The 116,242-nt window shown below is 43.0% G+C and overlaps 9 protein-coding genes across 13 annotated transcripts; all 9 read right to left on the reverse strand.

Annotated features, from left to right (window-relative positions):
- Positions 1-1,993: 1,993 nt before the first annotated feature.
- On the reverse strand, positions 1,994-12,747 carry tox4b (TOX high mobility group box family member 4 b). Of its 2 annotated transcripts, XM_069158942.1 has the most exons (10): positions 12,625-12,747; positions 9,772-9,976; positions 9,027-9,095; positions 6,670-6,957; positions 6,317-6,577; positions 5,630-5,950; positions 5,307-5,387; positions 3,412-4,053; positions 3,152-3,306; positions 1,994-2,144 (listed from the first exon to the last, which is right to left on the reverse strand). In XM_069158942.1, exons 2-10 carry the CDS (start codon positions 9,877-9,879, stop codon positions 2,087-2,089), a joined length of 1,983 nt encoding a protein of 660 aa, XP_069015043.1. In that variant the 5' UTR covers positions 9,880-9,976; positions 12,625-12,747; the 3' UTR covers positions 1,994-2,086. The 2 variants fall into 2 exon arrangements, with proteins under 2 accessions (XP_069015043.1, XP_069015044.1); XM_069158943.1 differs by lacking the exon at positions 9,772-9,976.
- Positions 12,748-13,600: 853 nt separating this feature from the next.
- Positions 13,601-38,724, reverse strand: LOC138203919 (solute carrier family 12 member 6-like). Of its 2 annotated transcripts, XM_069158935.1 has the most exons (27): positions 38,508-38,724; positions 34,980-35,888; positions 30,528-30,622; positions 29,767-29,895; positions 27,613-27,750; positions 27,428-27,482; positions 25,198-25,328; positions 24,801-25,027; positions 24,604-24,713; positions 24,318-24,494; positions 23,243-23,407; positions 22,689-22,787; positions 22,341-22,398; positions 22,041-22,215; positions 21,561-21,679; positions 21,371-21,469; positions 21,164-21,283; positions 20,871-20,975; positions 20,166-20,334; positions 19,884-20,079; positions 19,619-19,788; positions 19,383-19,514; positions 18,967-19,074; positions 18,640-18,696; positions 16,996-17,246; positions 16,727-16,860; positions 13,601-15,796 (listed from the first exon to the last, which is right to left on the reverse strand). In XM_069158935.1, the coding sequence occupies exons 2-27, from the start codon at positions 35,203-35,205 to the stop codon at positions 15,705-15,707; spliced, it is 3,537 nt and encodes a 1,178-aa protein (XP_069015036.1). In that variant the 5' UTR covers positions 35,206-35,888; positions 38,508-38,724; the 3' UTR covers positions 13,601-15,704. The 2 variants fall into 2 exon arrangements, with proteins under 2 accessions (XP_069015036.1, XP_069015037.1); XM_069158936.1 differs by lacking the exon at positions 18,640-18,696.
- Positions 38,725-39,530: 806 nt separating this feature from the next.
- nop10 (NOP10 ribonucleoprotein homolog (yeast)) lies at positions 39,531-41,084 on the reverse strand. The gene is made up of 2 exons (XM_069158955.1): positions 40,884-41,084; positions 39,531-39,901 (listed from the first exon to the last, which is right to left on the reverse strand). The coding sequence occupies exons 1-2, from the start codon at positions 40,935-40,937 to the stop codon at positions 39,761-39,763; spliced, it is 195 nt and encodes a 64-aa protein (XP_069015056.1). The 5' UTR covers positions 40,938-41,084; the 3' UTR covers positions 39,531-39,760.
- Positions 41,085-47,634: 6,550 nt separating this feature from the next.
- On the reverse strand, positions 47,635-60,091 carry lpcat4 (lysophosphatidylcholine acyltransferase 4). Its single transcript, XM_069158948.1, has 13 exons — positions 59,458-60,091; positions 57,865-58,228; positions 57,020-57,132; positions 56,428-56,488; positions 55,697-55,755; positions 53,865-53,899; positions 52,859-52,913; positions 52,415-52,497; positions 51,380-51,505; positions 50,632-50,788; positions 49,728-49,820; positions 49,132-49,267; positions 47,635-48,379 (listed from the first exon to the last, which is right to left on the reverse strand). The coding sequence occupies exons 1-13, from the start codon at positions 59,545-59,547 to the stop codon at positions 48,195-48,197; spliced, it is 1,557 nt and encodes a 518-aa protein (XP_069015049.1). The 5' UTR covers positions 59,548-60,091; the 3' UTR covers positions 47,635-48,194.
- A 777-nt stretch (positions 60,092-60,868) lies between these two features.
- emc4 (ER membrane protein complex subunit 4) lies at positions 60,869-65,502 on the reverse strand. The gene is made up of 6 exons (XM_069158954.1): positions 65,360-65,502; positions 64,612-64,775; positions 64,126-64,240; positions 63,509-63,662; positions 63,237-63,397; positions 60,869-61,931 (listed from the first exon to the last, which is right to left on the reverse strand). Exons 2-6 carry the CDS (start codon positions 64,731-64,733, stop codon positions 61,896-61,898), a joined length of 588 nt encoding a protein of 195 aa, XP_069015055.1. The 5' UTR covers positions 64,734-64,775; positions 65,360-65,502; the 3' UTR covers positions 60,869-61,895.
- Positions 65,503-66,515: 1,013 nt separating this feature from the next.
- On the reverse strand, positions 66,516-69,797 carry LOC138203801 (axoneme-associated protein mst101(2)-like). The gene has a single exon (XM_069158795.1). The coding sequence runs from the start codon at positions 69,795-69,797 to the stop codon at positions 66,516-66,518; it is 3,282 nt and encodes a 1,093-aa protein (XP_069014896.1).
- A 1,171-nt stretch (positions 69,798-70,968) lies between these two features.
- On the reverse strand, positions 70,969-80,216 carry cyld3 (cylindromatosis (turban tumor syndrome) 3). Its single transcript, XM_069158941.1, has 17 exons — positions 80,184-80,216; positions 79,700-79,895; positions 79,111-79,228; positions 78,463-78,620; positions 77,347-77,841; positions 76,996-77,101; positions 76,450-76,895; positions 75,973-76,138; positions 75,377-75,518; positions 74,888-75,016; positions 74,127-74,218; positions 73,942-74,005; positions 73,165-73,357; positions 72,970-73,078; positions 72,758-72,876; positions 72,024-72,231; positions 70,969-71,926 (listed from the first exon to the last, which is right to left on the reverse strand). The coding sequence occupies exons 1-17, from the start codon at positions 80,186-80,188 to the stop codon at positions 71,742-71,744; spliced, it is 2,931 nt and encodes a 976-aa protein (XP_069015042.1). The 5' UTR covers positions 80,189-80,216; the 3' UTR covers positions 70,969-71,741.
- Positions 80,217-80,449: 233 nt separating this feature from the next.
- Positions 80,450-98,837, reverse strand: LOC138203918 (adenylate cyclase type 2-like). Its single transcript, XM_069158934.1, has 26 exons — positions 98,663-98,837; positions 95,187-96,522; positions 93,755-93,952; positions 93,050-93,211; positions 92,404-92,553; positions 91,355-91,509; positions 90,583-90,694; positions 90,271-90,398; positions 89,447-89,605; positions 89,093-89,252; positions 88,619-88,795; positions 88,326-88,360; positions 88,154-88,207; positions 87,840-87,903; positions 87,559-87,656; positions 87,288-87,372; positions 86,826-86,963; positions 86,566-86,640; positions 86,011-86,186; positions 84,708-84,792; positions 84,232-84,390; positions 83,813-83,959; positions 83,588-83,695; positions 83,261-83,375; positions 82,791-82,915; positions 80,450-81,852 (listed from the first exon to the last, which is right to left on the reverse strand). The coding sequence occupies exons 2-26, from the start codon at positions 96,135-96,137 to the stop codon at positions 81,718-81,720; spliced, it is 3,951 nt and encodes a 1,316-aa protein (XP_069015035.1). The 5' UTR covers positions 96,138-96,522; positions 98,663-98,837; the 3' UTR covers positions 80,450-81,717.
- A 4,491-nt stretch (positions 98,838-103,328) lies between these two features.
- On the reverse strand, positions 103,329-115,660 carry khnyn (KH and NYN domain containing). Of its 3 annotated transcripts, none has more exons than XM_069158940.1 (9): positions 115,448-115,660; positions 112,842-113,094; positions 111,706-111,840; positions 107,786-109,566; positions 106,904-107,034; positions 105,957-106,053; positions 105,085-105,192; positions 104,750-104,851; positions 103,329-104,643 (listed from the first exon to the last, which is right to left on the reverse strand). In XM_069158940.1, exons 2-9 carry the CDS (start codon positions 113,055-113,057, stop codon positions 104,262-104,264), a joined length of 2,952 nt encoding a protein of 983 aa, XP_069015041.1. In that variant the 5' UTR covers positions 113,058-113,094; positions 115,448-115,660; the 3' UTR covers positions 103,329-104,261. The 3 variants fall into 3 exon arrangements, with proteins under 3 accessions (XP_069015041.1, XP_069015040.1, XP_069015039.1); XM_069158939.1 differs by having other exon boundaries at positions 115,441-115,660; XM_069158938.1 differs by lacking the exon at positions 115,448-115,660 and adding an exon at positions 114,900-115,419.
- Positions 115,661-116,242: the final 582 nt, after the last annotated feature.

The raw sequence follows: 116,242 nt of genomic DNA on the forward strand, positions 1-116,242 counted from the left end.
TGTGGCGCATTTCAGTGTTACGTGTCGTGCTGCACTGCACAACAGCGCCCCCTGTCTTTGTGTTGACCACGCTGCTTTTTTCCCGCCATGGTGGTTTTTCCCGCCACCGTCATCAAATGCTTCCACTGATGTGGTTCTCGCGATACCTCCTGCTGTAGCGGCTTGAAGTGAGACTCCCCGTTTTCAGCCTTTTTTTTTGGTGATTTAATCAACAGCGACAGAAATAAACCTTTTTTTTTAATACGTTTTCAAAAATTTGGAATCGTTGAAATTGGCAAATATGAATATAAAAAAAATAAATAAAAAATGCTAATCGACAGGTAAAAAGACAAATGTTTTGGGTCTAACAGCACATAAGCATTTTTCTAGAAATCCAAAATGTAAAAGTATAATTTAATTCCTTATTATTGTTAAAAAGTGTTAGTCCCCAGGGCCTTTTCTTCTTTCTTCTATGTACTTTATGTGTCTCTATATATTTACTGGCTTCAATGTAAAAAAAAAAATGTGCCACAACCATTGTCTTCTTGTATAACACAAATTAAAAAATAAAATATAGTGCATTTCTTCTGAAATGAAGAAAAATTATTTATTGGGTCGAGTCATTATTATTCCCGTTATTCCCTGTGAGATTATAAAATTAATGTCACACCAGCAGTAATTGCGAGGCGAAAATGTATATCACCAAATGTATATTAAAACATAAAATATTTTATTTCATAATTAAAAACATTTCCAGAATATCTACAATAAACCAGGCCGATCATTTCATCTGACTGGGAACAGTTTTTTTTGGAAGCAACTCCCTTGATTAATCAACACACCAGCAATTCCATAATCAAAACAATGTCATGTTAAAAAATAAAGCTTTTATACTGTATTCCCTTTACAGTGAGTAGTGTTGTCAGAGCTGGTGTGTGTTTTATTTTTATTTCGTTCCATTATTTCTTTTTTTTCTCCCTCAAACAGAAATTTTCACCCCAAATCTTCCCGATAAAGCAAAAAAAAAAAACCCCAACAACAACACATGTTTAAAAAGCTCTCGTGTCGCAGGGTGTTTTAGCAGGAAAGGAGAACAGAGAACAATAGAGCTAGTTTTTCCTGAATCTTAGCACCTGTTTTGAATGTATGAAAGAACAACCTTTCAATCATGGTGGGGTTCATATATTTTTTTTTTTTCCCCCCACAGTGGCTCTTAAAGGTGACAAACAGCATTTAGCTGGCGGCAGATTCATTCCCACCTCGTCTCCCAAAAATGGCTTCTTTACAAACGCGTTCGCCGTCTCGGACGACTCCGAAGTAGCTTTAAGACTGTTTGTGCTTTGCCAGGTTGTTGGTCTTGTAAATCTCTGAAGTTTGAACACGCACACATTCCCGCAGAACGAAACAAACAAAACTCTCAAGACTTCATTCACATTGATCGGTCCTCACTGTAACAGTAAAGGGAAGCGCGCACACATAAGAAATCATGAAATGAAAAAAAATAAAACAAAACTGAAAACACCCGCAAGAGACTTCCTGCGCTTTTCTTTTTTTCCTTTTCGAAATAATTAAAAACACCGTAAGTTCATATAAAATGTACTTTTTATATATATATATATATATTTATATATACATATATATATATACACACATACATATATATGTATATATATTGAGTTCATATTTATAAATTCACAATAGATGATCGATGGGAAATGTCTGAAGCAGCAGAGTGGAGCCTCTCGTCTCTTCTTCTGTGGTTTCTTCAGCATCGTTATCCGTCTCTCCGCGCGAGAGTCGTCATCGTGAGTGAAGTATTTGCAAATAATTCTGGTTTTTGTTTTATTCTGCCGGAGAAAACATAATACAGTGACTTCTTCTTTTTCTTCTTCTTCTTCTTCTTCTTCTTTAAATACTTTGCCTGCGACCGTCTCCTCTTTTGTTCTCGTCCGCAGCGGGAGCACGTTAAAACGAAAGCGTTTACGTGCCGATACCTGAGCCGGTCGTTCCTTTCGTTTCCTCCCGTTTGTTTTTGCGTTCGGCGTGTCGTCGTTTGCCCTTTTTCCGTCCGGTGTGCAGCGCTCCTTCCGTCCGGTGTGTCCCGTCCCTATGTGACCGTGGTGGAGCTCTGACCTCGGATGGCGCACCAGGCCATGAACACATCCCTGTGGAAGATGAAGAAAGAAAAGAAAAGATCATCATCATCATCGTCGTCATCGTTCTCACTGAGTTTCCAGCGTCTGAAACGGACGCACTCGTAATGTAAATGCAGGGATTTGGAGAACTGTGGATCGTCGTGTTCCCTCATTTAAAAACGTTTAAACGAGACACTGACGTGCAATTTCAGACGCAAATGTAGCCGTGACGCCGAGTTCAGGAGGAAGATGCTCTTGTGATGTTGCTTCTTTAAAAGGAGCGGTTGGACGTGTTGGGAAACATCTTTATTCCCCTTTTTCTTGCCAAAAGCTGGAGATCATCAACAAACACTCACTTCTGTTTGTTAACCGCGAAGCTGAAGTCGGGACTTGATTGGTTTAGACAGTAAACAGCTCGTCCGTCTCTGTGTGACGTTTTTTTGTTTTTTTTAAAGCATGCTTACTCTCACTGTGTTCGGACCGGACGCGAAGCCACTTTTCTCCTCGTTAAACATTTTCTTTCTTTGCGTTGACTTTGTATGGAATAATTCGCCTCCCGTCCGGTCTGAACAAACTATACATTTTTCTTTTCTTTTTTTTTTTTTCCCCTCTTTAATCAGTTCACGAAGCGGAAATCTCGACGAGCACACGTCAGACTGCTTCTCAACTTCGTAACTGTACTCGTTTCAGAAACACTTCCAGCCTGTAACTTCCTGTGAACTCTAAACTGGTCGTGTTTACGTTGTTTTGGTTTCTTTCTGCAGTATAAATAAGAGAAACGGCAAAAATGAATGATCTTTTAACAACGTACGACACTGAAAAGGGAAAGTCAGCCGCGCAGTCTTCAAAAGCGGGGTCACGGGTTGGATTCCCGGTGAGCTGCGCCTTTCCTGCATTTTCCCGTCTCGTCTTCGCCGTTATTCAATAACTGCTGAACAAATAACGCGTAAACGTCCACGGAGAACAACGACCGGCTCTGAACCGCGACGCAACGGACCTAAACGAGCCCGGAGGACTGACTCGTCGGCGGCACCGACCTGCAGTGTGTGGCGACGCACTCGTTGCTGCAGTACTCTTTGTCCCAGTCTTTGCTCTCCACGGCCGGGTTGGTGCAGCCGGCGCGCACGCAGATGTTGTGGCTGGCGGCGGGGGTCAGACTGGGACCGGGGGCCACGTTCACCTCCACCTCCATCTGAAGACAAGTGCCAAACATATCCATCGTCACATCAAATACCAAAATGAACGTGCAGCGGTGGACACCCTCAGGTGTCCGTTAAGTGACGTCGCCGCGCTTTACCCCTTCCTCTGCTTCCGCCACTTCCCCCTCTGCCGTCACCACGCCGGCCGTCTGTCCCACCGCCACCGTCAGGCCGGAGGACGAGGAGGACGAGGAGACCGACGCGGGCGCTTCGCCGGACGACGACACCAGGATCGGCGCGCCGGGGTCCGACTGGCGCGACGACGGGACCACCTTGATCTGCAGCGGCGGCGGCGGAGCGGCGGCGCCGGCGCCCCGCGGCTTGGCCTGCAGGGGAGGCGGAGCCTGGGCGTGCACCATCTGCTGCAGCCGGGGCGGCGGGGGGGTGCTCTGCATCTGCTGCAGCGGCGGCGGCTGGCGCGGCGAGGAGGCGGCCGTCGCCGTGACCGACACGCCGCCGGACGGCAGCGGCGTCTGCTTGATGATGATCTTGGCGACCATGGGCATGGTGGGGGCGGGCGGGGGCGGCGGCGGCTTGATGGCGCCGGTGCGGGAGCGCGTGCTGACCTGGGGCAGGTCCAGGATGATGTTGGAGGTGCAGATGTTGGTGATGGTGTTCTCCTCGGGGTTGTAGTGCTGGGACCGGGTGGAGCGAGCGGACAGGGCGGGGACGGGGGTGGCCGCGGGAGCCGGCGACGGAGGCGGAGGCGACGGGGACGTGTCCATGACTTCGATGGGGGCCTGAAGGGAGAAAAGTCGGACGTGGTGAAGTTCACGAAACCAGAGAGCACGCTCGAACACCTCCACTACAATATATTCAACACATCCAGTGGTGTCTTGGTCCAGTGGGGACGTTTGTCTCTTTACTGGTTTCAATAGTGTCTTAGCCACCTCAGAAAAATGTAACTCTGACTTTACAATGTGCAACGACGGGCTTAAGAATATTTAAAAGCCAGAATAACCTCAATAAGACAACTAAAAAGTTGTATCTGCTCATCACGCCCCGATCATGAACGGCCTTCTTCTTAAAACGGACACGGCGGGACCGGTTGAGTTCGAAAATCCTCCCGACACGAGACCGATTTGTTGTTCAAAGTCAGGTCAAATCAGAGAGACGGGCGCTCCCTCCGAGGACACGTTGCATTTAAAGAGCACGTAAAGAATTCGACCGTCGGGCACATAAAAAAACAAAACAAACGGAGCTCTGGATAAACAAAATAAATTCCTGTTAGGCAATAAAGTGAATGAGACGGTCGTAAATGGCGTTCCTCTACGGCGTTCCTCTACTTAAACAAAACACAGCGGCCACGGCGCGCGCGCGCACACACACACACACACACACACACACACACACACACACACACACACACACACACACACACACAGAGTAACGCTAAATGTGCATTTTCATTGTAATCCCACCTGCTGTGATGTTGCTTTTTTTTTTTAATATATAATGGAAACATGCAAAATGGCAATTAGTATTTTTTTTTTTACATAATTCAAATGAACTGATCCCCCCCCCCCAAAAAAAAACACACATTTGAGTGCTAAATGGGCTCATTTTTCCTTTATGATGAGAAAATTGCAGTTCCAATTCATTCACTCTCAGCCTTGTTTTATGTTTTGTGATTATTATTTCTTACGTTGCAAAGTGTATTTTTATAAAATAAATATTGTAATAGTTTAGAATTATGTGAAAATTTATCTTTTTTTGAACAACCGCTGCCAGCCAGTATTTTTGAGATACAATCTGTTGGCAGCTCATACTACTTTTTGGTCGTTCTTCCAAGTTTGGAAATCAACTATTGAGCCATTTCAAAGCTGAGGGGAGTCTTTCAGCTTCGTAGAAATGATAACTCGACTGGTGATGTATATTGATACGAACTTCTGTGAAGGATTGATCACCCAGCTCTCACTATTCTTACTCTTAGTGTTTGTGAGCGGACATCATTCTTATGCGGCTACATATGGCGTCATGAAGTTGTGCTCACCTGAGACATCTGTCCGGCTCGGTACTCTGCCAGCGCTTTCAAGTAATCCTTCTTTGCCGCTTCGTTTTTCCTCTTGTAAACCTGAAAGAGGGGAACTTATGACCGACCGGCGGGACACTGCGTGTTGGTATTTTTTTTTCAGTATATATTTGATGAAAAACAAGCTGCTCGATGGATGGATGACCTATAAGCACATTTTTCAAATTTGAAACTACATGTGAATATTTTTCCACAACTTTTTTTTTTTTTTTTTTTTTATCTCAAATACAAATTCCATCTTTTCCCCCCCCACGACCGCAGGAACCCTGGAAGAGCCTCCTCACCTGCTTCTGTTCCTCCCCCAGACTGTCCCACATGGAGGCCACGATCTTGGACACCTCTCCGAACGTGGCGTTGGGGTTTTGCCCCTTGATCGCCGCCTGCGTGTCCCTGAAGAACAGAGCGTAGGCCGACACGGGTTTCTGGGGCTCGTTGGGGTCCTTCTTCTTCTTCACCTTCTTCCCCCCTCCCGCCCCGCCTTTGCGTCCGACGCCCGGGGAGACGCTGGCGGTCGGGGCCGAGAGCGGCGACTCGGACAGAGAGGGGTCGAGGGAGATGACGCTGGGGGAGACGGCCAGAGAGACCGGAGATTCGACCAGGACGCTCTGATTGGAGGAGGAGGGGAGGGAAGATGAGTATTTCCAAATATGAACGTTTAGGGTAGATTTGACAAATTGGACCTGGTTGAGGCCATTGTTTTGTCACACAAATCATCTCTAATTCAGCTCATTTTTAAATTTCAGCTCAAATAAATTGTCCCCAAACTTCTTGAGCTCATTAAGTCTCTTAAAAAAAAAATCCCATTAAAGTATCTAAAATGCCAAAAAAACTAAACACACAGAATTTTTTTTTACGCATGCAAAACAGGCAGCACAGCAGCAAAGGGCTACACAGATAATAGTGTCCATGTCGGACCTCGCGACATAAAGTTATTGATGATTCAGATGTTTCCGGGCCCTTTTAAGACTCACCCGTCTGAAGTCGTCCATGTCGTCGTCCTGCAGCGAGCTGGTGGGCGACGCCGTGGCCGACAGAGGGTTTTCGGGTGACTGCGACCGTTGCAGGATGTTCCCGCCTCCCAGGCCGAGGCCCAGCTGAGCGCTGAGCTCCGACTGGTCGATAGTGGTCAGCTGGTTGGACCCCAGCAGGCCCTGGCCCATGTCCCCCAGCGGGACGTCGATGGTCACCGGGGACGAGCTGCTGAACTGGGAGCCGATGGGATGACCGAGGTCCTGGGGAAGCAGCAGGGGAGGAAAATAAAAATAAAATAAAGTTAAACTGGGGATTACCGGCGGGATGATTTCAAACGTCTCGCCCTCCTCACCATCCCCAGCGACGACCCCAACAGGGCGCTTCCTCCCGACTGGTTCATGACCCCCAGACTCAGGTGCTCCAGCCCCTGAGAGGGAGCGCTGACGAAGGTGGAGGCGAAGGAGGGGTCGTCGCCTTCGACCACGGCGTTCCCGGGGACCACCACGCTGTCCGAGGGGCCGCTGTCCGACAGCTCCCCGAAATGGGACACCACGTCGGACACGGTGAGGGCCGAGTCCGGGTCCAAAGAGATGGGAGGGATCTCGAACTCCTCATCGCCGAGGCTGGGAGTGTGGAAGGTCTGAAAGAGAGAGAGAGAGAGAGAGGGAGAGGGAGGGAGAGAGAGCAGGAGGAAACGAAGAGGACGGAGGCAAAAAGGAGGAAGAAGTTAGGAAAAAAAACAACAACATGGAAGAAAGGAAACAAGCGTTGGAAGAGGAGGGTCCGACACAGACCCCTCCGTTTTAATCAATACTGAAATAATTCAAATGCGTGTCGACATCCTGGTCGCAGAGGCAAAGAATTCATCCAACGATAATATACAGACATACACACTGAGGATAACTTACAGCTACACACATGGAAATTATTACATTTTGATAAAGGGCGACTAAAATTTCAACGCGCAAAAAAAAAAAAAAAAAAAATCCCTTATAGTTTATGACTCGAGCCCCAAAAAAATGATCAAATTTGCTGACTTTCGCCGTCTGGAAAGGAATTCTTAAAATTCCCAAACCATCGTAGAACCCTGTTTATAACTTGTTTAAAAAAAACAAAACAACACTATGATTAGGCTTTTACTATAATGTTGGCAACGCATGAAAAAAAAAAGAAGAGACAATTAAATCATTAATCACAGTTATTATTTATCACAACCTCGTGATGATGTCATCCCTGTAAAACACTCTCAAACATTAAGTATGCAGCCGTTTGTAAAGCTCTACAACTTATGTTTCTCGCTTTCTGTTTGTTCTGACGGCAAAACAACAACGACGGGGACGTGACGGCGGCCTCTGATTGGCCGACGGGTTCGGGCCTCGGACTCGCGCGTCTGATGCTGCGTCGCAACGAAAAGCTCTCCGTCCTCCCTCCATCTGACAACGACACCTTGGATGAGTCGGCTTTGCAGCTTTCAAAAAAAAAAAAAAAAAAAAAAAAAAAAAGAAAGAAAAAAAAGAATGTTTTATGTGTAATGCTGACGTGGCGTTTTTGATGACTCACTCGCTGCGAGAAGCTTGTTTCCTACATTACATCTGTTGAAACGCCGTCTGAAGGTTGCGTGTAAAAAAAACAAAAATAAAAAACAACAAAAAGGATAGGAGTCATTAACGCTTCGGACTCCATCGGCAGATCCAGCGAGGACGGGAGGAGAGAGGAGATGGGGGAGGGAGGGGTCGAAGGTTTAGTGGGAACCATGCGAGCGAGTTCAAGTAGATTACAAATGTCACGGGTCGTATTAGTGACGGCAAAACTGCTCGGACATGTCGTTCCGACGTTAAGGAGTTCAAACGCAGGGCAGAAAAGTCTCAATTTGCATGACGCGGACATCATTTCCAGTTTTGTCAACTGGAAATAATCTATTATTCACGCGGCAGAAGTGCCAGGAAACGAACCGCCGCGATTGCCAGATATCAAATTGGCGACCGCGTTTCTGAAAGATATCGATCTTTGCAAAACTCAAAGGGGCCATTGAACAACACTTCTGAGTGTGTTTTTCTTAAATTATCAAAGACACCCTCCCCCCCCCCCCTCAAAACGTATTTATAGAAGAACATTCGGTTTACCATTTGCTAAAAGATTCCCACAAGTTGTGACTTCACGTTCGAATCCAGGAAGCCAGAAATGAAACCTCTCGGCCTGCTGCTCTGATTTGATTTCTTTTTGGAGGTCTAATTTTTTTTATTTTTTTTGTGTGTGAAATCACTGGACATGTTTTTAATCTTTAGGCCTCTAATAAAACAATAGAAACGGTAGAACTCAATCTTAAACTGCTCGTCAGCCACTGACGCAGACTTTAACAAGGGGTCCTTGGTAGGTAGAGCTGTTTGTTAAAGGGGCCTCAAGTCTACAAGGTTGGAAACCAGGGGCTGAAAGAAAAAAAAAAAGAGCCCCGTTACCCACCGGTGAGGCCGGGATCGGACTACACGCTATATTTGTCTTTAACGACGGTAACATATGTCAGATTAGGGCGAACAAAGGGCCACAAAGTCTTCGTCCGGTGCAAGCCCGGGGCCGATCCTGTCGACTTTCATCTCTTGACGGGATGTGAAAGTCGACATTGGCTGATAAACCCAGAAGTACGTCCGCAGGAGAGGTCGCCATGGTAACGAACAGCAAGCAGTGGCGTGACGCGAAGGCGCGAAGGCGTACCTCTGAGGAGGAGAGGAAAGGATGGCCGGACCCAGATATCGTCAGGTAGTTGTCGCTGCCTCCGGGGAACTGAAACAACAACAGCAAGTTAGGAGGAAGTAGGTGTTTCAGCGGTTTTGATAATAGTTCCTCCTCCTTATTTTCAAATGAAAACACATTTCAACAGGACGGCAACGACGAGAGGGCGACCATCACAGGAAACCGAGCAAAAATCCATTCAGCGCCGAGGAAACTCAAAGAAGCGTTATCTCCACGCCGGGACGAGTTCGGAGGTCTTTAATGAGATTAAATAATCTGGAGACACACGGTGTTAATCTGAGGGTGATGGAAATTGCAGCAATGTAAAAAAAAAAAAAAAAAAATGAATATTTCAATGTGTGTTTCATTTTGAAAAATGTTCTTTTTTTTTTTTTTTTATAAAACAAAGCTGATGAAGTGCTTTAAACATTTAACAACTTTGATGCTTGAAATGAAACCCTCCGAGAGGTTTGGAGAGGCAGTCGCTCTTTGGTGGGATTAAAAACTGAAGAGATGTCTGAAGGGTGACCAGGTGAACCCCACCTGGAGACCGAGTCACTTTAATCTCAAACAGTCTCTTAAAATAAATAAATAAATAAAAATCTGTTTTTCTGTCAAATATTATCCTGTAACATTATTTTCTTAAGTAAAGATTTAATTCTGAAATGTGGCTTTTGAATGGGAATACTCAACCCCGGTAGTTACTGCCCACCCAGCGGATAGTCACCTTGTTGTCAGAGTCAAATCCATTGAAAGACTGCGGATCCAGGAACTCTGGGTCACCGTCGTGCTGCCCGGTACCGTCCGTTAAATCCGAGTAAAAATTCAGGTCCATCTTTTCAGCTGGGCCTCATATGTTAGCTATGAGGCCCCTCTTCACTTCAACAAGACGTTACGCGATTAAACGAAATGTCCACAAGCTTTTGCGTTTGCTGGGAGAAAAAAATAAAAATAAAAAATAAAAAAAAAATAAAAATGTTGTGGTCGATTCGAGACTGGTAGTAAAAAAAAAATAAAAATGTGTGACGGTAACCGACCTTAAAACACCCGAGTGGAGATTTTTAGTTAACGCTGACAAGCCTTGGCACAGATGTTGGGGGGCTAACTCACGCGACTAAAACGGAGCATGTGTGCGCCGGCCGCCGGTGCCAAAAATAAAACCTCCCCGCCGCCTGACGGACGAGTTTCCGAGGTAACGTGGCCGTTAACCGTCTTTCTCGCTGACTTGTCCTAACCGCGGTTTAGCGTTAGCTGGCTTTGACGCAAGGCTGCGGTACTCGGCGCCCGTTAGTCTGCCCCGGTCCTCGAACGTCTCATTCAATCGGTAGCCGCCGCGAGCGGGCGAGACGCGGCCGCGCGCGTTTACCGGACGGACGGCTGATGCCACTCGAGAGGGTCGGCGGAACGACCGGGATCGTTTCAAGGTGTCAGACAGGCGAGGGAAGGCGGACCGGATCCCCGTTTTCGGCTCCGTGTTGACCCGGGCCAGGCTGCTCAATGGATCCCGAGTCACGGATCGCGGACAAACGGAAGCGGTCAAGTTACGCGGTGACCACGCCGGATGTGGGGAGATACAGATTTCAAAGTAAAACCGAATGGTTGACTTGTACTTTTAGCTGTCAATTCTTTTTTTTCCCGCAATTCAATTAGCTTTGTTTGCATGAATGTTCTGTTAATAATATTGTCAAAGCATCAGAGACATTATATACTACAAAACAACAAAGGATAATATCGTATGTTATCATTACAATAATAATGACACATATCACCACTGTTGCAATGCCATGAATGTACCATCATCACGAAGTACACATATTCCTATTTAACCAATAAATGCACTGAATAATAAGACTGCGTCATTATTATTATCATTATAACACAGTCCTTTATCCCTCTAAAGAGATACAAACATCTAATTCAGTAATGAAATGAGAAAAAAATATATACAATTCATTAAGTACAATAAGATAAATAGATATTGTCACTGGGTAAGTTAAAGATGAGCTACGCCTCGCACGGAAAGTAGACGAAAGCAGGTGGCAGCAGCACATAAAGATCGTCAGTCTTTACAGAAAGAAACACGCATATCCTGTTAGGTCTGATCCTGATTCAATAAAAAAAAATTTAACAGACCCAGAAATCAGTTTGTGCTCAGTCTCCAGTTGTTTTAATTATGACAAGGGAGACGATTAAAATGCTTCACAGCTTGATGCTTGATCTCTGTTCATGGTTCAACCTTAATTTTACATGAAATCCATCCAATTAAACAAAAATGAAACGTTTCCAGATAAAGTCATATTGAACCTGAAGATGAGATTTTGTCACAGCGCCATTATATAAATAATAATTCTATTACTGCAGGATTTTAGCTTGCAGGTTCTTGTACTTTAATGATTTTTAATCAAGTTACTAAACTACAATTGACAGAACAGTTGCCTGCCTCGTTCGTTATTATATATTTATGTGTTATAGAGAGGATATGCCAACTAACTAACTACTAAGACATTGCAGTAGGCCCGAGAGTAATATTCAAGGTCATAAAGACAAAATGTCAATAATAATAGTCAAATAGAAATGACTGTATTATATATACATTTTGATTCATATAGTTCAGAATTCAAACTTATAGCTTTTTCTGTATGTTTTCTAACGTCAAAATGCAGCATTGTTACTTTAGTAGTCTGATCAACACTTTAATCAAACGGAATTGTTGTTTATTTTGTATTATTGTTAATAGTAACTGCTAACACAATTTTCAGTAAAGATTCCTGTATGAAATCTTTACATTTGAGGTTGTTTTATTTATTTTTTTTGCAAAATTTCTTATAAATAGTAAACAAGAACTTACTCCAACTGTTTAATATACAAGTTTAAGAAGTATTTGATTATGGGCTTATATTTAGAGAAAAAAAATAATACTGTCCGGAATGTTATTAGAAGGTTTTACGATTCCGGGTTTTATTTTGAAAGCTGTGACAGGAAGTCGTCTGTTACTCCAACTCGGATTAATCCGGTCGAAAAAGGAGTTCACTTTGCGAAAGTATGACTGTGTTTTAACAACAACAACAACAAAAATCGAATCTGACAGTTTACAAAACATAATGTTATGTGGTGAAACAGACTAGTTGATCATGTTTTTAAAATCAGTCAGTCGGGTATTTTAGCTTTGAACCGTGCCACACTGAAACTCTTCCCTCCTGCGGTAAGTGGTTCAGTCCGACGCAACCTTCCAGATAAACAGTAAATTAGTGACATTTCCAAAGATTAAATTCACACGTAAAACAATTCAACTTCGCCCTTGATGGCAGATATTTAACGAATAAGCTTGTTTTCGCGCCGGCAGACAAAACCGGTGTCAAAATCAGCGTCCGACTGACACCGGGATCAATTTGTCAGATTCAGGTTTTGTAGAGTTATAAGTGGGTTAACTGAAATGAACCGATTTAATAAACGGATAACAGTCAGCCGTGACAGGCCGGGCGACCCGCGCGTCACAAGGCCACCATTGTTGTGTTTGTGACAACCAAAGATCGTGTGTTGTTTTATTGTGTCGAGAGTTTCTAGTACCAACTACTCTTACCTCCATGCTCACCCCCGAAATCTGATTAGTGTTTTGCTTTTATTCCACTTTTGCTAGTGAACTTCGCCCAGAACTGATTTCCTCAAATAGCTCAACATGGCACCGGCTTCCGCATTGTACGTACAGGTGGAAGTGACCTCAGCACGCTTCTTTTTTTTTTGTTTTTTTTGTTTTAATGACGAACGTTAACGGCTTTCGGGCTCATTACCGCCACCCACCGATCTGGAGTGTGAACTACAGATGTGACCTTACCAAGGAATAAAACAAAATCAAAATAAATAACCACAATTGATATAATAAAATAAAAAAATAAAAGGAATACAGAATAAACAAATAATACTAATATTTGTATTAGTTTTTTTTTTTACTTTGTATTTACATTGATATTAAACTAAATAAAAGTTAGTATTCTAGATGAAATTTGAAATTCAGCTATATTTTATAATTTTTCTCTGTGTATTTATAATAAATAGCCTACAATACAGAGACATCACTTTAAAGCATTAAAAATAATTGTATTATATTGTCATCTACAGCTTTGAACATCTGCTTTTATTTTCTTAATGTACCTTATTCCTTGTTTTATCCTGCATAAATGTCGGTATGTGATGTTTTTGATTTTTTTTTTTAAAGATGTTTCCTCGAGCATTGGAAATTTGGGGTTGCACATTTACCCGTTTTCTAACAGTTCCTAGACTGAACAACAAATCAAAAAGCAATCAAATGATTTATCAGTAGCGAGGTTAGTTATTGGTTGCAGCCCTTCGAGATGATATGCACAGACACGCATGCAAAATGTTTGTAATAAAATGAAATAAACAAGAATTCTTTTGCCACACAGCCTCATAAATTAGGAATTTGTATTCTAAAACTGACGTGTTGACGAATGAATCCTGCTCATAAATTATATTTAATTGTAGCACCAAACAACAATAAACATTCTTTGGTCATAAACACAAAAGGGTCACAATCTTGGTACGTTTCTTTCAAAAGCTTTATTTATTCTCATATTTTTTCAAGCAAAGTTTTTATGATTCCTTTTTATATTAATGTAATTAAAAAAAGATAAAACTTGGGATCTTTTTTTTTTGTCCTTATGTACAAGCAAGAAAAACAAATGTTTAGGAAATAACAATGGACATAAAATAATCCCTGTACAGTAACACTGTAAAAAAAAAAAGAAAAAAAGAACAAGAACAAAGCTTCAGAGTGGACTTGAGCACCCCGCAGGTCGGAGCTCCTGACTCTCATTCACGCGCACACACACACACACACACACACACACACACACACACACGCGCGCACGTGCACAGGAAGCAGGATGTCGGCGAGTTTGTTTCGGGTGAAGGTGGAGAAGTTTCATCGCACAAGCTCACACTTCGACAGCGCGGCCGATATTCTCTGGAGAGGAGATAGAAAACGGCCCATCTGGTGCCAAATGAACGAACACGCGCACGCGCACACACACACACACACACACACACACACACACACACACGCACGCGCAGAGGAGCGGATCCTCTCCACGGTGGTCCAGTGTGTCAACAAATACCGTCAACGATTCTTAAGAGATCTCAACGGCAACAAACCAAGACTTCTGCCTTCGTGTTGTTTTGTTTACGGGAGTCGCAGCCGACATCAACAAATCCATAAATGCGGTTCATAAAGCCCCCGCCGCCCCTTTTTTTTTTCTTTTTCTTTTTTCCTTTTCTCCTAAAGACCCGGAGGAGCTCACGCCTAAAATATCAGAGAGGATATTTTCACTGTTTTCTAGATAACGATATGTGACACCTGGTTTAAATGATATGTAAAATGTCGGTCATCTGTTTTTCATCACTTTGTGGAGGAGCAGGAGTAGAGAAGCCCATTTCTGCGGCAGGCAATAAAGCAAAAAAAAAAAAAAAAATGGATTCAATGTTAAACTTCAAAATTCATAAATTGTGAAATAAATAGTAGAAAATCCAAATAGATGACATCAAATAATTTTTATTTCATAGTTTGGACTTGTTTGGCAAGAAATTTAAATTTACAAATTTTGACAGCAAAAAAAATTCTCGTCCAGTTGTCCAACGTCTTGGTATTTAGATTTAAAAAATCTTTGACACGAGTCAGCGTTTTAAGTCAAAATTCTTCTATTCCGAGTTGTAACTTCTCGTTGAAGAAATGGGCTTCAATACAGGAGACCAGATTCGGAGAAATAGCGGCAAGAGTTTGAAAAAAATTCACTCCACCTCGAACTTCGCTACGAGTAAAACAAATTGGGAGGTTTTGCCAAATATTCCTGGATATGAAAGGAAATGAGGCCTGAACTGATATAATCGCTAACCGTTTCTTCCTCGTAGCTCCTTCGAACGTTACGTTTTCAAGTAAGGTGGGCGCCACCGGAGAGCCAAACAAAACTCCTCACTTCCCGTGATGCCGTGTTATTTTTGCAGTCTTCGTGTAGAACTGGACTAATGTGTTGGGTCTTCAACGATAGAAAGAAAACAACAACAACAACAACAACAAAAAAAGAACTTTGTCCCGTTCAGACATTCAGGCTGTAACTCCCAAAACTCGCTTCTAAAATACATTCTGCACAAAAAACAACAGAAAAAAAACAACAACAACAAAAAAGCAACCCTGAGTCTCATCAGTGGAACGAGCGCTCGGTTCAGAGATCCACCGGCCAAACGCGCTCGCTCCCGACACAACGCTGGTCCCTTCGACACATCAGAGTTCCTTCGGGTGGATGACTCGCGCACAAACACACACACACACACACACACACACACACACACACACACACACACACACACACACACACACACACGTTTTTTTTTTTTTACTCATTCGTGGAATCGTGTTGGCATTTCTGTAGCGCGACGTTTGTGGAATGGAAACCGTTGTCGTGACATAAGGAGTGTAAAGGTGACGTGTGTGTGTGTGTGTGTGTGGAGGGGGGGGGGGACACACAGAGTGGGGTTTGTTGGCCAATGACAGTCTCTCTTTGCGAGACCACGCCTCCCCCCCCCCCCCCCCCCCACACACCCCACCCATCATCTCCCCTTCGCTCACTTCAGCGTCGACCGGCTGCTCGATCAGGAGTAGATGGTGATGACTTCGCTCCCGCCGCCTCTCACCAGCAGGACGCGCTCCAGTCCTTCCGTCAGGACCTCCAGGAACTCCATATCTGGGCGACGAGTCAACGAACGTTTCACGACTCGGCATGGGGGGGGGGGGGGGGGGGGGGGTGTAGGGGTGGGGGGGGGGTAATATTCACTCACTCGACGCCACCGTCCTCAGGGATCTGTTTTTTTTGTTTGGTTTTTTGGGGATCGGTTTAGTCAGCGAGCGTCTCTGCTCTTGCGTAAGCTGCGTCAACATCACGACGGTCGTCGAACCGCTTTCTTTCATCCTGCCGCGGAGCCAACCTGGACGTTGCTGCGTTTTTACTCAAAACTCAAACCGAGGATTCTCATTCAAAATGAGAGAATTTGAGGTCGTAAATCTGCCGCTGTCACGACGGTAAACCTGCATGTGATGCGAGCGCGGCAGCAGTAAATGAAGGAGGGTTTTAGTGATCGGTCGCATACTTAATAAAGAGCTTTTAACAGCAGGTCAGAAAGCCGATTTCTCCCCGATGTAAATAACGGACTTCATGACGTTTGCGGAAATGTCGAGAGGTCGTGGAAGTTTATTCTTCATTGGATGTTAAACTCATTTATTGTAATTTAATCCTGTGACGTTTGGCACTCAGTCTATGTCTGAGGAAAATGTTGATCTTCCCAACGGCCTCCTCTTTTCCTGCATTACGTTACCTCCCTTTTAGCTCGCTAAATTGTTAGCCTCTGCGGCCTCTAGACGCTGTCCGCTCTGCTGTTGCCTAGCAACATTTTTTTGTTGTTTTTTTTCCCCAACGGCAAGCATACACGACTCCCCGTGTTGTAACCACGAACTCACGACTTCTATTTGAACGCAGAAACTGTCACAAATGTGCTTTTCTGTCTCTAAGTGTTTTCTTGTTTAGTTTTTTTTTTTTTTTTTTTTTTTTTTTTAAGAGATAGTTTGTAAAACGTGCCCACAACAAGCCTGTAAAATACGTCATCCGTGTGAAGGATACAGTTCTCGTCTCCGTCGGCGTTCCTCGGAGGTCCCGGCATGTTGAGCAGGACGAGCCGGGCGTCGTGGGATTTGTTGACGATGACCTCGTTGAGTTTGACGGCGGTGTGCATCCGCCTGACGTTGGAGTGGTCGCTGAAAGGGAAAGACGGGACATGTATAACCAGCCGGCCGACCGACTGCAGTGTGTGTGTGTGTGTGTGTGTGTGTGTGTGTGTGTGTGTGTGTGTGTGTGTGTGAGAGAGATTATCAGTGGTGACATCCACTCACGGCCTGATGCTCAGCATGTCTCTGAACCCCTCCGGCGTGGAGCAGCCCGAGTGCGCCGCTCGGTACTGCGAGGTCTTCTCTTTGGTCCAGGTCATCTGAACGCGTCGGTGGTGCTCGGCGCTGCCGCCGCCTCCGCCGCCGCTGACGCTGCTCACCGGCCGGTCTCGCTCCCCGCCGTCGGTGTCGTCGTCGTCGTCGGAGCCGATGCTCGTGAGGCGCAGCATGGAGTTACGGTCTTTCACCAGCTGAGCCTGTTTCGTACAACAACAAAAAAAAAACCACAAACACGCTCTTTCTCATCTCATCCCCACTTGGAGCTTTTTTTTTTTCCAACTCATGCGATGCTTCTCTTTCTCTCTCTCTCTCTCTCTCTCTTCCCCACCTCCTGACTCTCATCTGTCTCTCTGTACCTGTCTGTCTCTGTCTCCCGTGGAGGGGTTTGACGTGTGGACTCCGGTACTCCTGTACCTGGGTCTCCCCCAGGATACACCTACAAACACAAGGTCACCTAACTGGCTAACAACAGGAGCACGGGCTGCAGCTACGCCAGCAGAGACACGGGAGGGGGGAACTACCGGGACGCGACGAGCGTTGGTGTCGAGTCGGCGAAAAGGACCAGCGAGACCTGAGTCAAAAGGCGTCTTGAGACCCAGAGATGAGGAGTCAAAGAGGAGGAAAATAAAGATGTATGAAGAATGAAGCGCTGTTTAAAGTCAGCTTATGAAGCACATTTGACTCAGGTCAGCAGATATTATGGTTTAATTGGACAAATATCTTATTGAATCCTTCAGATAAAGAATGGAAATTTTCACATGAACACTTATTTGCAATCTGGTTAATCAAAAGACTACATCGAAGTGTAGCAAACACCAGATTTGACCTCATTGGCGTCAGCAAATTTGGCTCTTTTTACCCGACCCCTTCACTGGAGAGGTCAAAGGTCGGGGTCGACGAGGGACATTTCACCCCATTCACTACCGATTAAGAAAAATCGAATCATCCGGAAACGTCCAGCCTCTTTTTCTGAAGGGTTCTTGCTGCTCTCGTGGAAGTTCAGAGGTGTTCAGAGAACCTCTTCGCTTTAACAGAGCGCCGTCCCGCTACGTCCGCTAGACTGCTCTACTTCAGACGGCTGCCGCTTCGCCACGGCGAGTCAACTTACATCGTCAAAACTCCAGCGTACCCTCTGAGGAGGCCGGGGACAGAAGGAAGACGATATGAACTTTAATGATGAAGCTGAACGGGACTTGGTGTCCCAGTTGGTATGAAATAAAAGCATCGTCAGTACCTCCTTTCTTTCGGGGTCCAGTTCTACGTGGGCGGAAAGCACCCGGGCTGGATCTATCATGGAGCTCGAAAATATCTTGCGCTACGGTTCCGACTTCTATTTTAAAATAAAGTCCTTCCTCTCTAGCATCTGATTTTATGAGGAAAACATGGAGGACAATAATAATTTTCATTTTTTTCTAAATTTAATTTCAGACCACAATTATTCTTAAGATTTCCACGAGGGAGAAGATCATCTCTTCTAAATCATTTTAAAAGGAGAAGAACTTTCTTTCTTTTAACGGTCTCAACAACATCCTCCACAACCAACAGTTTTTCAGTTTAAAACTCACAGCTGGCCGTAACCACTGATCTCACCTGAGACCTTGTAGCTCCACCTGCCTCTGGCCTACTGCTGCTGCTACCAGGGTTTCCCTGACAAAAATGATGCACGACATTCACAAACAAATAACATACGTGTGTTATGGCTAATTTGGCATACAGTTTACGGTCATGCGACTAACGACACCACTGAGAGGGCATTTAATCAAATTTGTGATCCTCTGCTAGGACCGACAAAGATCGAGCAGAAAATTGGAGGTTGTTGAAAAGTTCTGGTGGTTTTATCTTGACTGTCCAGATAAATTTACACCCTGTTGATTTCCTCCCCCCCCCCATAAAATGATCAATACGACCCGAACCTACCTCTTTTTCCCGATCTGATTTAGACAGTCGCATCTGTCTGAGCATCTGAGAGCGCTGCTCCATCATCAGCGTCCTCTCGTAGGTGTACGCACTGATATCACTGTCATGCTGAGGACAAGAGAAGACAGGCGTATTCAGACAAACTGTTACGGAGAGATTAGTTTGATTATTTACCACTTAACCCGTATTGACCCTGATATATTATAAACATTGTTTAAACAGACTTCTAATTCGATTCTCGTCGAGATCTCAAAGACGTACGCATCTAAAATTGTGCATCTACACTTTTTTCATTTCCGCGAGACAGTCTTGGGTTCAGATAATCCTCTCGACCTTAAAGCTAAACAAAGGAGGAAAACTGGATGTTACAGGGTTCGTGTAAAGGTCCCAGATCAACCACCAAATTGTGAGCGTACCATCTCAACAACTTCCACCTCAGCTTGAATGCGTAGATGATAGAGGAAGGTCGCCAGATCCTTCTTCATCTGTATTGAATTGTCCTCCATCTGGGCCACTGTGAAGATTCTCATCCCGCACTTACGCCACACCTGAGGAGAGAAGACAGCGACCAGATGCAGCAGTGAGGCGGACCGGAAGCTGAAAGACCGATTACAGATGTGAATAAAAATAAAAATCGACGTCATTTTCCCACCTTGTGTTGACGAAGGAGGAAAGGCAGCAGCATCAGCATCCCCCCGTCATGGACGATCCACCAGACGTCGATGTAGCCCTCGGCGCAGGGCTCGCTGTTGCTGGGGAACAGGGAGATGTTTTTGGGCACCAGCAGGGCCAAGTGGGCCGCAGTGGTCACCCGCACTGTGTCTGGAAGGAAGAGAGGGGGCGCCGTTGGTCCGCCGACTCGGAAAAACAATGACATCACGAAAGAGAAAATTATTTTCCGTCCTCTTCTGACTCACTGATGAATGTCTTCCAGGACTGTGGGTCCTCGCTCTGTCTCCAGGCGTGCGGCCAGCCCATCACCACCGTGTTGGGCTTCATCCCTCCCAGGCCGCTGGACTGGATCATGTGGCTGATGCCGTCGCGAGGCTTCTGCGCCACGATGCACTGACAGAAGCCCTTCACGCGCTCCTTATCCATCAGGTGCTTCAGAGTCTGAGGAGGAGGAAGCACAAGGTTAAGCCGACGGAGGAGCTTTTCCTTCACGACTGCAGTTGCTCTCCGAGGTTAAACGCTCCCACCTGCTCAGCGGCGAAAGCCTCGCCGAAGCTCTGCAGGAAGTTGCCGGAGACGACGGTGCCAACTATGGTCAGGCCCTTTCCCGCCTTGAGCTGGCTGGCGAACGTCAGCAGGCGGGGAGACTTGACGTGGGCGTCTTCGTCCAGTTTTAGTAACACCAACAGCTGCGGCCTGGAGGAAGAACAGAGAGGAAGACAAGTAAGAGTGTGTGTGTGTGTGTGTGTGTGTGTTGGTGGACGTGGATTCTCCACAAATATCAGTAACAGCAGACCTTTCGTTCTAGATTCTCAGAGGAAATTACTGCATACATACTTTTATCAGCTCTATCAGAACATTAAAAGCGAGCCAATCGGCGCATTTGTCATTTGATCTTGTCCATCTGTGACCGTACCGATGCCGTTCCACTGGGAATGCCCCCTTTTTAAAAGCAACATGGAGAAGTCGCCCTTAAAGTGCTCGGTTACGGATTTTGAGATGTGATGGAAGTCTCTGAAAAAGCTGTCAATTTATACTTAATTGTTCTGTAAACCAAAAATAATCTGTAGTCATTATAGCCTTCACTTACACAGTGACGTCAAATCTTACACGCATTAAAAACCGAATTTTCGTTCCCCCATCAAAACACACTTTAAAGATACTTTTAAGTGACCGGATTCATGGATCGTTCGTGGGTGCAAAAGGGGTGTTTTTGCGCTGCAGTTCAGTACCTCCAGTTTTTGGTGTGGGGTGGTCCCTCTTCTAGCCTCAGGAGGGCATAACGGGCAGCACTGAGTGACAGGCCGCGGATCCCATCCCCCCACTCCTTCTCTGCTCTGAAACACACACATGGATGCACAGAATATGTGACGATCTTTTGTGAAACGTACTGTTTTAACTCCCCTGACAGATGATGATTCATACTGGAAATAAAACACACACACACACACACAGCACTCTTGACCATGCCGTACATGTACAATCATGTGAGGGGAGGGGGAAATACATCTCCATGGCAACATACCCGTGATACTCAATGTATTTGTAGATCATGCCGGCAATCACCATGGCAACGATTGCGTAGTACCAAGAGGATATGAACATGAGTGCCAGGCAGATAGTCATCCCCAAAAATGACAAGGTCCTGGAAAGACGAGCAGCGGAGGGACACATCAGTGTGTGCGTGTGTTTATATCTGCGTGTGAACGTTTGCGTGTGTGTTTGATAGTACCAGTGGTAGTAGGAAAAGCGAGGCCTCCAGTTGGGCGTCCTCAGTAGGGTCTGGAGGGCGCAGGCCAGGTTCACAAACAGGTAACACATCAGGAAGAACCTGGACGGAGACAGAGGAGGAAAAACTGAGGTGCCTGAAGGAGGACACACACACACACACACACACACACACGCACACGCACACGTCTTACATTGTCAGGATGGGAGCCACCAGGTCCAGGGAGGCGATGAGAATCCCCAGCTCGGCTATGAAGGCGGTCAGCAGCAGGGCCCAGGTGGGTTCCCCGTTAGCTTTCCCATGACCAAACACCTGACAGTAACACAGATGGGGGCGGGGCAGGGTGCGGGGGGAGGGGGGGTTTCGACAAAACAGTTCAAATGCATGAAGTAAATCATACCGCCATATCAAGATGGGTTTAAGAACAATACTCGGTGAGATTAGGAAGAATTTAGCTGCAGCATCCTGAATAAATGGATCATAATCTGATTAAAAGGAAAACATACACATTATGTTAAATGGGTTGATTTTGCCTTCCCCTGCAATTCTTTTTTCTTACACCTGACCTACTTATTGGTAAGCATGACACGTCCACAGTGTGTATGACATCACAGTGTGATTGGCTGCCCAAACCGTTTGTATATAAGGCTTTAGTGCCATTAGCAGCTCTAACCCGGAGGAAGGGGATGATGTTGTCCTTGGCGATGGCCTGCAGGAGTCGGGGCGCGCCGGTCAGCGACTGCAGGCCGGCGCCACACGTTGAGAAGAAGGAGCCGATCACGATGACCCAGGGAGACGGCCAGGCCAGAGTCCCCACCACCAGGTTGCCTCTAACCGAATCTCCGAACCTTCAGAGGCAACGATATACGGAGTATTGAATACTTTTAGAGTATGACATTTTGTATTCATTCCAATGAAACCACAAAATAATCAGAATTTCCCCTCGCACAAAACAACACACGTATATACTGACTTGTCTCTGAGGACCACCCCGTCGATGCAGGCGCCAAACAACACAACAGCGCTCAGGTCTGGATGGACAGCACTCAGGAAAATAACACTTAAATCAACTATAAAATAAGCAAAAAGGCTTTCCTAATAATCAAGAGTAAATGTAGCTGAAAATCTCCTAATTATCTTAAAATATTAAGATCTAAAGATTATTTCATTCAATTTTTGGGCTAAAAACGTATTGAGGAGGCTAATAATTGTTCAACAGGTACGACTGAACTCAAATTCTCTGTGTTGTACCGTCTTAAATCGTTTTGTTTTTTTTATTCAGAGTGATTGGAAATGATATCACAATATCATAAAAGGATACAGACGAAGGAGGTGGTGAGGATGGCGAGGATGGTTCCAATGGGGATGGAGCGCTGAGCGTCTTTTAAATCCCCCGACCGATTGGAACCAGCCATGATTCCTGAGGAAGAGAGGACAAGGTTATTAACATCAAAATTACTGGCGTAACTTATTCTTATTCTATTATGCTTTGTGTTTAAAATACCAACTTCAAAGAGATCAAGAAACCCTTGATGTTGGAGTGAATAACATACAAGCTTTATGAAGTGTGTTAAGCAAAGAAAGTATTAAAAATATTGTGCGAAACGTGAAGGAGAATTAATGAGTTTTGAACCGTTTCAAGTTCAAATCGGAAAATGAAACCAAAGTGCACAAAATGAGTTTCATTTTATTGTTCTGAGAGTAAAAAGAAATCTGAGAAGGGACATCCACATGAGCAAGAGTCAATACGGTTCTTTTCTGATCTGTAATGCATTTGTTTTTTACAACTCAACTGCGACGACACTGTTTCTCAGTTTAGCCTTTAACACGGCTGCTTTTAAGCATTGGAGGAAGAGCCAGAAGAGAAGTGTGTACCTGTGACGGAGGGGAAGAAGATGCCCACCAGCAGAGTGAAGGACGTGGTGATGTCAGCAAACACGTACGGCTGGTGCGTGGACACCGGGTGGGCGACGTGAGCGGAGCTGAGGGAGCGTTTCTCCAACACGTCCCCTTTGCTGAGGTAGAAGCTCCACAGGTTGTCTGGGAGGAGGGGAGTCAGCAAAGTGCTCGTTAGTGAGATTACGTGTTTATCCATTAGCGGTATCCACTGGGGGCAAAGGGGGGGGCGGGAGGGCGGCTGGGGTGGCACATCCCAGCTGACACTGGGTGAGAAGTCGCCAGCGAGTCGCATTGGCAGACACATTCACACCCGTGTTCGCACGGAGAGGCGATTTAGAGCTGCCGAATAACCTTTAAACCTGCAGGAGGCAGCGGCGAGAGGAAACGTGCAGCCGGATGAGCAGGTTTGAACAAGGAACCAAAAGCATATTTATATCTTCTACTTAAAATCATTTTATCCACACCTTTTTTTGCAAAACAGCAGAGTAAGAAATCCTGGACTTATAAAGAAAAAACACTAAAACCAAATTGCCTCTTTAATCTGAGCAGTAATTAAATGATGAACATTTTTGCATAAAACTGAAAACTTAATCTCATCATAAATTTGCACACAAAAAAAAATGACCACAGATGTCACACTGAGCTCTTAAACTGAATTAGATCTCTACCGAATGAAAACGAGTCTGAATTTAAGCCCCCTGTATCATACACATAAAGTGAAACCGTGTTGAAATCTAAGTATGAGGAAATCTCTTGTACGAGAGGTGGACTTCCTGCATTAGTAAGCTCTCCAGTAAAAGCATCAGCATCGTTGTTTCCAGCTCTCTCTGCTTGTCACAAGTGTTTTAACTTAAATGCAAAGAAAATGTGAAAATCAACAAACAATTATTGGATCTTCGACTCAGTTCCGGATACAAATAAGGAACAGTTTGCAAAATTGTGGCACTCTTATATCTGCACGCTAAATATGACGTTACAGCGATCAGCCAACCGATTTATAAAACACACATACACACACAAACAGACACTCACGCACACGCACACACACTACCTGATATGATCCCACTGGCCAGACCAGGGAGCCCTTTAATCTCTGAGAAGTTGTTTGAGTTGAAGTAGTCGTCACAGGAGGCGTTGGGCTCTTGGCCCTGGCAGAAATGCTTCCAGAGATACGTGGTCTTCTCCACCGCGGCTGGAGCGGCCGACGGGTTAGAGGATGTGCCGTTTCCTGCCGGGAGGACAACGGAATGTCACGAAAACTGAACTCGGACGACTGGCGTGACGGGGAAACGCCTCCGAATCCTCACGAGTAGGAAATGTAAACCCACTGTAATTACCTGTGCCGTTGAATCCCGCCGACGGATCCGTGACCTGCAGGAAGGTTTTCCTACACTGGTTGTCGGCGACATCGTGACCGTTGATAGTCCTGTTTCCCAGCATGCACACGCTGCGGACGAAAACCCATCAGTCAGTCAAATCCACGAGAGTTCCCGGGACTTTAGTCGGCGCCGCATTTTTGGACGTCGACACTTACGGAAAGTGCGGCTCCTTGAAGGCGGAGACGAACGCTCCGATGTAGATGGAAATGATGGAGACGATGACGCAGGCCAGGAAGATGGAGGCCAGTTTGTTCACGTACTTAACGCCCACAAACACCAGCAGGGACATCAGGAAAAGGCAGATGGAGCCGTAGATCCGCATGTTGTTCAACATGGCCGCACCTTCGCCTTCAAATATGGCTGCCTTGGGCGCAATGTACATCTGGTGGAGGGATGGAGGGAGAAGGAAGGAGAAGACAACATTAAAGCAATAAATTCAATCATCTAACTGAATGAAACTTCCATTTATAGCATCATGATTACATCTTCACCGTCTCTGGTTTCATTAGAGCTTAAAAAAAAAGAAAGAAAAAGAAAACACAGATTACTCACTAGAAGGATCTCGATGGCTCCCAGGATGTACATGGCTCCAGCGAAGGTGGTGCCCAAGTAGAAACACAGGCCCACTGCCCCCCCGAACTCCGGACCAAGGGAGCGGCTGATCATGAAGTAGGAGCCTCCCGCTGGAGGGGAGGAGGAGGAAAAAGGAGGGAGAGGAGAGAGAGAGAGAGAGAGAGAGAGAGAGAAGGAGAGAGAGTGGCAGGTTGTACATAAAGGTTGGAAGAAATGCAGAAAGGACAGAGCGGGACAGAGAAAGAGGTGGATGGTAGAAGAAATAAAAGATTTAAAAAGAAGAGGGCAGATGGAGAAAGACAAGAGAGAAAGGGGGGGCGGGGGGTGGATGGTTAGTAACATTATGACGTTGGGAGGTAAAGGGAGAGAAAAAAAGAGGACAGCTGATGAGAAAAGTCATCCTATGCTTGTAGAAGTAAAGCATAATGTTCTACGTGACACATTGGAGAAAGAAGACAGAGCAGATTCTTGGTCAAATATTATCTGCAAATAACACGCCGACTGTTTTTTTTTTTTTTTGTCACTTGAATTGCTGGATTATCGTGAGTTTACTGCACACAAAGTAAACTCCTGCTTGTTGAAGCTCAGTATCAACAGGGCTTCAACACTTTGCTAAAACGTAAAACTGCTATGCAGGCACAGTGGTAACATTTTTGACCTTCTTTTGCTAATAAAAAAAAAAAAAAAAAAAAAGGGTTTGGTGGAATATTTGTCATTATTATTATTATTTTTTTTTTTCATGAAATCACTTTTATTTATGTAGCCCCATATCACAGATTTGCCTCGAAGGGCTATCGAACCCAAACATCATGCGTCACCCTCTTTCCTTGGATCCTCAATTTGGATAAATGAACTTGCGGCATATCGTACAGCTGCGCTGATTTCATCAACGTACGTCGGCACTCTATTCGCTATTCCTTTAAGGTTATAGTGAGCGGGGTCGGCGAGTAGAACGATAACATGTTAACTCCCAATCCGGCCAGCTAAGCTTGCATTTGGTTGATTGCGTTTCTCCGGTCGGGGGAAACATCTATCCGTGTGTCAGGATGGTTCAGAAGTCTGGAATCAGACTGTCAAAACTTTTTTTTTTTTTTAAATGCTAAGAAACTCAGGTACTGTTTTGATGCACGTACTAAAAAATTCATATAAAACCCAGCCTGCATCGTGCTGAATTTCTGGTGCCAACAGCGTTCCCCGCAAAACAACTGGTGCTCCGAGTGAGCTGAAATAACAGTCGGCCCGATTTCGCTGATACAATTTGAACCAGTTATAAAACAGAGTACATGGTGGGGGCGGGGGTTGGGGGGGGGGGGGGCGTGGGGGTTGGGGAATCGTACAGTAAGAGCAGCTGCAAATTCTCTTCTAGCTACAAGCTCAGAAATCAGTGTTTGGTTTCCAAAATGCAACCATTTACATCACAAAACTGACAACAAAAATATGAATGGGATACTGTATTTGCACATATTTAATAGGCAAAGTGAATGAATGCTCCCAAAAAAAAAAAACGTTTTTTTCGGCCTTTCAGTAACCCTCAGGGCGGCCGCTGCCGAGTGATCTTCAGTCCCGAGCTGCATTTGTGAAACCAAACACTGCGTCGCACCTTTTACGTTAACCACTGTACACGACGTACGTACAGCATTAACTACCACCTGAGACGAGATGGTGAGAAAGCGTGAGAGCTCGAAAGCTGTTCAGGCGAGAAAAAGATAGCATGGAGTGAAATGCCGGACGCCAAACGGGACATGTTAGACATGAATTCTCTATGTTACCGAGGGTTTTCATTCTATGTTCGATTATCAGAATGTCACATGCTAGTAGAGGGGAGAGGAAAAAAAAAAAAAAAAAAAAAAATCACACTACTTTGACATTTGGGATTTTGGTCTAGAGGCATTTTGGTGAAAGATAAGGTCGATGGCAGATAAATATTCTGGGTTTTTAATGCATGTGTAGACAAGAGAGGGAGAGGCAGACAGAGGGAGAGACGGGACAAACAGAAATAACACCAATTAGAAAAACGTGCATGTTTGTTCATCGGTGGCGCCGCAGCCGGAAGCCGAGAAGGAAACCTGAGGGAAGACAACCTGGGAAAATTCAACCGGACGTCTACGGAGGTCAAACCTGGCTGGGTGAACTCAAAACCAGTCAAAAGTGCTGAAGTCAGTGGAACCAAAAGACAAAACACGAAGAGGGAAGACGGAGAGGTGAATACCTGGTACGACTCCGTTGGTAGCGATCGCACTCATGGATATGGCAGTTAACATCGTCTGCGGAGGAAGAGGAAGAGGAGGAGGAGGAGGAAGGTCACACAAAACGCAACGTTACAGAGAGTTGATGTTGTCCCCCCCCCCCCTCTCGTCTCCTCCGCGTCCGTCTGCCGACACGGAAAACACTCACGCAGCAGCAGCAGATGAAGACGATGCAGAGGGCGTGCAGCACCCCGCCGCTTCCCACCACCCACGTCAACCGCAGGAACAGGATGACCCCGAAGATGTTCTGCAGGCAAGGCAGGTAGACGCCCATGAACGTCCCCATCTGAGGCGAGCCGACGGCACGTGGAGGGAACAGAGACAAAAAAACAAACAAACAAAAAAACACGAATAGTTTATTATCAGTAAAACAAACAAACAAACAAACAAACAAACAAAAAAGCCCAAACGTGGCACAATTCTTTCTCCATTTGGAAATTCGCTTTTTTTTTTAAAAAAAAATAATTATTTCTGTTTTTAACTTCAAGAGACAAAGCACGTGTGCGTTCCTTCGTGTCTAACGTCACCACACACGACTCTTCAGTGACATCACGCGCAAAATGGGGACGTTATTATTTCCTATTTACGTATATAAACGTGAATGTTATTTTTCCCATACGACTGGAAATTTTTTTTTTTTTTTAACTATTTATTTAATTACTTTTGGCAAAGTATTCAAATAATTTCTCATTTCATTTAGCGGACTATTTTAACTGTTCATAAAGGCTCCGAAGCTGACAATTTTACGCGTTTTGCCATCGTAGCATTATTTATACATGCCTTTAAGCTTACTATTTACATTATTTTAGCTCGATTTCACAGATTCATAACATGCAGTACATCTTGTTTAAGTCTTCAAAATGACTCAAGTCAACAAGAAAAGTTTGAAAAGCTGCTAGAAATCTTGGATTGATTGTGCGTCCTCATTTAGAACAGATTTGACATAATCCAAAACGAGCTACTCCTCGATTCAATGTTCATTTGTCCAAATGTATTTATTTTACATGTATTATTGACACAGTTTGTTTCATTTTTGTTCCAAATAAAAATCAAATAAAAAAAACTAAAAAAAAAACTGATTCAGGTCAGTGGGACATGTATTGTGCCGTCAGTCTGTTGTAGCTGCTAGTTACCAGTATATTTACTCGAGATCAGAACGCCACCCATTTGTCTGCTTTCTAATATTTCCAGGTGGCCCCATGAAAATCCTTCCCCCCCGCGCCTCCCTGATGCACCCGACTTGTGTTCCTGCTCATGCTGAACACACTGTGGAGCCTGAAAGTGAAGATTAAATTTTTTGGGGGTTTAACTCTCCCGGCCATCTGCTGGCCAAAGCGTCGGGCAAACGTGCGATCGGAGCAGAAGTGGCGAGTTACTCTTGAAGCGCCGCGGCGGACGGTCTTATCTGCACCAGCCGACGGCCTTATCAGCGATGGCTGGCGGCGCAGCATCGGGGCCACATCCCGGTGTACTTTCAGTTCGAGTCGCGAGAGCGGAAGAAGATATCGTTCGTTTTACGTCAGGGAGTCAACAGCTGATGATAAACGGAGGGATGATGAGCAAAAAAAGTGGACATTTTTCTCTTGTCTCCTTCTTTTTCATTCCTTTACACTACGTCATTTACCACAACAGAGCCACTTCGGGACTTTTTCTTATTGTGATCATTTCAACTTCGCACTCGTTACGCCACCATAATCATCATCTTGGTTGTGACTGCTGCAGTAAAAGAACAACGTTCAGCAAGACAAAGTACATTTGGGATCATCGACTATGTTTACCTGAATATTTTTTTTCATCCCGAGATCTCAAAAAAGACTTTGTTTTTATGTGATCGCTACAAGTGTACTCCGAGCTGCATGTCTCTGCTCTGCGCTTGTCATCTCCACCAACAGTTCTTCTCTTCTGTCTCTATGCTGTCCTTTTCTCTCTATGCTCTCCTCTCACTCCAACCGGTCGAGGCAGATGTTCCGCCCACCTCTGAGCCTGGTTCTATCGAAGGTTTCTTCCTGTTCAGAGGGAGTTTTTCTTCCCTCTGTTGGAGGTTTTTCTCCCTTAAAGAGGAGGTTTTTTTTCCCTCCTAGCTTATGTGGGAATTGTTGAATTGTTGGGTTTCTCTGTATAATATTGTAACGTCTTGCTGTAAGGACTTAGATGTGTTAAGTGCCATGAAATAACCTGTGTTGTGATTTGGCGCTATATAAATAAAGTTGAAATGAATTGAATTGTTTGTTGTGCGTTTTCACTGCTTTTTAAAATGTTATTACAAGTAAAAAAGGTAACTTCAGCACACAGTCTTGTTCACCTTGCCGGCTTTCTTCTTCTCGCCGATGCTCTCGGCCTCCTCGTGCTCTTTGGCCCCCTGCGTCAGGTTGGTGTAGTTGGCCAGGCGGTTGAGGAGAGACGACACCTTCGGCCGAGTGTCCATCTCCTCCTGTCGGTTTGAAGGAGAAGGGAGGGCAAAAAAAAATAAAAAATAAAACAGAGGGAGGAGACGGGGATAAGGGAGGGAGACATGGCAGAAAATAGATGTAAAATGAAGGCGGGAAGGAAAAGGTGGGGAATGAGACAGTCGGAGGATAAACAGAGGAGGAGAGAGGAGGAAGGATGGAAAGAGAAGGACAGAGAAATCACAAGGAGGCAGCGAAGGAATAAAAAAAAAAAATAAAAAAAAGAGTAAGTGCGAAAGATGGACGAAAGAAGATATGAGAAACAGAGAAAGGCAAAAGACGAGCTGTAAAAGAACAGGAAATTGAGGAGACATAGAGGCTTTATAAAGAACTCAAAATAGAAAATGGGAGTGAGAAGACAGAGCTGTTTCCAGGGAGCCATGCAATCTATAAAAACTGAAATTGTCTGCAGCCACCAGCCAAATGCTGGTTATTTCTGGCTCCGGTTGAGGAGACAATTTGGCAAATAAACAGACATTTTCATTTTAAACCCCGTACCGTCTGATAGAAGTATAAAAGATAATCAGTAAAGCAGCAACTATTGCCTCAAGAAAAAGAGTTTTGCGCCTTTAATACAACGTAAAGTGTGCAGATTATTAACGGTTAAACCTCAAACCTCGAATAAGGCCAAGTTTCTGTCGTAGAAGTCATCGTCATCCGCGCCGTGCGTGTTGTTGATGTACACGCTGGAGATTTTGGAGTTTCCTTCACCTGGACAGAAAAAAAAAAAGAAAAGAAAAGAAAAGATCATCAACGAGAAAGAAAAAGCGCCGCAGAATAAAACCATCTTTAATGAGCTTCTTTTTTTTTTTTTTTTTTTTTTCTTAAATCACGGCCTGATGGGCTCGAGTGTCTCTCGCAGACACACACGCAGAGTTTGATGCAACAGCCACCGCGTCGCCGGTTCAGTTCCGCCTCAGTCAGCACGGACCGCTGCGTCGGCAGCAACCTGAGTCAGCAACACCGCTTCCCTCCGTGCTGCGCACGGCCGCACGCTAACGGCAGCAGACGGCCGCACGCAGCGTTACACTTCACAGAAGGACACTCGAGGCCGAGGTCAGACGAGAAAAAAAAAAGAGGAAGAATGACGAGTCTCGGTCGAACGACACACCAGCACTTTGTGTGAAGAGCGAAGATATTACCGTTTCTTGCCGTCCTCCCTTTCTTTCCAGTCTCTTTCCAGTTTGATCTGACTGTCAAATGTAATGATGCAGCAGAAGTTATTTTCATTATTATTTCATGTTTTTTTTGTTTTTTTTATGTAGCAGGTCACCACATGATTAAAGACATGAGAGACACATCATTAAATATACATGGTCTCGGTGTTGCTTCAGTGTTCCCCGACCGTTGTCTTGGGAGGGAAAGAAACTAAATACGACTGATGTTATGTCCAGTAATTAGTATTTATTTACTTAGTTCCCGTGCGCACGTTTCATTTCAGCTCGGCGTGACAGTCGCTCGTGCTTTTTTTTCTGTCACTGACAGTCGCGTTAATTAGCGCGTTTCTCTGCTCCGCTGCGTTTCGTGACGAGCCATCCCGCCCTCCCGAGGCCGTCCGCCGACAGGAAGCACTTTGCTTTCGCCGCTTTGACTTCTATTAAACGAGCAGAATCGCGCCAAATCGGAGGGTTCGAATTCACTTTGATTTAATTCAATCAGGTAAAACAAAAAAGAAAAAGACTCGGGAACTTCCGCTTTGAACTACGGCCACGAACAAACGCTTTAAAGTCCAGACAGAAAGCTGTATGACACAGAAGCTGGCGAATCCCAAAGTGCATCAGCAACTTTTACTATCTTACCAGCAAACTCCGTTTTTAGAACAGAACGTCAGCTGCTTCCATGCTGAGAAAAAAATAAGTGGCAGCATTTGGCGGGTGGGTGGTCGCTTCCCATCCTGTTCACAGTCCGACATTTGGACAAAGATAGTGAGCGTGAAACTGACTCGACACCAGAAAAAAAATATATATATATACTTGCCGCTTAATATTCAGTGGCTGCGGTATGCAGGCATGCTGGGAAACAATTAACTAACAACGTAATCAGGTCGTTTGTTATTTATAAAAATAAAAGTTGGATTGGCTGATCATTCAGTGCATCGCTACTGTAAAACACTTACAGTATATATAGATGCTGTTTTAATGCTTTAAACTTGTTGTTGCAGTATTCTTGGCCTACAAAACACACACGCACACACACACACACACACACACACACACACACACACACACACACACACACACACACACACACGAGGTTCACATAACTAGTATCTGCTCAGCCTGGCTGACTCGACTGCTCCATCTGACTCTGAGGTCACAGCAGAGCGTATTTGCTATTTACTGAAGTGCCGTTCAATGGAAATTTGATATTTGTTGAATTAGTTTCCTCCAAGAAACATTTGAAGACATACCTCACATACCCTTACAAATGTTTGATTATTTTGTTTTCATCGTTTTTGACATTTTAAAGATAATTGAGAAAATAGCTGGCAGAATAATTGATGGTGAAAATATTGTAGTTAACACCTCCTGTCTTGAGTCGGTCTTACGGTTCTTTTCCGAGCATTAATGAAACCCCTAAAAACTCCCCTCTGTTCATCAAAATTACATATTCAGACGTTTTTTTCCGAGAAAAAAAATAGATCCTTAATGCCTCTAAGTTTCTCGGATGTAACTCCACATCTTTTGTACCTTGTTAAGTAAAGGTTCGCTAAATAGGAAAAAGCTATCTCTTCCTCTGTGATAGACTGTGGATGCCTTGCAATACACTGGACAGAGGATGAAGCAGATCAGGTCAGTTGGTTCACCTCTCAAAATGGGTCGGATGGGTGCAGGTTTAAAAAAAAAAAAACAACAACAACAACAACAACAAAAACACTAACACACTCATCACTCTTGGGTTTTGGAAGTTTACATCCCATTAGCTGCTGCGTTGCTCCGTGTTCAATCTTGCAGCTAAACGAATAGTGCAGTGATTCAACTGAAAAAAATTTGATTTCTCAACTGAATACTCAAATTGACTTTTAAGGGGCGGAACTACCTGATGCAGGCCTCCTGAATCTGTTAGTTTGGCTGCAGTTCCAAGTTCTGTAAAACACCATTCAATATCCCGATATCTGATGAATTAAGCTCACAAATCTCGATATTGGTATCATCCCGAAAAACTCTACTCTCAGAATCACCCGCTTGCCGTCTCCTCGTTGCCTCAGCTGTTGAACCACAGCATTCGCACCCAGATCGGCACGAGAGAACGCAGCTGTGTGTTCCTGTGTGTGTTTGTTCTGCAAGAGTAGACCTCCAGCCGAGATTGCCACACCTGAGCGGTACGAGGCCTCTTTGTGCAACCAGTGGAGCAGAACGTTCCCGGCGCCAGATGCATCGGTCTGAGGATTGTACGCACGTCCACTTCACAGGAACTAACTTTTATTGGTGTCAAAAACAATGGATCACAGAGCATTTGACCTTTTCTGAAATTAACTCCCCGCTCCTCCCGCCTCCTTTCCTCTTCATCGCCTTTCAGGACTTTGACTCATTCACTTCAACACCATTTTTCTTGTCAGCATGCTGGGTTTTCTATTTCAGCTGAGACGACCGCTCTGCTATTTCGGCCTCTTTTTCTTTTTTTCTCTCAGAGTGGGCGAGACGCAGGAAGATGGACGGGCTGTGCTGAAAAGGCAGCATAAACAACCACTGCATCTCAACAGCCTGATCGAAACTCAATCGGATTAACTGGCTCCATTTCTATTTATGGCAGCTTATTAAAGAACGCGGGGCATCCTTACTACTATGCAACTGCTTAAGTGGATCAGCGGAGCTAATACAGTTACATCTCTCCACAGTTATTCCCCCACCACCACCACCCCCCCCCCCCCCCACCCGCCCCCACCTTGTTGAGCCTGAGTCAGCAAAGCTATTCTGAAACAATTTTGGAAAGTGAATTATTGCCCTCGATGTGACAAGTCACATTAGTCAGAAGGAAACTGTTTACTTTCCCACCGTGTTATCGTCTGGATTCCCACAGTCAGGTCGGACGCCGCTTGTAGCTTGTACATGTGGACCTGTTGAGTCGGCGTGAAAAGGTTTGTGTTGTCAGCTTCCGTTAAGTAAGGAAGTGAATCACCATATCTATTCTGTAGGTGGGCCGATAAGAGCAGTGGGGGGGGGGGGGGGGGGGGGGGGGGGGGGTCCTCTTATTGTTCTCAGTGCCGGCTAACCGCAGCCACGACAAAGTTCAACTGTTGCTCCGCAGTCAAGCTTCCACGCAGAAAACAAACGAGAGCTTGATGACCCCGAGAGCTGTACAAAAACTATTTCACTTTTTTTTTTTCTTCCCAACGTGCGCGAGGATGAATCTAAAAACAGCACTTCTCTTTTTATTACTTCCCATGAAAGGAACATTTTCTGTTCTAGTTCTGTACACGCTATGCCACAGAAACTATACTTATAATGTATGAAATACAATTTATATATTATAATCATTACACTAAAGCTTATCATAATCCTAATTATGTCAAAACGTGGTGCACATTCATTCGAAGTATTTTTGTCCTGTATAAATTAATTTCACTGCTGTAATACAGTTTCTGTAGTGACTTCATCGCAGTGCATTATCTAGTTCTGGGCATTAACCCAAAAATGATTCATATAAATCTGACGGCAAAAGGAACTCCTTTTAAATGTTTTGGGTGTCCTGCCTACTGGACATCAAAACATTTAAAACCGATCTAACAATGTACTCTGCATGCGGATATTTTCCTGTGTCATCACCTTTCCTCCATGGACTTTGATGTAATCCGAGTAGCTACGTGCCAAACAAAACGCAGTCAATCTGTAAAATGACTTTTAAAATGTTTAAGCCTTCATGAAGACATGACATATGTTTTTTTTTGTCAGTCCGTGTGTCACGATAGAGGACAGTCATGTCTCAGACGTATGGATCAAACAGTCTGTAGTGATACAAATCGTGGGATTAGACACGACAAAGCAACAGACCAGGTGAGTGATCTACGAGCCAGGAGCTCTCCGTTCATCCACCACAACACACGTAAATGTGATTTATGTTACCTCACCTTGCTCTATGCTGCTGTGCTCCGGCGTGTCAGCTCCTCCTCCTCCTGCCGTCGTCGTCGTCACACCTCCCGACGCCTCGCTGAGCGGGTCACTTCGATTGACACTCTCCCTGGAGCCGAAGCGCACGCGGGCGCCGGAGCGCGAGCTGATGTCGGGCGACGTGTCGGACAGCCCCGGGAGGTCCTCGGCCTTGGTGGGCGTCACGGTGAAGCGCACGGATGCCATGGCAACTCGCTTGGAAAAAAGTTACGAGTGGGAGGGGAGGGGTACTGTGTGGGATGGAGGAGAGAAGAGGGACGGGGAGGGGGGGGGGGGGGGCAGGGGGGAGGGGGAGGGGGGGGGGAGTCACGGACTGGCTGGCAGAGCTGTGCTGACCTGAGCTGACCTGAGCGGAGCCGAGCTAGGCTATCTCCCAGCTGAGGTGACGGTCGCCTCTACAGTTTGATCTTTCGCTGCAGGAATTCTCCATTGAAGCTAACTGGTCGTCTTCCACCAGGCATGTGAAGGAAAAGAGACAACAGGCCTCTTTCTGTGCCTACGAGCGACAGGAATCTTTCCGATTCTGGTTGGAAGTTAGCTGTTTTGTGAGTAACAGCCAGCACAGGATGAACACTTCTTTTATAACCAAATTTGGAATGGGGTAGTAAACCAGTTTCAACTATCTACTAGAGATAGTACGCATACACAAAGAGCTAAGGACATCTCTTCTTGTCATTTCAAGCTAAATCTTCAAACTGCTCCGAGATTATTCCCGCAGTTCGTGCAGTCTCTTTTCTTCTCAGACTACGTCTCACTCACAAACTCCTCTTTCTCATGTAAACGTAACTCAAATTTGCCTGACAAGCAGCTTGGAGATGATAATAATAATAATAATAATAATAATAATAATAAAAGAAGAAGTCTTTATGCTGTTATCATCCATCAGTGGTCACAGCCAGGGCAGAGCATGCCAGCCACGGTGGGAGAGGAAGGTCATGGGTGCAGTAAGCGGGCAGGGAGAGGATGGGAGGGGCATGATCGAGATAAACAGAAAAATAAAAAGGAAATTTTATTTATATACCAAAAACAGGCCTCCAAGTTTGTGAACAAGAAGTAGGGTTAAATGTACTGTGAAATAGAAAACAGTAAAAGCGGCACATATGTTAAAATTGATATCTAGAACATATAGTGTTGCGTTTCTGATTTCCTCATGTTATGTATAAGATCCGAGTAGTAGCATGTCACATTTAATGCCAAGCCACAGTTTCTCTGCACAGAATTCATACACAGAAGAAAGCTGAAAAAGCAGCACTGTAGCTCCAGTTTTAGTCTAAAAGGTTTGTTGTTTCGCCCTGTGGTGCTAAAATAAACGTGCTTTTCTGCATTATAAAATGTCTACAAAAAAAAAAAAGGCTTTACTCACTAAATATAAGAATGTATTCTTGCGTGTCCAAATATTAATTCCCACGTACTTTTTAGATAAAATTACATAAGCAATACTTCTCAGCCAAACTATATCTGGAGTATCATCCTTTCACAACATGACAGCTCTGTAAAATGAAGGCGGCGTAAAACAATAACCAGTCCGAGCCTCCGTGTCGTCTCGTGTGCCTCCCAAGTGCAAAGTCAAGTCTCCAATTTACTCCCTCATCTCGGAAGGAAAGTGACAAGACAGGTGGATATAGCTGAACTGTGGTTGTAGCTCGGTTCATAATTTAATTATTAAAGTAGAGCGGTTCCAACCGGTTGTGCCAGTAGCTACCGGCTTTCTCTGCTTGTCGAGGCACGGCACTTTTTTTTTTTTTTCTTTTTTTTTGGTCTTACAACGCTGCCTGCCTCTCAGTCTCTTGTCAGTCCACATTCAGAGGTGGACGGGGAGGGACGGGGGTTGCGCAGAGATAAAAGAGAGCGACAGCACTCGTCTTTCACGTTCAACTGGAAAAGCATCTCCCTGGGAAGAGGGCATGAGGTTGATCTTCCGCAAACTTGCAGCTACATTTCACTGACTCAGTGGGAATGTTCAGAGCCGTGTTTTGACAATGCGCGCTGGAAAACATCCGCCAGATGAGCATCCATCCATGCAAACGCATTCACACCAACAGGTAAATAGGTCGCCACATCTGAAACCTCCCGGCCGGGACCTTCTCCCATTAAACTCGGTTCCACAATAAACTGCACCAATCACACAAATATATCTTGGTTTAGTTCGTTTACAACAATATGTTCTCAATGCATTTATGACACCAAGCCAGAGGGTGTTTCCTTTTTTTTCTCTTTTTTTTTAAACGGCGGATAGGCTACTCGTGTGTGATTACAGCAGACTTGGTGACTGTAAAACCTCAACCCCTCTTTTGGTCTGAGCAACAGCAGCATGACAGGATGCGGGACATTTTGTTCTCCTTTCTCACAACTCAGATTTTTTTGTTGTTGTTTTGCCTTTTAAGCTGTTTTGAGTCTGCATGTCAGGGGACCGTGGTCCATCTCAGTTGCACATACAATGCTGTGTCATTTATAATTTCCTTTTGATACACTGCATGGCACAGAATCAATGATAATGGCTTATCCTAATTTACAGAAACTGGTCAAGCGCCACAAATACACCCCCCCCCCCCTCCATGACTGTCAGATCAATATCATGAGGGAAAAAAATGACACCTGGGCCCCCCCCCCCCCCCCATCCTCCGATCTCCATGTTGTTTTAAACACCATCTTTCATTGGGTTTAAAGGCGGTGTTGCTGATGTCTGCAGTGTAACTGTCCAACCGTGTTGTGTGTTTTTAACATGGCTGTAATGTCACCTATAATACCAACGTCTCAGCACAGAGACAATAAAAAGGTACACACACACACACACAGCCATCTTAATCTGGTGAGATTAAAAACCCCTCCAATTAGTCCATCTCTTAGTTTACAACCGCCACTCAGTTGCCATTCTAAGCCAATTAAGCTCGCCATAATAATTCTGGCTCAGACCGGTCAGTGAACGCCTCCCCGGTGTTATTACAGAGGTGGCGTTGTCGTAAAACGAAGAGCAGATGTTGTTTCAAACCGGAACCCCAGAAAAACACGTTTTTTTTTTTGTTTTTTTTTAAATGACAAAAGGAATCTTGTGCGTGTCCGAGCGGAGCGGAGCGGAGCTCTCAATCCGAGCGGCGCTCCGCTCCGCGGGGATGAACCGAACGGGAGTGATTAGCCCGATACGGTCCCAACTTTTCCGTTTTACATTTTTAAATTTTTTTTTTTTTTTTTTTTTTTTTTTTTTTACCGTCACTGTAGCGAACAGCAGCACGCCCCGGCGCTAAAAGCCATCACTTCGGGCACCCGGGTGGAGGAGGCGAGGCGAGGGAGAGGGAGAGGGAGAGGTGGGGGTCGCGTCGGGTGAGGTGGTCGCTCCACTCGGTGCGGCTAGCCGAAGCTAACGCTAGCCAGCGGCTAGCCGCACCGCCGATAAACTGTCAACTCCCGTTTGGACCCTCTGAAAAGCTTTCCTCGCTGACAAGCGACGAACGCCGACCGAAAATGTCAACCGCTCGCATGAAAAGGCGTACCTGGCTCGAGTTTCCCCCTCGAAAGGACGCTTCCACCGCGCGGCTGTTTCCACTTACATCTGGGAAGACTTGGCTCCTCTCCCAGCTTTTCTCGGCACTTTTTTTTTTTTTTTTTTTTTTTGTCCAAACGACCCGACACACACAAAAAAAAAACGCGCGCGTGCGTCCGTCAAGTCCTGTTTGTCTTGCCGTTGTTCCAACAGCTGACGCATGCGCAGTGACGGAGGTGCGGTTACAGCGACGTGGGAAATGAAGTCTGCACAAACAGCCAAGCGCTATGTCCCTAATCAGTTTTAAAAAGCTATACATTATTATATACTATTATGTTTATAATGTATACTATATATATATATTATATATTGCAACTCGTTTCAAAATAGTCAGCTAATTGTTAATATATATATATATGTATATATATATATATAAAAAAAAAATTGTTAAAATGGTGGCATGAATACTAATTTGAATAAAAATATGAAGTGAAAGTGAACCACTTACGCAGTATCGATACTATTTTTTGGGGGGGGGGGGGTTGAGATACTATCACTTCATATACTGTTTATAAATTTACTCCATTACATTTCAGAGAAAGATATTGGGCTTCACTTCAGACTGAGATCATACCTTTTAATAAATGTGTCATAAGCGTATAAAATAGCATGTATTGTTTACACGTGTTCCCACACATTTCCGAAATAAGAGTTAGTAGGTTCCACTAACGAGATTCAGACACATGAATGTCTGAGGCACAAAAAGGTAAAAGTCTAAAAGTAATAGGGGAACGTTTTCTTGTACTTGTTCCTCTTTCTACTTCATTAATCCTGATTACAGCACCTCATTTGTCTCCTCTTCTTTCTCTGTCCACCCTTTTTATTGGCATTTATAGCAGTAAACAAACTATGCTGATATATTATTAATTATATAAGTCACTGAAACTACTGGAGAGGATGGAAAACATGTCACTCCAAAGTCTCCCGTAGGTATTCGGCTGGGTGGACAGGTGACAGCAAGCAAGTTACAAACCATTAGCCAAACATTTATTCAGCATGGAAAAAAAAAATTCTAACAATAATCTCAAACAATTGCGAACAAATTACAACATGAAAAAGAAAGCTCCATAACATCCTGTGACAGCTGAGCGGACATTCCCTTAAATCTGGGCCCGGGGTTTTCTTGGTCTTTGCTTTCTGGCCACATCTTCACTTCCACTCTTCCATTTCTTCGTCTCCATCCGTCCACCTCTCATCGCTCCCTCACAGAATAGGTCTGGGCTGCTGGGTGAGCAGAAGGCTGAAGCGTTTCTTCACGATCACTCGGTGTCGGGAGAACTTGTCGTCTGGGGAGAAACGAGCCGGGTGGGCCGAGCTGGTGGGCTGCCCCTCAGGACACAACTTCTGTTGGCGACAAATGACGGAAAGGGAAAGCGTGAAAGTTCAGTTCATTTCTGTGCTCGAAAAAACAAAACAAAACAAAAAACACAAATTGTGCTCAAGCCTTCACACATACGTCCACTTTTTCATATAGTTCGAAAATCTGTTTGTAAGAAATCGGACTGGATACGTGCTATAAATTATTATCTTCAATCATGATAATAGGATAGGAACTTACTATTTCATAAAAGGTGAAAAGTAAAATAATATCCACTTGAGCTAAAGTTTAAGTTATAACAAAGCAAAGGCACCAAAATCATTGTTTTGTGATTTTACTGAAACAAAAGAAATGGAAAAAAGATTGTTGTTGTTTTTTAATCTTATGTCACACTAAGATATTTGTACATGACACCTTGTTTGTGTTAGATTCTGTTTATAGCTCATCTTCATTATATTTTACTTTTCTCCATTAGTATATGACAATTGTCACGCCTTCATTGGTAGTTTTAAGGTGTTATTTGGATTTTCTCTGTGACATTGCTGTTCCATCTTTGGATCTATGCACTTCACAGATGATGGGGTTTAACAATAACCACACACGCGAGTATATTGAATAATGTTCAATTCCAAAAATGCCTATTATATTTTTTTGGACAATAAAGTTCCTGACCTGGAAAACAAAGCCCTTTTGAGTGTATGAAGACAGTATGAAGTTTCATGTTATTGTTGTTTCAAATTTTTTTTTTAAACGGCAAACTTTGAGGAGGTGGATTGAGTTGACGATTTAAATAACTCAACTTTTTTTTCTGATATCATTCCATGATGCTCTGGTCAAAGCCTTATATTTCTAACACGAAAATTACCAGTTAATTGTATCTTAAGTATTTGGTGTGTTTATATGTGCTAACATTAACAGATTCGAGTTGAACTCTTCGGGTGAAGCAGCTGAATACATTCATAAAGAATAACGTTACCTATAAACGATGTAAACAAACGTTAACGTTACCTTCAGAGTGTAAACTCGGTCCCCGCTCTCATTTAGGTAAAACTGCAGAAACATCTTCACCAAAAGTTGCTTTTAAGCTTCAGAGACAAAAAAAAAAAAAAGCGACTGTTTTATATCGAAAATATATCAAAGTTTGCAGGCAAAACGCGCCTAGCTGTTAGCATTCCACGTGCGTAAAATCTGGTCCCCGTCGGGAAGACAAGGCGGATATCCGGTTCAACAGTCAGGGCGCTTAGCATCCTGGGAAATGGAGTCGTGCTCAACTTTCCCTAACGGAAAACGAACGCTTCCTAAATCAGTTGTCGAGGAGATGGTCACTTTTTATATATGACATTTTATTATAAATGAAATGCAATCAAATATAATTTTATTTTTCATTTCGAGTGCTTATGAAAACAATAGGAAGTGTATAATGAGATATTGCTGAAATATTACTTGGCTCCTTTTATATTTGTTTTAATCCCTCCAACAACTGAACATTTGGTGCTACTTCATAAAATAACACATTTTTTTATTCATGTTTTTCATCAAAAAATTTAATTCACAGAAGACATACCTTATGAAACTGAACTGCAAATCAGTGCACAAATTATATGTAGCCCATTGCATAAAAAGTACAAATAAATGATACCAACATCTAGATTTCGCTTTATGAGATTTTACGAATTTCAGAATGTTTATAGCAGACGTGACTCAAGTTTACTTTTGATTTAAACTGGACTGTGAACACACATTAGTTATTAATCTCCAACAAGAAAGGTAAGCATTTTAATGAACATTATTTGCCACTTCTCTTGTTTACACTTATACACAACTTTCATGTTGCATTGATGGTTTGCATATTTAAGTAAAGCATTTAGTTAAAGTACCTATCAAAAGTAAAGGTTCACACTGTGCAGAAAATACTCCCTGTCCGTGTGTTAGTATTATATATGAGGTTTTTGGATTAGATATTATGATGCATTCGTGTGATTTTATTGCTGTATATTCAAATTACTTTATATAATGTCGATTTGTTTAATCTACAGTAATCTTCTGTATATCTCTAAATATCTGAGAAAAACAGTCCGTTTTTTGGCTTTGAGACGATGCATTTTATAGTTTATTCAAGAGGGTTTATAAATTTTGTATTTCTTTTAAGAAGTGTGGGAATTTCTCAATCCATAAAGGAACATTTAATCCTTCAGTTTATCAGACATTTTTTTTTAATTCAAAATACCAAAATTTTGCAATACATACTTTTTAAATGACAGAAAGAAAAACAGTAATCTGAAAAGTACCTAGAGCTGTCAGACAAATGTGGAGTAAAAAGTACAATATTTCCCTGTGAGATTTAGTGGAGTCGAGGAATAAAGTTGTAAAAATATGATATTCACTGCATTATAGAAGTCGATCAATAATTCATTTATAAAGTCTGAATCAAACAATAGGACCAATACTTCATAATTTGAGCTGTATTATTAAAGTATCGAACAATAAAACATCATGGCTGAAAGCTTAAATGTTTAAAGTAGATTAAATCATGACAAATATTCATTTGCACCCAAGTAGAAGTGTAATTCAACATTTATTGTCATGTTTAATTCTGAAATCCGGGATCCAAATATCTTTCACTCTATTTATCTAAGTGACAGAGTGAATAAATACTTCATGATTTCCTGCACACTCTGTTTTATTTCAGTTTGTTCTCAGACAGATAAAAGAAAACCTTTGTTTTTCTGCCCTGCAGCTTAAAGTCTTATGAAATCCTGCCCGACCCATGAAGGCATTTTTAAATGAATCTCAGCATGTGCGTCTCACACGCTGTTCACTTGTGATAATTAAAGATCTCTGATATTCACCACTTGTTTTTCTCTCCTCTGAAGGTTTCAAACAGACATACGGAGATAAACGGAGGCAGCCGCCCTCGGCCAGAAACCCTTCCTCATTTCTCCCAACCTCACCCTCCAGATGCTCTCTGCTTCTCAGGAAGTGCTGGACGTGCACACACGCTCCGAGCGTGTCCGTCACATAAGACATGAAATCCTCAGCAGGGACGTGCAGTTTTGTTCATCAGGGCCTCTCCAGGTGAGGACGGATGAATCTGCATCACTGAACGATCCAGAAAATCTCAGGATGATAGTCAGCTCTGACTTAAGCCAGAAATCTGTGCAACGTCACCCCCCGAGCCTGATGGAGCCCATCCAGGCCCAGACACGAGCTCTGGAGAGTCCCTTCAGGCTGAACGTCCTGCCAGCTGTATGGCCCTCTCCAGTCCACCTCCAGACGTTACCCCCTGGTGCCGTGGTCCAGCCCGGACTGCCACCGCTCCTACCAGAGCTCCTATGTGGCCCCTGGTCCCCTCCAGACTCCCGCTGGCTGAATATGAGCCTCGTCCCCCCTTCGCCCGGCTCCTCGTTCAGTTTCAGCCCCCTTGTGGTGGTCCCCATCGGCAGCCCAGCAGAGTTCTGGTGCTCGCCGCGTTTCCCTCCTCCTTCCTGGTTCCCGCAGCCCCAGGCCGGTCCCGGCTGGTGCTCGAGTCCCCAAATGATGCCTGTCCATCAGACCTGTCGCCCAGACCTGTAAGAGACGTTCTAGCATAATAATACACGCACTAACACTGGAGGTTTCATGTCTGACTCCTGATTGTGGTTTGACTTCACCATCCTTAACCGCAGGGTGTCGAGAAGAACATCTCAGGAAGACAGGAGGCAGGTAGCTGTGAAAGGCGAGGAGCAGGCCAGGATGCAAGGTCAGAGGTCAAGGACTTATGTAAAACCGCAGCTAGGTTTTGATGTTAGCTAAAAAAAAAAAAATCACATTATAAAAACTCTGATGATCTCTTTGGTCTTGATTCAGACCACGAAAATCATTCAAAGTTAGTCGTTCTCTTTCTCACCCTCACAGGAATACGGCAGAAAAATATTTCCCCCGTGAAGAACAAACAACAACAAAACAACACCGCCGGGAAAATAAAGCGTAAAGTTTCTCCAAGGCCTCGGCGCTCTTTGGATGAAGAGTTTCTGGCGGAAGCCGCCTTCGAGGAATACATGACGATCATGGACTCACTCCTGCCCGAGGTCCTACGACGACGTGTTATCTCATCAAACATAGAAAAAACGATCAATAGGAAAAGCTATTTAATACGCAAAATTAGTTTTGTTAATCCAAAATGTTGAAATCTGTTTGGAAAGTGGAAACGTTAAAATTATCTTTTAATTGTTAATGATTCAAACGTTGGGACCGTTTTTTTCCCAAGACATTCAACAGCACAGCCTGAACTTTCTCACTCAGATCCCAGAAAACTCGGAGGTCAAAGAAGCTGAAAGTGATGAAGACGAGTTCGGAGAGAGGGAAGAACTGGAGATAAGAAAAGGCTCATTCCTGGAGTATCTGGATGAGCTGTGCAGTGGCGAAGACTTTGTGACAAAAGTATGTTATCCGTGGTATAAAAGTCCATCGGTATAATTGTTACAATTTGCAGCAATAACAACATTTTTATCATCTCATTTTTAGGTAATCAGAGCAGCACAGATGAAAAGATTGCATTTTTTTCCCCTGTAAAATATATATTTTTTCCAACTCTGTATAACGCTGCTGGATGACAGTTACTGACACATTTTGATCATTTTTACTAAAAGCACTAAAGCACATTCTATGCCACTTTAAACTTCCACAGTCTGCCACACTACAGATGAACATTTTACACACAAATACATATAAGTTAAAAAAAAAAAAAAAAAAAAATTTTTTTTAAATACAGCACACTGTCAAAGATTAAATTAATTTTTGGCCTGAGATTGAAGTCACATTTCATTTCTGACAAACAAAATTTCACCTTTAACTGTCATTTGAATAACGGTTTTACGAAACTGCAAATATTAGAGAAGTATAGCATATGAATATAAATGATATATGAACGATTGTAAACCGCTATTAATCCTCTCTCGACTGCCCTCATTCATCTTGTGGCCCTTTAATGTATCTAAAGCAGCTTAAACTACCAACACCTTGACCAGCTACTGCAGGCAATTGGTACTTAAACGCAGTAATGCATCAGTATGAATATTAAAATATCTACACGTTGCTGATATTTGAAAGCACCGTGATGGAGATATCATGTTGGGAGCATGTTTTACTGCCTCCGTTTGTCCGTCTGTCAGGCGGGGTCGACTCTGAACATCCAGTACCTGGACTCCATCCTCTCCTCGGACCCAGAACCCCTCGACCTTTTTGCACTGGAAGAACAAGAGGTAACGTAATGATAAGAAGCCACCGTGAATATTTAGTAATTGTTGTAGCAGAGCAATAATGGAAAAAGACTCGAGTGAAAGTACTGCTTTTTAGTTAAAAGTACAAACTTATTAGGGTCAAAATGTATACTCATTTCTGGATGTTGTAGCTGGTGGACCCGGAGCTAACTTGCCTGCTTAACACGAGTGTATTTTATTTCCCAACCTAGGGGTCGGGGCCCCGCGAAGGCCGTCCCGTCACCGAGGAAACATCCACGGTGACACCACAGTCCCTCATTGTGGATCCTCAGGGAACAAAATCTTACGCAAACCCGGACGACAAAGGACAAAATCCACCCGAGAATATGAAAACAGAGGAGAGTCGGAGCGTCCGTCCTCTGCTGCTGCCCTCACACCTTCTGGAAGAACCGCTGCCAACTGATGCCGCGCCTGAAGGTCACGTGATCCACGAGTTTCCATCGCACGGCGAATACTACGAGCCAGTTAGCGACGGCTCGGCTGCGCATCACGACGACCGTTTCACTTCATTTCCGCACATCAGTTGGACTTCCGATTCGGAGGATCTCGGCGCGTCGGGCGCGGCTCCCGCAGACGTGCTTTTTGCAGGCGGCGTTCCGCAAGACGCGTCAGAGGACGTCTCGGCGTCCCGCGGGCAGTCGGCCTGGATAACCCTCCCCTGTCCACCGTCTCCACCGGCTCAGGTGCTTGAGGAACAATACAGCCCTCAAAATGTAAACCCGCAGTCCTCTCGTCACGATACGACCCACGAACCCGACGTGGAACTTACCTGCACACCTCCTGTGCTCGCTAGTTCATCTCTGGGGGTAAATTCCCACCCGGACTCCTGTGATATGCCAAAAGTTGGGAATTTATCAAAGCCAGTTTCTCCACCCTCCGACCTCAGGACGGGAGCGAGGCGCAGAAGGGGGAGAAAACCTAAGAAAGGTCGGAGGAAGCGCACCGAGACAAGAGTGAAGCAAAAGAGGGAGACTATGAAAGAAAAAAAGGAAGCGCTGACCGAAAAGACTTTCAAAAAAGAGGCAGACAATGAGGAGAACGAGGCTAAACTCGCGGTCGGCCGCGCCCGCCGACGCAGTCAGAGGCTGTCGGGCCAAAGTGGAAAAGAAGTAACGTTTACAACAGCGAGGGAAGAGGAGGGGAAGCAAAGTGAAGACAGCTGCGAGGCGACGGCTCAAATCAGCCCGGAGACGGATGGGCCGATTTATGAGAAACACAAGAGACGGTCCTCGAGAGGAAGGCAAATATGTAAGAGAAAGGAGAGTGATTGTGAAGAGCAAAGCAGAGGAGCAAAAATGAACACAGAAAAGGAAGATTTGGAGAATAAAGACCAGAAAAAGTTTATGGGAGAGATGCGGAAATTGAAGGTGGAGGCAGGGAAACAGTGTGACGCCAATGAAACTAGTTTTTCCTCTGAAACGGGGGGAAATAAGGCTCTTTTATCCAAAACGACGAAGAAGAAGAGAGAAGACGAGAGGACTGAAACGCCCGGCATGCTGAGGCAAAGTACGAGGAGCACTGAAGAGAGACCGCGGCCGACTCCTACGACCGGAAGGAAAACCAAATGCTCAGAGGTGGAGACAAAGTCCTCGCAGGACACCGAACCGGAAGGACACGCGAAGGAAAACGCAAATGAGCCGCAATGTTTGTCCGTTTTCAGCCCAATGAAAAGAAGAAGATGCCGGAGAGATGAAGAGGAGGCCGGGAAAGAGTCGACCCGGGACGAGGTTTCTGGAAACCGTCTCGGCAGTGGAGGAGCGGGACGGAGACGGAGAGCTCAGAGACATTCAGGAAAGCACTCTGGTGTAAAAGATTCAGGAGACGGTCCACTGAGGGAGAGAGACGAGCGTGAGCATCCAACCGCGAGTCTGAAGAAGTCTTCGGCGACAACACGTGTGGAAAATCCCAAACCCTCCCCCGTTCCGTGTTCGAAGTCCATCCGAGGGACGACACCCACCGCAGCCCCAAAAAACAAAACCTGGGAATTAAGGTCACTCCGTTTGAAGATTCAATCGGGCCCCGAGCCGAGTCCCGACCGGACAGCAGACGTAAAAGGAGACTGGGAGAGGCCGAGGACCCGAGCCTCATACGGAGTCCAATGCAGAGACGAGGGGACGAATGTGGGACGGCTAAAAAAAACACGAGGAAGAAGAGCAGTGGGGAGGAGGACCACACCAAAGAGCAACACGGTGACAGAAAAGAAAAGAGGTGGAGCAGAAACATCTGGTTTTAAACCGCCATAGTCCTCAGCGAGGACGAAAAGATGTTTAATTTAGGCGGACAAAAAAACAAAACGAACATTCAAAAAGCGACAGAAAGCAGAACAAAAAGGGGAATCAACACCAGCTGTGCTTGTAAAGTTGTCTGTGACTCACAACAACAGCTGGATGAGAAGAAAGAGTGAACAATTAATGTGCATTTGGTGCTGTGGGTACATTTTTAAGTAAATGCAAAAACAAAACAAAAAAAGAAAGAAATTCAACGTCAAGATCGACAACTACTTAAAATAATTCACAGTTTAATATTTAGATATAAAACCAGTCACAAAAAAATGGAATAAAACATTCATTTTCATAAAATAAACATATGGATTTACAGTGTTTGTGTATTTTGTTGTTGAGTGACAGCAGTCTGTGCAAAGAGAAACCAGCATACATTTTATAAATAAGACATTTTATGACTTCAACAGCATCTGGAAGAACATGTGAGGACAATTTATTATATTATATATAAATATTATTATTATATTGTCAGAGGAATAAAAAAAAGAAAAAAAAAAGGCACAGTGGTAAACATACACACACCTTCAGGTACTCAGCTGACCTCACACACACACACACACACACACACACACACACACACACACACACACACACACACACACCTCAGAGCCGCATCATTTAGAGATACTTAAAGTCGTTTTGGGTTTTACTATCTGTACAGTTGACATAAAAATACATCCACAAACATATCCCTCAAAACTTTTAAAAAATACAATCTTTGTCGATTATTTTGGTTTAATTTGTACAACAAACCTGACTGTCGAGAAATAAAAAGAATCTCAGTCAAACTTCTTGTTGCTGTGAAGGGAATTGTTGTCGTTGTGCGCATTTCCGTTGTTGTTCACTGCCTTCCCATTGGTCAGAGGGGTGAGTGACAGCCGAGAGCCCGCCTCCTCCATCTGCAGGTATTCGTTCACCACTTTCTGATAGGTCGGGTGGGTCGTCAGCACTCGCAGCAGATTTTCTGTGGAATCAAGGACTTTAAAAAAAGGTTCTTTTTGTATTGCTTTAAAAAAAAAAAAAAAAAAAAAAAAAATCGGCTAATAACAACACGACCCCAGACTGTGAGCTTATTAATAGCTTACCGTACAATGATCTGAAGCATGGACTGTATATAAAAGTGGACGTAGCTTCCGGCTCTGAACAATGAGGCTAATACAGAAGGGTGCAATACCACCGGGTGCCACTAGAAGTCAGCTGGACTTCATGTAAAAGTGACGACTCGTGCGGTCAGTAGAGATAAGCAATGACCAAAACAAAACAAAAAATGAGGACGGACAAATACAGCAACAACTCCCTGCCACAAAATAATCTGTACTTGATTATGTTTGTAAAACGCTGTGTAATGTTCCTCTGTGACTTCTGCTCGTTTACATTACCAGACACAACAATCTTTCAAAAGAGTGGACAGAAATGTGATGCAGTTTGTTTAAGCACACGTGGCGAGAACAGATTTAAAAAATATATATATATATATATATATTTCCACATCATTAGCATCACATTCGTCAGCCCCAAAACATTCAGCATTTGTTCCTTCATGTTAGACACATACGCTGGAAGCAGGTGCATCTTTGCTTGAGTGCAGAAAAACGTTCATTTTCCACCCTGCTGCGATGGAACATGTTCCTGCAGGAGCAGCGGTGAGGAGCCACGCCCCCATAAATCATTCACGCCACATTAGACATAGGAACAGAAATGATGGCGAACGCTCACCTTCAGTAAGCCGGCCCCCATGGGAGGCCTCGGTGTAGAGCTCGGCGGTGTTGTGCTGAGGGAAGCCCAGCAGCGCCCCCATGAGGGCAGACAGCTCCTCTGCACTCAGGCTGCCGCTGGCCTGTCTGTCAAACAGCTGCAGAAACGCAGACGGTGGGATCAGAAAATTAAAAAAGGAAGGAGGTCTGTACTTCGTAGAACAGCAGGTAAAACAAAAAAATATATTCAATACATAAATACATTTAAAAATGTTAAACTGTATTCTTACTAAGAAAAAAAAAAAAAAAAAAAAAAAAAAGGAAAAATGATTATTAAAAAACTGAAAAACATTTGGCATTAGATTATTATGGGATTAAATCATAATTTTAAATTGATTTATTCACAAATGTCATGCGTGTATGGTGTAGTTTGAGTTTTGTAGTGTTCCTGTTGAGTTTTATGTATTTAAAAAAAAAAAAAAAGAAAAAAGGCCTGACACTGCAAATGACCTGAGATCACATATGGTAAATGCTGTATTGTGCGGCATCAATTTAAATACACATGAAAGAAATAAAACGGGAGAAATATTCATCGTGCTGCAGTCGGACAGGACTCACGGAAAACGCAGAGTGAAGCAGCGACTTGAAGCTGACGAATCCAGCGAGGGCCGAAACACTCGAGTAGATCTGTCGCAGGTCCACGGTGTCGTCCTGCAAACACAAAAGTTTGGTCGCACATTTCGTCACTGCTTATAATTGTATTTGTGTAAACAGCAGAAACTGAGATGCAGTACAGATTGTTTTTTTGTTGTTTATTTTTTTTTATCAAACTGATAAGTTTTAGTCAGCGTGTACATTTGATCAGGATACCGAGGACGTTCTGTGACTTTTCTGGAGTTATAAACATTAAGATTAAAATTCACAAAACGTCTCCAGTGAATGAAGCACATCATCAGCCAGCAAACGGGTCCGAACGCACAGAGCAGAGTTTTGGATAATGAGAAGGGAAAGAAACTGAAAACCTCCTGGAGTTATTGGTATCAGAAAACGAGCACCGCATTATGAAGATGTAATCGAGGCTTTTGGAAACAAGTACGGCTGCAACTCGCAAATATTTTCATTATCAATAATTTGATTAACCAAATAAACGTTGAGTCTCCAGAATATCCGGAAATGCCCATCACGGCTTCCCGGAGCAGTGATGCTTTGTTTTTAAATGGTTTCTTTTGTCCAACAGTCCAAATTATGTTCAAGTTATTTAAATTTGACAAAAAAAGGTACCAAATATTCACATTGAAGAACCAAAAACAGACTATCAGATTAATCGGTTAATCGTTGCAGCTCAAGAATCAGGACTAATTTTCAGAGTTAAATTCACCAGATCTGACCGTATTTGACTCTTCTGGAGGAGCCGATGGTGAAAACAATAATTGACTGTATACATATTTATATATTCAGTGTTAACATCAAACAGTGTGCACTCATACCTACAGTACGAAAGCCTTTAAATCCCAGAACCCACCTTCGAGTAGAGGCCACAGATATGGACGGCTGTCTGTTTATCCGTCAGTGAGACAAGAGAGGCCAGCTCTTCTGCGCTGACCTTCGACCCCTCGGTTGCCGACTGACACCTGTCAATCATTCTGTCCAGCGCTGCTTCTACCTTTGGTGCATCCAGACTGACGAAGAGACAAAAGAAGATGGTGAGAAGAAGAAGAAGAAAAAATAAACACATTGACAGGTTTCCCACTTTAAATTCAATGTTAAATGACTTTCAGTGACTAAAAATGAATTTTCATAACCTAAAATTAAGGGAAGAAAAAAAACAAAAACAAAACAGTCACCTTTGTGCTGATCAGACAAACGCTATTTTATTCCCAGCAGTCCGTGAGCTTCATATTCTCGTTCACGGGCATTCCCATTTACAAAACTCAAGCTTAAATAATAAACAACACTTAAAAATGTACATATCCCTGTCATGTTTGCTTTCGTTACCAGCTACAGGAAAAAGAAATTTAAAATCACACCTCGACTGAAGTGATATTTGACGAGCGGGAAGGAGATAAAACCAATCAGGAGGCAAATATATGGAAAACCATTTACTGGACAATATCAGGTTGATAGATTTGCTGATATTCAATGACCTGACTCAATGAAAGAACAAAGGCCTTGACTTTCCAAGTCTGGAATAAACCTATTAGGAGTCCCTGAGTGTTTCATTAAAAGCCTTTTCCTCACAGGTTTAGTTCAAACAGGAGCTCCTCTCTCACCCATTTCTGTGCAGCAGCGACAGCGTTTCTCTGGCGGGCGAGTCCAGAGGGAGAGAGAGACCGCCCAGTTTACTCACTGGAACCCGGCCCTCCATCACGTAGTCTGTGGCTGGGATTCCCAGGGCCCTAAAATACAACAACAACAACAATAAAAAACACATCACAAAAGCTGACAGGGACACAGAAACGACTCGCAAATACACAGCCTCAATTCGATTTGGTCCGCATGAAGAGCCGAGTTATGACAGAAATATTTCCATCGGTGGTGTTATTTTAATGGCAAATAAAGCGCCAGTGTTTTTGATATGTCAATGAATGATATTAGAGGAACTGGACTGACTGACTCAAGAGATTCCTTTTATAGACATCAGAGTCTAAAGTTTAGTTTTCCTCCATCACGCTGCTTTCTGTTTGCCAGAGAATATTTCAGTCCTCACGGGTGTTTATGGCATCAAAATCTTGGAATAGACAGTAAATAAAAATAATTTCTATATTATCTCTTTTTTTTTTACCTGCCATTTGACTTATTTTACATTTCCTCTCTTTCCTTCTATTATGTCTCCGTAAATTTGTGGTATTTTCATTTTATTGTGAAGCAGCTTGTGTTGCAAATTTGAATGAAGGACGCTGTTTAAATCAAGTTTGACTTGACGTCTGCAGACATGGACTGATGAACTAGATAAAATCCTCCATAAACAGAGCATTGGTAGTCTCATTCATTTACCTGTTTATGCCCGTTTTAAATCTAATCTGAATATGTGGAGGAAGTAACGCATCAAATACCCTAATATTGACAGCAGTGATGATAAAACTCGGCCTGATAACCAAGTCAAGTTCACGACCTCAAGTGCGAGTTACAAACTCAAAAAGTACCAAACAAGGCAAGAAAAAAAAAAAAAAAAAAAAAATCTTCCAAGTGGCATCTACAAGCCTCCATTCATAATCTATACACTTTAATATCACTAATTACGCTCGACATTACCTGCAGTCTGGCTGTCAATCATAAAACCAGCCCTCTATAAATGTGGAACTTACTTGGCCATGAGTTTCTGAACATTGTCTGCGTACAGGATGGGGTCGTTCTTCTCCTCCTCAGACGGGTTGTAAACTGGAAGGAACTGCAGCACAAGAAGAAAAAAAAAGAAAAGGAAAAAAAAAAAAGGCGACTTTGGTTTCTGTCATCACGGCAACAGCTCAACAGTTTGGCAGGATCATAAATAAATAAATAAATTAAAAAAAAAATAATGAAAACACACCTACACACACCCTGCGTTACTGATTAATGCGATTGTTGCTGGACCTGCTACCACAACCAACGGTGATGTCAGCGGGAACTCAACACACCCAGAGCACATTTTACACAACGCCGAAGTGTGACGGAGTTACACCTGTGCTGACTCAAAGACTTTGTTTTTTTTTTGTTTTTTTTTTCAGGGTTGTGATGAGTTTTTGTGTGCGAGGCGACTGATCTGGTCTCACCTCAACAGTCATGTTGGTGTAGAGCTGCGAGGTGGTGTGCCAGAGAGCCTCAATCCTGGTGGGAGAAAAAAAAAAAAGAAAAGAAGTGATGTCAGTGAATCTGACAAGGAACAACTTGATCGCATGGTTGAAAAATCGTTTGACAAATGTGTCACCAGAGCACAAACTGATGCGTCTTTTTCCTAAACCTGATTAGAATAATTTGGTGATCATGAAAGCTGGAGTGTGTGTGTGTGTGTGTGTGTGTGTGTGTGTGTGTGTGTGTGTGTGTGTGTGTGTGTGTGTGTGGTGGAGGGGGGGGGGGGCTGTACAACAACAGGTTTGTGTTTCGGCAGGATACATTGACGTGGTGAAAACTGCTGTGGCATGAATAAATAACAATATTTGTTTATTGCATGTTTATTTTACTTTTCGTCTTACTTTGAAAACAGCAGAATTTTGCTTTTGATGGAGGTTTAATGAAGCCAATATGGATCAATTTTCCACTAAGGGATGTACTTTGATACTAATATTACAGGAATGTTGTGACACTCTATATTATCTGAAATCCCTTTTAAAAACAGGAGGTAAAATAACCAGACATCAATGTTTGTCTTTGGTCACTTAAGAGAATTGACTCAAAGTCCATCCTCACATTGATAAAAACATAACCGACCGCCACTTCCTGTGTACATTAGGACTTTCAGCCATAGAAAAAACAAAACTGCCCAACAATCAGAAATATAGCAGCTGGGCTTTTCATAAAATGCGTAGCGGTGGAGTCACTATTTTCATATTAAGTGGGAACGGATGAAATCTCTTTCACAATACTTCTTAGGATGCTACAAAGAAAGGAAATTTAAGCGTTAGAAAACAGTCGGAGAAGCTCCAAGTTGAACTTCCTGCCCGCGTAGAAATCTCGTGTTTTTATCATGGTCGCTTTTATTATCTAAAGCAAACAGTCATAAATAAAACACAGTGACATGAAACGTATTTTATAGCGGTGAAGAAAAATGGAGGAACTCACCATGTCGTTCCTTTGTAGGTCCAGCGAACAGTATCCTGAGGAAGAATCACAAAAAAAGGCATTAAAAAAAAGCAACACCAAACAAAACGACAACAACAACAACAATCTCCACCAACAGGCCGAGTGGGAGTTTAAATTTTTTTTTTTTTTTTTTTTTTTTTTTTAAGTTTTATGGCGTGTGTAAATTCTTGTCACATCGTCACACACCCCCACATGAACCAGTATGCAAACACGGTCAGGCACAAACATGACACGAACACAACCGCAGCCTGATAAAAATGTGGGAGAGGAAACGTTCGGAGGAGACGAGGAAGAACCGCGAAAACAAAGTGAGAACAAAACACCTGCTGTGACAGCAGGTTACACAACTTTCACGAGCACAGCGAGCCTTTTGTTTTTTGACACTTTGGGTTTGTGCACGTAAAGTCTGGTTCATTTTGATTCAGCTGGTCACTTTAATAAAAAGGCTTATAAATTACCTTGAAGTTGAGAAACCGGACTTGAATTTTTTTGGCCAAAAAAAATAAATAAATAAATAAAAAATAAATAAAATTGCCTCTCAAGACACCAAAGTCCACTTTACAATTAATTTGACAATATATTTATTAAAAAAAAAAAAAAAAAAAAAAAAAATGTTGGTAGAATTATTTATCCATTTACATATCTTTTATTATGTAACTGTACTTCACGTTTCTATGCCGAGCTCTTTGGTCAGCAGCTGTTTCTGCATGTACTCTATAAATAAATCTGCCGGGGAAATTTGGTCTCCATATCTGTACAGAGGATATAAATAACTAACCGACCGCCGACCGAACAAGGGAGGATTTACTGTGCATGCAACTTGCAGATGAGTGAGGAGTTAAGCGGGATATTTCATACTCGTACTCATCATCCCTGGACAGAAACACCTTTAAATCACTTTCAGACCTGCTGCCCTTTCAAATCTGACGGCAATCGATCGCACCAGTCTGAATAAACGCAACTCGCTTTTCATGGAAGTCACAACGGCGGTTATGACGACTTGTCGGCGCTAAACGAGTCTGTATGAGGCAGGATTATAATTTACACGAGGATGGTTTTGCATGCAGCGAGCCGACCAATCACGACTGCCCTAAGAAGTGCCTCCTAAAGAATTTACAAAAAAAAAAAAAAAGGTGCAACCTAATTGTACCATACGGGAGAAGCAGGTTTGACTGCAAAGACAAACCTCTTTCAGATTATTTAAGGCAATAACACAAGAGAAAGTACTTTACAAGAACACGAGATCAGAGCTGCAGCAGGCCTGCCGGTCATAAATCACGGTTTACCCTTCTTATTACAACACTGAGGTGCTGCTCACAAGTGTTTCTAACATATATAATATATGTATATTTTTTTTGCATGCTGACTGTGGGAGGATGTAGTTCAAATCCATTCACCACGTGCCTTTTTTGTTTTGTTTTGTTTTTTATTGGCACACTATTTAAAAATATTGCGATAAAAGATCAGAACTGTGAAAAAGCCGTATTTAAACACCCCCCTGCTGCAACCAGTGAGCGCATGAAAACGTTCGACATAAAAATCACGCCATCTCATCTTTCCCAAAATAGTCTTCGCGTCTGGTTGAAACCACGAAAGAAATTAAACAGCAGTTGCTTTAAACCGCCTGAAACAAACACCAGAGCTGCGCATCCCATGTGTGAAAAGGTTTTGAAGTGTTCAGGTGACCCAGTCACAAAAAATAAAAAAAATAATATATATATATATATATATATATATATATATATATATATATAAAAATCATGTTTAATGGTTAATGTTGTGGCTCATTAGATGAACATGATGTCACTCACCAGCTTGTTGGGGTGACGCAGCAGAACAGGTTGGACGGGGACTCCGGCGAGGAAGGCACCTGGTGACAACGAGATGGAGCAATGAGACGGAGGAGTTCATCATCCTGTAGAAAACCACCGAGCAGCTACGCCCTTCTCTTTCATGCCACTCATTCCTGCGCGATTTGTACAAACAGCAGTCGAACCGTCGTCTGAAAAAGACGGGTGGGTTCGGCTTCCGTTTCATGTAATCATTCCGATTAGTGAGCTGGGATTAGGATTCCTGCTGCGAGTTAAATTCTCGGACTTTCACGAACGAAAAGTTGAGTTTCCTCGACAAGTACTGAACAGAGAAACAGTCCGCCTTTGTGCTCAGACAAATTGTCAGCCACATTATTCTATTTCCATCCGTTGGGAGGCGTTTTCAGTACAGAACTAAATAGGTCTCCTTAAATGCTAACAAAAATGCATGAACTTCCTCGGGCGGCCCCGCCTACAGGTCCTCCTCCACGGAGCAGTGATGGAGGCGGCAGGCTCCTTACCGTCGGCATGGTAACGCAGGGCTCCGACCTCCCACATTTGAATAAACCAACAGTAGTCATACAAAACTCCCAATGTGTATTTCCCAGCAGGTTTGCCTTCGTTAGCAGCTACAGGAAAAAGCACCTCTTGATTGAGGTCAGGAGACAGCTTTAATAACACGATATGGACAAATACTTCATGCCGACAATACTTTCACTGCCTCGACTCACCGGGCTTGAATTTCAGAAGAGAGCGGCCGTTCGTCGTGGTTCCTTCGGGAAACATCAGCATCTAGACGAGAATTTAAAAACTTGTACTTGGAGCTTAAAGCAGGTGAATTTACAGGCACGAATCAAAACACACGACCTTCTGCTGACCGCGTATCTTCGAGCCAAACTGCCTCTTGAAGTTTTGTACACGCGTGACTGGTTTCGACATGGCTTAAAACACGCTACGCTGCCCTCACTGAAATGAAATGAACACAGCGTCTGACCCGAAGGGGCTCTTGTAAAATGTAATTAAGGATGTAATCGGAAAAGTATTCCCTGGAGGAGGAAAAGTTGCGTTCCTGGGCTCCCAATTCCCAAAGAGTTGATTTAATGCGAGCTGGTGCCGAAGCAAAGATTCATTATCGTCATTATTATTAATTATTATCATTATTAAAAAAAAAATTTTTTTAAATAAAAAAGAATGAATGAATTATCCATGTGGCTTCATTTTTTAAAATATATATATATAGTTTTCCTGGTGTCCCAAAGTCAGACTGCAGATCTATAAATAATAAATTTGATTGGTTGACTGAAACAGAACAGAACATCTCACCTGAGGCCAGTAGCCTTTGGACGTCAGCCTCTCGTTGAGCTGAGCGGCCGCCTTTTTCCTCGACTCCGGGTCCTTCCTGCTCACTATCACAGACTGGTTAAACTCCAGCAGGGCTGCAACACAAATTTAAAAAAAAAAAATCAGAACCAGAACCGAGGGAGGAGGCCAGAACAAGACGACGGAGATTGAGCGAGACAGGAAGTAGCCGAGCAGATTAGAAGCGAGTCAGTTGTTTATCTTTGGGCTTCCTTGCATACTTTCGACTCTCCTCGGACTCTGTTCCAAATATTGCTCCTGCTTGTTTGGATCATAAAAGCTGGGTGACCTCGATTGTGATTTTCCTTTGAGCACGCTGCACCGTGGATGACAGCTTTAAGCACAGAAAAAGAACAACGACAAGTCGTCCAGGCACTCAGAAAGTTATGGCTACCAACGTGAACAACCGGCCTGACCGCAGCTGCACGAGAGAATCATCTTTCTAAGAGATATTCAGTTTATTATCAAATGAACTTAAACTTTATTACCAAATTGGCTTAAATAATAATGAAATATATATAATTAAATAATTGGCTTTATTAACCATTTAGCTATTATTAATATATACATTTTCCTTTTGATCCAATCAGTGCAGCTCCGTATTCATCATCAGTTTGCAGATTGTTCCTTTAGTTAATCCTTTTTGACTGAAATGCGAGTTGGGTTGATTGGTTGGTTACTTTTAGTGTAAAAACCTGCAAAAGCTCAAATTTAAGAAACCAGAACAAACTGAGGTTTAGCATTTCTGCTTCGACAATGACATTTAACGGACCATCTAAATGCGTCAGCATCATTTGTTACATATTTACCTCCTACGACCGGAAGACTTGTGTTCTCCGACCGCGACACCACCGTCGCCAGCTGGGTGGGACACAGAACCAGCATGTCCAGAAAGCCGCTGTGGGGCGCCACCACCAGCACCGGCGCCTCCTTCAGACCTGCCCTGCGACCTTTGACCTTCACCCACAGGAAGCCCAGCGAGAAGAACGTGGCTCGGCTCAGCAGCAGGATCACCGGGTGGAAGAGCCAGCGCCGCCAGCCCGCCACGGGTCGAGCGCGTTCCTCCTCCGACAGGCCGGCCAATCGTAGCCGGGCGATGGGCCACATGATGAGGAAGAAGAGGACCCCCAGGAAGATGCGGAGGGGGCAGAGGACGCTGCCCAGGATGATTCCCTGCAGGATCAGAAGAAATCAATGGGGGGGGGGGGGGGGGGGTTAAAACATTATGTAGGTCTGCAGGGGCACAGTCACACAGAAGAATCATAATAAAAGCCTCATATATGGTTCCAAAATTGGACTTTCCAATCAATTTGTACGATTTTAACACTTGAAACAATAAAAGTTGTCACGTTTATGCTTATTCGTGAAGCCTGAACAGATATTTTTAGGTGATTTTACGAAATCTTTTTGTCCAAATCTAATATATTAAGTACAAATTGTGAGATCGGTGCCTCCTGTTTTGAATAGTTTAATATGCAATTTTACATACATTCCTCATATCATGACGTATTTCACAAAATTCAAAAAATATTTAATTAAGATCATAATGTTAATTTCAAGAGCTGCAACTAATGATAAGTTTATTTATTATTAATCTGCTCATTATTTTCTTGATTAATTGAACAGTTGTTTGGTCTCCAAAATGTCAGACCAGCCTAAAATGTCTTGTTTTCTTCCAACCAACAGTCCACAACCAAAATATCTTATTTATTATCACAAAGAACCATAAAATATTCACATTTAAGAGGCTGGAATCAGAAAATGTTCAAATTTTTTTCATTTAAAAATGACTCAAAAATGATTAATGAATTATCAGAATAGTTGGCGATTAATTTTCTGACAAATAACTAATCAACTAATAGTAGCAGCTTTAATAATTTCAGCAATGCCGCTCCACTGAAGGGTTATGCATCTCTGTGGTATGTTGTCGTTATCAGTCATCCCTGGATACGCCAGAAACTTATGATCCAACTGTTTGGCTTTGACATCACAGTCAGACAGGCCTGTGAAAGACCTTCTGTTCTTTTAAGGGATGTTGGTTTTGAATGAGAAGGTCATATGAGAAAGAGTAATGAGAAAAAAAAAGTGATTATGAAAGTAAAGAAAAAGAAGGGAATTGTTGTGTTTTGACAGCAAACCCCTTATGAAACTTTATCTGACTCAATCAAGAAATAAAACATAACTCTCTCTGTTTAGTTTGGAGTCTTTTTTTTTTTTTTTTTTTAAATGTTGAACTCTGGCCAGGCTAAAATCACCTGATTAGTTTCAGGTGTCAGAGTTGACTGATGCCATGAAAGACAGTTTGTTTTCCTTCTAAACAGAGAAAATTAAAACTTTTCACGACCGTTTGTTCTCTTTATCATAATTTCAGGCATTAAAAAAAACAACAACAACTACGTTACCCTGATTCTCTGGGCCCTCGTCAGCTTCACCTCGTGAATGAACGGATGGGGAAACTCTGACGTCGCTGCGCGACCGTCGTTCCTCTCCATGGCGACGACGCACACCTGTAGAGTTTAATTACTAATATAATTTTAAAAAGTGGAAAAAAAATATTAATGAATACTCCCGTATCGTTCAAGGAAGTGGAGGAAGTGTTTCTTTAAAAAAATAAAAAAAAATATATATATATATATGTAGCGTGTTTATAAGGTAATTATAGCTATACACTGTTTCTTTTTGAAAACCCGTTAAAGTGTCACGCGCAGTAGAGTTAAAAATAGAGCGTTAACTAAAACCAACCAAACGCTCGCGTAACAACGTTTGAAAGAGCGGAGAAAAGAAAAAAAAAACGAGAAAACACAACGACAACTCGCTTAAAAAACGTTTTAAACTTCTCCGGGATTGTCTGTCCTCCACACGTCGAAGCACACGAGCTGAATCCTCAGCACCCATCCTGTCTCTCTCCTCTTGTAGCGTCCCCTCCTCACCCGTCCCGCCCCTTCACAGCCTGACAGCCCGGCCCACCAACCACGCCGGGGCGGGTCAAGTCAGGCACGTCAGACCGGTTTCCCAAAACTAAACTCTCCCGACGGCTTTTCTATGTTTTTGTTTTGGGGGGGAGGGAGGGAGGGAATGTGTGGAAGCAAATTCCTGGTAAAATAAGAAAAGGGATATCGTCACATGGAATGTTAAGTAGCCTATTCATATAAGAATAACAATGGTAAAAAAAAAAAAAAAAACATCTAAATGAATTGGGCAACATGCTGACTCAGGATGACTTACAGAAACGTTTGACTTTTTTTTTTTTTTCCCCGATCTTTTTATGGGCATCACTCCGACGTTAAGAAAGTATTTAACTGGGGAGCTGCAGTGGTAAAAGGAAAACTATTTTCAAAAGATGTTTTTTTTGTAAATATGTTCCAAAGGGTACAGTCCGCATTAATAATAAAAAAAAAAAAACACTTCTTTGTTAGGAGTAAGAAAATGTATGTATGTAGAGGATGGCCATTTTGCCCAATGAGAAAGACATACAACGGATAAACATCGCAGGATTGAGGAATATCAGCAACCAAAAATATTGACATAAAAAAAACCACATTTCCTAACAATAACAATTCCTATGATGAACTTAAATAGGTCCACAAATCTCACCGAACTTGATACTTTTTCTGACATTCAAAACATGTTTTATTGTCATATCCTCATATGACTGTAACTAAATACGTATAGACGTTGTGCTACTCACCCCTGAAGTTTAACCTCTGCCCAACCTGGCAGCCATTGTTCTCTGTCAAGGGTGTAGCTGGTGATACCAATACCAACCCAACTCATAACATACACCCACAAATAAAGACCAGAAGCAGCAGAGGGAAGGGAACAAGAGGTTTTACTTACTTTTCTGTTTAAAAAAAACTAAACAAAAACATACAAATTTCTAAAAATATCAAATCCCCCAACATACATGTAAAAAAAGAAGAAAAAAATAATAATAAAGAAATCAAAACTCCCAGAACAACATCTCTTTTTCTTCATCCAACACATTTTATTGACACATTTTTAATTCAACCAATAAGGATTTATTTCATAGAACATTTGCTAAGGGAAAATCAGTATAAATTAAAACAGACCTATAAATTAAACAGGTTAGTAAATGTTGCTGGATAGCATGCGCAAATCATGTTGACAAAAATGAAGGGTTTCACTACAAATTTAGAGACCAAAAAAAAAAAAAAAAAAAAAAAAAAAAAAAAAATGTAAAAAAGAAGAAAACACTATTCTACTGCAGGAAAAGACTTTAAAGACGGTGACATCCATTTTATAGATAAAATTCTGTTATTATTGATGTTCGTCCCCCTTAAAAAAGCAGGTACAACTCTGAACTGTATTCTGTAAAATTACCTCATAAATAATCTCCTCTTGTGGAAAGAAAGTTACAGTTGTTTTTAGCAGTAGTCAACATGATGAGCTGCTGGCTTGAAAATCTTTATAAAGAGAATAAGAAAACATGAACGAGGAAGAGCGGAGGTCCTGGTGGCAAACACATGAAGCAGAGCGGATGGCTGAAGTAATGTAACGTTTATGTCAAAAAACAAAACAAAAAAACAAAGGCAAACAATGAGCGTGTGTGTGTGTGTGTGTGTGTGTGTGTGTGTGTGTGTGTGTGTGTGTGTGTGTGTGTGTGTGTGTGTGCGTGTGAATGAAATTGTGGCTTAAAGTCGTGGCCAAGTCTGGATCTGGACAGGAAATAAGACGGCTGGCAGACGTTCGCTCTGTCTGAGCTGAGGCAGGAAGCCCAGCCGGGTGGTGCAGGTGGAGAATGTACAGTATATAACCTCCGTAAAATATCTGAATCCTGTGTGTGTGTGTGTGTGTGTGCGTGCCGCCGTCCTTCTCCTCCTCACAACACCATCCCTCCGCCCATGATCTCCATCCTCTGTGGAGCAGACAAACGCAAAACTACGTCACAACGAGAACAATCAATGGAGTTGCCACGGTGTCCTCATCCACTGTTGGCGCCGTCGTCACAAAATACTCACACCGTGAGATTTTTGACAAATAATCATCGCTAAAATGGATATAATGTCTAAATGGGTAAAAAGTAACTAATAGTAGAGTTTGGTAAGTTCAGAAAATTACACTTAAAGCAGGAAAAGACTAATTGTATGCCAGATAACAATAATATATATATATATATATTCTTGTATCAGGATATTTATATATTGCACAGCCCTGCATAGATATTCAAAAATAAATTTGCAATTCAGTATAACCTCAATCTAGTGTTCGAGTTAGAAATATATAACTTTTGAATATGTTTATTCAAATATATTTGTGTACTATTTGTATAGAGATGACCATGAAATACAAGCTGAAGTCACATGTTCACACGTGCAACATACACACACACACACACACACACACACACGAGTGTTTTATAGGAGAGCGTGTCCGAACCGAAGACTACTTTCACTGATATCAGAGCTAAACAAAATACAAACAATTAAACAATGAAACAACCTTGAGGGAAAAAGCACAGCGGTGCGTTATTACAGAGAAAACACGCATTTGAGTCGTCAAACAACGAAACGGATCCCTGAGACGAGATGTGTTCAAAATCAAGATGCCTCACCAGCTTTTCTAAATCATTTCTATTTCTACAAACGTCATGTCGACCGTGCACGCTGCAGGTTTTAAGTTCGAAAAATTGAAATCAATAAATCTATCAAATCGATGTTACCAACAGATCTGACAAACCTGAACTGTGCAAACTGTTAAAAAACGTCAGTTAACAAAGAGTTAAAAAAAAAAAAAAAAAAAAAAAAAAAATCACTTTCACTCTGCTTCTTGTTGGACCTTCTGAGCTCCCATTGATAAATGAAACGAGTAAATTCTGCCCTCTACTGAGCTGAAAACAGAAGTGCAGCCTTCATGAGGATTTACGTAATAGACGAGTCACAAGCCCCGAGACAAGAAAGCTTGACTAATTCAGGAGTCTCAATAACGACCTAAAATAAAACACTAACAGGACTCGATTAAAACAGCAGCTGACAGTAAAAAAACAAAAAAAAAAACAAGACTTAAAAAGCTATTTTTCCTTGTTAAAACTGCTCTTTCACTCAAAACCCCCCCAACAAAATCACACCAACATAGCACCGAGCTGAATAATAAGCCTGTGAAGTTTGTATCAGCTCGTCTTCTGTGACGTGATTTCAGGCTGCTGTGTGTTCGATCACGTTACCTGAGGTGGTTCTATGAAAGCCAGCCAGTCGGACGAGTGCGTCGGCAGCAGCCCCATCGACTGACACTTGTAGATGGCCAGCGCCGAGCCCAGCAGGTTCCCGACCAGGTAGACGAGTCCCTGGAGCCACTGCTGACTGGAGCTCTCCAGCAGCTTGAAGGCTGAGAGGACGACAGAAGAACACTTCGAGACGGAAACAAAAACGCGGCCGTACGCCAGCGCCAGACGAGGAAATTGACGCGTCGTCGTTATCCGACAGCGCGGCTACTCACTGGCGGACATGGACATGAGAGCCTGGATGGGCCTCCAGGCCATCATGCAGACCATCATGATGGGGAAGATGGAGATGGTGTTGCCCGACATGTACATGATGAACAGGTTCATGGGGATCTGTTTGAGGGGCCCGAGGGCCACGTCCCAGCAGCGCTGCACGGCGGGAAGGAAAAGAGGGCAGACGTCAAGAGGCAGATTCATGTGATGATCTTTAAACGGCTTCCTGCGGAGGATCATAAACCTCTCGAACCCTCAACGAAGCAGGTGACGTCGAAAAGCTCGGACGGCTCCCGTTGACCATGAACAGAGCGCGGAGGACGAGGAAGCTGTGACCTTATGTGGCTTGATAATAATGATAAAAAGAAATCCAAACTAGAAATGCAGCTGAAAGTGCTTCACAGCTGAGTTACAGGTTTTTGTGACCACCGGTATGGAAACGTGTGATTAAAACATCAGAGTTCGTGTTGGCGAGCAGTGATTGTGTGTTTGATTGTGGAGTCGAGGGCGAGAAACTTGTGCGTTTTTACAATAAAAGCTGTCAAAAACAGGAAGAATTTCAGAATCTAAAAAAAAAAAAAAAAAAAAAAAAAAAAGGTGAAATTGAAATCGTCCTCACCTTCTCCACCAGGTTCTTGTCCGTCTCCTGGATGCTGGTGTCGGGGACGGGCTTGTCGGAGTAGCCGATGGGGTACACGACGTCTCCCTGACCGCTCTGCCGGTCACCGCGAGTCCTGCAGCACAAAAAACAGGTTTGTCTTTTAATTCAATTCAGTGTTCAGGCATAAAAAAATATATATATAAATCAGAAAATTGGTGCAGGAATTTGGCTGCGGAGATTTTGAATGATGATTCAGCGGTTTTGTCCGACGTCCTTCACTCTTTTGGCTTATTTACGGTAGAACGTATAATCAGAGAACAGAGCAAAGTGGCATTTAAAAATGAGGCTGCTGTGATTGGTGGACTTGGACCAATCAGACCAGAGGGATGTCCCGACGTCCCCACGCTTCCTCTGAGGACGTCCATGTCAACAATTTTGGGCTTCTGAGCCGAACCCAGAAGTCCCACCAGCTGTTGGATGTTGTGTTCAGGTGTTTCCGTTTACCTGGCGTTGCCCAGGCTCAGCTCCAGAGCCCACTTCATCCTCCTGGCCCCGCCGCCTCCTCTCATCGACAGCGCTCCTCCTCCTCCTCCTCCTCCTCCTCCTTGTCCACCTGGAGACGCCATGGCAACCAACTTGCACTGCTGGACCTCAGAGACAGAAACTACCTGTCGAGATTTAAAAAAAACCAAAAACAAAGCGGACAACAGAAATCAGATGATCTGGATCTCCATCAGCTTTTACGTCGAGGATTTTCAGGTTAATGAACAATATTATTCCATTTTTAGAAGCAAATAAATGATCAAATGTGCAACTGTCTTGTGTTTATCAAAAATCATTTTTCAAAGCTATCAAATTGGCAGCAATGCTTGTGATTTATTACACTAAAGGTGAACAAACTCGGGTCTTTTATTGCACTCCGGGTTTTATTCACGTCTGAACTTTTACGTTTTTAATTCTTTATACAACCTTAATTCAGTTTTATATCGTGTTTTTGACAGAAGTGACAGTTCACTCGGCTGAATATTTATGGCGCACTCACGGGCTGGTAGAAACCTCAACACTAATAGTCATCCGATGTAAAAATGTCATATTCAGCTCATGTTTCGGAAAAAGATGAGCTGATAATTCAGTTCAGTGTTTTCAGCCGTGCAGACGATAGCTCATGTTAAATATCGTGAAGCAGCTCACACATGACGTTGTGCGTTAACAATCCAACACACCCGTCATTTTTTAAAAAAAATGACCTTACCTTATTGAAACATCCAAACTTCTCCCACGGGGCTGTTTTTATCGTTTTGTTTTTTTTTTGATGAGAAGACCGAAAAATTAGCTCGAACTAACGAGGAACAAGTCGACCCCCTCGTCGCTCGCTGCTTGCTACTACCGGGACCCACAATGATGACGCAGTTACGCTGCCAATGCGGATGTTGCGTCATGCCCTCCCCGGTGGTTTCAAAAATAATATAAACTTTAATTATTTTTTTTTAAAGAAAAGAAAAGAAAAGAAAAGAAATGAAATGAAATGAAATGAAATGAAATGAAATGAAATAAAATAAAATACACCAATTATACAGCAAGTATCTCCCATTTTGAGCTGCGAAAGAAAGCTATCATCCAGTTTATTGCAATTTATCATCTGAGAATTTTACTTAATAGTTGCACAGAAACACGGATGCAAATAATAATCTATGTCATTTGTAGGACGTTGTTACACTGCTGTTAACTTATACTGTTAAATTGTTGTTCTCCACCAGATGCTTTAACAGCAGCTTTTTACAAACACAAATGTTAATACTTGTTTTTTTTTTGTCATTACTGTTATGACATTTTCTACATGATTTAAGAAGCTTTTGCCACAGACTGAAATGAAATCATACATACATTATTATACAACATCAATCCTTTTTTGTTTTTGTTTAAATATAACAATCAGCCTTTCAAAAACAATCAACATCCATAATTTGATACAGTGGTATTTTATCATGTTTATACAAAGATGTAAACGCGAGCAGAAATATAACTTTTTATTCATTTTTTTTATTTTATTTTTGTATTTGACTTTAATGAAAGATCTTCTGAAATTTTGGGTCAATTTAGAGTTTCCAATTAGCCTAAGGTTGTTTTTGTTGTTGTTGTTGTTGTTGTTGTGGGAGGAAACCGGAGCATCCCGGAGAAAACCCATACAAACATAGAACTCCACACAGGAACACCCGGTTGTTGTGGTGGTGGTGGTGTGTTCTGTGTGGCTGCAGTGCTAATCACTGAGCCACCGTGGCTCACTGGTCCAGTAGTGGTCTAGTAGTGGTCTAATAGTGGTCTAGTAGTGGTCTAGTAGTGGTCTAATAGTGGCCCAGTAGTGGTCCATTAGTGGTCTAGTAGTGGCCTAGCAGTGGTCTAGTAGTGGTCTAATAGTGGCCCAGTAGTGGCCCAGTAGTGGCCCAGTAGTGGCCTGTAGGCACTAGATCTAGAAGGAAATCTGTTTTTACTGTCTTCTTCTTGTTCTTCTTCATCTCTCTTGCTTTCTTGTCCATCTCCCTCTGTCTCTCTTTTTCACTCCATTCCTTATCCTTCCTCTCTTCTTTGGCTTTCCTTTCTTTCTCCCTTTTCTCCAGCTTTGCTTTCTTCTCTTTCTCTTTCTCCTGCTGTACTTTCTCTAGTTTCCTAATCCTGTCCTCTTTAGATCTCTGAACCAGCTCCTTCCTCTCCTCTCTCACTTTCTTTTTCAGCTCCCTCCTCTCCAGTTGGCTGTCTCTCATCGTCTCGGCCCGTTCGGCCTCCGGCTCCTTGTGTCTTCTGTCCGTTTCTTTCTTTGCCTTCACGACGTCTTCATTCTTGCCTTGTGGCTCCTTCTTCTTCGTCGCCAGTTTTTTTGTCGCCTTCTCAGTTTGAATCGTGGCCTTCTTCCGGTCTTTTTTCACCTCGTCCTCCGTTTTCTTTTTCTTCTCCTTGAGTTTTTTATTTGTTTCCTCGATATTTTTCTCGTGCAGATCTTCATCGTCTGTCTGCTCGAGTTTTATTTCCTCGGTTTCTGTCTTTGCCTCTTCAACTTCTGGATTTAGCTGTACATCTAGTACTTCTCGTTCTTTGTTTAACTCTTCCAGTTTGTTGTTTGTCTCCTCAAGGTTGGTTTTCGTTTCCTCGGTTTCTGTCTTTGCCTCCTCAAATTCAATTTTCTCCGGTTCTTTTTTACTCTCCTCCAATTTCCTTGTTTCCTCTTCAATCTCTGTGTTCTTCTCTTCTAGTTCTCTGTTTGACTTTTCTAGTTTTTTCTTTGTCTCCACCAGTTTGATTTTTATTTCCTCGGTTTCTCTCTTTGCTTGCTCAAATTCTTTTTTCTCCTCCTCCAGTTCTTTTTTATTCTCCTCCAATTCCCTCTTTGCCTCTTCAACTTCTGTACTCTTGTCTTCTAGTTTTTTGTTTGACTTTTCCAGTTTTTTCTTCGTCTCTTCGAGGTCTACGTTCTTGTCTTCCAATTCCTTGTTTTTCTGGGCAAGTTTTTCCTCCATTTCTTTTCTCACTCCTTCCATGTCTTTTGTCTTCTCTTGTATTTGTTGTTTCTCCTCTTCCAGTTCTTTTTTGTTCTCGTCCACTTTGTTCATCGCCTCCTCAGTCTCTCTCTTAGCCTCTTTCAGTTCTTTGCTCTGTCTCTCGATTTCTTGCTCTGCCTGCTGGAGGCCTTTTTTCCTGTCTTCTAGTTCCTTGCTTGTTTCCTTCACTTTGTTTTTTGCCTCCTCAATTTGTCTCTTAGCCTCTTTCAGGTCTTTATTCTTCCTCTCGATTTCTATATTAGCGTCCTTCAGTTCTTTATTCTTCCTCTCGATTTCTTGCTGTGCCTGCTGGAGGCCTTTTTTCTTTACTTCGAGATCCTTGTTTGTTTCCTTCACTTGTTTTTTTGCCTCCTTAATTCCTCGTTCAGCCTCTTTCAGAGTTTTATTCTTTGTCTCAATTTCAATTTTTGCTTCCTCCAATTCTTTCTTGTCGCTTATTTCTTGCTTCTTAAGTTCCTCGATCTCAACAGTCAGTTGTTTTTGCTTGGTAGGAACTTTCTTTCCCTCCAGTTTTTTCCTTTCCTTCTTCAGTTTTGTGACAGCGTCCTTCACTTTTTCCTTTGCCTGATCCAATGCCTCCTTTTCTCTCTCCAGTTCTTTCTTCTCCTCGTCCAGTTCCTTATTCTTCATTTCCATTTCTTTCTTTGCCTCCTCGAGTTGATTTTTCTCCTCAGTGTCTTTTGTATTCTCCTCGAGTTCTTTTTTATTCTTCTCCAATTCCCTCTTTGCCTCTTCAACTTCCGTACTCTTGTCTTCTAGTTCCTTGCTTGTTTCCTTCACTTTGTTTTTTGCCTCCTCAACTTGTCTCTTAGCCTCTTTCAGGTCTTTATTCTTTGTCTCGATTTCTATATTAGCGTCCTTCAGTTCTTTATTCTTCCTCTCGATTTCTATATTAGCGTCCTTCAGTTCTTTATTCTTCCTCTCGATTTCTTGCTCTGCCTGCTGGAGGCCTTTTTTCTTGTCTTCTAGATCCTTGTTTGTTTCCTTCACTTGTTTTTTTGCCTCCTTAATTCCTCGTTCAGCCTCTTTCAGATTTTTATTCTTTGTCTCAATTTCAATTTTTGCTTTCTCCAATTCTTCCTTGTCAATTATTTCTTGCTTCTTGAGTTCCTCGATCTCAACATTCAGTTGTTTCTGCTCGGTCAGGACTTTCTTTTCCTCCTTCAGTTTTTTCTTTTCCTCCTTCAGTTTTGTGATAGCGTCCTTCACTTTTTCCTTCGCCTGATCTAATGCCTCCTTTTTTTTCTCCAGTTCTTTCTTCTCCTCGTCCAGTTCCTTACTCTTTATATCAGTTTTTTTCTCTGCCTCCTCGAGGAGTTGATTTTTCTCCTCAATTTGTTTTTTCTCCTCCTCAACTTTGTTTTCGTTCTCCTCTAGTTTGTTCTTTGCCGTTTCTATTTCTTCCCGAGCTTTCGCCACATCTTTGTTCTTCTCTTCTATTTCTTTGTTAACCTTTGCCAGATCTTTGTTCTTCTCTTCTATTTCTTTGTTAACCTTTACGAGATCTTTGTTCTTCTCTTCTATTTCTTTGTTAACCATTACCAGATATCTGTTCTTCGTTTCTATTTCTTTTTTAGCTTTCGCCACTTCTTTTTTCTCCTTGTTTTTTTTCTTCTCGTTGACATCCTTATTCGTACCGTTCAGTTTTTTCTCTCTCTCGAGTTGCTTCTGCGCCTCCCTCAGATGTCGCCTTTCATCCTCCATTTTTTGGATTGCCTGGTTGGCTGTTTTCTCTGCCGCCTCCAGTATCTTGATGGCGTTTTGCAGCCAAGTCCCTCTGTCGGACATCTCCGTCCGAGTCTCCTCAGTTGTCAGGTTCCTCTCCAGGTTTTCCTTCTTCTGGAGTTGCAGGTTTTCTTCGTCCTTCTGGCAGAGCTGCTCTTGCAGGTTGCTCCCACCCTGCTGGGAGTTGCTGGATTGGGTCCGTGGGCACCCCTGTTCGAAACGAACAGGCTCCTTCTTGGACGCCTCCAAAAGTTTCTCCATCGCGTCCATTTTGAGTCGATTCTCCTCGACCTGCTGGCAAAGCACTAATCTCTGATCAGTCAGCACGCTGATTTGAAGGTCCATATGATCATACTCCCGTCTCAAGAAGTAGTTTTCATGGTGGGAGTTTTCAAACGCCATTCGCCAGTCCATGGCGTCGTTGACAGTACTGTGCTGAAAAGCCTCTTGGAAATTCCTTCTGTTTTGGGCCATTGCACTGGTGAACAATGAAGCCGAGGTCAAATAAAAGTGAAACACTAGACGTCCCTTGGTCCTGCAGCCGTCAGTGGCGGACTGCGGTTTTATCTAGCGGTTTGTTGTCGTCTGTAGTAGACTGTGGTGTTGTGTAGCGGTTCGTAGTTCTCCGTTTTGTGTTTGGATCGATCTTGACTGTAAGTTTTAACCGAGTGCAAACGTGCTATTACTCTCCGAAAGGCTGATTTGTGAATGAGGTTGGAAGTCTGTCCTGCAGGTGTATATATACATATATATATGCTCAGTGTTCAATTGTGATGTCATAAAGGCACGGTCATCACAGCAACAACATTCTAAAGGCGTGGTCATCACGGCAACAACATTCTAAAGGCGTGGTCGTCACGGCAACAACATTCTAAAGGCGTGGTCGTCACGGCAACAACGTCCTAAAGGCGAGGTCACCTCTTTGAATCGAAACATTGACCAACATTCTGAGGATGAAGTCACCTCGGTTTGAAAAAACAAAACAAACAGAACGCTTCATCACTTTGACCCCCAAACTTATTCTGCAAGAGCGGAGATGTAACTACAGACCTTCGTGTAAGAAGCGCTCCTGTTTTGACTTCTGGGGCCTCGTTAGTGCGGTTCATTCTGCAGCGCTCACGAAGCACAGTAATCTGGGCCGTGTACATGTTGTCGCAACATCCGGGAACGGTCATGCGTGTTTCTATCACACGTGACTCGTATGTCTGACAGTCTCGGCATATTTGAGCCATTTTTAAAAAAAATTTTTACAGTGGGCTTCAGTAAATGATCAACCTTCATCTCCCCGACCATGACACAATGAATATTGATTATCCCTGTGGGCTATGAAAAGAAGTAACATTTCCCTTATTGTTTTTCAGTGTATACTACATTATTCTGACAAAAAAAAAAATTGGCCAACATTTTTGGTCAAGGAAAAGCCATCAAACAGTCATCTTTTAAATTTAAATTAAACAGTCTAGTCTATATAGGCTGCACAATATTGCAGCATGAACCCTAATTAGCTGCCAAGTCATATCTGCATGTTGCGTGACACATTTTAGGTTAAAAAAAATAAATAAAACGGACACAAAACTGCTTTGTGTTAAACCTTTTATTATGTGGGATCTTTTTTTTGTATCCGTGTTATAATAAACAACCCGTAAGCAATACAAACATTCAAACATCTGTGCAATCTTTTTGGTTTTTTTTTTCAGTTTAAGGCCATTACTCACTCACTCACACATACACGCACATAAAGGAAGGAGTGCAAATAGAACTGTAAAGTGTACATATGTTACAAGGCACGGTGTTACACAGTGTGTGAGCAGCAGTAAGGCACAGGTGAACGCCGGCGAACGCTTCATCGGCCGGCACTCTGCTTGGCTGAGCACGTTTTGTTCATAAGGCACGTTTAGAAGTGTGTGACTATTTCCGTCACTGTAAAGTCAGCAGATTGTCGCGTTTTGTATTTCACCTGAACCGGAGGGAGAAACTGTTGTGGAGCCCGGCTCCTCTATCTTTTTATTCTCACCTCGAGCTGCGTCACAGAAAAAAAATAAATAAACCTTAAATCTGCGTTATTAATACGCCTTAATTTGATACCCAGAATAAAAATTGAAAACAATGTGCAAATTTGTTTTGAGCAGGTCAACTTGGGTATTTATTTCCCTGAAAATGTGGATGCTAATCTCTCTGACTGGCTTCATGAACATTTCGTACTCGCCTGAACGAAGCGATAACGAAATGCCACTCAAGGTTTTTTTTTAATACACTAAATATTCTGCGAGTTTTCAATCTGCCAAATAGAACACGAAGAACCTGAGGACGAGATGTGCGTGTCAGTTTTTCAGTGTGTAGTATCCGTGCGTGTCCGCGTCACTTGTACAGGCTGAGCTCGGGGTTGTGGTACAGACACATGTAGGCGTCGCAGAGCAGGCGGCGGGCGGGCTCCCGCAAGGAGGCGGGGTCGACCCTGCGAAGATCCTCCTCCGACAGGCTGAGGTAGCGGCCCACTTCGGGACACGCCTTCACCTGGGGGATGTTGAAGCCGTTCTCGCCGCCTGGGAGAGAGAGCACACGGAGAAACGGTCCTATAACTGAAACCTTTGATTGCAGAATTGATAAATCGAGCAGTTTTGTTTTTTTTCTTCTCCTCACCTTCCCGGTCCGCCATGCTGTCAAAAAACAGCCAGTCGGAGGGGAGGGGCCCGTTCTTTACGAAGCTGACGTAGTGGCTGGTTTCGATGCACGTCACGGCGAAGAGGGACATCCGCTGGCGGGCGCACTGCAGGGGCCCCGACCACGGTCTCTGGGGAATGCTGATCTTCAGCGGGCCGTGGGACGTCCGCTTGTTGTGCTTGTGGACCTGACGACCAATAGAAATGACACCGATCCATAATAAACCGGAAATGAGCAGCAGAGTATTATTTTCGTCACTTTCATTGAAAGCGACAGTCACCGTTTTTTGCCACTTGGGGGCGGCACCACCAGCTGTAAACGCAACGCTGACATATTCTCACTTTATAGGACAATTATGGTAAATAAAAGTTGAATAGAGGCATTCGTATAAAGCCATGTTTTCTGCCCACCTGATTAACAGCTGAGTTTTTGGTCTCCTCCCTCCCCCGAGGGAAATATCGGATTCTTTGCTGCTAAACGCTCCACTAGGTTCACCAGCTAGTTAACCGAGTCTATCTGAAGTAATACAGCAGGTTCATCACAACTTTTTTTTTTTTTAATAATCTGGCAGCTGTTGACGAGCCAGAATAGTAAAGTAGTGACCGAGATTCCCCCCCCTCCCCCATAAAAAAAAATAAAAATACAACGAGCTGGACTTCTTCTGTCCGTTATCTTAAAAAGGAAGCCCGAGATCCAAAACACTAAAAGTCTACCTGTGTGTTGCAGATGTGGCAGAACTGCTTCAGCTGTCCGGGGGTGATGTCCGGGTCTTCATAACACTGCAGACACTCCCACTCAGCGGCGGCCTGACAGATGCTGCACTGTCTCAGAGCTGCAGAGAGACGAGGACGAGCTTGAGGACGGACGGACGGAGCCGAACCCGAGAGAAAAGTACCAAAAAAAAAAAAACAACCATCGTTCTTACCGTCGTCCAGCAGGTCAGTGACGTCGATGCTCAGCGTGGGCAAGATGGCGTCGAACATCTTGAAGTCCTTCCCGAAGCGAGGCATGAGCAGCAGGAGGCAGGAGGGAGACTGGCGGGGAAGAATCGATGCACGCGATTGGAATACGGTCGTTTCTTTTTGGCTTCGATACGAAGTCTCGAATGAATCTCCGTTACCTCGACGAACTTGAGGCCGGCGTGGAGGAACGAGGACTCCAGCAGCGCCTGGACGTTGGCGACGCGCATCCGACTGAAAGCCGGCGAGGGGAGATCGGGGTCGCCCAGGGAGAAGGCCGAGGGGGGAGACGGGGGAGGGATGGGCGGGAAGAGCTGGTAGAGGTGACACTCCTGAGGGCGCTGAGTCGTCGATCTGAAATAGAAATATCAGACGTGAGAGGCGGAGGAGAATTACAGAAAACAAAACCCTGAATTTACAGGAAAATCTAAGAAAACCAACAGAAGCGCCAGAAGCTGCAGTTCTTCAAATGGCCACTGGAGGTTTAGCGAGTTCCCACAGACCTTCATGTTATGGCAGAAATAAACAAGTTTACAGCCTTCACAAAATACGATTTTGGTCTCTGTAGCTAATTTTCCCCGATCATGACGACTGTCATTTTTTTTTTTTTAAATAATTTTTTGAAGCATTAATTTGCTTCTTTTTTTTTTTTTTTTTAATTCCATCATCCGTCTGACCTCCAGGCTGGAAACCACTAATGTCAAGTCGAGATGACACGAAACACCAAACGGATTTGACTGCAACTCTCCCTGACGTCAACTGAACTGTAACAAAAGAACAGAACCAGGAAGACGGCGAACTAAAGTAAACTGACTGCGGCGCTCAGAGAAAGAATGCAGGAAGTTCCGGAGACCAGCTGCGAGGATAAAAAGTTAACTAAACTTCCACTTGCGACAATCGATCGAATCAAAGACGGTGTGTGTACACAACGAGGTTACCTGATCTTGAGGAGCGGGTCGACTCGGAGGAGCTGGAAAAGCTTGTTGAGGAACTCTTCAGGGTCTGAGGGACAGAAGGAGAGCAGCGTTACAGCATTTCTCGGCTGTGTCGACTCAAACGCCCGCAGAAGGCCGACTGACAGGGGAAAAAAAACGTCTCTCTCGCAACACAAACAAACGCGCACCTTTCTCCTGGTTGGTGAAGCCGGTGTTGCTGTTGGCGCCTTCCAGCAGCCGTCTCAGCGCCATGGTCTTACTGGCGCACACGTAACCGAACCTTCCAGAGACAGAAAACGCGCAGACACTTCGGATGAGACTCGTGTATTAAAACGTGCCGTCGGTTTGAACTACGCAGCAATACGGTCGTTACTTTTTTTTTGCAGTGCCCCCCCCCCCCCAACAACACGTGCCGTTCAACGATTCGGAGGATTTTCCTTCCCATCCGGTCGGCGTTTTCTTTTAGGATTATTTAAAACCAAAATGTTTCGTTTTTTGTAATGATCTTTGCTTTATATCGTGGTGATGGCGCCGTGTGAGTGGCGGCTGGTTACAGCAGCTCCGACTTGCGTTGTCTTGGGTGTTTTTTTTTCCCGCCTCCTTTCCTGCACTGGTCTCTGTTGATCATCGGTATCTATCCGTTCATCCCAAGCTCTTTATTTATTTGAATTTAATTCGATTTGTTTTTCTGTATATAGTTTGCACGTGTGTGTGTATTTATTCATTGCCCTTATTTTTTTCTCAAAAATAATTATTTATCCATCTTATTTGATTGCATTTGTAAATATTTTCATTGTGTGCACATTTTTTTAATATGCTGCCGTGACGACTAAACTTCCCCACTGTGGGATAAATAAAGTCTACACTGTAATGTCTGTGGTTAGTACCTGTAACTGTACAGAAATGTACATAGACATGTAAATTATGTATCTGAAACACACACACACACCTTCGCAGTGGGTTGACGATCTCGCAGCGCAGCAGGTCCTGAGCCCGACTCAAGGATTCGTCGGCGTCGACTTCGGGGTCGGAGGGCCAGAATAAGAGCCAGTCGACTGAACTGCAGCAGGAGAACAGACTGCAGAGACGGAAACACGCAGACAGCTGATGAAATGGAGGCGCCACGTTTGATTTGTAAAGGATCATTTCAGCAGTGTTCACAGCTGGATTGAAACGGAGCCGACTGTTCTCTTGTGCGTCACTCAATTTTCCCTCAAAAAAAAAAAAAAAAAAAATCAAACGGTGCCTGAATTCATAGATGTACAAGAGGGAAAAAAAATAAAGATTCGCAGAGCTTGAAGAGAACGTGCGTCATTAGACTTCAGTAAATTGCCTCTCTGGATACTCTGTGTGACGTCTACACCAACAGTCCTCTCTCTCTCTCTGGGAGGGCAGAATTCATACAGCGGCCCCCTTCCTTTTTTTTTTTTTTTTTTACCTGAACAGCGAGGCGTCCAGGTAGCAGGAGTTCAGGTGTCCCTGAATGCCTTTCTTCCAGCCCTGGTAGAGCTCTCTGGCCTCGTCTCCGACCAAGGGAGGCGTGTGCTCCTCCACCCGCTCACTGCCCCACTCTGCAAAAGCTGGCAGAAGGTCACAGAAAGTCAGATGGAGAACGAGGCCGCAGGACTTCTATCGAGCGGACGGTTTGAGTGCGGTTGTGTGTAGAAAGAAAGCAAAACAGCTGCATTAATACGCTGTTTGACAGCACAAGTTGAAGTAATTCTGTGTTGAAGAAGTGCAGAGTTCCCGTTTTAAACTGTGGAGTTGTGATCTGCATCACGGCTGAGGGCTTCTTCTGTTTTTCACAGGAACTCTCTATTTCCTCTAATGTGCGTCTACAATATGATGATTTTTGTTTTCTTATATTCAGCCGGGAGGGGTACCGCTCAACTCTTCCCATTCAGGCTCCCATAAGTAGCTTCAAAAAATTAGGAGTGTCTGGTCGCCGCAGCAACCGAGACGGCAGCGAGCTCCGCGCGACGATCGATCCGAACTTTCAAAACCTTCCGTCGGACCGCAGCCGCGTCGTCCTACCTATGGAGTTGCACCGCTCCACTTGATTGACAGGCGTCTCGGGGGCAGGGAATCTGGAGTCCCGCCTGCAGTTGCGAAGCTTGACGAACAGCCCCCTGTTGGCCGGGCAACGGAAGTGACGTTCCCCGATGTAACTGCCGTCTGTTCCTGCACACAGCTCCTGGTCCTGATGAACACGCGCACACACACTTTATTAATGTTTGAAAAGACGTTCCAAACAAGACGCCCCCTCAGCATGATGTTAAAAGATGTTAAAAAAAAAAAAAAAAAAAAAAAAAGTTGTCCCCTTGACGTTCAACATGGACGTCTTGAAGCATGATGGATGCTGAAAATATATTTAAAAAAAAAAAAAAAAAAAAATTCTAAATTGATGTCCCGATGACGTCCGTGGTGTACGATTGCAGACGGCCCCTTAAACCAAGACTATAAAAACTCTGAGCAGTCTGGTTTTCAGCGAATGGCTAAAACTGTCCTCACCAGCTCGATTCCCGCCACCGGCGCCGAGATGCCGGGTATCCGTCCGATCCAGCGGATGACTCCAAACAGTGGCGGGTCGTTGACCTCAACCATCGACCCCACCTCCAGCCCGGCGTCTCTGGTGTCCCCCGCGCCGTCGTCCAGAGGCTTCAGAGACCACGGGGTGTCGCACGCGCCTTCGCCGTACAACGGCTGCTCGGCGCCGGGCGGCGGCGTCGGGCTCCGGGGCGTGGGGGGCGGCGGAGGGGGAGGGAGCAGCGGTTTCAGGCCGAGTTTCGGCAGGGGAGGCCTGAGGGCTTGTTTGGCCGGAGGCACCATGGCGACCCTGGCAGCGGTGGTGGGAGGGGACGTCGGGAACGGTTTGGCGACGACGGACGCTGTTGCTCCTACCTTCAGGATGGATTTGGGGATTTGGGGAGGAAGGTTGGGACGGGGGGATTTTTGTTCTGAGGACACAGAAATGAAAGAAGTCAAGTTTCCCTGCTGTGTTTGTCGCGTTCAGAGAGTGCCCCTGTTGCCCACAAATGGAGGAAACAGTGTCTGTACCAGAGGAAACCTTGGTGACCGGCAGCAGGAGGCCGTAGAGCGGGGAGGGGATGTGACACAGCTTCTCTCCTTTGGAATGGCCGTCCCAGTTACCAATAGGAGAGTCCTGTAATGTAGAGCACAGAGTCAAACACAAAGCTGCAGACGGAGCAGCTGCACTGAGCCATTGGAAGATGTCCTGATACACAGGAGGGCCGCAACTGGGAATAAAGTAGAGACTGTGCTCAGGAGACAAAAACAAAGTCTGTGTGTTTATAAAAAAAAAACAATTTAAAAAAAAAAAAGTGGATTTAATGATTAACACGGCGATGAAACGCGTAATCACTTTTCTGTTCCGTGGATCGTACTGACCAGAAGGATTCCGACGTAGATGCCCGACGAGGACCGATCGGGCAGGGCGCCGCAGAAGCGCACCTCCCCGGCGTGGACAACGTCGTCCAGGGGGAAACACACCCGCTGGCTGATGAGGAACAGCTGAGGCGACGCCTGGCCTTGGGCCTGGTGGTGCGCGCCGACGGGTGCCGACTCGGCGGTCCGCGGGACGATGCCGGAGGCGTGCGGCTGAGGGGGGCTGCCGGGGCAATACTGGCGGAAACCAATCTGACGCTGCTGATGCTGCTGCTGCTGCTGAGGCGTCGGATGAGTCGGACGGTCGCTGCTGCTAGGGTGACTAGTGCCGGGGTGGTGCTCTCGGGCCCGCTCGTGTACGTCGGAGGGCTGGCTGCGCACCCAGTGGCGCTGCCGCACGTGGCTGACGGGGAGGAAGAGGGCGCAGGCCTCTGCGCAGGTGAAGAGCCGGTGGCCCTTGTAGCAGCCGTTGCCTTGTCCTTTACCCACCGACGAGCCCTGGAGGACACAGACGGGGAGCAAGGCTCACCGTATGAATGACTAAAGGCGGACGTATCGGGAATGTTGCGATAACGTAACCTCTGCTTTTTGTAAACACGCCAACAGGCGATATTAACTGCGTTTCTAGGTCAACATTTTCTTATTGTTACACATTTTGTTTTGACTCTTTTTTTCGTAGATATTTCAGGGGAATTAAACAACATTGTTTTAAGTTTTTACGGCCAATATGTTCATAGACCGTTGACAATTTATACATCGCGCACACAGAGCAACATTAGCATTGATTTTAGTCGTGATTTCTGGGAATCAACATAAATATGCAGAAACTGTCCTTTTTGCTCCGTTTCATACTTTTCATCTCCGCTAATTGCGGCAGTATTTCCACCAGCTAGTCACTAACTTAATCTGGCTGCGTGGTCCTGAGCAGGTCGTGTCCCGTGGGTAAAAACAGCTGTGAGAGTGAACCAAAACAACGAGCTGAAAGACACTGAGGGGAGCTTTAGATTCAGGTGGGAATTCTCTGCAGCTTCATCCCTACAAATGACCCCATTTGTTTATACTACTGATTACGGCCACTTTGAATATTTGAAAATGTAAACAGTCCCGATGAGAGTTTACCACGAGCTCCGCTCCAAAATACACGGGGCCGGTCCCTCTGGTCAGCGGCCCGATGTACTTCAGCTCCGCCTCCGCCAGCTCGTCCGGCTTGTTGATCTGAACCCACAGCGGGGAGTCGATGGGCAGAGAAGCCAGGTGTTTCAGATTCCCAGGATTATCTGTTGAAAAACCAACATACAAACAGACAAAAACCTGATTACAAAAGCAGGAAATAACCAATCAGAATTGATTAAAGTGCCATTTTTCGGTCACTTTTTAAGACGTAAATTTGCTTTTGAGAAAGAAAGGCTTCAGTGAAGTTATGTCCTTTATTAAAGATCCATTTAAGTGTGCGCATGATGTTGGTCATCATAAAAACAGGCAGACTGGTGACGCAGTTGGGATTTGCTCACCGTTTTCCACTAAAAAGAGAAAAGTGAACTTTGACCTGTTAGATATTCTAATAAAACAAAGATTTGAGAACATTTGAAGTAAATAAAAGGGCAAGAGTAAAGTGGCATTTAATACTACACAAAAAAAACAACAACAACACTAATGTTCAATAATCACTGCGGCTACAACTGCGGCAAATATTTACTGCCCCTCACTACTTACTTCCTCAGTAATATCTGAAACACTGCTTCTTCTAATTAATTCTGAAAGCATTACCTAGAAGTTTTAGGCGAGCCTCCGGATCAACCACAGCCTCCAGCAGGCCTGTGAAGTCAGCTGGGACTTCAATCAGGAACCTCCTCGCTATTTTTAGCATGGAGCCATTGTCCAACACCTGCGGGAACACAGAGCGATATTAAAAAGTTGATGCTGCAGAAAGTGTGCCCACCCATTTGAGGAGAGTGAGTCAACAGTATCCAAAGCACATGATAAGGAGGCACATTTTTAGGATAGGCCAGTCGAAGGAATGGACCACCCGGAAAATCTATATAATTAGGAGAGATGCCACCAGAAAGCAGTACTTTACGCAATTACACAAATACGAGAGTCATAACAGGGTGAACCATTCGGTTATCTCTCATGCCATCAAAATATCAACTACTCATGATTAATCAGCTAATGTTCAAAACAGATGGGCACAATAGTGATAATATTCTAACCCTTTATAATTGGGGTGAGTGCTATGAGACTCAAGGTAACCATCTGTTTTTGGCTTAGTCATTGAATAATTGTTTAATTAAAAAAAAAAAAAAAAAAAAAAAAAAAGAAACAACGGCTTTTCATAAATGTAGATGCATGTTAATACCTTGACCCAAGGGAACTCCCATTTGCTCTTGCTCAAATCCTGCTCCTGGCAGATGAACCCCCGCTGCAGGGAAATGGCACCTTCCAACTCGTCCTGGAGCTTCAGCGCGGTCGACAGCAAGAACACTTTCGGGGGGTGGCGCTTCCTGTGCTGCTCGTGAGCGCCTGACATCTTTAAAGCCGTCTTCAACGTGTACCTAGTTCACAGTGGAATTAAGTCCTTCATTTTTCCAGAAATTTAAGCGATACAATTACCCAAAACACACACGGACAACAGGGCCAAGTTATGCCCGTTCACCTCATGTGACGGTAACGTCAGATAACTTTCACATTTAAACTTTCTTCATTGACGTTTCAACTGAAATTCGTTTGTAAAAAAAAAAACGTTAAAACAGAAAATTCAAACCTTGTTTCACGCGCTGGACGAACAAACGACGTAGTTTACAAAGCTAATAATTGTAGGAGCCCATCAAGAACTCACTTACTTCATCAACTCCGACCATCAACATTTCCCATCGTATTTAAAGGAGCTGCGCTGCAATAACAAACGTCACCGCAGAGCAGGAAGCAGGTGGACTGACACTAGTTTAGCCAATAGGAAGTTAGAAACGACGACCGGGGAAAGGTGTGAACCAATCAGAGCGTTTTGTGGGCGGTACAACGGGGAAATTCCACTGTTCGTGAGTCAAATTACTCACTTTCGGCACATTTGAATTTGACACACAGACACACGCACACTGCAGACACATCAGAGGTTTGAATTTGTTTTATTATTTCATAAATAGAATAGAAAAATATTTCCCTATAGTGAACTTACCAGAGCTCCTTTTCCAGATATACACAATCATATAACAGAAAAAGAGAAATGTTCTGTGCTCAATCAAAATTGGATTGCGATTCAGAACTCCCTTCACAAAATACAACAAATTAGAAAGTGCAATGTCAAATGTGCATTAACTTTTTTATGGCATTATTACACCTCCGGCATAATGTCAGCGTTGGGCCATATTGGATAAAGAAATCATACTTTATATCTACATTACTCATTTGGATTATTTTCATGGCCTGAAAAGTTCAAACTAATCACGATTTCAAAATAAAAGCACAAATTAGAGTCAAATCTGAAAAAATAAATACATTTTACACTGACTGTACAAGATTTTCTTTCCTTTCCCATGAATCATCTTCACGTTTACTTTGTCTCCCATTAGAGGGTGAAGCAAAGTATCAACAAAACTGTTTCAAGTCGCATAAGCAGACTTTTTGTCAGAGCCATCGTTAGTGTTATGAGCATCTGTGCTTTTCCTTCTATCACATGTTCTCAGCAAAACAACAACAACAACAAAAAAGTCTGTTTACACCAGTTTTTCACTACTTTCAAACACACTGAATGTTCTGTACCATTATAGTCGTATGTAAAACACTGAAAGAAAATTTCAGGTAAAACTTGGAGTGAAACAACTGTAAACAAATCAAAATAAAATCCTGAAGATGCTATAAATTGTCATGTTTGTACTTCTACATGATTCTTCATGAAACAAAAGTCATCTTTGTGATTCAGATGTGATAAGTGTACCAAAAAAAACCAACATATTTCAGATTATACATTCACAGAATAATGCACTGAAAAGTGTCCACGGTAGTTTCACATGATAACACAGATACACTTAGCAACACGGTCGTCCTCTGATGGGTCCAGTTGTCTTCTCGCGTCTTCTTTTAAACCAGTCGGGACTTATTTTAGCGTCTCGTCCTGAAGACAAAGGCAGCTCTTCCGTAGATGATTAACAGGTGTTGACCTATGCTGTTACATCTCCGGTTCAGCATTGAGTCAGTGCACGTGTTCGTAATGAAAGCGGTCCTGGCGGAGCACACGCTGGTATTCTATTAAAATTCCCTGCCAGTGATTCCGCGCCTCTGAACCCGAATGATTTAGATCGGCCGCAAACAGACGCCGGCGTTGTCCGGACAAACGGCTACGAGACGCCGCAGCTCGTGTCCAGACTCGGGGCCTGAAATTTAGAACTGGGGAGACGACTGATCCGTGTTAACAAAGTAGGTGGTGAGTTCCCCTTTGCCCTTCACGTTGACTACACCTCTGAGGGTGACGTTGTATCCCACGCTCTGGACCATCTGGGACGTCTCCTCCGTCACCTGGGAGCCCAGACGAACAGAAAATAAAATGGGGGGAAAAAAAGAAAGACATTTTCATGTTTATCCAAACGCCTTTTTTAAAAAAAAATTTTTTTTTATCCACTGGGTTTCTGCTCCAAAAAGGCCCAGAGGTACTGCGTAAAGCTTTTCAAGTTTATTCCACAGATCTGTCCTCCCACAGCGTCCGGCAACGAGCTGCCAGGATTCAGCTGGCCGACCGCAGCGCCAGTATTTTATGAGAAAGAGAAAGCTATGAAAGGAAATGTGTTGTAGCGGGAGTGTGGTCCCGGACTGCGAAACTGCCTTGTTCAGGAGACAGATGGCCCCTTCAGGTGGAAAGTAGCATTTTTGTATCCTCAATTTAGTTTGTGTGATATTTACAAAATATTTATTTGGTCGTTTCTACCTTTTTATATAATAAATGACAGTGCAGACATTCACAGGAAATATGTGGCCAGAGAGCAGCGTGAATTAAACGGTGTACAGCTTTAAGGCGCCTCCACAAACACAGTTGAATAAAAAGCTGTGCAATTAATGTGCCTTCATTTATATGGAAATTGTTGAATTGTTGGGTTTCTCTGTATAATGTCGTAAAGTTCTGCTGTAAGGACTTAAATGCATTTGAAATAACCCGTGTTGTGATTTGACGCTGTATAAATAAAATTTGATTGAATCAATTTGATGCATTTTAAACTGCCGTACTTTTCACCAGTCGTTTTAAAGCTTCCCTTTCCCCTTTTCTCCGTATTTATTATTTAATAACTTTATTGTCACGTCCAGCTTACACACGATCTAATAAACAAAGACCACAGCAATTTTACAATGTATAAAAAAAACACCACTAATTTCCTTTTTTTTTTTTTTTAACTGACATATAATGTAGTATATGTGTCTCGTATATCAGTGTCTTCTCCATCTTCCGACTCTGATTGTCTGACCTGTATCTTGTCGAGCACTCCCGTGCTGTCCATCCTGCTGGCCACGTTCACCGAGTTCCCCCAGATATCATACTGAGGTTTATGGGCTCCGATAACTCCTGCGATCACTGGACCGTGGTTTATTCCTGCAGGTCAACAACACGCAGAAAAAAAATGACGTGTTTTTAAAAACGTAGATCGTAAATGGCCTTAAAATTGCCTCCTGGAAAGTTTGATTAGTCATCTGTGCACTTGTGCTTTCTTCATCACAGGAGGTTTTTTTTTTTGAGCAGTTAACCTTTGAATAAATCCTATAAATGACCTTTTATTGTTTAAACAAGAAAATAATGAGAAAAATAATCTGTCTGAAAGGTGCTGGTTTAGCAACAGTAAACTGTCCAGCCTCATTTCATTTTTCAACATTTTTCTACTATGTACATTTCAATTTACATATTTGCTCTCGTGTCAAAACCCGTCTGGAACAGACTCACCGATCCTGAGTTTGAAGCTGTTGAAAGAGTGCGTGTTGATGAGCTCCAGTTTGCTCATCAGAGCGATGGCGAACTCCACCATGCAGCGCACGTGGCTGTAGGACATCTCACACTTCTGTAGGTGGAGCCAGAGGTCATGTTATTCAGGCAGATCATTAGTGAGGCAGAGTGAGTATTTCTTTGCCCTGTAACAATACGTCAGAACACTGGATTTGCGAGACGAACGTGAGATTTTAGTGTCCCGTTGTTTTAGTGCTGCGGTGGAAAATGATGAAAACTTGAAGGGAACCACGTCCAACTTCGTAGAGGAGCTGTGGGGACACCAACCTTTCTTTTGTCCCCTGGAGGCGAATGCGTCAGCCCCGCGACGGCCATGTACGTGCTGCCGATGGTCTTGATCTTCTCCACGGAGGAGAATTTGGGCTTGGAGAGAAGCTGTGCGAAAAAGAGACACGAAGACGGAGGAGGAAAAGCAGGTCACTGGTTACCAAGTATGAGCAACACGTCAGCGACGATTCCGTCTTTTTTAAAAAGGCATCTCTTTCCTCATACCTCGTCAAAGTCTGATATGATCTCGTTGAGGAAGCGCAAACACTCCAGGCCGTCCCTGTTGGCGCTGCTCTCGCTGTAAAACTCCTTGAACTGAGGCACCGATGCGAACATCACACACACGCAGTCATAAGACTGACTGTACAGGTCCTGAAAAGGAGGTTTTCAAAATAAAGCGAATTCCGGGTTAAGGTGCTTTTGTCGAATTTGCAGCCAGAAGTCGACAGAAGTCGAACCTGTTCAGCTACTTCAGCGAAGGTTTCATACGAATCCCAAACCATCACACCACTGCCGACATTCAAGTGTCATTTGTTCCTACATGTATTTACGTATAAATGGATGTAGTTTGTATTAAAAGACAAGATGTGGATAAGTAATGAGTATTTATTGTGCAACCTCTGCTGCGTTTTGTTTTTATTTACCTGGTTGCGAACAGCTTTGCCCATGAAGAAGGAGGCGACGTGGAGCGGCAGCACGTTCTGCAGGAGGAGCTTGTTGACGTTCTCCATGGTCTCCATCTCCTCTCTTTCCGTCTGGAAACAACGCTCCAGCAGGAAATCTACCCGGCAACCCAGCTCGTCCTGACACAGAAAGAAAGAGATAAGGTGTGTGAGGCGAGGCAGGTGTTTTTGTAAAGCACATTTCAACTCAAAGTGCTTTACCTCAAAAACAGTAAAAGCATCAACACGTTAAGCAAAAGAGAAAGACATTTAAAAAAACATTAAAATAAAAGAAACAAAAATAAGCTAAAGGAATACAGAAATAAAATACAGAAATCAAGAAATGAATTAAGATCCTTAAATTAGGTTCGGGTGACATCACTGCTGGCTGCCGCTTAAATCGGGACACACATCTCCCCTTTCCTCCTTTAAAATGACGGGAAAATTAGCGCACACACCTGTCTGGCCAGTATGAGGCACACAATATAAAAGATGACCAGCCAAACTCCAGACATGATTTGAGGGTCCTTCAGCACGCCGGGCCTGGAAAAAACAAAACAAAACAAAAAAAACACATGTACATTCTTTTATTTGGACACAAACGGGGTGTTGTCTTTTCATGACATATTTCCTGAGACAAGAGTGTCTTGTATCTTCAATCTTCCATGCACCCCCCCCCTCCCCCCGCCGTCCCCCGGCCGGGCCTCTGTCTACAGAAAGCCACTGAATAAATGATGGTGATCTGAAACCCTCAGACAAGGATTCACAATCTGGACTCTGGAGTGGCAGACAAAAGGCAGGAAATCGAACACCTCGGCTGAGCATGACAGACGCTGTGTTGACGGTGGAGAGAGCGGTGAATGAATGCGGACAATGTTGTAGTGCCGGATTACCGAGAGTCTGTGTGACTGTGTGCACCAGCGAACAAGCTTGATTATATATAATTATATCCAAGCACACACACACACGTTTATGTATCTTATTCAACAGTTTGTCCACGAGGACAATGTAAATGTAGAATGTGAGCGAGACGATGAAACTATTGTGCTTAAAGGTTTGTTTTTAGAAACTGATCATTTCCTTTAATGTTGACGTCTCTGTCTTTATTTCTAAAGCACCTTTCAAACAAGAGCTCGAAGTGCTTTCCAGCAAGAAAAATGACATGCAGTGTTCCACATCTAAAGGAACATTTTTAAATATAAAAAGGAAATAAAATGCATAAGAACAGATCAAATGCATAAAATGAAACACAAATAGAGTTGCAATATAAAATAAAGCAATAATATTGCTCTTGCTTTTTTTTAACTAACGAGTGTGTTTGACACTTTGTGAATGTTTCTAGAAAAGAAGGTTTGAAAAAAGAAAAGAAAAAACGCCCATCAAAATTTACAACAGCACAAGTTGTTGCCTCAAAATTGATTACCATGTTAAAAAGACAAGATTCAAATGATGTTTTCAATGATTCAAAGATTTGAGGAGCTGGAACCAGTGAATTACTGAATAGAGTAAAAATGGATTTAAAAAGAAGTATTTCCTGTTGACTGAATTTCCCCCGTAGAAAGATGTTCACCGTCGTTACGTTTTTCTTTACTTTTTGTGCGTCAATACCCGAAATAAGAACTTCGCTTGGGCAGCAAAAGAAAATCAACATCACAAAAAATAAATCAGAGCGGTTTTTCCGTTTATCTTTTTTACGCGAGTCTCAGTCACATGGCGATCCCTGCCGTTTAACTGTCCGAACGGTTTGGCGCCGTTACTCACTTGGTGTTGTTGTAAAGCAGGTCGATCAGGCAGGAGGACCTCGGAGCGTAAACGTGGAGGAAGAGAGCGAGGTAGACCACCACGGCCAGGGTGAGCAGCAGGGCCTTCACGGACAAGCACGTCTTGATGAAGACGATCACTCCCAGCATGGCCAGCAGGCAGCAGTACAGGTAGTACTGTTGAAACGGCGAGGTCGGTGGGAGGAGAAGCACGTGGGTATGACAGGCTGGATATGATGTTCGCAGACTGTACTGAATCTCTTAATGTCTTTAAAGATTAAACATAATAAATCGTTATGAGCTGCCGTAGCGAAAGAAGGAAAACCTTCGCTCTTATGTCAGGAATTAATTTGAATTTTTTTTTAAATGCCGTGTTGGATCCAATTTATTTAAAGCCAAGTTTCAGCATGGTGTATTAAATTTAAAGATTACGCTAAACTTGTTAAGAAAGTACAAGTAAACCAAGAATAAATAGGAACGTTAACACTTAAAGTGCGACAAAATGGGATTCTTTGTCGAAGGTTATTATAAAACTAGTTAAACTGGAGGGACTCACAGGTACAGTGTAGAGTTTGAGACCTTCCAACTCTGTCCTGGCGATTGAGGTGCAGTTGTTTCCTGGGAGGAAGAACTGGAAGGAAAAGCAACGTGGTGGAGGAGAGAAGGACGACAAGAACAAAACAACAAAGAGGATCATCTGATGAATCAACAAAAAAAAGCTTGATAGACAATACAGACACCAAATGTTTAATTTATGACTGAAAGGAAACAAAAAAAAGTAACTTTGATGGCGAAATGGCTGAAAAAGGAACTTACAAAGTTGAGGACGGCCATCAGAAGAGTGATGAGCACGGTGAGAATGACAATAAAAAGTCGCAGCGCCGCCCTGGTGGAGAGAACGCGCGACAGCCCAGATATCCATTGGACGCTCAACGGCATCTTGGGGCGCCATTTCTGGGAGAAAAAAAAACCAAAAACATGCACACATTTAATATAGAAGCATTGATGGTCTCTGTGCTGGCAGTAGGTCATTAACTTTCTAAAAAAAAAAGTTTTTGGGCAGATTGATTTTGGCTGCAATACATTTCATTTTTCATTCACTTGCATTCAATTATTGCTGAAAAGCGACTGACAGGAAATTGGGGGAAAAAAAAGGTCTTGCCATCATCCAATCATTTGCTGCCACTGAAGACATAAGAGATAGATTATCTGTTGATATGAAAATCTGTCCATTTTACCAATACGGCACAGGGTTATGAGTAAAAAGGGTTTGTTTACCTCCAGGTATCCGGTGAAAGCGATGGAGAGCAGCAGCACCAGCACTGGGAAGGTCGCACCGTAGGACACGGCCATCTCAAAGTTCCTGACGGGAGTGACAATGTATGATTTACACTTTTTATTCTGCAATTATCAAAGATTTGTGCTTGCGAGAAGGCAAGCAAGAAAACTGGTCTCAAACTGGATTTGTAAGAGAGCTGATTTCAGGGCGAACAAGTCTGATACTGCAGCGTTGGCCGCGTGGATGAACGTGAACCGAAGTGCTTCTCACCTTTTAGAGACGAGCATCTGGACAGCGAAAATGGTCACAAAGATGTAAGCGATGCAGATCATCGAGTGGTGCAAACCGTCCACTTCTGAGAGGCGGAACTGGAAAACAAACAGGTCGAAAAGAAGTTTTCTATAGTTTGCTTTAACTAAAAACAAGGTCGATCAATATTGTTTTTCAGACACACACGGCCACAAAAACACACTTGCTTGCTTATTTATTGCGACTATACACTTCCATAAAAAAAAAAAACGCCTTCCTCGTAGATCAGAGGAGGGATCTACCTGTTTCTCCAGGCTGAGGTTGTTGAACAGCAGAGTCAAACAGTTGAGCTTCTTTGCTTGTCTCCTGAAAGAGAAAAGAAGAATCAGAGGAGGAACGATAAAGATCAGGAACTACTGACAGACCGGATAAAAAATTTAGCAAGGAATCAATGAAATCATCTCTATTAATGAAGATCTACATGGTCAGGGAAAACTTAGATGAATCATATTTACAAAAGAGTGTTTCTTGGCTTCGGTTATATTGCATTGATTCAATAATTAAATGTATTACAATTAAAGAAGCACTATGAAAATAATACTTAAGAAAAAGGTACCCTGCATTGTCCAATGTGTCCAGAGATCCCCGAACAACGTTATCGACGACCAAACTGGGACACAATAAACACAAATTATTCATGTGGGACTCTGGATTATTAATGGTGGTGAATGTTTTGCTGTAGTTGTTGAATATTTCACAGCTTCTTTGAATAATTCTTTGTTTCTTACCAGGACGGGTTGTTCTGAGAAGAGACTGGTCTTTCCTAAAACAACACACACACACACACACACACACACACACACACACACACACACACACACACACACACACACACACACACATTGTCACACGCCGCACGACCAACGGTCACCTCTCTCAAATATACAACAGGGAGCTCCTGATCAAACGCTGGTGAGATGGGTGGCGTGATGCACCGTCCATTTAAAAAACAACAACAACAAAAATCACAGCTCAGTACGAGAGAGACAAACTAAGCCGGGTAGCAGCACGAAAAACTCACTGCAGACAGGTGCGACTGGTTCATGGCAACATTGGCGGCGACGATGGGCTTCTTGGAGGTCTTGGCGTCGGGGTTGCTGAGGTCTGCGAAGGGGTGGATGGTCTGCCAGGACTGGAGGTACTGAGACATCCGGACCGACGCCCGCTGCCTGTTCTCTCCCGACGCCGGAATGCTTCCCTGAAATAAAGACAGAAATGACTACAGCGTCACTTTTTTTGAACTGTTTTTCCTGCACGTCCTTCACCGGAGCGAGATCACCGCGGAGACCGTTATCACCGCAATACAGAGATCGGTAACTGGCACCGGAGATTCCTGTTGCAGTTACTGTCATTTTTCTTTTCTATGGTTTTCCTATTTTTTTTTTTAGGAAATGCAAATCCCATAAAAAAGTAATAATCCTGTACAGATTACGTGCTGTTAGCTGAAAAATATTAGACTACAATACATGCACGTCACAGAAATGGGGCCTCGTACCAGTTTCGACCTCCTGGAGATACTGTCTGGCTTGTGGGGGTCAATCACCAGGTATGTTTTTCGCCCTTTAAGAAGAGGATCCCGACTCCCCCCGTCCCCCTCCTCAACTTGGTACGCTCCATTCAAGTGTTGCAGTGTCTCCTCTGTGATGTGGACTCGCCTATTTATGGTAATAATAAAACAACATGAAGAGAAATATTTCATAAAGGCTACAGAAAGGACAACAAAATTCTAAAGGATTCATTTTTATGGTCACTGAACTCATTTCTTTGTCAGTTTATTACATTTCCTGAGAAAATATTAACACCAACTCAGATTTCTATCATGTCTGATCTGACTTTAAGACTTTCTCACCCAGGAAGACCTCCAGACTCCATGTGGTTGGCTAAAGTCACGTCATGTGACCACACGTCGTACTGCCATTTCTGCAAGCCAATCACACCGCAGAGCACGTTGCCAGTGTGAACGCCGACCCGCATGCTGACCTCGACTCCTGTCGCCTCTCGCAGTTTACTACAAGGGGAAAAGCATATTGCTAAAACATAATACAATAAAATATAATATAATATATAAAAACGGTGTCTCACAGAAATGTTTAGTTCGGCTAATTTCTGGCACTCATTGTTAGACTAGACTGTATGTTTCGAGTCTGAGTTTAGGCATAGCATTAAAAAGAGATCCGCTTCAACATATTCAAATTGAAGTCAAAATTAAGATTAAGAGAAAACCTCAATGTCCTCAAATTCTTATTATAGTTGAAAAATCTAAGAGAACCACAAATCTCCATCTTTGATCTACATGGTGTCTAAAATGAACACAAAACCTCTTTGAAAATGTGCAGTTTGAGAATATTTATTGACAATACATATCTGATGGTGCTTCCCTATTCTTTTTACTGTGTGCTCTCAGTTTTAATAAGCAGTGTGGTTTCAGATGTGTCACGAGAACTCCGAGGAAGTTAAACAGACGACAATAACATCGGACGCATATTTAGAGAATTGACCCCATTGCTAGTTTTGTACATTAAATGCATTTACTACACACAACAAAAGATTTCTTCAACGTTGCAAGCCTCTATAAGGTGCAGAAGAGAAGAAAGAGAATGGCAAAAGCCAAAATCAAAGGTGGGGGTGATCAACCTCGACAGCAGCAAAAACGTCAGATTCCTACAGACTGACCTGATGGCGGTGCACATGTCCAGCCCCATCTGAACGCAGTTCCTTGCGTGGGTGGGAATGGGGTCAGGCAGACCGGACACACAATAGTAGCAGTCGCCGAGGATCTTAATGCGAAGACACCCGTTCCTCTGCAGGCGGAAAGACACAAAACAAGAGAGAAAAGGAGGTGAGTGAGTCTCAAGAGTTCAGACCTGACACAACTATCATTTGTGAGGAAATAATAATAATAATAATAATAATAATAATAATAATAATAATAATACAAAAAAAAAAAAAAGAGAGTCCATTTTGGACCACACGTCATTTTTTCACCTTGGCGATGTCGTCGAATCTTCCGAAAAGCTTGTTGAGAACAGCGACCAGCTCCTCTGGTGAACAGGTGCTCGCCAGCTTCGTGAAGCCGACGATGTCTGCATACAGGATGCTGCACAAACGGACACACGCCTTATTGCTAACTTGTCTCCTAAACTGCATTATTCTATTTCATGTCCTTCTCCTAAATCACTTTGAGCTGCATTCTATGTGTGAAAGGCGCTCCATAAATAAAGTTTATTATTACTATTACTAGACGTGCATTCATGATGACAGTAACTTTAGAGTTTAGAGATCTATAGTCTACATAATTACCAGATATTTCTTGACAATTATTGTGTCATTCAAATGTATTTTACAAATGGTGCCGTGGGTGTTTGAAAGAGGATTTCTATACCAATACACCTGATTGGTCACAAAATAACCAAAATAAAGTGTCTATAAATACTGACAAAACATTGGCAGCCGTTTTGTGCATATTAATTGTTTAATTATACAATAAAATGATCATGAATGAACCATAATTGGATCAAATTAGTTGTGTGTTGTTGTTTTTTTGCTTGTTAAACCTGCTTAGTAAAACCCCTGTATACCATTTCAGACATTCAATAGGAGCTGGGTAAGATGTGGGACGTGATGTTGCTTTGACAACAATCATCAAAAATAAACATCGCAGAGAGGTGAAGCAATAGAAAAGAACGGAGAGCATCTTTGGAAAAACCGACACGTTCGACAACTTCCCCCTCGAACAATTCAACAGCGTGATGATCACCTGACATCTTTGTGCTGCCGTATGTAGAGGCTGTGAAAGTTGTGGAAGTTGGATAGATTCTCCTGGTCGCTCTTGGGCTTGGACAGCCTCTTTATCACCTCTGTTTTCAGCTCCATGGCGATGTACCGCGGCAACACCGACAGGAGGAGCTGCTCCTGTTGCCGTGGAAACAGACAGGACGGGGAGGAGGGGGCGTGGGGGTGGTGGTGTTAATGTGTGTTTTCGAGACCCCTCGCGCACTGGCTCATCGGATTGCAGTCTTACAGAGGTGACAATCTATTCACAAAGGTTGTAAAAGAAGTAGGCGGCCATCAAAGGCCTCCTTGAAGCGATGCCATGTTTACTTAGTGGATCACGTTTCATGTGTTTGTTTACGGACTGTGAATAGAGCCCATTTAAGTTTGCCTATTCTATCGCTGCCGGGCTTCCCGACGAGTGAATGATTAATCTATTGGCCTAATAGCAAGAAAAGCATACAGTAAACGAAAGCACCGCTGTCCACGTAAAGAGCCCTTTAATGAGAGCGATTACACATAACGATTTTAAATTCAGAGTGAATGAAACAGGATGTCCAGAGGAGACCCGGAGAAGAGACGGTAGATTTCTCCAATGAGCAAACATCCACTTCATCAAACCAAGTCATAAAAGGGGGAGTTTTTAATAATACTTAAACAAGTAGTTCATATTTAGGTTAAAACATGCACTGGCTGATGCTTCTACAGCATAGAAAGTTAAATTAAGTTCCTGGCTTGTCATCGTTTTGTATTTTACAGTGAAGCTGCAGTAAAAAAAAATAATTCTGTTTTTAAAGAAAATTATAATATCTGAACCAATTTGAGTGAAGTCCCTATTACGGTGAGGTGAGCTGGGTTTGGTTTATGTCTTTTTATATAAGAAGTGAACTGCACTGAAGCAATACAAAGTGAGGGGAGCAAAAATAAACATTTATTCAAATATTAAAGTTTGTTTTGCCTTAATTTTGAAGGGCTATGTTTGAATGAAAAGAAAGAAATGATTTGGTTAAACTGAAGCAACACTCAATTTCAAACCTGCTGATATTTCCTTATCTCCTTCTGGGAGCGGATGGCGCTGAACTCTTCTCTCTTCTGATTGGATATCCTGAGATCGTGCTCGGTCATCCACAGGTGAAAAACCCCGACGCAGTTCACGCACACGAACAGCACAGCATTCGCCACCAGCTAAGGAGGAAGTCAGAGGACGAGAGAGGATTTATACTTTCTGAAAAATCCTCACAGCTGAGTCACTGTTGTGAAACTGGCATTTTTATTACTAACTGAAAAGCACACATTTGTTTACAAAGACAAACTTTTTCTGTATAATTAGTTTTACGACTTCTCCGTACAAAAATAACAGCCCATTCAGATCATTTCCATATTTCTTCCAGAGGAACTGAGCCCGGCTAATCACACACTACAAAATGCTATTGTGCAGGTTCACTCAAGCGTCATGTAACATTTGAATTTGGATACTGTGCACCTTTCTCTAGATGTGCAGATTATTTGCAAATTTTCTGCCTTACATTTCCATGTTGAAGCTTTATAACGTGCAGCTATTCAACCTTTATTTATCAAAAAGGAAGTAAGCTGAAACAATGACACGGCGAAAACCCTTTAAGGGCTGCCATTCCATTTGTGCGTTGTTTTTTTAATCGGTTCAAACGCGGCGAGCGTTTACCTGGACAGCCAGGTCGGGTGTCTCCGGGCTGGTCACGGGGACGTAGATGCTGATGATGACGATGTGTGAGACGCTGGTGCCTATTCCGACCATGAGGGCCCAGGCCAGCGAGAGAGGCAGCACCGTGTACACGCTCAGAGAGAGGAAGAGGAAGAACGCCACCTGAGAAGGTCGGAACAAAGACTCAGAGCAGGGGTCTTCAACGTTTTTCAGGCCAAGGGCCCTCAAACTGATAGAGAGATGGAGCAGGGACCCCCTACTATATATACTGTATTAAAAAAGATGTTTTTTTTAATATTAAACTGGAGGAGTGCAGGAGGCTTGGAGGGACGGGTCCAGGCTGGTCTCGCTCTGTGAGTGAACCAGCTTGAGAGAGCTCCTGTGTGTCGCTGAATGTGTGAATTTCTGACTGAAAGATAACATCTTCTGCCTCTATTTATCCAGTCGCTACAATATGTTAGATTCATGTTAATGTGTATTTAAAGACATTTCAATTTGTGGAAAAAAGAAATTGGAAAAAAAAAAGAAGAATTGTCTAATCAACCAAAAAAAAATTTCACGGACCCCCTGCAGTACTTCCGCGGACCCCCCTAGGGGTCGTGGACCGCCTGTTGGAGACCTCTGACGTAGAGAGTTAGAGAGGTGGACGACGCCAAAAATAAAACTCATCTGTTCCCTCGCTGTCTCTTTTCGCTTCCCTCTCACCTGCTCCCACGTCCTAACGGGCTCGTCCGTGAAGATGAAGACGATGGCGGTGACGTACAGCGTCCCCCAGACGAAGAGGGCCAGCGCTCCTCCGCAGCGCCTCACGGTGGCCAGCCAGGGCAGGCAGACGAGCAGCAGCGCACTCAGGCAGAGGACCACGCAAACCACCGACAGAGCGCCGACGTGGTTGACGATGTTCTGCGCAGAGACGAGAGAGAGCGAAAGTCGAAGCGATTAGTGCGAACTCAGCAAAAAAACAAAACAAAAAAAAAAACGTCAAACGCTTTCAGTTTTATTTCCTCTGTCAACCCGAAATAAAGTTCACGAGAAGACACAAAACAGAGGAAAAAGGAGAACTTTGGGATGAGAAGGCGTATCTTCAGAGCTTCCCCGTTCCATGGTCCCGTTCTGACTCGGCTGCTTACGACGTCCGACCAAAACAGCGGTCGGCCCAACACGTTAAAACGCCTTTAGTCATCAGACGTGAAAGCGAGGCTGAGCTCCTAAACAGGTGGCGCCGTGTTTTTAATCTGCTCCCGCCGACGTGAACTGACGGTATTTTCGTTTTTGCAAAGAGAGTGAGGGTAATGGTCATTTAAAAAAAAAAAAAAAAAATGGAAATACTAGTTTTTACTGAACGTTAAGGTCGATTTAAAGCAGCGGCTGATTAATAAATTCGTTTTGGATGCAGCTGAACGGGCTAGTGCGGTGATGTTTACGCATTACGCAGCAAATCCTTTATTGTTTAATGAGTAAACTCTGTTTGAAAACATGAAATAATTGAAACTTCTTTCTTAAAAAAAAAAACAACAACACGTGTTAATGTTTAGAAATCTAATCGGTGGAGGCCGAGATCAGGAGTCTACTCTGATCTGGCAGTAAAGAGTCTTTTCTCTTCACTGATATGCGAGACATGTTTAGTCTTCTCGTTTGCTTCTTCGTCATCTGACAAAAACACGATATTGAACAGATTTAATTGCGGGATATAATTACTGTGTCAATCATCAGAAAAATAATCTGCCACTTTTCTGATAACCGTTCAGTCATTTTTCAAGCCCAAATAGTTTTAGTCGTTTTTTTTTTTGTTTTGTTTTTTTTTTTGGGGGGGGGGGGGGGATTTCCAGAGTGAGAACTTGCTGCTTTTTGTCATATTGTGTAGTGACATGACCAGCTTTTGGTTTTGAGCTTATTGTTGTCCAAAACAAGACATTTGTACAACGCGTGCTCCAAAAATATTGCCTATATTTAGAGGAGTAAACAACGGAGAAGAAGCAGCCAAACCTCGCGCTGGAAAAGCTGTAATTTGCGAATGTTTGGGACTTTTGTTTCATAATGAACTTAACTATTAACCGATTGTGAACCCCGGTATGTGTATTTCCTCAAGAGAAACGTGGCGGGTCGCTTGTGCGCGGAGGCAGCGTGTCCGTCTCACCCGGTCCGTGGTGGAGATGAGGACGATGACGGCCACGCAGAACAGCAGCGACAGCACCAGTCCGGACAGCATGGCCGGCGTCTCCTCCACGCACTGCAGGAAAGCCCTGTGGACGGCCTGGTAGCAGCCGCACACCCCTTCCTTCACGCTCCGCCCGGACCGGGTGCTCCTTTTGTCCTCGTCTCCGTCCTCCTCGTCCCACCCGGCGCCGATGCTGTCCCCGTTTTGGCTGATTTTACGCGAGACGTCGGGCGGCGGGGGCGAACTGCCGCCGGGCGAGTTTTCCGTTTTGGAAACGTCGGCGTCGCCGTCGTCGTCGTCTGGGCTTTTTTGGGTGGTTCTGTTCGACAGGGGAGCGTCCGAACCGGATTCGGACAGATCGACGGGACAGGCGGCGCTCGTCTTTTCGAAAGCGTTTCCGTCCAGCTCGGATAAGTCTTCGTCGCGGATACCGGTGCTGAAACTGGCGCAAGTGTGACCAGGGCTGGACTTGGCGCTGCTGTAGGCCGAGTCGCTGACGCTGCTCTTTTGCAACGGAGCGCCGTCAGCATTTTGTAGCTTATGGCGGGATGAGTCGACCCGGGCCTCGCCACCCGCAGCCTGCGGGGTCTCGCCGGCTCCTCGCGACAAAGAATTGGTCTTGAGCGGTTCGGGGGCCTGTGCCGTTTTTGCCACACCCACCTCCGCGGACACCTGGGACACGCCGAGTCCTGAGGGGCTCCCATCTGCAAAATGACTTTCAGCTCCTTGTAATTTTAAGTCGCCGCTTTGTCCGGAGAGTTTTAACTTGTCTGTTGTTTGACCGAAGTCATCGAGCGCCAGGATATTACCCGCAGTCATTTTGCCCTCCCCGTCGCTGGAGCTGACGACAATATCCGGCACTGAGGACACCTGCGACGCCTCTTCTCCAGACCTCCCCGCGTCCCGAAGACCTCGGGACTCGTCTGGCATCGCGACCCGAGCGCGAAGGATCTCGCCGTCTATCGACCTGTCACTCTCGCTTCACCTGGCCGTCCGTCAGCCTGTCCGCATGACAAACCCACGCCCGAACAGTGTTTACATCTTTATCTTTTCGTTGTCAGGTGTCGTTTATGTCCGCGCAGCGAGGAGAACTTCAGCCCGCGTCCGTGCGGCAGTTTCGAGACTTTCCCAGAGAGTCGCAGCGCCTCCGCTTTGAGTATTCTCCAACGGCTAAACGCTGAAGATGTTAATAAACGTTCTCTCCGAGGTCGCGGTGATCTGCTAAGGTCCAAAAGATCGGCAGCAAGGAGCCTCGGGCCGCGGCACAAGCTCCGTTGACGAGCGCTGATCCGCACTGGGAGGAAGAAGAGTCTCCCTGCCACAGGGATAAAAAAAGAAAAAAAAAGAAAAGATAACCAATTAGAAAAGTTACAACAGCATAAAACTAAGAATAAACAAAAGATAAACACATATTCAGTGTCAGAATCTTAGCTCAGAGACGGCTGTCTGTGGCACTCATATAAAGTCCCATAATAAGAGCAAACAAGTTGTTCCGACGCGTGCTTATAATTCCATTCAAACGAGACGCTTCTTTTAGTCATTTCCCCATTATGCAAAAAAACTTGTTGGTCGAGCTGCAAGCTCTTCCCCATAAAAATGCACACACACGCACACACACACACCAGTCAGGTGTGTACCGGAATGAATGCCAGAGACGCACCCAACGCACATGAAAAACATGTTTTCCAGTCACCACCTCCACTCTGCGGTTGACTCTCATCTACGTCTCTGTTGCTTTCCTCTTCTGCTTCTTGTCCTCCGTCCGTCTGGCTTTTTTTTTCCGAAACCCAATTGTCTCTCTGTGCCCAGCGAATGCGGGAAATATCACCACCGTCCTTCCTCATACCCTTCTCTGCTTTAAAAGACACCGTTGATTCCGGGATTAAAAATGTCCTTTTAATCCGCCTCCTCTGCTCCAGATACATATCTGATTTAACAGCAAAATCGCGGAGGGATTACGCAGTAATTCGTCTGATTTATACCTTTCACCTTGATTGACCTGTGACCAGCTTTTACAGTAAATGACAACAATCCAGTTTCTTTTCTGCGCTTCGGCACAGGGATACTGCGTACGTTTAAGGTCAAAACACAAGTGTGATACTGTGCGGTCTTGACAGGACATTTATTTTTGTTACTTCTATGGAACGGGCGTCTCTTCCCCCCGTTTGCTGGTTTCGCTACTCTGTTCTGCTTGTCTGTGACGAAGTTGACAAAAAAATAAGGGTTTTTCCAAAATCGTATTAAGATCATATCTCAATCCAGTAACTTTGTATTTCTATTGGTTTTTATTACGTAAATGTCCCAGTTTCTGAAAAAGAAGAAGTTGTAAGTCATGTAGTTATTAAGGTATTAGTAAGGTGTTGACAAATTCAAAGAAAAATGAAAAAAAAATTCAGTTACGTTTAGGGAGGACCGAGTACAATTTTTTTGTGGTCACTTTTCAATGAGACACATCTACATGACCAACCATGAAAATACCTAAATTGTCTAACATCTCCTGATGTACTCCAACTTTGGGTTTGCCACCTTTTGACAAAAGTACCGATTAATGTGTCAAGTATTTTCTGAATGAATGCCCTGGAATGACGATACAATGTGTGGAACAACTGAAAAATGTTCATCATTACTTAGCAGATGTTCAAGGTCAGCTTGACTTAATCCCCCCAAAAAAACTGTGGTTATTATATCAGACAAACAAAAGGAGCAAATGAATATATTTAAGAATACAGAAGAAGCTTATATTTAACATTTTTGACTGAGAGACTGTTAAAGCGTTTCACCTTCATTTGTTCCCAGTAAACACCGTAAGAAATGATCAAAGTTTTTCAGTGATTTCAGTGTTACAAATGCAAATGCAAAATAAATGTCCACCAAGTTCAAATTTTAGCCGGAGCCTGCTAAAATAAAATAAAATAAATACATCACCTGCATGTTAAACCTAAGAAATGTTGCGTTTGCGAGGAGTGTTAAAAGTAAACTGTGACATAGAAAAGTCAATGTCAGTGTTGAGAAAGCTATCTGAAATCTAAGAGGCGATCTGTGGCTTCATAGATGATGGCAGCAGGTTGATAAAAGTCACTCGAAAAATGTGTCAGTTTGATAAACATAGAGATATGAAATCTGTCATGGTCATATTGTTTTAAAAAAATATCAATTTGTTGGTCACATAAGGACTCATTACTACAGTTTAGAAAACAAATGTTGTCCTGTGAATATTTATAATATATATATATATATATATATATAATATATATATATATACATTTTCGTCAAACTTCTCACGATGGTTAGTAGTTTCGTATCTTATGTTATCAATATTGAGTTTATCGGATCAATATTTAACAGTTCAATGGGTTAAACTAGACGTGATAGGAAATTAACAGATGCGCTTAAGTACGAAAAGTATATCAATTTAAAAGAAGTTAATTTGTGAGAAGGAAAAACGATATTCTTACCTCATTGCTTGTAAATGTTAATCTTTCCCTCACTTTTAACGCGAGGTGGCTGACACACGATAAGGATCATTTTCCTGTGCGTATTTATGGCTCAACTTCCTCCGTCATCCTTTCAATGTTGGCAGAAAACACTCGCAGACGCGTTTGATCTTGACGAGACGCTAAAAAAAAAGTCGTAAATATCTTTCTAAAACCGACTTTTCTTTTAAAATGCAGACGTTAGAAAGTCGGCGTCCGGCTGTGCGCACGAGCGGGCTGGCTGTGCGCACGAGCGGCCGTCTGCGCGAAGTCTGGGCGCGAGCGATGCAGGTGAGTGCGGGCGGGGGCGTGCGCACGCGAGCACGAGCACGAGCACCCTGCTCTGGCAGCAGGCAGCTATGCAAATAGGATAAAGGTAAACAGAGGAGATGGAGAAGGAGGACGAGTCAAAGGTCAGACTACAAACAGCTTTCCTCAGCATCAACACACTGGGAGTTCACATGTAAAGCTGCAAGGAATAATTTCAAGGTGAAGAAACTTCGATATGTAAATAAATTCATTTAAATCATTACAATAAAAGAATGAAATTTGTGGCAAAATTACAAAATATGACTATTGTAATAAAATATAATAAATGGGGATTATGCAATACATTCTACTCAAATCATTTTAGGGCATATTGCATTTTTCTGATTGGTATATTGTAAAATAAATCCACAAAGTCTGACATCTATCTACATTTAAGATACTGAATTTTTCTATTATCCAACCATCCATTATCTATACCCGCTTTATCCTGAAAAGGGTCACGTGGGGGCTGGAGCCTATCCCAGCTCACATTGGGCAAAGGAAGGGTACACCCTAGACAGATCGCCAGTCTATCACAGGGACAACACATAGAGAGACAGAAACAAAGACCATTCACGCCTAAGGGCCATTTGTAGAATCACCAATTAACCTGAGGTGCATGTTTTTGGATGGTGGGAGGAAGCCCAAGTACCTGGAGAGAACCCACGCAGGTACATGGAGAACATGCAAACTCCGCGCAGAAAGACCCAGGCCCGGATTCGAACCCTGAACCTTTTTGCTGTGAGGCGACAATGCTAACCACTCCACCACTGTGCCTCCCGTTTTTCTATTATTACTATTTTTATTTTATTAACACCGCCAACCTTTGTTCTGCCTGAACAATCAAAACTTGATATTGAAATCCAGCATCATTCTCACAAAATGTGTACGCCAAGACAGAGCACGTGGTTCTACATGGAATAACATGAAAGCATTGCAAAAGAGGCATATTCTAAATAAAGTGCAGAAACCAGATGAAACATGTGGCAAACAGTGCAAAAAAAAAAAATCCCAAAAAAAGAAAATTGTGCAAAGATGAATGTAAAGACAAGGCAAAAAAATAATGCAAAGATTCGAATACAATACAATACAATACATGAGCAAAAAACAAGCCAAAACTTTGGCAAAAATGGGATTAAAATAGTACAAAGACAATATCATAACTTGAGGGTGCCACATTCCCCTTCATGTTATGATATTTACATAGATCTTTATGCAGCTTTATGATTTTTTTTTAAATCAATAACATGGTGCTATTTTCTCAATTGTGTTAAATACATAAAACCCACATTCATAACAATGATATTCTGAAACAGTTTTAGTGACATCATGATGGTAGAAAATAGTCATATGTAGAATTTTTTTTTTTTTTAAACTTAAAAAGACAGAAAATGACAATGATATTGAAGAGCTGCAGTTTCAAAGAGTGAAATGGGTTAAATTAATTCTTCTTCTGTTTAAAAAAGTATTTCTGTCTTTTCTTTTCTTTCCTCTCCCACTCCCTCCTTTGTGTATTTCATTTTCAATCACACAGCTTTATTGGTGTAGTAATAATTTCCCAATATTGGCAAACAAGCAATTTTACAACATCAGCAAACACACAGGCTCATGCTGCAGCGTAGATGGTGCAGGCGCTGGATTTATTGTCCTTTAGAGCCTGCATGATGAAGCTGGCTGCTAGGATCTGCTGTGCATTAACGTTGTGATAATAAAGACAAAATTTAAGAATGACCTAAACTTTCTGTGGACTTCGACATGATTTAGTTAAACTGAGATTAAAATCGTTGAACTCCATTCTTTACCAGGACACATATTCCCTGCTAATTCTTTCACCCAGCAGTTCATCTGTCCACTCATTCACTGCAGTGAGTTCTCCATGTGACAGACTTTCACCATGAAAAGCTTTGCTACTTTGAGCTTTGAAATATACATTTTTAATTTCACTGACGTCCTATTGTGCTGCGTAATGTGTAAGAATGAAAGGTTTGTTCGCTCCCAGTATTTGACATTTATAAAAACACTAACACATAAAACAAAGGGAATGAGCAGGATACAAACCAACAGACAACACAGTGCCAGCCTGTCAGAGAGAGAGAGCAGAATTTGAACACAACAAAAAACAAGAAAAACTTTTGCTTTTCTCCATAAAATAAAGTAGCTAGTAAACAAAATGCATCATTTATGCCACTTTACACACACAGCAGTGTATGTATATGATTTGTATTTGAGAAGAATGTAAAGAGTGCCAGACTGAGCTGACACAACCTGATGAAATGAAAGAGTAGAGAGTAAAATAAGACATCATGCAACTTAGAGACAGTCTGAACTCCAACTTTGTGGCCTGAAAAGTCAAATAAAGCATCTGTAGTAGTTTAATGGCTGGAATAAAACAATTTTTCTTCGTCACTCAGGGAAAAAAGCATGAACCACAGGACAATTTGTGCATTATAAATGACACTTTCCCATTATATTTACTTTTTTTTTTTTGCTTCTCTGTCATCAGTATTGTATGCAGATGTGCTCCCCTGATTTTACAAAGGCAGAGCAGACCTGCAGCCACCAAACACTGCCTCTCACATGCCCATTGAAAGACCTGCAAAGGTGAGCAAGGCGTCACGAGACATGCTGAATATGTAATATGTATTGGGCAAGTCAATTCAATTAAGAGGCCTTTATTCCCTGTTTTATGAGTCAACCCTGGATAAAAATGTTCCCAAAATAGACGGGCTGTCTCCTCTGTCTATTGTTCAGAACCTCACCTAACTGGTTTAATATGCATCTGTTTTCAGAAAGAGGCAGCTCTGTCTTCCTCTTGCGAAGTCCAAAATAAAACTAGAATGTAATCCCAAGTTAAGGCCTCATCTCTCTACCTTTTCCTGTCTAAATATAAATATATGTATTGTTTAATCATTTTTAGCTGCTCCGGACAAACAAAACAAAAAAGTCACAATAGCAAAAAGGAAGCGGAAGAAGGAAAAGAAAAAAATGTTACAATAAACAGGACAAACAGGCATTCTCAACATTTTGCAGATGCATATATAGCCTCATTTTGGAAAGAAACATCTTCAAACTATGTGTATTGTCATTTTATGTAATCTGTCCATGTTGATTATTCGTTTTTTAATTTTTTTTTTTTTTTTTTTTTTTTTTTTTTTTAATGAAAGTGTTTTTGAAGACTTCACTTCAAAACCAAGCTTTCCAATATGAATTATGGAAATGAAAAATGAGATTCTAGGGGGTTTAAACATCAAACTGTGACAACAGAAATGACCTTGAAGAAAGGGCAGGAATAGGAAGCTGCTCCCGTTGAGTCAAAGAAACAAACGCTGATTCTATGTGACAGTTTTTCAAGAATTACTGATAGTATGTTGGAAACACAATTCATCAAAACATCAAGTTCACCTTTCTAGATAAATATTGGTGAAGTGCGCCCTCTGGTGGGACAGGTAATGAACAACATGTTTAGTTAAAAGCTAAGAAATTGACATGTGAGCAATTAGGAGATTTATATTGTGAATAAAATGAGTATTAATTTGTATAGAAACGTCAAGGTTTATCACCTTTATTTGTCATTTTAAAGGTAAAGGTACTCCAAAACAATAAATGGTTCGTAAAGTGATCTCACCTGGAACCACACACTGCATGCCTAGCGCCTTCAATACCCACAATGCAACACAGGTTTCCTGCCGGAGCACGCTACAGACGTCTGGAAATGTCTGGTGCACTCTGGAGGATTTTTTTTTTTGAAAAGAAAGTTGGAGAACACAAACATAACGACAGATTTAACCCATTTTTGACGTTTTAATCATAAGAATGCACGTACCGGGCGATATAGTAAAGAAACAGGCCCACACACTACAAGATTTCTTGAGATCGCACAGAATCTCGCGTGGTCAAACGTGACTTCGGAGCAAAACAAACCGGAAGGTGGATTGGGGTCGTCAGGTGTTGGCACCTGTTTGTGCAAATGTTTGCTTCGAGAAAAAAAAAAAGAAAAAGAAAATCTATGGATGAAGTCGTGGCTGAGAAGACAGAAGCAGCATTTATACATTTAGCAGCACGAGCTGGAGGTGAGTTGCAAATCAAGTTTTCTTGTTGACCTAAAACTATATGTACATTTACTGACCTCCCACTGCCACGGACCTGATGGGCAATGTTAATATTACTGATCTGGGCGTGTACAAGGTTGGTGAAACTTCCCTGTCAGCTCAATCTCTTTGGTTATTGCAAAGTTTCTGTTTCCTCACTGTTCCTTTCACAAAGCAGGATTTTAAGTTGAAATTGGGAGAGAAATAAACAAAGAATAATAGAAACAACAGCAGATACTTCTTTTTTTTTTTTTAAATCATTTTTAATCAAGAAATACTTTAACAAGGTCTAAAAATATACAAGTATAAACAACACAAATAATATTATAAGACATATGGATGAAAAACGATTGTCCACATCCTGGTATATTTTTGGTTTTAGTCATTTTTTGTTCATCCAGATATACTTTATATGACTTTAGACCCAAGGCTACAGTCATGACAACATCAGAGCTGGTTAAAAAATAAGTTAAAAATACAAAATGACGTGTAAGGCTTGGTTTGGTGCTTTTCTAACAGGATGCAGTCTTATGCTCAGTGCCTACGTCTAAAGTTGGAAGCTGAATAACAATAGTTTTGGGAGTATTTCCTCATAAGTCAAAGTGTCGTACAAAATAAAATTGTTAAAGTCAGGCGATCAACAAAATTGTTCGGATTCGTCCTCTGGAGATCAAGAATACCTTTCATTCTAAGACATTTGAGTTTGAACCAAAGTGATGGACTGTCGACGGTACCATACCTCGACCCGTGCTGCTTAATCTATTTATTCATTACGATGATTTCACAATTTTTTTCATTCCAACAGTTCAGTGAACAACTGATTGGAGGAATGCAAGTCAGTGTTGTCAGTAGATAAGTGATAATTGGAAACCATTGTTTGTTTGTACGTCATCGTACTGAGCTGCTCACACGGGTTGCTGATTGGTCCGATCTTCAGAGTGGCTCAGCAAATGCGAGGAACACTAAAGCTCAGAGCGGTAGGCTGGCTGATACTGGCAGGTTTAACAAAGCTGGTCTGATTCTAGTTTTAACAACAAGTAAGCATCATTTCTTCAGGATTTATGTTCGTCCGGCATCTAGTTTGGTGATGGTTTTCTTGTAGTTTCCATGGTGGGACACACACGTAGAAGAACAAAACCGGCGTCAAATTCAGCAGGAAACCCCCCCCCTGAAAAAAGAGATTTCTAGTCCTTCTGCTGTTCGAGGATCAGACCAGACAGCACGTTGATGTCCGTCTCGTCCGCGTGGCACTGCAGCACCAGCATCACCACGTTGTCCTGACCCGGGAAAACCTGACAGAGCTGCTCTCTCAGACCGGCGGTTTCCTCCAGACTCCTGTCCACACGGACCGCCAGTCCAGGACCTTTAGCCCCGTGCTGGTGCTCCATGTCCCATCCTTTTCCGTGCCTTCTCCCTCTACCCAGGCCGCCTTCACCCGACGCATCCAGAGCTCTGCCAGGCGTTCGGTCACGGAAGTTCAAGAGCTCCGTCTGGGAGCGTGCTTGATTGGAGGAAGGGAATGTTGAAGCTAAACCGGCAAAAGAGTGATTTCCTGGATCAGGAGACCTGAAAGGAAACAAGGGATTAAATTCAGAGAACAGAAAGCGTCACATAAAATTTCTTTCTGATAACTTGGAAAGGATTACATCCTAAATCATCGCCGGTGTGTTACCTGTGATCTGAACGAAGAAAGTCATCCAGGTGAGGACCTCCTCTGCCCAGAGGGTCGTCAGGGACCATGAAGTGATCCCCGACAAACGTGTACTGAAGAAGTCTGTGGAAGGGACAAGAGATGATACAGGAGACTGAAGATTCAGCTCTAGAAAAAAATATTGATCTATATTTATTTATTCAAAATAAGATTGTGGAATTTGTTTTTATCCAGTAAAACTAGAATTCGATAATTTAGTTACAACTGGGGTGAAAAAACGTACAAAAAAAAGTACATCACTCAATTCAAAATAAACAGAAAATTATACAGCTAAAAAAATTATTCAATTTCTTTACCTCTTTTTGATGATGTCCCTCCATACAGGCGATTCGTCCAAGAGGTCTCTCAGGTTGTCGTTGGTTACAATCACTCCGTCTGTCTTTTGTGCAAGCTGCAGTATTAGTCTGCAGAAACAGGGGGGAGGGGGGGAAGTGGTTTAATAAATGTTGTACCGTATCCTGTCCAAAGAGAGTCCGACACTTGAACTGATGATTGAGTTTTATTGGAAATCCCAAAACAAAATAAGAGCTCGTACCTCTTCGGGGGGGATTTAATACCTTAAATTGTTTCACTATGTGTTCCTCTTACCATTTTTCTAAGATATATTGCAGATACAGTTTTATCTCTCCCGCAGAAAATCCCTTTAAAAATAAAAGCCCCTCCAATGAAGCAGAAAATAAGACGGGGGGGAAATATGTAATTAAGCAACATAAAATGGCTGTTTAACTGGGTTATCTCATAAATTGGATTATTAACTCAAATTAACCTGGAAAAGAGGGTAAAATCTTTGCATGTCTTTTGTGTGTCTCACAGCAGTAATATGTTATGTAACCTAAGGGAAATGTACTACATGAATGAGTTGGCTAAAACCAGCATACGAGGTCGGGATGCAGCAGTTTTCACATAATAGATTGTCACATGTTTTGATGCCATTGCAACATAACTATAATCACATGCCAATTTAACCTTCTGTTAACTGAACTAAGTCACAGAACCCCTTTAAACGGATGCATTTCAGGAGTTTCACTTTCCACACACAGATTTTCGCAGGAAGTCAATGAAACCAGCAGCTGTCCTGTTTATTGACCGACTTATCTGATCTGTTGACTTCATGTCAACACACACACGCACGCACCGTACTGACTGACATAAGATGTTTCTAATGTACCTGTCATCGTACGAGCTGATCCTCTTGCCTTGGACCTCCCTGGAGGGGGTGTAGGAGAGCAGGCCCAGCTTCTGCAGCTCCGCCAGATAGTGCCGCTCTACAAGACCAGAAAACAAACGGCACCGTGTTTAGTCTGTTCTGAGGGGAAAACACCCACCCACACAAGCCACAAGGCCACCTTCCTTGAGTCCTGAATTAATGTGACTCAGAAAATAATCGAAGCAGCAAGTTGGAATATCTTGAACATAACTGCAGCACCAAGAACTGTACAAGAAAGCCATTCTCTTGGTGTTCAAAGGGTTTAACAAGAAGCTGGAGATAATCAATAAAAATAAATCAAAGTGGAGGAGATTTTGCTCTGGGAATTGAAAGCTGATTTTTACAATGACAGGTTGAGCATCTTCTTGAGATACTGCAATGTTTTGGTATGTTTTAGCTTATTTTCTCTAAAATACCATATACTTTACAGGTACATTGCAATATTTTAAATACACACCAGGGGGAGCTCTGGAAAAAGCTCAGGGTAATGCAAATGCACATTTATTTAGACTATTCCATTGTAGTAAATAAAATCAATATGCAAGTGTGCTCACATAAAATAAATTAAAGGTGTATTTCTGTACGCTGATTCATCAATTCTTTGAGCAAAATACCAAACGTTTGCTTCGTTGCAGCTTCTCAAATGTGAGAAATGGCTGCTTATCATTTTGAGTTTTTGGAAATATTAGCAGACTTTTTTTTTTTTTACTAATTTATGACCTTTTATCAACCAAACACTTTAAAAAAAAAATTTTTTTAAATTGTAATCATATAAAATAATTAGGCAACTAAGAAGCAACAAAAATATTTGGCTGCAGCCTTGAAATTTCTAAAATAGCTAAACCATTGTGATTTTAGTTTCTGTGATGGAGATATATTATTACATTACGAAGAACAGCAAGAGTTACCTTTGCTCTTGTGGTCGCCCTTCTGTCTCCACTGAGGCAGCAGAGTGCTGATGTGACGATGGCCTCTGTCCCAAAAGTGCTGGACGGCCAGAGCGATTCCTCGACAGGAGAAGAATTGACCCAACCCGTGACTGTGGAAAACATGGAACGACACATGTAAGAGTTTCACAATTAAATCCGGACGTGGTGCGCTCTCTGTTCACGCGTTGGTTTCCACGGTGATGTCGCACATGCCCATGTACCAGAGGTACTGCAGTGTGGCTGCCATAAAATACAACTATAATGGATAATAAACAAATTATGACGAAGGTTGACTACCACTTGTAGTAATATGTTAAATCAAATTATTGCTGTTTGACAACTCTCTTTCTATAAAACAATTATGTTTTCGGAGAGAAAACGGGTTCTAAAGTATCACATCGATATCAACAGATTTCATGACCTGCATGTCTGTCGAGTTTTTGACCACGTCTGCTGCTACGGATAAATGTTTGTACGAGGGTCTGTACATATGAGGACGCGCACACGGGTGATGTAATTCTTCTTTGTCGGCAGCTGGTGGCGGTAACAGCCAAAGAAATGTAGGAATGCGCCAACAAAGTCAGTGAAGAAAAAGACATACCAGCGATGGCAAAAAGCTGCACAGGGCATCATTACGATACGAAATATTATATAGTTTGTGGAAATTGGACACACTAAGGTGGTGTGAAATGCGTTTTTCAATGCATTTTGAAACCGTTTTTCCAGGACAAAAAGAAACATTTACATCCCCAATTGTGGAGAAAGTATTTTTTCAATTGTCGTAACAGTTTAAAACCAAAAGGAAACCCACAACCTTAATTTCCTTTCCATAATAATCCTAATATGAGTGATATTTCCTACCTCATAGCCACGTTGCTCCCGTCGATGATGATCCCCCTCAGCGTCATGTCTCCAGGGTTGTCTGTTAGCTTCAGGTCAAAGGGGGCCTGCAGGCCCTCCAGAAAACGCTGCTCCCCTGTCACCACCACATTAGAGCTTTGTTTCTTCTTTGCTTTGGTAGGAGAAGAGTTGGCAACATTAAGGAGGTGGGGTTGTTTTGAGGAGTTCGAAGACTGGTGCTTTGGATTCGAGGCCCTGTCCTCAGTTTGATGATTCTGTTTTGAAGTGGCTGCATTAGGGGAGAAGATGGTTTGTTGTTTGTTAGAATGGAAATTGGTGGGTGGAGCATCTAGGGATGAGACGTAAGTAGGCATGGGAGGCCCTTTGATTTCAGAGAGGACGACTTTGTGATGAGTTTGTGATTTCGAAGGTTGGTGTTGCTTTGGTTTTGAGGTGTATTGACTCGCAAGCTTCTGCTGGTTATGAATCCAAGTAAACAAATCTTGTCCTGCAACAGGTCCATTCTCGCCAGATTCTTTCTTTTCTGCGGGTATGAAAATGTCCATTTCTCCTCTTGCTTCGACTGGTCTGATTTTTGGTCCAATTTTCTCCAGCACCACATCGTCCATCTCCCTTGGTCCTTCCCTGAAGACGTCCATCTCTCTGCTCCCCTCTCTCTGCAGCTCCAGGAGCAGCTGGCGGGTGGACTGATCAGGAAACATGTTGTAGACTTTATCTACATTTTGCTCGGTGTAGCCGCAGCTGGCTGCGGCCTTCTTTAACACTCCCAGGACAAAGTCTTCCTCTTGTCCCGTCTCCTTTAACTCTGCGCTGCCTTCTGCCTCGAAGTTTCTCGAGATTCCCGTCGCTCCCTCCCGGTCGTCTCCCATTTCTCCGTTACTACTTAAGACGCTATCGCCTCCTGCCGCTGTTCCTTCATCCTCTTTGTGCTCCGTCTCACAGGGTCGGTTCCGCTCCCTCTCACTCGGAGCGTCACCGTCTTGATTTTTTGGATCCAGGACACCTTGAAGTCTCTGCTCCCGGTCACTGCGATCCTGCTCCTGTTGAACGAAGTCCAGAATCTGCGATGCCTCTTTTGGTCCTGTTTGGGCAAGGACTCGTTTCACAACGTCGTCTGTGTACCCCATGGCTGTGAAGAACTTCAAAAGAAGCCAAAACTCCTTGTTTCCCATTGACAGGTGCACCTCCTGTTCTTCATCCTCCCTTAGTCCCTCTGTCACCTTGGTATGTGAGGTTGCCACTTTTTCCAGTTGCTCCCCTTCACCCACCCCCTGCGGAGAATCCACAAGTCTTTCCTCAGCACCCTCTGCCTTCCCTCGGGTGTCTGCAAAAGTGGACAAACATTCAAAGAAGATGTCCTTGGCTGCACCTGCAGTCATCCCTTCAGCCCATCGATCAGTAGTGCCAAAAGGATCCATGAGTGTTTGATTTCTGGTGTTGGGTTTGTCCCACCTATCCTCCGAATCCCCACGTGACCTTGCCCCTGCGTTTACATCTGTTGGGCTTGATCCAAGTCCCGATTCTTTCACCAAATCCAGCAGGATTTCCTTCACTGACCCCGGTAGCACAAGAAGATCCAGGATGTGTCTGTCCTCCCATTTCTCCACCAGAGCTTTGAAGGCCCGGCGTGAATCCAGGGACTCGCCCAAGCCTCTTTCCCCATTCTCAGAGTGTGTGGACTGGGTGCCCTCATACCTCTCCACCAGGTCGGTAATGAGAGAGTAGGCTCGCACCACCGGCTCCGCCAGACCTGATATAAGCAGGAATCCCGGAGAGCCCACCTGGTTCGGTGAAAGGAAAACAAAATGACATTAGAATAAAACATGTAACGGCATTCAGAGTTTTCTGCTTTAATTTACTTTGAACAACAGCTTTTTATTATGCAAATAAGACAGATCGCCTCCTACAAGTTGTGGTACATTGGGTTTCTCCTTTGTTATTTGGCTTAAAACCAAAGTGTTCCCGCAGCAGCGCTTGATGTTCATGTCGATAGATGCTCATTTGAAATTCAGTTGCTCAAAAATTAGACGTTAAGCGCCTGCTAAAGAAACAGCTGGTGGCACTAATCCTCCACTAGTGCCATTAAACCAGAGCAGAAGAAGATGCAACTAAGTGACATGGTGATTCACCCCGCTAATAATGTTCCTCAAACAGAAAGTTTGAGGAACATATAGTCTTTGAAATAAACTGGTCCAAGTTCAAAATAAATAAAAAAAAGCCTTTATTAATAGAAGTATAGAAATATTAAAGGGTATGTTCCAAGAAATTTGCTTCTACAAGTAGCAACTAATAGTGAAAAAGAAAGTTGTCAAAAAAGCAATAAAATTTCCCCAAGTTGTATATGTGTTCTAACAAATGTTAATAATAGACAAAAACTTCCCAGTGACAACATCACGGTCTTACGTTTAAAGGCAGTTTTTACTTCTGAAAGGGGTATGAAACATTTTAAGATGATGGCAAAGTTCTGATATTGACTAATAAAGTAAATTCTTGTTGGAATGATAAGAATGAAATTCTTACACATTACATTATTAGTCAATATCATGGTTACGTCAACAGTCAAAAACGGTTTAATGGGAGGGATTCAAGGTTTTAAAGTACACTGCATCTTTTAATCTAATTTGGCCACATTTTGTCAGATTAATTGGCTTTTATTTAAAAAAATTTTTTTTTTCAGTTTTTCATTCCAATTAGAGAAATGTGATTTTTTTTTTTTTTTTCATTTTTCCCCTCTGACAGCGGAATAATGGAAATCCGTATCATCGGGCTTGTCATACCCACTCAGTGGGTGACGGATATGGAAAAAAAAAACAGACTTTCAATTCTCTTTTCTATTCAGAAATCTAAATATGATGAATTACAGCTGAGGAAATGAGTCAATTAGTTTGTTGATCTACAGGGATTAAACTGGCAGCTCTTTTGTGAGGACTTGCTTCTTCTTTTTTTAATCACGCTGTGTATATTGTAAAATGAGTGTCTTGTGTTTTGGATTGACGAGTTAAGGACATCAACTTTCTCTGAGGAATTATGATGTGCTTTGCTCTGCATGTTATAGAAGATTGTGCAGTCTCTCCAGGAAATCTTGAAGTTCCAATAAATACTGCAAATTCCAGCAAATTCTTTGTGGGAGTTTCCAATTTAGCACAATTCCTGTAAATTTTCCTAAAAAAAATGTCATCAACAGAAGCTCTGCTGAAAGTATTACGGCAAAAAATAGTCTTTCCAAAACAAAACTATTGACAAAAATAACTCCTCATTTAGAAACAGGAAGGCTCTGCTCCCTCTCCTCCCAAAATCAAAACAAACCAAATGCTTGGCAATCAGAAAAAATGGAAGTGAGATTTGAGAGAAATGTGGTTTTATAATGAGAATGAGGAATGTTTAATTAGTTTTACAAACACTACAGTAGGCCTATGTGTTGAATTAATATGACCTTATTTTGACAGTAGATGTAGCCTTTGTTTTTTATATTAGTCACAGACTGTTTTTTTAAAAGGTACATCTCTCTTTTTAATTTTTTTATAACTTTGACTGTAACCATGGTTCTCTGAGTTAAACAAATAAATAAAAAGATAATGATTAAAATATTTCTGTAATGTGCAGCAGGATTATTACCATTGGAAGTTCTTAGAAATGACTTATTCGGTAGTTGTAAAATAAAAAAAAAAAAATATTTTCTTTCCCTCGACTTGCAGTTTTTGCTAATTCTTGCAATTTTACCACAAAAAGCATCGCTTAAAACTCCACAAATCACATCGCAATTTTTGAGAAAGGCAACATCAAGTATTTTTGACCACAATTATAAAAACAAACCTCTCCAAAACCCTGAAGGGAGTGATGAGTAGAGAAAATAATGGTCTGATGATCAACAATGAAAATAATTGTTAGTTGCAGCAATAATATGAGCGCTAAGCACTTACCACGATATGAGCTGACGTGCTTTGAATCAGGCAGTCCATGAACAGCCCTCTGGCGCCACAGAAGACACAGTGAAGGACCCCGGGGTACGAAACCTCCTGTTGCTCCTCCTGGTTCACTACTCCTTTTATAAATAGCTAAACGGCAAAAATATTTGCTGTTATTATACTATTACTATAGTAGTGATGGTACAAAGATTGTAAGACAGAAACACTTATATGTAGACTGTGGATTAACTCAGGACAATAACATAAGAGATCTCTGATGTTATTCATCTTTGCTTTGGATTTGTTGCTCTTTCTTGTGGTTTTGTGCCTTTTTATGTTTTGGATTTTACACCGTGACATCATCGATGTGATGGGTAATATATAACTGTTTTATTTCACAGTGTTCCTGGTGGACACGAGGTTCTTTTAGAGGCAGCAAATGACAGACTAAATACATTAAAATAGAATATATTCAAATATTCCTCTGCCAGATTGAGGCGTGTCTCTCCCAAAATGGCTCCACACCAAAGAGGAAGTACATTTATACACAGTTTGCATATCTCTCTGGAACCAGTTTATGTCTCCGACGATCATGTGATTAAAGATTGTGTTCTTCTGTCAGTGCAGGAGGAAACACTTTTCTCAGTAGTGTTGCTCAACTAGTGCAGTGACCGAATGAAAAAGTACTCTACTTTCAATTTACAGGTTCAGACATCTGTTTCATTTCATGCTGTGTCATTCTGACTGTATGCGTCAGCCGGCTGCTCGCGTATTTCAAAACTCAACTCGGACTCATTACTCAACATTTTAAAATGCTTGATGAGTCATGTTACTGGAATCTATTTTTTTTTTTTAACTCAGCTTTTCCCTAAACTTTTATTACTGTGACACCATTTTGCATTAAACGGCTTTAAAAAACAACAACAACAACAACAGGTCCTGTGCACTTAAATGCAAATAAAATCAGTACCAAATGGATGAGGACCATAGCAGGGTGTTAGCAGGGTTTTGTGTTTTACGTCAAAATCATTTTTAGCGTTCCGGTAATGCGAGCTCAAGTTTTGGGTACAAGTTGTTGGGTAACATTGCCCAAAGAACCGACTCAACTCTGTGCCAACAGGGAACTATAAAACAAAGAAAAAGTGCCGTACTTTGGCGGCTTTGACGTTGGTCTCCGACCCTCGTAGCTTCAGCCATATCTGACCGTTGTTGCCCTGAGGCAAATCGTCCGCTCCGATCCCAAACATCACCCTGAATATCCGCTCCACGGTGCGGTGCATGGAGGTCAGGGATCCCCGCAGCATCCCGGCGCACGCAAACTCGTCTTCCACCTCCGCGCCTCCTCCATCGCTTCTTTCACTGTCCATCCCGTCGTCTTAGAACGGTGGCAGAGAGTCGAACATACTGCAAAAAACACGTTTCACACGTCGGTTAGAATATATTTCAACACGTTGACATGGATGACTGCTGGCATTCAGATCATCACTGTGCTTTCAAGTGTTGCCTTCTCCAGAGAGAGTTTTTTTGGGTTCCACTGAGATGCATTGTTTTTTTTTTATGATAACAACAGTCAGTTGTCATTTTGGCGGAAATAATTTGCATACGAAGCAGCTCCTTTAGCAGCAGACTGCTGCACGCTCCGGTGCAGGGAAGAGCGCTACCGCAGGTCGTTTGTTCTGGCGGCTGTCAAGACTGTTCAACACCATAAAATAACGTTGCACTGTTCATTTCATTTCATTTCATAGCACCTGACCCTTTTCCATTCATCCCAAACTGTATTTATTCATTTGTATTTTATTGTATTTGTTTTTGGGCTATATATGTGTGTGTGTGTGTGTGTGTGTGTGTGTGTGTGCGTGTGTATTTATTCATTGCCCTTATTTTTTTTCTAAAATAATTCTTTTTTATTTATCTTATTTATTGCATACGTATTTGTACATTTTTTTATATTGTGTGCAACTTTTTCGTGTTTCTATGCTGCTGTGACGACAAAATTTCCCCACTGTGGGATTAATAAAGTCTAAATCTGATTTTATCTAATCAAATGTCAGCGACCAAGTTTTTACACGGTTCAGAGCAGTTCGAATAGCTTTATGTAAATATACATAGGACCTCAAACAGCTTGTCATCTAACTATCAACCAAACTAAGGCAGTTTGATGTAGCAAACAAACAGGATGTTATGACCTTGTTTGGACGATTTAAAATTCATCTTTAATACAGCTCAAGAAAACACAAACCCTGCCAAAAAAAAAACATTATATATGGTGTCTATATATTATATGTGTTTGGCTTTGTTGTTGGCTTTGAGATAAGCAAGCAAAAACATAAACTATAGGTTTAACCGATCGCGGTTTTTTTGTTTTGTTTAATCCAACAACTATTGGGTTCAAACTTTACAATCATCAGTAGTAAAAAAAAAAAAAAACAGAAAAGCACAAGAACACCCAAAAATTTGACAAAACTCATGAAACTTTACAGTGACTCACTATCGTCTGTTAACGCAGGAAGTGGTATTACAAAATGGGATTTAAATCTTGCCTGTTACACTTTTAAGTATCCAAAATAAAAGGGCAAATTCTCCACACAACCCCCTCCCCTCCCTCCTCCCCCACCACTGCTGCCACAATGGGTCTCCTCAGGTGACACCATAAAAATGTCCCTGCTGACTCCTGACTGACCCTTGGTACTGTATACAGATACATAATAAAAAAAAAAAACTAATAAAAAAAAAAAATCTACCAACGTAGCCTTTACTTCAGTAAGAAATGGAAACATCGCCTCCCCACCATCTTGCACCTGATAAAACATTTAGTAAACAAGTCTGCCCTGCCCGTCTGTGTGACATATTTAATTACAGCTATTTAATTTTGTGCTGCGTTCAAATGCTGTTGCTCAACAACACTCCGAATATAGCCGATTTACAGCCTCCGTCTGCCGCTACCACACAGTGCAAACAAACTGAATTTTTACGCATTTTATTAGAGGAGAGGAAGGAAAGTTTCAACTTAAATACGACCCGTTGAGGACAACAATGGGGACTGTCTTGAGCGTTGAGAAAACATTACTTTTAAGAGATCTGGACGTCCTTTTGGAAAGCAAACCAGTAAAACCGGGATAATCCGCATGCCAGAACAGAACAGCGGTCGGTTTATGTGTTTAAGACTCGGTAAAAGTGTAAAATAGAATATTTCCGTGTCGCTTTCTTACGTGAGGTCGATCGCACTTGCGCCTTCGTGGTTTCGCTTCCAGTGGCAGCAGCTGTCCTCGGTCTTCCACAATCATAAAACAACAACGGAAAGTGTCCAAAGTTCAACACATGCCGCAATGATCGCTCCTCGAGAGGGAGTGGGGCTCTGAATCACGGAACAACGACCGTCCGAGCTGCGGCTGCGGCGGGCGGATGAGGAAACCTGCGTCCAACCTGGAGATCGTGTCAGCGGTGGAAGACAAAACCGAAACTAAACGATAACCACGAAGAGCTAATCTCAGACAGAAGGGAGGGGGTTTAATAGGCCTACCGTCTGCCTGATGGTCACGATATGGCTGCAATACTAATAATATTTATCAGCGTAAAATGTGCCCGAAGAGAAAATGTATCCCAGTAAAAAAAAGTCCCAAAGTTTCACATATTGCTCCTTGATGAGGATTAACTGTCATTTATTCAACATAAATCATGAATACGATATCTGACAAAGATGTAAAAGCACAGTCATAGCCTATAAAAATATCGTTAAAATGTTATATTTACTTTTTACCGAGTCAAACGGGAGATGAAGGGGATTTCCAATGACGTCACACGCTTCTTTTGTTGTTGTTGTTGAATGTCCTGGTCAATGAAAAGCTTCCTAGGCTGTTTGTAACTTTTCACAGATCTCTCCTTAATTATCTTTTAGCTCCAGTATAATACAACAACAAAAAAAAACCCACTTTTTTCTGTTTGCATAAAGGTTTTAAAGTCTCCATCCGTAGGTGACGTTTTAAAGACAGGAAGAGAAATGTTGCCTCCTACGTGACATCCTGTGTCAACAAATCCAAACACTGACGCCGAATTGATCTGAATGCTGTCTGCCTTAACTCGCTCATCTGTACCATGGAGCTCCATTGTTGCCCCAAAAAAGTGTCCAACAAATTAAATAATTCCTGTTTGAGTGAATATATATATATATATTGTTATTATTATTATTTTTTTTTGTTGCAGTGCTCAGATGTTTTTTTGTTGTTGTTTTTTTAAAAACTCATATCCGTGTGGGTTTGGGATTTAAATATAACAAGTTTCGCTGCTTAATATATGTCAGCACCTGAGTTATGCACAATTTTTTGGACCACTGTAAATTTGTGATTTCACTTCTTTCTAACTACACCCCTCCATTTAATTTCTGTATTTTTTATTTGTCTAACTTTAGGAGTACTTGTGGTTCGAAATGTTTTAACCCTAATTCTGTCACAATTTTACCTTTTAGTTATTGTCTATTGTGCTTCCATTTTTTAATTTGAAGTTACTTATCTCATTCGGCTATATTTGCTTTACTTCCTGCCTTTTGTGGGGTTCT

The sequence above is a fragment of the Embiotoca jacksoni genome, unplaced genomic scaffold (genome assembly GCF_022577435.1).
Source record: "Embiotoca jacksoni isolate LCO1_2020_lvr unplaced genomic scaffold, fEmbJac1.0.p SCAF_24, whole genome shotgun sequence".
NCBI lineage: Eukaryota > Metazoa > Chordata > Actinopteri > Embiotocidae > Embiotoca > Embiotoca jacksoni.

Excerpts from the sequence above, each read along its gene's own strand:
- tox4b (XM_069158942.1), bottom strand. The coding sequence starts at position 9,879 with ATGGACCTGAATTTTTACTCGGATTTAACGGACGGTACCGGGCAGCAC. Across the intron at positions 6,578-6,669 it reads TGGGGTCGTCGCTGGGGATG|GACCTCGGTCATCCCATCGG; the intron begins GTGAGGAGGGCG and ends CTGCTTCCCCAG. Across the intron at positions 5,951-6,316 it reads ACATGGACGACTTCAGACGG|AGCGTCCTGGTCGAATCTCC; the intron begins GTGAGTCTTAAA and ends TCCTCCAATCAG.
- LOC138203919 (XM_069158935.1), bottom strand. The coding sequence starts at position 35,205 with ATGGCATCCGTGCGCTTCACCGTGACGCCCACCAAGGCCGAGGACCTC. Across the intron at positions 23,408-24,317 it reads GGCCAGTGGGATCATATCAG|ACAACCTGTGGAGCTTCTAC; the intron begins GTAGTGTGTGTG and ends CCCTCCTCCCAG. Across the intron at positions 21,470-21,560 it reads GTGGCTCCCATCCTGACAAT|GTTCTTCCTGATGTGTTACC; the intron begins GTAAGACGTGTG and ends GTCTCCGTCCAG.
- nop10 (XM_069158955.1), bottom strand. The coding sequence starts at position 40,937 with ATGTTTCTGCAGTTTTACCTAAATGAGAGCGGGGACCGAGTTTACACT. Across the intron at positions 39,902-40,883 it reads ACCGAGTTTACACTCTGAAG|AAGTTGTGTCCTGAGGGGCA; the intron begins GTAACGTTAACG and ends TGTCGCCAACAG.
- lpcat4 (XM_069158948.1), bottom strand. The coding sequence starts at position 59,547 with ATGGAGAGGAACGACGGTCGCGCAGCGACGTCAGAGTTTCCCCATCCG. Across the intron at positions 56,489-57,019 it reads CCAAAGGCTACTGGCCTCAG|ATGCTGATGTTTCCCGAAGG; the intron begins GTGAGATGTTCT and ends ATTCTCGTCTAG. Across the intron at positions 53,900-55,696 it reads TGCGTCACCCCAACAAGCTG|GATACTGTTCGCTGGACCTA; the intron begins GTGAGTGACATC and ends ATTCTTCCTCAG.
- emc4 (XM_069158954.1), bottom strand. The coding sequence starts at position 64,733 with ATGGCGTCTCCAGGTGGACAAGGAGGAGGAGGAGGAGGAGGAGGAGGA. Across the intron at positions 63,663-64,125 it reads ACAAGAACCTGGTGGAGAAG|CGCTGCTGGGACGTGGCCCT; the intron begins GTGAGGACGATT and ends CCCGCCGTGCAG. Across the intron at positions 63,398-63,508 it reads TCTCATGTCCATGTCCGCCA|CCTTCAAGCTGCTGGAGAGC; the intron begins GTGAGTAGCCGC and ends TCGTCCTCTCAG.
- LOC138203801 (XM_069158795.1), bottom strand. The coding sequence starts at position 69,797 with ATGGACTGGCGAATGGCGTTTGAAAACTCCCACCATGAAAACTACTTC.
- cyld3 (XM_069158941.1), bottom strand. Across the intron at positions 78,621-79,110 it reads GGCTCGCCTAAAACTTCTAG|ATAATCCTGGGAATCTGAAA; the intron begins GTAATGCTTTCA and ends GTTTTTCAACAG. Across the intron at positions 74,006-74,126 it reads CTTCACCAACCAGGAGAAAG|ACCCTGAAGAGTTCCTCAAC; the intron begins GTGCGCGTTTGT and ends TCTGTCCCTCAG.
- LOC138203918 (XM_069158934.1), bottom strand. The coding sequence starts at position 96,137 with ATGCCAGACGAGTCCCGAGGTCTTCGGGACGCGGGGAGGTCTGGAGAA. Across the intron at positions 89,253-89,446 it reads GAGTCTGGAGGTCTTCCTGG|GCGAGTCCACATCACAGAGG; the intron begins GTGAGAAAGTCT and ends TACCATAAATAG. Across the intron at positions 84,793-86,010 it reads CTGCTTTACAACAACACCAA|GCCCGGCGTGCTGAAGGACC; the intron begins GTGAGTAACGGC and ends TGTTTTTTCCAG.
- khnyn (XM_069158940.1), bottom strand. The coding sequence starts at position 113,057 with ATGGACAGTGAAAGAAGCGATGGAGGAGGCGCGGAGGTGGAAGACGAG. Across the intron at positions 107,035-107,785 it reads GGGAGCAACGTGGCTATGAG|TCACGGGTTGGGTCAATTCT; the intron begins GTAGGAAATATC and ends TGTTTTCCACAG. Across the intron at positions 104,644-104,749 it reads TTTCTTCGTTCAGATCACAG|GTCTCCTGATCCAGGAAATC; the intron begins GTAACACACCGG and ends GTTTCCTTTCAG.